We start from the raw sequence: 127,276 nt of genomic DNA on the forward strand, positions 1-127,276 counted from the left end.
ATCAGGCCAGAACTTGTCCGTGTAGACCAATTTGGGTTACCAATCTCTCCAAAAGTATGTGGTGATCGATGGTATCAAAAGCAGCACTAAGGTCTAGGAGCACGAGGACAGATGCAGAGCCTCGGTCTGATGCCATTAAAAGGTAATTTACCACCTTCACAAGTGCAGTCTCAGTGCTATGATGGGGTCTAAAACCAGACTGAAGCATTTCGTATACATTGTTTGTCTTCAGGAAGGCAGTGAGTTGCTGCGCAACAGCCTTTTCTAAAATATTTGAGAGGAATGGAAGATTCGATATAGGCTGATAGTGTTTTTGTATTTTCTGGGTCAATGTTTGGCTTTTTCAAGAGAGACTTCATTACTGCCACTTTTAGTGAGTTTCGTACACATCCAGTTGATAGAGAGCCGTTTATTATGTTCAACATAGGAGGGCCAAGCACAGGAAGCAGCTCTTTCAGTAATTTAGTTGGAATAGGGTCCCGTATGCAGCTTGAAGGTTTAGAGGCCATGATTATTTTCATCATTGTGTCAAGAGATATAGTACTAAAACACTTGAGCGTCTCTCTTGATCCTAGGTCCTGGAAGAGTTGTGCAGACTCAGGACAATTGAGCTTTGAAGGAATATGCAGATTTAAAGAGGAGTCCGTAATTTGCTTTCTAATAATCATGATCTTTTCCTCAAAGAAGTTCATGAATTGATCACTGCTAAAGTGAAAGCCATCCTCTCTTGGGGAATGCTTATTTTTAGTTAGCTTTGCGACAGTATCAAAAAGGAATTTCGGATTGTTCTTATTTTCCTCAATTAAGTTAGAAAAATAGGATGATCGAGCAGCAGTAAGGGCTCTTCGGTACTGCACGGTACTGTCTTTCCAAGCTAGTCGGAAGACTTCCAGTTTGGTGTGGCGCCATTTCCGTTCCAATTTTCTGGAAGCTTGCTTCAGAGCTCGGGTATTTTCTGTGTACCAGGGAGCTAGTTTCTTATGAGAAATGTTTTTAGTTTTTAGGGGTGCAACTGCATCTAGGGTATTGCGCAAGGTTAAATTGAGTTCCTCAGTTAGGTGGTTAACTGATTTTTGTCCTCTGGCGTCCTTGGACATCAAGGAATCTTTGTGTTGTCTGTGAATTTATAGCACGACTTTTGATGTTCCTTGGTTGGGGTCTGAGCAGATTATTTGTTGCAATTGCAAATGTAATAAAATGGTGGTCCGATAGTCCAGGATTATGAGGAAAAACATTAAGATCCACAATATTTATTCCATGGGACAAAACTAGGTCCAGAGTATGACTGTGACAGTGAGTACGTCCAGAGACATGTTGGACAAAACCCACTGAGTCGATGATGGCTCCGAAAGCCTTTTGGAGTGGGTCTGTGGACTTTTCCATGTGAATATTAAAATCACCAAAAATTGGAATATTATCTGCTATGAATACACCCTTCTCCTCAAGTGCGTACCTACTTGAATGGATTTAGCAATTGTGGAAAGTTACTCCTGCCAATGTTTACACCAATACTACCCTTTCAAATCCATGTTGGGGAATGTGCAAGTGCATACTTCTGGAGAAGGGTGGAGAATGGGGAGGTAGCCCTTGTAGGGTGGAGAATAGGAACGTAGCCCCTCTAGGTTGGAGAATGGGGACGTAGTCCCTTTTGGGTGGAGAATGGGGACGTAGCCCCTCTAGGTTGGAGAATGGGGACGTAGCCCCTCTAGGGTGGAGAATGGGGACGTAGCCCCTCTAGGGTGGAGAATGGGGAGGTAGCCCTTGTAGGGTGGAGAATGGGGACGTAGCCCCTCTAGGGTAGAGAATGGGGAGGTAGCCCCTGTAGGGTGGAGAATGGGGACGTAGCCCCTCTCGGGTGAGAATGTGGAGGTAGCCCCTGTAGGGTGGAGAATAGGAACGTAGCCCCTCTAGGTTGGAGAATGGGGACGTAGTCCCTCTAGGGTGGAGAATGGGGACATAGCCCCTCTAGGGTGGAGAATGGGGACGTAGCCCCTCTAGGGTGGAGATTGGGGACGTAGCCCCTCTAGGGTGGAGAATGGGGAGGTAGCCCTTGTAGGGTGTAGAATGGGAACGTAGCCCCTCTAGGGTGGAGAATGGGGACGTAGCCCCTCTAGGGTGGAGATTGGGGATGTAGCCCCTCTAGGGTGGAGAATGGGGACGTAGCCCCTCTAGGCTGGAGAATGGGGACGTAGCCCCTCTCGGGTGAGACTGTGGAGGTAGCCCCTGTAGGGAGGAGAATGGGGAGGTAGCCCCTGTAGGGTGGAGAATAGGAACGTAGCCCCTCTAGGTTGGAGAATGGGGACGTAGTCCCTCTAGGGTGGAGAATGGGGACGTAGCCCCCCTAGGGTGGAGAATGGGGACGTAGCCCCTCTAGGGTGGAGATTGGGGACGTAGCCCCTCTAGGGTGGAGAATGGGGACGTAGCCCCTCTAGGGTGGAGATTGGGGACGTAGCCCCTCTAGGGTGGAGAATGGGGAGGTAGCCCTTGTAGGGTGGAGAATGGGGACGTAGCCCCTCTAGGGTGGAGATTGGGGACGTAGCCCCTCTAGGGTGGAGAATGGGGAGGTAGCCCCTGCAGGGTGGAGAATAGGAACGTAGCCCCTCTAGGGTGGAGAATGGGAAGGTAGCCCTTGTAGGGTGGAGAATGGGGACGTAGCCCCTCTAGGGTGGAGAATGGGGACGTAGCCCCTCTAGGGTGGAGATTGGGGACGTAGCCCCTCTAGGGTGGAGAATGGGGAGGTAGCCCCTGTAGGGTGGAAAATAGGAACGTAGCCCCTCTAGGGTGGAGAATGGGGACGTAGCCCTTGTAGGGTGGAGAATGGGAACGTAGCCCCTGTGTACTCTACGAAGAGAGCTATAACGGGTGCTCTAATACTGAGTTAGAGCTGTTGCCAGCTTGGACAGAACATTGAGTGCAACGTTGGTCTCCTTGGGCAGCTTTGTTGTGTGGACAGTAGAAGTGTAGCTGTAAAGAAAATAACAGTGTTCATCTAGAAGTGAACACTGGAACAAGCATGTTACATGTAGCAGGAGTATAATATATACATATTATACTCCTGCTACATGTAACATGCTTGTTCCAGTGTGCATATATATATATATATATATATATGGTGCCTTGCGAAAGTATTCGGCCCCCTTGAACTTTGCGACCTTTTGCCACATTTCAGGCTTCAAACATAAAGATATAAAACTGTATTTTTTTGTGAAGAATCAACAACAAGTGGGACACAATCATGAAGTGGAACGACATTTATTGGATATTTCAAACTTTTTTAACAAATCAAAACTGAAAAATTGGGCGTGCAAAATTATTCAGCCCCCTTAAGTTAATACTTTGTAACGCTACTTTTTGCTGCGATTACAGCTGTAAGTCGCTTGGGGTATGTCTCTATCAGTTTTGCACATCGAGAGACTGAAATGTTTTCCCATTCCTCCTTGCAAAACAGCTCGAGCTCAGTGAGGTTGGATGGAGAGCATTTGTGAACAGCGGTTTTCAGTTCTTTCCACAGATTCTCGATTGGATTCAGGTCTGGACTTTGACTTGGCCATTCTAACACCTGGATATGTTTATTTTTGAACCATTCCATTGTAGATTTTGCTTTATGTTTTGGATCATTGTCTTGTTGGAAGACAAATCTCCGTCCCAGTCTCAGGTCTTTTGCAGACTCCATCAGGTTTTCTTCCAGAATGGTCCTGTATTTGGCTCCATCCATCTTCCCATCAATTTTAACCATCTTCCCTGTCCCTGCTGAAGAAAAGCAGGCCCAAACCATGATGCTGCCACCACCATGTTTGACAGTGGGGATGGTGTGTTCATGGTGATGAGCTGTGTTGCTTTTACGCCAAACATAACGTTTTGCATTGTTGCCAAAAAGTTCAATTTTATTTTCATCTGACCAGAGCACCTTCTTCCACATGTTTGGTGTGTCTCCCAGGTGGCTTGTGGCAAACTTTAAACGACACTTTTTATGGATATCTTTAAGAAATGGCTTTCTTCTTGCCACTCTTCCATAAAGGCCAGATTTGTGCAATATACGACTGATTGTTGTCCTATGGACAGAGTCTCCCACCTCAGTTGTAGATCTCTGCAGTTCATCCAGAGTGATCATGGGCCTCTTGGCTGCATCTCTGATCAGTCTTCTCCTTGTATGAGCTGAAAGTTTAGAGGGACGGCCAGGTCTTGGTAGATTTGTAGTGGTCTGATACTCCTTCCATTTCAATATTATCGCTTGCACAGTGCTCCTTGGGATGTTTAAAGCTTGGGAAATCTTTTTGTATCCAAATCTGGCTTTAAACTTCTTCACAACAGTATCTCGGACCTGCCTGGTGTGTTCCTTGTTCTTCATGATGCTCTCTGCGCTTTTAACGGACCTCTGAGACTATCACAGTGCAGGTGCATTTATACGGAGACTTGATTATACACAGGTGGATTGTATTTATCATCATTAGTCATTTAGGTCAACATTGGATCATTCAGAGATCCTCACTGAACATCTGGAGAGAGTTTGCTGCACTGAAAGTAAAGGGGCTGAATAATTTTGCACGCCCAATTTTTCAGTTTTTGATTTGTTAAAAAAGTTTGAAATATCCAATAAATGTCGTTCCACTTCATGATTGTGTCCCACTTGTTGTTGATTCTTCACAAAAAAATACAGTTTTATATCTTTATGTTTGAAGCCTGAAATGTGGCAAAAGGTCGCAAAGTTCAAGGGGGCCGAATACTTTCGCAAGGCACTGTGTATATATTTTTTAAATATTATATTCTCCACAATTTCTTGATATCTAAATTGGTAGTTACAGTCTTGTCCCGTCGCTGCTACTCCCGTACGGACTTGGGAGAATCGAAGGTCGAGAGCCATACATCCCCCGAAACACGACCCTGCCAAGCAGCACTGCTTCTTGACACACTGCTTCCTTCACCATCTGCTTCACCAGCCGCACCAATGTGTTAGAGGAAACACTATATAACCAGCGTGCATGTCAGCGTGCATGCGTCCGTCAGGCCCGTCACAGGAGTCGCTAGAGAGCGATGGGACAAGAACATCCTGGCCGGCCAAACCTCCCCCTAACCCATACGACACTGGGCCAATTGTGAGCCACCTCTTGGGGCTTAGACCGCTGTGCCTCTCGAAAGGCCCCAATAAGAGTATAATCTAAAACAGTGTGATCGTGCAACCATATGTTTTATGGGTCACTGACAGGGGTCATTGAATTCAATATATTTGCTTTTATTCTTTGTATACCTTGTCAATATTTATCTTCAAAATGTATCAAATTGAGGGGGCACGTTGGACATGATGACACCTCAGAAAGTTGTTCATGTTTTTAAATATCCGCTCAGGAATCTCTGCTCCTTCTCTGATTTGACCAGAATATGAGTTTCTAGTCCAAAGTGAGAGGCAAGGCATCAAATGCATTTATAATAGATCATTGACAGTCCTGCTGAGCCCTGTATGGTAGAGTAGTTTCAGCGCATCAAGCTGTCTCCCACTGGGCAAAAGTGTTTGAATCAACGTTGTTCCATGTCATTTCAACAAAATAAAATCTATGTGATAATGTTCAATCAATGTAGAAAATTGACTGGATTTGCAAAATTAATCAGTGTAAGAGAATTTCGTCTTTTTGTCACCCAACTTTTAACATAATCCAATGACAGTGACATTGTTTGTTGATTTCACATTGAATTCAGGTTAGTTGACAGCTCAACCAAATGTAAATCAAAAATAGATGCTGAAATGACATCCGTGCCCAGTTGGCTAAAATTTTACCGAGACTGAGTTTGAGAAATCTCTCAGAGGAGTTTAAGCCAAAACACAAAGTAGTCACAGAGGACGTTTATCAACGGAATGCTGGGATGTTCATCTAGTATTCTAACCTTCTGCACCAGAGCTCTGAATTCTGAAACTTTTCACAATTTTTCTGTTAGCTGGTGTTGTCAGAGATTGAATAGAGCACGAGATGTCTGGCCTTTAGAGCAGGTGCGTTAAGCGATAATACCCTGCTCATGACCGGAAGAAGCATCTCACAGCTCTTTCTCACAGGCGCTTTGGGCTGCTTAATCTGGTTCTGCTACACAGAATAAAAAATTCATGAGCAGGGAGACCAGGGAAAGCCTATGAGGAAGCAGCATTCTCAAAACAAACTTGGCACCTGGCCGAAGTTTGAGAAGAGTGTGTTCCTCCTGCTGGAACGTCTTCCTTCTTGTTTGTTCTGATGGCAAAGGTCAAGCAAGAAGGAAGACCCCATGCTTGGATTGTTTGCCACTTTGTTGCATCTCTGGTGGTTTTTCTAGCTAGGGGCATATTTTGAAGCCAGGCTGGGAACAGTTTTTTATTTTGTTGCCTAGACAGAGGAAGGTAATCTTATCAGATGGTTTGAGGTTATTAGACAAAATGTTCCTTTAGACTGCAAAAGGTACAGAAAGAATACAAAGTTTTTATTTCAAACACAAGTACACATTTCTTTCATAATGATTTATATAAGACTACTGAAGATTATAAAAAGGTTGTTTTGTCACTAGTTCTGGTCTCCAGCCATTCAACAAACTTAATTCCCCAACATCACTTTGTTTTCAGTGTTATATTTTGTGTGTACATTACACAACCCTTTAAAAAGCGATAATAACCTGGATTAAAATAAAGAAATGACTCATCACTTCTTTATTTGAATCCAGGTGAATATCACTTATTAAAAGGGTTGTGTACCATTGACACATTGACGGTATAACCAGTCGAGACACCAAACTGAAGCTCAAGCAAACGTGGCTCTGGGCGGTGTTCAGACCTCAGAAAATGGACTTTCTCTCCTCTTTTCTAACATTCCCTCCCTTCCTCCTTTCCTCTCCGACTCTCCTTAAATAGTCATTACAGGGACTCCTGGAAGTTTCATTCTGTACTCATCTGAGAAAACCGACCCCAGACCCTCATACATCTGACCCCCAGACCTTCCTACATCTAGCCCCCAGACCCTCCTGCATCTAGCCCCCAGACCCTCCTGCATCTAGAACTCAGACCCTCCTGCATCTAGCTCCCAGACCCTCCTGCATCTAGCTCCCAGACCCTCCTGCATCTAGCCCCCAGACCCTCCTGCATCTAGCCCCCAGACCCTCCTGCATCTAGAACTCAGACCCTCCTGCATCTAGAACTCAGACCCTCCTGCGCCTAGCTCCCAGACCCTTCTGCATCTAGCCCCCAGACCCTTCTGCATCTAGCTCCCAGACCCTTCTGCATCTAGCCCCCAGACCCTTCTGCATCTAGCCCCCAGACACTCCTGCATCTAGAACTCAGACCCTCCTGCATCTAGAACTCAGACCCTCCTGCGCCTAGCTCCCAGACCCTCCTGCATCTAGAACTCAGACCCTCCTGCATCTAGAACTCAGACCCTCCTGCGCCTAGCTCCCAGACCCTCCTGCATCTAGAACTCAGACCCTCCTGCATCTAGAACTCAGACCCTCCTGCGCCTAGCTCCCAGACCCTCCTGCATCTAGAACTCAGACCCTCCTGCATCTAGCTCCCAGACCCTCCTGCATCTAGCTCCCAGACCCTTCTGCATCTTGCTTGACATTCGCACCATTTTTTTTTATTACAGTAACCTTTGCTCTCCTACAGTAACAGTTGCTCTCCTGGTGTGCTGAGGCAGACTACCGCTCAACTAGGACATTGATGGTGTGGTGGGTGGCCTCCTAAAAGTGTACAGAGGAGGCTAAAGAGTAGCTGTGTACTATTGGCCCACTTTTTAAAACACAAACATCACAGGACTATATACTTTCATCTAAATGTTCAACATCTTGAATGTTTTTGCATGTACGGCCCCACAAATTCAGGAAAAACTTGTGTATAATCACTGCAATGTCAACACAGCCTTTGTGGGCAGGCTTTGTGTAGCCTAAAGTTAATCCCTCAAAACACCCTCAAACTTTAGCAAAGGCCTAGCTCACCCTGTGCCAACACCAGCATGCTACCAGAGCACAACAATCAATCATCTAGGAAATGTTGCTTTACCCTCCCACAATGTGCTGTCATGCAGCAAGTACTAATGTTATAATGATAGTTATGGTCCTTCCTCTTGCCACTGACTCATCTAAAGTTGACTACATCAATTAGCAAGCTGTGCTTAAACGTCTGTTTCACATGAAAAGTGCTAGTGCGCTTGTCATACAATCAAAAAATAGAAACTGAGCTGACTTCAGATTTCATCATGGGTCAAAAACAAAATGTTGGACTTTCATGTTGGACTCAGTAACCACCTCTCTTCTTCTTGACAAACAGTTTTAACGGTCGAGGAAAGCTTTCTGTCTGGTCAGTGTTATGTAGAGAAACTCAATTCCCACTTAGACCATTAACTCTGGCTCTGAGAAACATTTCCATTCTACAGCAGCTCTGGACATCAATAACAATCAGAGAAAAACAAATGAACTCATGCCAGCGAATAGGATTCAGACCAACCAGGGGTGTCAATAGACACACTGGTAATTGGAGCCAATTTCTCAACCAATAAGTTCAAACTTGATTCATGTTGTGGCTTAGGAACGCCATTTTGTTTTCTTCTTTTTTTTAAACAATTAATTCTTTCAATTTGAACTATGGGTAATCTGAAACAATTCCATTCAGACAATTCCATCATGAATACATTAATTTCTAATAACCTCACAGACACATGTATTTCAAATGCCCTGTTGATCTGCTGTAATCGTCTCATACCAGTTAATAAGATGGTTCATTTTGAGGCGCTTCCCCCAGAGTAGACAAGGCTAAACTAATTGTAGGTGCATTTTCTCAGTCAGACATCTGATGCTAGCCTTGCAGAGGGCTTATCAGAGAGAGGTTATATGGTGAAGAGGGAGTATCACTCATGTAACATGACGGTTCCTAGTCCCTGGTCAAGACAGCTCTTCCATCAGTCCAGGTCCCAGATTACACAATTGATATGACAACATAAAGGTGAACACTAAAGGAAATTCAAACAGTCACATGACTTGACGTGGAGATGCATTTTCTTAGACTTTGGAAACACTGCGCATTGATACTTAATAATATCCTTTTCAGGATCGCACCCTTTTTTTCAATTTTAGCCTAAAATGACATACCCAAATCTAACTGCCTGTAGCTGAAGACCTGACAGAAGGATATGCACATTCTTGATACCGTTTGAAAGGAAACCCTTTGAAGTTTGTGGAAATGTGAAATTAATGTCGGAGAATATAACACATTAGATCTGGTAAAGATAATACAAAGAAAACGCATGTGGTATTTTGTATTCATCTTTGAAATGCAAGAGAAAGGCCATAATGTATTATTCCAGCCCAGGCATAATTTAGATTTTGGCAGCAGTGTATGTGCAAAGTTTTAGACTGATCCAGTGAACCACTGCAATTCTGTTCAAACTTTTGTGTCAAGACTGCCCAAATGAGCCTAATTGGTTTATTAATAACTTTTCAAGTTCATAACTGTGCACTCTCCTCAAACAATAGCATGGTATTCTTTCACTGTAAATTTGACAGTGCAGTTAGATTAACAAGAACGTAATCTTCCTGCCAACATCAGATATATCTATGTCCTGGGAAATGTTCTTGTTACTTACAACCTCATGCTAATCGCATTAGCCTAAGTTAGCTCAACCGTCCTGTAGGGGACCCACTAATCCTGTAGAGGTTTTAAAAATGTAGACATATTGAGGGCATAACATGCATGTGCCTTTTCCTTCTATTGAGGTTCAAATTGAAAACATTTAAGGAATGTATCTCTGCTTTCCAAAGGGGAATGTATCATATTCTGGAGTCCAATAAAAAATAAATCACAATTCCAGGTGTGCGAAGCAAGACATGCAAATGTAAAAAAACAGCAGTGGACGGGAGTTCATACAATTCTCCAATGACCAAGTGATTCAGCAGCCACAATGCTCTTTGCTAATTTAACCTTAATGCCTGTGTTGCATTCATTTTTCTCCATTATGTATTCAGCACTGCAGCTACATAGGAGCCCCAGGGCACTGTATTGTTGCATTTTCCACATCGTCCCATCTCCAGCCCCATGAACGCTCCAGGCATAGTTGAGGAAAATGGGGCAGCCCACGTTAAACACTCCTTCACATCCCATTGTTACGAATCCGACTCATATTGATGCTGCTCAAAAGGGCCACCTCGACAATTTACGGCGAGATAGTTCTTTCACTGGCAAAAAAAAGATTGCAGTCAGAGTGCAGTTTAACTGCAGTACAAGTGTTGATGTGGGCCCACTGAGTAAAGTATAGCAAAAGGACCTTTTATATTGATGAAAAAAAAATATTCATCACATGAAGCTCCAAATTTTATCCTCTTCAGATCAATCAATTTGCCTGCTTTAGTGTTATTAGTCAAAGCCGACTTTAGCTAGCTAGATAGTAGGGTTAGTCTCAGGAGTACTATGCCAGCACGGCAGAGTCTGTGCGTTCGGTGCACACACCAATCACAGAGAAAATCGTCATTCCATTCAAGGAGGAAGTAGCGTAGTTTCACAATTATTAAAATTGATAATACAATTCTATATCATGTACCGATCCCGTGCAGGTGTTGTTATACGTGGTCTGCCACTGCGAGGATGATCAGCTGTCCGTCCTGTCTCCCTGTAGTGCAGATGAGCAGGGACCCTGGGCATCTTTCTTTTGATGTTTTTCAGAGTCAGTAGAAAGGCCTCTTTAGTGTCCGGTACTTTCATAACTGTGACCTTAATTGCCTATTAAACTGTTCGTGTCTTAACGACCGTTCCACAGGTGCATGTTTATTCATTGTTTATGGTCATTGAACATGCCTGGGAAACAGTGTTAAACCCTTTACAATGAAGATCTGTGAAGATATTTGGATTTTTACAAATTATCTTTGAAAGACAGGGTCCTGAAAAAGGGACTTTTCTTTAGATTTTTTTAACACTTTTTTGCTTACTACATGATTCCATATGTGTTATTTTATAGTTTGTCTTCACTACTTTTCTTCAATGTAGAAAATAGTACAAATAAAGAAAAACCCTTGAATAAGTAGGTGTGTCCAAACTTTTGACTGGTACTGTATATATTTTTATACCTAAAGGGGTCCTACAATTCAAAATCAAATAGCTAAATGAGCCATAGTATAACCATGTTAAAACAATTCCATATGTCAGCTTAGCACCTCTCCCTCCTCCAACGTCTCAGACTGTAAAGAATTAATAGGAAGTGCTTTGAGGTCTGAAATGAGGACAAGGAGCACAGTAGAATGTTCAGTAGCAACAAGCAAGTGTTAGTCAGCACTTCAGATGATTTACGTCCACAATATGTTTCAGTCTCATACAATTGTACACACTCAAGCCAACACAGTTAGATCTGTATTTCATTGTTACAATTGCTCTGTACAACCACTTGCCATGTCATAAAAAGGCTTTACAATTAAAATCCACTGTAACATATCTACCATACCCAACATGTCTTGTTAATGGACCAATGTGCTCGACGCACAAATCATGGCATTTGATATATGGAGAATGGAAGGTCTGCGTGTGTGAGAGAGACATGTCAGTCATTTCCAAAATTATCTAAAATAAAGTCATTGCATGCTTTTCAAGCCAAATACACGTTTCAATTCATATATGTGTGTGTGTGTGTGTGTGTGTGTGTGTGTGTGTGTGTGTGTGTGTGTGTGTGTGTGTGTGTGTGTGTGTGTGTGTGTGTGTGTGTGTGTGTGTGTGTGTGTGTGTGTGTGTGTGTGTGTGTGTGTGTGTGTGTGTGTGTGTGTGTGTGTGTGTGTGTGTGTGTGTGTGCGCTTGTGCATGTACTGTTTTGCATATGTGTCTATCATTGAAAACACAGCATAAGGCAGCTGGACCAGGTTGAACAGTGGCTTCTCTGAAATCAGCCACTGGACTGAGGCATTGAGAGGCACAAGCCCTGAACCACTGAAGGCGTGACACAAGGACACCTGTAGAAGAGTCCCAGGTTATCTCTCCGCACCACACAATCCTTCCTCTACTTCTTTAACTTCCAAATGAACGACATAGCCGAGACGGTAGGAATGCAAATTAAGTAGGAAGGGGCAGACAAGGTCAAGAATCGTCATTTGGGCCTTCCCCACATGGTTGAAAAGGAGCTTTATTGGAGAGTCGGAGACAGAGACACTCTAGCTAAGCAGCAGGACATAAGCCGGAGAGCGAGTGTGAAAAGGTGGTGAATGGACGTTACCGATTGAAAGACCAGCAACGGTTCCACTTTGGGTTTCTGTTGCTTATCTGGAAGTAGGGAGAGTAGTTGGTATATCTGTGAAGGTCTCTGTGAGGGGAAAAGTGTCTGGCTGTCAAGGTCTCTGTGAGAGGGGGCAAAGTGTCTGGCTGTCAATGTCTCTGTGAGGGGGGCAAAGTGTCTGGCTGTCATGGTCTCTGTGGGGGGGGGGGGGGGGGGTGTCTGGCTGTCATGGTCTCTGTGAGGGGAAAAAAGTATCTGGCTGTCATGGTCTCTGTGAGGGGGAAAAGTGTCTGGCTATCAAGATCTTTGTGAGGGGGGCAAGATGTCTGGCTGTCATGGTCTCTGTGAGGGGAAAAAGTGTCTGGCTGTCAAGGTCTCTGTGAGGAGGGAAAGTGTCTGGCTGTCAAGGTCTCTGTGAGGGGGAAAAGTGTTGATGTGGGCCCACTGAGTAATGTATAGCAAAAGGACCTTTTATATTGATGAAATAAAAAAAAATATTCATCACATGAAGCTCCAATTTTGATCCTCTCCAGATCAATCAATTTGCCTGCTTTAGTGTTATTAGTCAAAGCCGACTTTAGCTAGCTAGCTAGTAGGGTTAGTCTCAGGAGTACTATGCCAGCACAGCAGAGTCTGTGCGTTCGGTGCATACACCAATCACAGAGAAAATCGTCATTCCATTCAAGGAGGAAGTAGCGTAGTTCCACAATCATGCTACACATAGTGTCATACAGATAGCATTGCTGAATTAAAGCTCTAAAATGGCACGCTTCTTCCATACACAGTTTGTCTGCCAGCAGTTTTTCTGTTTTGGAGATTGGTACAGTGTACATTGCTCACTGCCTGTAATTATAGTTATTATCTTAACATTATGCACTCTCTGGGTGTGAGTTACCCCGAAGGAGCAGAGCCTAACGCCAAGACAATGTATCCAGTAGGGTCATCTTTTTAATAAATGGTTAAACGAATACTTGGCATTTTCTGTCTGAAATGTATTTTTAGACATAAGGAGACCACTTTGAATGAGGTATCTGGAGATCCTCCCCCAACAGAACTATACAGTCAAACTGTCCATGAAAGGTCATAAATAATAGGAAACCATACCATTTGTAAGTAAAATAAAAGGAAACCATAGCATACGTAAAAAGGAAACCATACGGATGCCCCATGAGCAGGCTGAAAGGCAATCCAATAGTGGTGACCTTATTAACCTGCATAGTCATGGTCTGTCATTAAAGCATTTTCCTTTCATGAAACCTTTTCCTCACATTTAACCACTCTGGCTATTTATGCTCACGCTCACTGCTCTCGATACAAGACTCTGCTCTCTCCTTGAGTCTCACCACAGCTGTTTGTTGACATCCTAGCCGGCCCTATCCAGAGGAGACATCCTAGCCTGCCCTATCCAGGGGAGACATCCTAGCCTGACCTATCCAGGGGAGACATCCTAGCCTGCCCTATCCAGGGGTGACATCCTAGCCGGCCCTATCCAGGGGAGACACCCTAGCCGGCCCTATCCAGGGGAGACATCCTAGCCAGCCCTATCCAGGGGAGACATCCTAGCCTGCCCTATCCAAGGGAGACATCCTAGCCGGCCCTATCCAGGGGAGACATCCTAGCCTGACCTATCCAGGGGTGACATCCTAGCCTGCCCTATCCAGAGGAGACATCCTAGCCTGCCCTATCCAGGGGAGACATCCTAGCCGGCCCTATCCAGGGGAGACATCCTAGCCTGACCTATCCAGGGGAGACATCCTAGCCAGCCCTATCCAGGGGTGACATCCTAGCCTGCCCTATCCAAGAGAGGACAGAGAAAGAAAATGAGGCCAGCAAATCCACAGGGGTATGACATCCATATAATTCCCCATTACCTTTTCCACTTCTTCCTTCTGGCATTGTTCATGTCTAATCTATGAGGGGTTGATGTTGTTGTTGTGGAGATCTCCGTCTCCCACTGAGTTCACAGAGATTCCTTTGTAATTATGTGTCAATCAGGCAACTTTCACTGCATTAATGGCCCAAGCGATCCGGGAGCTCGACTTGAAGCCGGCCGGGTGAATTCGATGGCAGATATCTGCTTTTTTTCTGTAATCTTCTCGAAGCAGGTTTATTTATGTTCTGTCATATCATTACTTCTGAGTTCCGACCACTTTCACATACAGTGAGGGAAAAAAGTATTTGATCCCCTGCTGATTTTGTACGTTTGCCCACTGACAAAGAAATTATTGGTCTAAAATTGTAATGGTAGGTTTATTTGAACAGTGAGAGACAGAATAACAACAAAAAAATCCAGAAAAACTAATGTCAAAAATGTTTTAAATTGATTTGCATTTTAATGAGGGAAATAAGTTTTTGACCCCCTCTCAATCAGAAAGATTTCTGGCTCCCAGGAGCTGAGATTAGGAGCACACTCTTAAAGGGAGTGCTCCTAATCTCAGTTTGTTACCTGTATAAAAGACACCTGTCCACAGATGCAATCATTCAGATTCCAAACTCTCCACCATGGCCAAGACCAAAGAGCTCTCCAAGGATGTCAGGGACAAGATTGTAGACCTACACAAGGCTGGAATGGACTACAAGACCATCGCCAAGCAGCTTGGTGAAAAGGTGACAACAGTTGGTGCGATTATTCGCAAATGGAAGAAACACAAAATAACTGTCAATCTTCCTCGGCCTGGGGCTCCATGCAAGATCTCACCTCGTGGAGTTGCAATGATCATGAGAACGGTGAGGAATCAGCCCAGAACTACACGGGGGGATCTTGTCAATGATCTCAAGGCAGCTGGGACCATAGTCACAAAGAAAACAATTGGTAACACAATATGCCGTGAAGGACTGAAATCCTGCAGCGCCTGCAAGGTCCCGCTGCTCAAGAAAGCACATATACATGAACATCTGAATGATTCAGAGGACAACTGGGTGAAAGTGTTGTGGTCAGATGAGACCAAAATGGAGCTCTTTGGCATCAACTCAACTCGCTGTTGGAGGAGGAATGCTGCCTATGACCCCAAGAAAACCATCCCCACTGTCAAACATGGAGGTGGAAACATTATGCTTTGGGGGTGTTTTTCTGCTAAGGTGACAGGACAATTTCACCGCATCAAAGGGACGATGGACGGAGCCATGTACCATCAAATCTTGGGTGAGAACCTTCCCTCAGCCAGGGCATTGAAAATGGGTCATGGATGGGTATTCCAGCATGACAATGACCCAAAACACACAGCCAATGCAACAAAGGAGTAGCTCAAGAAGAAGCACATTAAGGTCCTGGAGTGGCCTAGCCAGTCTCCAGACCTTAATCCCATAGAAAATCTGTGGAGTGATCTGAAGGTTCGAGTTGCCAAATGTCAGCCTCGAAACCTTAATGACTTGGAGAAGATCTGCAAAGAGGAGTGGGAGAAAATCCCTCCTGATATGTGTGGTGGCCAACTACAAGAAACGTCTGACCTCTGTAATTGCCAACAAGAGTTTTGCCACCAAGTACTAAGTCATGTTTTGCATAGGGGTCAAATACTTATTTCCCTCATTAAAATGCAAATCAATTTATAACATTTTTGACATGTGTTTTTCTGGATTTTGTTGTTGTTATTCTGTCTCTCACTGTTCAAATAAACCTACCATTAAAATTATCTGATAATTTCTTTGTCAGTGGGCAAACGTACAAAATCAGCAGGGGATCAAATACTTTTTTCCCCTCACTGTATATCAGAAGCTATAGCAATTAAGGACATAATGGATAGGCTGGAGGACCTTGAGTAGTAGTGTATGGAAAATAACTCCTCACAGTACATCCTGGCCCACTTCTGATACCAAAGACATACATTCTTTAAATACTTCTGACAAACTCTCAGAGGGTGTCTCGGGGAGAGTTGGGATATGTGAAAAAACACATTTCCAATTCACACATGCCCATAATACACACTTGTGTATGAAAGCGGATAAATTTAAGCACCCACCAAATGATTATTGTTATTATTGCTATTATTATTATTACATCCTTTAAATTGGTGCTGCATGTCTGGAGGACAACTCATGACCTGGGTCATCATTTAGATCCCTTTTTCTCAAGACTGGACCTTGAGGCCAAAAGTCTTGCTGATTTTCATTATTCTTTAAATCAGGGACTGATTCAGACTTGGAACACTACCCGGTAGGCAAAACTGGTTAGGTTATAAACATCATGTTCAGGTTGTAAAACAACATTTTCTTAACGTCTTTTAGCAAACAGACGATTGTAATCTGGTTATCTGAACAGATATGAAGCAAAATAGGACGTCTTTCTCATCATGTCTTAATGTCATCGTGTCTTAATGTCACCATGTCTTAATGTCACCATGTCTTAATGTCCCCATGTCTTAATGTCCCCATGTCTTAATGTCACCATGTCTTAATGTCACCATGTCTTAATGTCACCATGTCTTAATGGTCATCATGTCTTAATGTCATCATGAAAACGACATCAGGTTATATTATGATTCCTCAATTTAAACAAACTGTTTGCAACCAGAAAATGACAATTTGGACTTTTCACAAAGAACAACGCTGTCAAAAATATATAAAAACTTCTTTGGAAGTCGTGGGGGAAATTCTCAGAAAACCTTATGAAGATTCCTTAATGAGTCTGTGTAAAACATTGGAATTTAGTTTAGATGACTCTCGTCTCAGCACCGGGGAAAGTTTTCAAATCACAAAAACACCCTATTTTTGCCCCGAGAAACATCTTGTCCAAATGTTGCATTGTTAATGAAAATATTTTTTGGCATCTTTGTTACCCACATACTTTGAGACAGAATACTTCTGACTGCTTAGAAAACACCTTGGGAAGTAAGAGAATTGTTTGTCTTCCCTTGTTTGGAGAACAGGGCTGATCTGTTAAAGAGAACTTGGTCTCAGCATGACTCGCTGTTAAATTAAAGGTTAAATAAATAGAAAATTGGCACTCACCACAGCACCGACAGCTGATGTCAGGATGGAATTTCCTAGCACCCTGGCACATGGTAGACATATCAGATAAACATTAAAGAAAGGTCAAGAACAAAATGTCCAATTTCAACTTCTGGGTGGAATTCCCCATTTAACTCTCCTTATATCACCACTATGATCTTACATCATATCTGGATATGGGTAGTCATCTGCTCGATGTCAGCCCTTTCATTCTGTCAGTGCCTGTTGCTATTCATGTGGATGGGCTGTCTACTTTGGCTGCCTTGGATATTGTACGAACGCTTTCGGCCTGCTAACTCATGCTAGAGTCTGTCCCATTGAATAAAGCCTTGCTGTCAACAGGGAGAAAGAGCAAGCGAACGCTATCCCTCTGGATTTACATCTGCTTTGGGGAACGTTCCTTTCTGCCGCGCCACACACATGTAATCAAATTATATAAATATTGTATTTAGAAAGCATTTTTGTGCTTTCGAAAGTTGCCTCAAACCAGGTTTTTTTTTTTGATAAAAATGTGAACCGGCAAATTGAGAAAGGCCATGAGGATTAGATTTAAAGGGAGGAATGACATCTTTATGTATGAGGTGCTTTAAAATGAACAGGCATATTCTTTGTTGCACATGGGTCCTCTCTCTTTGAATAGGCTTATCTACATACCTTTTAAATCACTTTCTCATAGAATTGGTTTTGTCGTCTTTGCACCATGTGTATATTCTAAGTAGATGTTGTGTATTTCTAAAAGCCTACCATAGAAATGCTAAACAGATCCTTTAATGTTGTGATTGGGATTGTACTTATCTTACTCTATTGTTCACCTTAGAATAAAGTGATTTGTGAATCTAACTCCACGCTCCATCTCCAATATCTTAAACCTTCCATTTAATTTATGTCTCACTGCCCACCAGCTTGATTTGAAACGACCTGGTTGTCTACCCTCTGTTTTTGACTAGATCATTCTTTCTCAAGGTTTTGGTTGTCTATCCTCTCTTTTTTGACTAATTGATGTTCCCTAACCTTAAAGATGCTTCTCCTGATCTAAGAGGAGGGGCCAAAGATTTAGCTGGACTCGTTTCTATGTCCAAGACAAACCCTGTAGTATTCCACTGAACCAGGGTCTTTGGTGTTTAGTCTGCTGCTGTGCTATGGAGGATCAGTGGAAGGACCGGTTAGCTACAAACAGAGCTTTTACAGCCACAGGTCAATCCCTCCTTGGGGACTTCAGACTGGGGGGATTGTGCGCCTGAGTGATGTGTTTGTGCACGTGCTTACCAATTTCAGAGGGAAGTGGAAGGTAACCCCTAAGCCTGCTTTATGGCCACTTTCTGTTGGATTGCAACTCACATCAACAACATAATAGAGAGCTAAAGACCAGATCGTGATGTTATAGGCTTTAGGGCTTTGCTCAATTTCGTTTTCGATTTCAAGGTTGGTTCTGTTTGGGTGTGGCTTGCCCTGATTGGAATCATCCTAGTTGGTCAGGATGTGTTGCACCTGTCGCCTCGTTTGTCAGTCATTAGTTTCACCTGTGCTGGCACAGATGATATGCAAGAGCGGCTGGCCCAGTGGAAATAAGAGATGTTGGAAGACCTTGACTCTTCCTCATTGAGTTTGTGAAAAACAAAGCTATTTATCTTGTGTTATCTTCAGTTAGCGCTGGTAGTTGGTATGGGTTTTCATTTGCCTTTTCTTGGACAAATTTAGTTGGACTCATGGTTGGTGTCTTTTAGGACCCAGTTTCTTGTTGCTAGTCAACTTTCAGTGGACACCCCCCATGTGTGTCTGAGAACCTCTCCTAAAACCCCACCTCCTAAAACCCCACAAAACACAAACACCTCTACCTAACGATCCAAACATAACACAAATACAATCCCGCACAACAAGGGCGGGTACACATACTTTAAATAAGGAAGTCCATGAAGCACATACAACAGGACACAGGTGAAACTAATAAGACAAAACAAACAGACAGCGAAAAAGGTATCGGTGGCGGCTAGTAGGCCGGTGAGGACGACCGCCGAGCACCGCCTGAACAGGCAGGGGAGACAACTTCAGCGGAAGTCGTGACACTACCTGCTTGTTTGGTTATATTAAGGCCATATAGGTAAAAGGGACACGTTTGGTTATATTAACGTTAGAAGTAAAACTAAATTTGTCTACTGTATGTGACAGGGATGAAAGCAGCTGCATTAAGATCAAGACCTTGTCTAGGTACATGCATGTTTGGCTATATTAGGGTTGCTGAGATGTATGTGTTTGGCTATATTAGGGTTGCTGAGAGGTATGTATTTGGTTATATTAAGGTTGCTGGGAGAGGATGTTCTATTGGGGTTGTATAGGTGAAAGGCCACAGCTGGAGTCATACCGTGGCTAGCTCCAATAAGTAGAAGGCAGGGAATAGAATGATGTTAGAGGTTGCGCAGCATGAGATGGATTGGAATAACTCGGCGGGTATTATTTTACAGTAGCATCCATCTTGTGGGGTTTGTCTGTTGTAGCTGTCTATTGTCACCCATGTAAGGTGTTCTTAAGTATACTGTACATACTTTAATCTGTAGGGTCTATGGTAGTGTTGAATTGGAGCACAGACCTTTTATCCTATATTCATAAGAGAACACTATATCAAAACGTTTCACAACTTTTTCTTCCGTTTACTGCCTAATCAATAAGACTGTGTTTTTAATGGGTATTGACTGTTGGGGACTTCTCATGTAAAATTGTCTCTGTTATGACTATGAAAAACGCTCACCATTGCTCACTTGTAGACCCACCAGAGTACATACACACAAACACACTAAGGCAAACAGCAGAAGTGACAGCTCCTGTGCTCCAAATCTCCCAAAATAGGGGAGAATTCACAACTTGATTTGTGGCCGAGCAAGCTGTCCCCAGGCCAATGGGGCAAGGATGTCACGCACCATTAATATTCGCCTCTATTTGGTCAGAGCTGCGCTCTCCCCATCACGTTGTCTCTAGGTGGGTGACAGATGTATCTGGGGCCCCAGATGTCAGCACTCCCGTTAGGGGGGGCCATGGTAGCCAACCAAGCCTAGGTGTGTAGCTCCATGCTCAGGGAAAATTATGCTGTCAGAACAGTGTTTGATAAGTGCTGCTGCCAACAAACACCATTCTTCTTCCCCCTATCTTCTTCCATTCTCCCTCCACCATCACTTCTTCTCCCTCCACCATCACTTCTCACCCCATTCCACAGCTTTCATCTCAACACTGCTTCACTTCCTTCATTATCACTCGCTTCCATTCCTCCTCCATTGCAGGTTGTTACCATGGAGTGGTTGGCTACAAGGCATGATGGGAGGGAGGGGAGAGAGAGAGAAAGAGAAAAATAAAGAGAAATATACAATTGTGTCAAAACACACAAAGCCACCACGCCAACTACCAGGAAACCAACAGTGGCAGGTGTAGCAAGCCATTTTTCCAGTCAATTTTCCAAATCTTTTCTGGCTTCTACTCTGTCTGCTGAATCATGGCACCCCAGGGAGAAGCGCTTTAGCAGCCAGAAAAACTCTCAGTAATAGCAACGATAAAATAAGAGCTTTTTATTTCAAAGTGAAGAGAGAGGAAGAAAGAGAAAGAACAAAAGAGTGCAAAATCTTGTGATTGGGAAAATGTGAAGCTGGCAATAATAGCAACAGAATCAAATGCATTTTTAATAAGCTGGCTTCAGTGCAGAAGGAACAGGCAGATAATTGTCCCACTCACAAAAAAGGATGAGTTTAATCGGGTGTGTTTTCTCCACACGAATAGATTAAAAAAAAATACAAGACCTTTATCTCTTTAGGAAGCGTCAGGGGCATATGACAAAATCCGCAAGGAAGATGAATGACTTCAACAGAATGGGGGGAAATTGATGGTTAGGACCCGTGAGTGATTTCTCATGTTGTGCTCCCACCCTTTGATCTCCCAGTTTACAAACCCATTAAATTAATTCCGTTATCACTCCTTACTTTGTGTTTTTCTTCAGAAAAGTGCCTCGCGAGACATTCCTATTCAGATTGGTGATTGAGGGCTCATCGTGGTGGCATCAAAAGAAACTAGTGGATAAACGAGAATGTAGAGAAAATTACTTGCCTTACAAACAATGCGTTTACACAGTCAACCAAATTATTTTTTTCACTAATTGGTCCTTTGGCCAATCAGATCAGCTCTGAAAAAGATCTGATGTGAATAGATCGGATAGGTCAAAAGACCAATTAGTGGAAAAAAGATCAGAATTGGTCTGCTTGTGTAAACGCAGCCAAAGTGCTTTGGTGTTCTTTGAAAGACTATATGCCCAGTTGGGTGTCTTGCGCATAAAATAGATTTAACCCCCCAGGACACCCAGGATACTTTGTGTGTCGTGTTTTATGCACCCTTTACCTCCCCTATGCTTTACAACTCGGTAAAATGTGGCAGGTATCAGTGGCGACCTGCCATTCAGAGCAGAGCCCCACCTGTTTTGAGCCCCATCTGTTAAGCGAGAAACAAAAAATGTGTTGGCATTAATGTGTCACATATCAGTTTGTAAACAATGTTAAATAAATTAGTTAATTGAGTCAATAAAGCCGCATATAAACATGGTCTCTTTTTTGCTTTCTTGAGTAAGGAAGTTCCAAAATGCAGGTGTTAAAGCCTTTATAACTTTCAGTGGTGATGGGGCAACCAGCAGAAAATACAGAGCATGGGGGTTGGTAATGTTATCTAGTTGGCCGTGATTGGCTCAGTGTTCTGTCAATCATGGTGAAACTACATCACCTCAAAATATACAGGGAGAGCTCGAAATTCAAGCTCCTTGGGTGCTGCCATAGATTTACATTAGAAGTTCCCATCCAAGAAGGATTAAGGTCATTTGCCACAGATAAAATGACGTCAAATCACGTTATATCTACCATAGCTTTGATTGGGCTGATCATGTCAACATCATACCTTCAAAATTGTAGCTAGCAAGCTAGACAAGCAGTCATCATTATGAATCAAGTCGACAATCTACTGGCAAATATTTTTCACTGATTTTCATATGAAGAGAAATAATAGATAAAACATATTGTTCAACGGACATTGGACATAAAACATGACAAAACAAATTGGAAATCACAAATTCAACAATGAGTGGTTTGGAAGGAATCAAAGGCTAACTGCAAGCGTTGCAAAGCAATCATTAGATTGCAATTCAGTTGAGAGTGTGTATGGTCCGGGTTTAAGGGTCTCTTTTCCTAGCTTAAAAGGAAAAACATTCACATGCAATATCATGGGCCATAAAAGGTTGAATACACTGGCCATGCTGTCAATCCAGCATGACTTCTGTCACATTCAAAACAGCCGGAAACTCAGAACTGAAAAATCTCAGACTTCAGTGAGTTCAGAACAATTAGGAATTTTGAGAGAAAAATAAACGAGCTCCGATTGGGAAAATACATGTTGAACAGTCAACTAACTCAGAATTCCAAGTCAGGAACTCAGGCCTCTTTCTAGAGATCGACTCAAAGTTCACTGATGTCATGAATCAACCTTGTTTTTTGTCCCAAGGTTTCCAGTTGTCTTGAAAGCACCATAAATCCAGAGAATGGCTAATTTATTTATTTTATTTTACCTTTATTTAACTAGGCAAGTCAGTTAAGAACAAATTCTTATTTTCAATGACGGCTTCGGAACAGTGGGTTAACTTGCCTGTTCAGGGGCAGAACGACAGATTTGTACCTTGTCAGCTTGGGGATTTGAACTTGCAACCTTTTGGTTACTAGTCCAACTCTCTAACCACTAGGCTACTCTTCCGCCCTGAGGACAACATTTTCCCACAAGGACCATCGCAGCAACTCCTGTTCAAGTTAGCACAGCACAACAAGGGGAGTCCAAAAATGTATTGTATGCTGCTGCATAAGTTATGTAATATGCCAGGGAGAGATGTATACTGTAGCTAAAAAAGTGTAAGTTGTGTTAGTAGACCATATGCCTCACCCTAATAATTTGGTCCCTTTCCCACTCATAACTTAGCCTACTGTTCTGATTTGGTGGTGCACATGTAGCCTATAGCCTGTTTTAGAGAAATGTCACCATTGAATACTGTAAGAGCTTTCATTGTCTGCTTATATGCTCCCTTTATTTATCATATGGTTCTGACTTGGTGTACAGGGAGAACACTAAGAATGGCCCATATTCTGAATGATGCTGTAAATTTCAAAAGTGAAAAAAAAGTTGATGTCTGTCTGTCTTAGGTCTTTCATTAATGTCTTAATTGAAATTACAGATTGCCTCTTATCTGCCCATCATTCCCTTATGCCATAGTTTGTACATCTCAATTGTCAGTAGAAACCACATTTGTTGAAGCAAGTCAGCCATATCAGCTATGTTTAAGAAAAAATTAGGCTGAAAGTGCTGTTTCGCTCTCAGACACTCAGACAAGGCTCTGCTGATAGCCAGGTGTAGCAGTGGTAAGGATTCACTTCATTGTGCTAAAAAGAAAGCTCTGCTGTTGGGACAGCTTTATGTCGGCCCTAACAGTTTGTGGGCATCGTTTGTCACAGTTATAGTGCAATTCATGTATTGAATAGTGGCTTTGCTGGCATGTCTCTAAAAAAATGGGGGGTTTGAAAAAAATCGCCACTGAGAGGTATATGCTTGTTAGTTGAGAATGTAAATCAAGGGTTATGGTTACAACAGTCTTTTCACTTTGACAGTTCACAAGTTGAGGACCAGATATGAAATGGGTTTAGAATATTTGAGGAGATGGATTGGAGAATAAGTTTCATAAGGGGAATGAGAACAGATTGGATGAAGCCAAGATCTGCAGATGAAGGATCTGGGGGAGGGGGGGGGGCTCTGTAGCTTGGAGTTTCCCGTAGACATTATTGTCAGGTCGGGATAGTTAGATGGCTGTGGTGAAGGCAATCCACAAAAAGAGAACTCCAAGTTAGTTAAACCCTGGGGAGGAAGTTAGAGGTTCTGGACTGTAGTTGCTGAATGGTTGGCAATAAAGTTGAGGTAGTCCAGGCATACGGACAAGATGTCCACAGTGACCCAACCGTAGATCCCAGGAGAGCTAGCAGAAGCGACGGTGGCAAGGAAAAAAGATACTTCTTTGTAGGAAGACAACCTGGAACCAGACTCAGCATGTTGTGGGCTGTCCTGATGGTGTCAGAGCAGATGTAGGAATGATAGGCTTGCGTGGACAAGTGGCTGAGAAGTTGTACGGTGTAGTCTGGGATGCCACCGTTGGGATGTCAGGGAGACAGCTCCTATGCGTATGGACCACTGGTGTGGTTCCGCCAAACTGATCGGTTTTAGTGTGTTTGATGGTGAAATCTATGTCGAGGATGGCGACATTTGACTCGCAAGGATGACAGGAAGGGTTGTAGATAGCACATGAGGATGTAAACTCAGAACATTTCAGGAATATATTTTTTCCTCAAAAAAAAAACATTGACTCTACTGTGGAAGAGACTGCAATGGAGATAATCGGACCGCAGCGTCTGGATGCAGGCAGACAGGATGTCAATTGTGATGGGCTGGCAGCAAGGGGTGGGAGGGGGGGGGCTTAGGTGTATTGGAGGACCTTGAGGAGAAAGGAGGCATTCGTGTCAGAGGATGAACATGGAGACCCAGTAAGCAAATTGAGAAAGTTCGGATGGAGGATGTCCGCATGGAGAGGGATGAGATGGCATGTATAATGAAGGCAGACATGATGACCAAGTCGTTGGAGAAAAAGGCATGTGATAGATGTATAAGGAGGGACTGGGGTTGGTAGGGGTTCTGTATACGGGGCCAAGCACCTGAATCACAATTGAGTTACATTAGCCAGGTAAATGTGCAGCTCTAAGAACGAAGCGATTGGTTAACAGATTGCCAGGCTAAACGTCTTAGGAAACTCATGATACAGAGGGAGTCAGAATGGCCATTGTTAAGGTGTACCACAGAAGGTTGGTCAGAATGGATAAGTATGGTCCATACGCATAGGAGCTTACCCCCCAGAGAGCCCACGTACAGGCAGAACAGCTCTGACTTATCACTACAATGGAACGGGATCTCTCATTCCCGGAGCTGGATGACTTAGAAGTGGATGAGGAAGCAGAGAGGATAGGGGTTCTGTAGAAGGGCGGGATGGTGGGGGTCGAGCGTTCCCCGCATGCAGAGAAGGGAGGATGGTGAGCTCCGGCGGGCAGGCCGGTGGGGAAATCAGCCTGGAGGCTGGCCAAAGCATTTCGGTTCTTTGTGCGGCTCGGTGTTGGGGTACTGAGACAACGGACACAGCTGTCTAGTTAGAGGTGGTGTGTCCCCGATAATGGAGAGTCAGGAACTTAGTCTGAAAACATCTCGGAATACAAGGCAGTGAGATCAATCTCCATTGTAATCTAAGTAAGTTATCTAACTTGAGTCGACCTTACGATAAAGATATTTCACACACAGTGTCTTGCATGAGAAGCAAAAAAATAATGACTGTTTGGTGAGGTTTTAGTAGGATGGTAGTGGTGATTAAGGAGAGTGAGAACAGGTGTTGAGGCTGATTAGCATTTAGTACTTCCGGCGCTGACAGAGATGGCCGCCTCGCTTCGCGTTCTTAGGAAACTATGCAGTATTTTGTATTTAGTATTTTTTATGTATTATTTCTTACACTCTTACCCCAGGAAATCTTAAATCTTATTACATACAGCTGGGATTAACTATTGGATATAAGAGAAATGTCAACTTACAAACGTTATGACCAGGAATACGACATTCCCAAAGCGGATCCTCTGTTTGGTCCACCACCCAGGACAATGGATCGGATCCCAGCAGGTGACCCAAAACAACGATGCCTCAGAAGGGACAGACAGAGCGGTCTTCTGGTCACGCTCCGTAGACGGGGACATCGCCCACCACTCCTGAGTATACTACTCGCCAATGACCAGTCAAGGTAGACGAAATCTGAGCAAGGGTTGCCTTCCAGAGGGACATCAGAGTAACATTCTCTGTTTCACGGAAACATGGCTCACTCGGGATACGTTATGAGAGTCGGTACAGCCACCTGGTTTTGTCACGGATAGCGCCGAAAGAAACAAACATCTCTCTGGTAAGAAGAAGGGCGGGGGGCCTTATGATTAACGATTCGTGGTGTAATCATAACAACATACAAGAGCTCAGGTCCTTTTGTTCACCTGACCTAGAATACATTACAATCAAATGCCGACCACATTATCTACCAAGAGAATTCTCTTTGATTATAATCACAGTCATGTAAACAAGGCTCCCTAAATTTTATCAGCATATCGAATGTGCGACCCGGGCTGGCAAAATTCTGGATCATTGTTACTAACTTCCGCGACGCATACAAAGCCCTCCCTCGCCCTCCTTTTGACAAATCTGACCATTTTGTTGCTCCTAGCCTATAGACAGAAACTTAAACAGGAAACGCCCGTGCTCAGGTCTGTTCAATGCTGGTCTGACCAATCTGATTCCACGCTTCAAGATTGCTTCGATCACGTGGACTGGGATATGTTCCGGATAGCGTCAAACAACAACATTGATGTATATGCTGATTCGGTGAGCGAGTTTATTAGCAAGTGCATCAGTGATGTTGAACCCACAGCGACTATTAAAGCCTTCTCGAACCAGAAACCGTGGATTGATGGCAGCAATTGTGCAAAACTGAAAGCACGAACCACTGCTTTTAATCAGGGCAAGGCGACTAGAAACATGAATACAAACAGTGTAGCTATTCTCTCCGCAAGGCAATCAAACAAGCTAAGCGTCAGTATAGAGACAAAGTAGAGTTGCAATTCAACGGCTCAGACACGAGAGGTATGTTGCATGGTCTACAGTCAATCACGGACAACAAAAAGAAAACCAGCCCAGTCGCGGACCCTGATGCCTTGCTCCCAGAAAAACGAAACTACTTCTTTGTTCGCTTTGAGGACAATACAGTGCCACCGACACGGCCCGCTACCAAAACCTGCGGACTCCCCCTCACCGCAGCCAACTTGAGTAAAACATTTAAACATGTTATCCCTCGCAAGGCTGCTGGCTCAGACGGCATCCCTGGCTGCGTCCTCAGAGCATGCACAGACCAGCTGGCTGGTGTGTTTACGGACATATTAAATCAATCCCTATCCCAGTCTGCTGTTCCCACATTTCAAGAGGGCCACCATTGTTCCTGTTCCCAAGGAAGCCAAGGTAACTGAGCTAAATGACTATCAGCCCGTAGCACTCACTTCTGTCATTATGAAGTGCTTTGAGAGACTAGCCAAGGATCATATCAACTCCACCCTACCTGACACCCTAGACCCACTCCAATTTGCTTACCGCCCCAATAGGTCCACAGACGACGCAATCGCAATGACACTGCACACTGCCCTAACCCATCTGGACAAGAGGAATACCTATGTAAGAATGCTGTTCATCGACTACAGCTCAGCATTTAACACCATAGTACCCTCCAAACTTGTCATTAAGCTCGGTCTCGACACCGCCCTGTGCAACTGGGTCCTGGACTTTCTGACAGGGCGATCCTGGTGGTGAGGGTAGGAAACAACATCTCCACCCCACGGGACAGTAGTGGAGAAGGTGGAAACTTCCTCTGCGTACACATCACAGACAAACTGAAATGGTCCACACACACAGACAGCGTTGTGAAGAAAGCGCTTACAGTGACTCTTCAACCTCAGGAGGCTGAAGAAATTTGTCTTGTCACCAAAAACACTCACAAACTTTTACAGATGCACAATCGAGAGCATCCTGTCGGGCTGTATCACCACCTGGTACGGCAACTGTTCCACCCACAACCGTAAGGCTCTCCAGAGGGTAGTGAGGTCTGCACAATGCATCACCGGGGGCAAACTACCTGCCCGCCAGGACACCTACACCACCCGATGTCACAGGAAGGCCAAAAAGATCATCAAGGACAACAACCACCTGAGCCACTGTCTGTTCACCCCGTTATCATCCAGAAGGCGAGGTCAGTACAGGTGCATCAAAGCTGGGACCGAGAGACTGAAAAACAGCTTCTATCTCAAGGCCATCAGACTGCTGAACAGTCATCACTAACATTGAGTGGCTGCTGCCAACATACTGACTCAAATCTCTAGCAACTTTAATAATAAAAAATTGGATGTAATATTACCATCTACTGCATCTTGCCTATGCCGTTCGGCCATTGCTCATCCATATATTTACTTAATTCATCCCTTGAAAAGTAGTTGTTGTGAAATTGTTAGATTACTTCTTATATATTACTGCAAGGTCGGAACTAGAAGCACAAGCATTAACATCTGCTAACCATGTGTATGTGACAAATAAAATTTGATTTGATTTAGTGGCAGCTGGAGCTTGTTTGAGGAGCTATGTTCAAGGCAACTAGTTAAGTGTTGCAAATGGCACTGGAGGCTGATTGGCAATTGCTAGCAGCCGGTGCTTGTTGAGTTGCTAGGGCGCTGAGTTCAAGGCAACTAGTTAAGTGTTATACTACATGACCAAAGGTATGTGGACAGCTCCTCAGCTACTCAAACATCTCATTCCAAAATACTGGACATTAATATGAAGTTGGTCTCTCCTTTTCTGCAATAATAGCCTCCACTCTTCTGGGAAGGCTTCCACTAGATGCTGGAACATTGCTGCGGGGACTTGCTTCCATTCAGCCAGAAGAGCGTTAGTGAGGTAGGGCACTGATATTGGCCAATTAGGCATGGCTCGCAGTCGGCATTCCAATTCATCCCAAAGGCGTTCGATAAGGTTGAGGTAAGGGCTCTGTGCAGGCCAGTCAAATTTTTCCACACTGATCTTGACAAACCATTTCTGTATGAACCTCGCTTTGTGCACGGGACATTGTCATGCTGAAACCAGAAAGGGCCTTCCCCAAACTGTTGCCACAAAGTTGGAAGCACAGAATCGTCTAGAATGTCCTTGTATGCTGTAGCGTTAATATTTCCCTTCACTGGAATGAAGGTGCCTAGCCCGAACCATGAACAACAGTCCCAGACCATTATTCCCCCTCCACCAATCTTTACAGTTGGCATTATGCATTCAGGCAGGTAGCATTCTCCTGGCATCCGCCAAACCCAGGTTCATCCTTCAGACTGCCAGATGGTGAAGTGTGAATCATCACTACAGAGAACACATTTCTACTGATCCAGAGTCCCATTGCGGCAAAATTTACATCACTACAACTGACGCTTGTCCACCTTTACATTTACCGCTAGCCCAGTAATCACTCCTTTCAATGGTACCCTGTTACTAAGAGCAAAGCAAGAAACTGATCTTGCCCCGAGTTGTGTGACACGGAGCGCCCTCTTCCTTTTGGACGGAAGAAACACGCAAATATCGCAAGCCCACTACAGGTTTCCTTCACTGACTCAACTGCACCCAACTCACCCTGAAATCACAAATGGACCTGCTAAATGGCAAGGATCCACTTTCTCCCAAAATTTCACTCCTACTGGACCAGATTCTTCTTTATGTCCATCGATGAAAGGCTTAGGCTCCAAGCTCTTCACCACACGTTCCACCTCACATAACTCGGCCTCACTCAATTCCATTTCACCTCCATTACGCAACCTGGTGCACTGCTCACTCTTCTTCGCTCCCCCTGTCCCTCTTTCTATCACCATCTTCATCAAATTCAACCTCAACCTCTGCATTCCTCATTTTCTTCAATGCCTTCTTCCTCTTTTTCATCTTCCCTTCCTCACAGCTGAAACAGAAGACTGTGTCCTGCAGCTTAGGTAGAGGCAGTAAATCCCCAAACTCATAACAGAAGTTCCTGTGGTTCCCGCTTGTCTCTGTAGACTTTTTCCACACGACCATCCCCACAAAATCTTCTCCCCGTATTGAAATGAAGAGGAAAACCCATCTCCGGCCGGAAACCGGAAATGTTTTACCACCCCTGCAATCTACTCTGTACTAGTACCCTGTGTATATAGCAAAGTTATCGTTACACATTTTGTATTTATTCCTCATGTTATTATATTTCCATCATTTTTCTCTCTATATTGTTGGGAAGGACTCGTAAATAAGTCTACACCTTTTGCTTACGGAGCATTTGACAAATAAAATGTGATTTGATCTACAACACATAGAGCTAATTGCAAAAGAGATAAATAGTAATGGCATCTTTTTGTAGACACTAACTCTGCCATGGTTTTTTGGACAAAGCCTATGAGGAAAATGAAAAACGTTTTTTTTTTTTTTTGGGATGAACGCCCAACATAAGGTCTGTGGTAAACACAGGTTTAGGAGATCTTATACGTTTTGTCCTATGAGATCATCTTCATCAGCTAATGTCACTTTTTGTGAATTTTGAAGAATGTATGTAATAATAAAAATACATAAATCATAAGGGCTTCATCATTCATACAGTTCATGTTAAACAACTGCTATTATCTAGCACAAAATATAAGAGCCTGTGTTAACCTCAGAATTTATTTGAGGGGTTTATTCCTCAACTCTAATCTTTCCCATTATTTTTATCCATAGGGATGGCTGGACTAACCAGATGTATTTTTTGAGGGGTTTTGGACTGCAAAAAGCTCTATAGCCATCTGTCTATCTGACCAATATAAAAAAGAGGCTACTGTCCCTTTAAATCCTCCCCGGTATTATTCCTGGAGTAAGCAGTTTGCCGTTTAAAAAAAAGAGCGAGAAAGAATGAGAAAAGCACACTCCCGCTAAAACACACACTGACAAACAAACACAAGTGTAACAGAAGAGACCGAGTGGATTCGTACAGTCCTCTGGATTTAGTGGTTGGGGGGAAGAAGTTTCTTTCCCCAAAGCCAAACTGTTGTATTAGATTTGTAGACTCACAGAGACGATGCCTTTCTTTTGCCTAGTCTCAAAAACCGCTCAGTGGATTTGATTGCCGCTCAGATTATTTTCGGCAAATTATTCCAACGGAAGGGATTGAGAGTCTGAGCCAGAGGATGCTCCCACAGGTCATACGGATTCTATATGTCGTGTCTTTTTGCTTTTTTCAAGGAGGCTTTATCAGGTAAGAAAGGCAGTATTGCATTGCTTGTGGGTTGTCTTTCACTGGGCAACAGAGTGGATTTAAAGCAGTTTTTTTTCTACATTTCATATAATCCCTTACCGAGATTATATCACTATCTATCTGATTATTGTGGTTAAATTTGAGTATACAGAGGAATAAAAGGTTAAGGTAAAATCAATTGATCTTGAGACTAACCGAACATTGATTGCTACCAGACTTTTGTATATTTGAACACTGGCAAACACATTCTAATATAATATTTGAGCCCTAGATCCTTTGCTTAAAAATGCATTAAAAGTTATCTTGACAGTTTAGTCAAAAATAGAGGCAAGATGTTGACCAGTAACACTCGATTTATAACGGAGGGTAAATAACTAGCAACAAAAGAGACATGCAAACAATGGATTATTCACAGCACTGGCTCTTTATGTGCAAGTAACGGTTTTTTGTGTGATTATACCTGTCATGTTACCTTTGTATTAACACAATATTATGCAAAAGACCTCTATCTCACCTAAACAGAAGAGAGAGAGAAGATAACCTGTATTGACTTAAACTACCTGTAGAGCATCCATCTGAACTTGTATTATAAATAGTGGATACATGTATATTGTAACCATTATATAACAGTCACCATAACCTGGTAACCTCACCATAAGCTCTACCTTCTAAACATTTAAAATATATATAACAAATGCCTTCTTTTGAAAAATCTGTCCTGATGAGATTTCAGAAATGGAGTGATGAAATGTACAATGTACAATGCTTGATTTAATTATCATAGGAAAACAGTGGAATGCTGCTATCTCATTTCTGTTTAGACAAGGTGTCTGGGTTGACAGACACGAGAGACACGCTCACTCTATTTCTCTCTCGGTTGCACTCCCTCTCCCTCTTCCCTGCTTTCTGTATATACATTTATTGCTTCCGATCTTCCTTTCTCACGCTCTCATTGTCAGTCTTTCGCTCTCTCTCTCTCTCTCTCTCTCTCTCTTATTTATATATATATATATATATATATATATATATATCTCTAACTAGCTAGCTAGCTGAAGTCAGAAGTTTACGTACACTTAGGTTGGAGTCATTAACTTGTTTTTCAACCACACCACAAATTTCTTGTTAACAAACTATAGTTTTGGCAAGTCGTTTAGGACATGTACTTTGTGCATGACACAAGTACATTTTCCAACAATTGTTTACAGACGGATTATTTTACTTATAATTCCCTGTATCACAATTCCAGTGGGATCAGAAGTTTACAGTTGACTGTGCCTTTAAACAGCTTGGAAAATTCCAGAAAATGATGTCATGGCTTTAGAAGCTTCTGATAGGCTAATTGACATAATTTGAGTCAATTGGAGGTGTGTACATGTGGTTGTATTTCAAGGCCTACCTTCAAACTCAGTGCAGCAGTCATACCACTCAGGAAGGAGACGTGTTCTGTGTCCTAGAGATGAACGTACTTTGGTGCGAAATGTGCAAATCAATCCCAGAATAACAGCAAAGGACCTTGTGAAGATGCTGGAGGAAACAGATGCAAAAGTATCTATATCCACAGTAAAACGAGTCTAATATCGACATAACCTGAAAGGCCACTCAGCAAGGAAGAAGCCACTGCTCCAAAACTGCAATAAAAAAGCCCAACTGCGGTTTGCAACTGCACATGGGGACAAAGATCATACTTTTTGGAGAAATGTCCTCTGGTCTGATGAAACAAAAATATAACTGTTTTGCCATAATGACCATCGTTATGTTTGGATGAAAAAGGGGGAGGCTTGCAAGCCGAAGAACACCATCCCAACCGTGAAGCACGGGGGTGGCAGCCTCATGTTGTGGGTGTGCTTTGCTGCAGGAGGGACTGGTGCACTTCACAAAGTAGATGGCATATTGAGGAAGGAAAATTATGTGGATATATTGAAGCAACATCTCAAGACATCAGTCAGGAAGTTAAAGCTTGGTGGCAAATGGGTCTTCCAAATGGACAATGACCCCAAGCAAACTTCCAAAGTTGTGGCAAAATGGCTTAAGGACAACAAAATCAAGGTATTGGTAGAGGCCATCACAAAGCCTTGACCTCAATCCTATAGAAAATGTGTGGACAGAACTGAAAAAGCGTGTGCGAGCAAGGAGGCCTACAAACCTGACTCAGTTATATCAGCTCTGTCAAGAGGAATGGTCCAAAATTTACCCAACATATTGTGGGAAGCTTGTGGAAGGCTACACAAAATGTTTAACCCAAGTTAAACAATGTGAAGGCAGTGCTACCAAATACTCATTGAGTGTATGTAAACTTCTGACCGACTGGGAATGTGATGAAAGAAATAAAAGCTGAAATAAATCATTCTGACTTGTCCCATTCTTAAAATACAGTGGTGATCCTAACTGACCAAAGATAGGGAATTTTTACGAGAATTAAATATCAGGAATTGTGAAAAACTTAAAATGTATGAGTACATGAGTTTTAAATGTATTTGGCTAAGGTTTATGTTAACTTCTGACATCAACTGTGTGTGTGTGTGGATATATATATATATATATATATATATATATCACTCACTACCAGTCAAATGTTTTAGAACACCTACTCATTCGAGTTTCTCTTTATTTTTTACTATTTTCTACATTGTAGTATAATAATGAAGACATCAAAATGATGAAATAACACATGGAATCATGTAGTATCCAAAAAAGTATTAAACAAATCAAAATATATTTTAGATTTGAGTTTCTTCAAATAGCCACCATTTGCCTTGATGAATGCTTTGCACACTCTTGGCATTCTCTCAACCAGCTTCATGCGGTAGTCAACCGGAATGCATTTCAATTAACAGGTGTGCCTTGTTAAAGGTTCATTTGAGCCAATCAGTTGTGTTGTGGTAAGGTAGGTGGGGTAGGTGGGGTATACAGAAGATAGTACGGACTTGGTATTTTACCAAATAGGGCTATGGCAAGAACAGCTCAAAAAAGCAAAGAGAAACAACAGTTCATCATTACTTTAAGACATGAAGGTCAGTCAATTTTAAGAAATGTTGAACGTCATCAAGCGCTATGATGAAACTGGCTCCCACAGGAATGGAAGACCCAGAGTTACCTCTGATGCAGAGGATAAGTTCATTAGAGTTATCAGCCTCAGAAAAAGCAGCCCAAATAAATGCTTCACAAAGTTCAAGTAACAGACACACAGACTTATGTTTAATATTTTCAGTTACTCCTTATCCATGCTACATAACCTTTAACCCCTACTGGTAAAATAATTTATAAGGTTTAAGATAAATGATTAAATAATTATACCCAGAAACTTAACCAGTAGGGGTTAGAGGTTATGTAGCATGGATAAGGAGTAACTGAAAATATTAAACATAATAGCTCTCCTAATGTGAGTGTGCGTAGGTTAGAAGAATGTTATAGAAGGAACATCTTTGTATATGAACGGTAGAGCTCTCGTGAATAAACTTGGATTTGACTAATTGTGAGCTGGGAATTATGTCTGTTTCATTTAAACCAGAACTTTACACACTCTGGGTTGAAGACCGATTAGGATAATTTCAATTTATGAAAATGTATAATAAAATTCTAAATCATGTACCGATCCTGTGCAGGTGTTGTTACACGTGGTCTGCCACTGCGAGGATGATCAGCTGTCTGTCCTGTCTTCCTGTAGCACTGTCTTAGGCGTCTCACAGTACGGACATTGCAATTTATTTCCCATGCAGATGAGCAGGGACCTTGGACATCTTTCTTTTGGTGTTTTTCAGAGTCAGTAGAAAGGCCTCTTTAGTGTCCTACGTTTTCATAACTGTGACCTTAATTGCCTACCTTCTGTAATCTGTGAGTGTCTTAATGACCGTTCCACAGGTGCATGTTCATTAATTGTTTATGGTTCATTGAACCGTGGGGAACAGTGTTTAAACACTTTACAATGAAGATCTGTGAAGTTATTTGGATTTTTATGAATTATCTTTGAAAGACAGGGTCCTGAAAAAGGGATGTTTCTTTTTTTTGCTGAGTTTACATGAGTCCATATGTTATTTATTATTTTTTATGTCTGTCACGATCGTCGTAGTGAGGAGACCAAAGCGCAGCGTGATGTGAATACATCTTTTTAATGAAAGACGAAAAAACACGAAGTACTCTAAACAAACAAACAAACAAAATAACAAGACGAACGTGACCGCTATCAAAACTGAGTGCAAACATGCAACATCACATAGACAATAACCCACCAAATACCCAAAGAGGATGGCTGCCTAAATATGGTTCCCAACCAGAGACAACGATAAACAGCTGCCTCTAATTGAGAACCAATCTAGGCAACTGTAGACATACATAAAAACCTAGATGGTAAACAACCCCATAAACCTATAAAACCCCTAGACAGTGAAAAAACACATTCATCACCCATGTCACACCCTGACCTAACCAAAATATATAAAGAAAACAAAGAATACTCAGGTCAGGGCGTGACAATGTCTATACTATTATTCTACAATTTAGAAAATAGTAAAATATAAAGAAACTTTTGCTCTCTTTATTTTATTTATTTATATTTATATATATATCATACACACCTCCTCTCCCTCTTCTCTTTTTGCTGTATTTCTCTCCCTGCGTAGCGGAAACTTTTGCAGTGAACGCTTTCCCTATTTCATGCCCTGTCAAACCCAGGTGTGAGCAGGAGAGGGAATTAAGATCTGCATAATCCCACTGCCAGGTTCAACACTCGGTGAACCTTGGGGCTGGAGAGAGAAGCCCTTTAGCCTTGGGGAGCAGCGGAACTGACAACATCACCTCAGAGAAATCAGCCCTCCAACCAGGCAGGGAGAGAGTGAAGAGGAGAGCGCAGGGCCGAGAAATGGTTAGACAGAGGACAGAGGGTGTGAAGGTGATGGGAGGAATAGAGAGACGTAGAAAGAGAATGGGGTGTAGAGTAGGATAGAGGTAGACTAGGAAGAGGGGACATCTGGTTTGGTGGACGGGAGGGGGCAAAATATAGCAAGAAATAAGAGCGATGGAGAGGGAATGACACAGTCCCCTGTGGGGATGGGGAAGGAGTGACCTGTGGCTGGGTAACATGGTTGGTTTCTTAGGGACTAACAAGCCAGGACATTGTGCAGGGCTTAGTATATTACACGCTTTGTAATCAGTCATTGTAGTGGAGACTCTGTGTGTGTAATTTACGTCTGTGTGTGTTCACTACACTGCTAACCCAACGTGTGGATAAAGACAGACACCGGAATCTACAGCCGTAAAATCGCATAGACCCTGCTCCCAGTGCTATTTGGTTAGTGAAGGGACCCAGAATGAGTCAAAGCTGAGCTGGTTGGTGTTCATTATGCATCATAAATGCGTGAATGTGACCCTGATCTCAGAGCACCTCCCCATCAGTAACTGCTGTGTAGCCGGGCCTGCAGTGTTGTGATTAGCAGGCACGCTAAACGTGAGCCTACTCAGACACTACAATATCCCAGTGTCTGTCTTCCGTGCTGAACTGACCCATCTCATCAAATGCCCCAGGGAGGGACGACAGGGAACACGAACAAGGACTTTAATTGATTAAATATGTACTGAACACTGGATAGTCAACTTCGAGATTGTAGAGTTTTCTTCTGAAAATGGATTAGTGGTCATAAATAAGCAAGGGATTTTGTCAGTCGGTGATTGTCATGCAAATAACTTCCGGCCTCACGGTAATTGACCGCTAATTAACATAAGCACTTTTAGCTTCTCCGGTTTCCACGCATAGACTACAAGCCAATGATTCAGGCCTTTGGAACATCTACATTTTTAAAAAGTTGAATAAATCCATTTAATATAGCCTACTAGGCTTCAGTGGGATCCAGATTGTCATACTGGGATATTCGGTTATACCGGCACTGAACACAAGAGTAGTATTTTCGAAACCCCGCTAAGCCTTTAATCTGAATGTTAGCAATGCCAACAAGTAACGTAAACTCATTCACTTTTGCACATCGCCTTGGTCCGTACAATTTAACTTATTTTAGCGCCCCAAAAACGTAATACTTCCAGATCAACTGTAATGTCAAATCCATTGTAAAGCACAATTTCTTCCCTTTCCAACAGAATCAATTACATGACCTAAACGCTGCCCGTTTCTGCATGATTCAAGCAGGCAATGAGCCCCGTCTGGTCTTTTTAAAAATGGCGGGTGGTGAAGTTCACCTAGTTCACACCCCCGATTTTTGAAGTCAACACAGTCGCTACAGTCCCATTTAGTTTTCTTTGTAGCCTCGTTTGAATGTTGCGGTTGCACACATTTGTACGGAATGGGGTGAGTTTACGTTACATATCAAATGCTATAGAGAATGTTAACGAGCACGAGCAAACATTTTTATACAGTCTCTGACTTAAACTGTTTTCAGGACAGACAAGCCAGCTCATGAAGTTATACAAGTCAATAAAAAATGCTACTCACAGTTTGTTGCAAAACAAATATTAGACCGGCAAGTGAAGCTTGATATTGAAGAAGCTAAACACTTAGCTAACTACCTATTTAATTAGCATACAAAATTCACAACTGCATAGCATTTTTAGCATCTTTTTAGACAGTTAACTTAAAAGTTATAAGATATCTAGCTGGCAAACATTTAGTTGTGAATTCCATACTGTAACTAGATCACCTGATGCGTGCTGTACAACAGTAAGTGACTCCCAAGGCTCCGGTCTTTTGTTAGCCTCGTACGAACCATCCTGATCTGGCGAGCTCACATTCTGTTTCACTATACGGATACATAATGTGAGCTCACGAGATCAGAATGGTTCATAAGAGGCTAGTCTCTCCTCATTGTGTGCTTGTAAACATAAACCACGTCACTGAGTACTACCGGTAAGCTTCATAATGGAAAAATTATGCGCTGGGTGAAATGAAGAACACTATTTTACATATCTCCTAACATGTTGCACAAGTTAACTGCAGGTATTTACTTAAGTTCCAACAAATATTCAAATGTATTTAAAAAATATCAAAGAAATTGTTTCTATTGACGGTATTGTAATACCATCCTGTGGCTATTTCCAAAATACGGTGCACCACCCAAGCCGAGCTTGTATGACATCAATGGGGTATTTTATTATATTCCCCAACGTCTCATCTTTCAGAACACATTGACTCCTCTCCATTTACAGCATTTCCCTCACTCAGACAAACGCCAAATCCTATAGCATACACCATCAAAATAAATCCATTATTTATTTTAGGCAGGTCTAAAGAAACATTATGATGAGGAGAAATGGTAGCCTATTTCAGTTGAACAGAATAGCATATTTTGAGTCATCCTGATCTGGCTATGCCATATGTCTGTGGGCTGCATTAGTTCATTTTGCAGGCAGGATTGACTTATTCCTGTGGCATTATTTTATAGTAGGAACAATAGAATTGAACTGAATAAAATAGGAAGGATATATTCACACAAACGATTTCCAAGGGAGTGTGCACATGTGGCTATCGTGTTGAGCAGTTATCAAAGAAGCAGGTTCTCTGAGTTATTTATGCAACTTTAGTTGTGATACAAATGTTAGGCTATATGTGTTGATTTCTAATACATTTTAAGGCTGCATGATGCAACTCAAAGTATTATTTGAAAAAAGTTGCAAGAAAGGTAAGCGCTCTCCTGTTTCTTGCTCATGCAGAACACACTTCATCAATCTCTCATTCACCATTTGATAAGCACTTGATAATATTCTTACCCATCAGACTATTCTCAAATGAATCTGGTGTTTACATATGGCCTAATAATATCTGTGGAATGGTTACTTTTTATTAAGAATGGCCCACAAATTAGGCTGCACTTGAATAGCAAATGGAGATTGTGTGAGGTTACATTTTTAATATGCCAGGTAGGCTACACCGTTTGTAAAGCAAATGAATGTGCTTAATTTAAGTATTTGAGCAATAAATATAGCAGCACGAGAAAACTGGGATCGTCTTTTTAAAGTGGCCAGTCAAAACTGTTTTCAAACGTGATTGCGGTATGACTGGGCTAATAAGAACACGTTTCACTAAGCTCTGTAGACTATGGGCTCTCCACCCATGTTCTACGAGTCCTAGGCCTATAGGGTACTGTACTTTGTTATTTGGCCACTTAAGTTGTGATACAAACTTTCTCAAAACATATAGGCCTATGGGCTAGAATGCATGATGCATGCGACTGATTTGAAAAAGTAGGCAAAACATTTCTTTAGTAGACTGCACACCCTGGGCATCATTCACAAGTGATACTATTCTCACCCATCAGACTATTGTCAATTTAATTTTGCCTTTACATATACTAAACAATAGATGTGTGAATTTAGTATTGACTTAGAACGGATCAGTGAATTGTAATTAATCGATTGAATAGCTAATGAAGGACACTTTCCCGCAGTTCATTTTCATGACAGCCAGGTAGGCTGCTCCTGTTGTAAAGCGAAGCGATGTGCTTCATATTAGGAAAGTTGCGAAATAGATTTAGTAGGCCTAAGCTATAGAAGGCTAATGGGATCCTCTTTTTAATAGTCATCAAAATTCTGTTTTCTCACACGATAGCATAGCCTATAGAATTGTTGTGCAACATAGGAACTCTTTTAGGAACTCTTATTTCGTTCTATGCATCAACCAGCTATGAGGCTGGATCTCGGTGTGCAGTATTCCGCTCTCATGAAGTGTTTGATTTGATTTTTGATTTCCTCAGCATTGATGTCAGAGTGATTAGAGAGACAATAGAGCGCAAAGTACTGGCCATTAGCAACTGGTCTTTAGCAAGTTTGGTAGGCTACTAATGATAAAATCAAATTTTATTTGACACTTGCGCCGAATACAACAGGACCTTATAGTGAAATGCCCTTAACCAACAATGCAGTTTTAAGAAAAATACAAAAAAATGTAATTAAGTAACAATTAACAATTATGTAAGTAACAAGTTAAAGAGCAGCAGTAAAATAACAATAGCGAGGCTATATACAGGGGGTACCGTTTAGAGTCGATGTGGGGGGGCACCGGTTAGTCAAGGTAATATCTACATGTTGGTAGAGTTATTAAAGTGACTATGCATAGATAATAAACAGAGTAGCAGCAGCGTAAAAGAGGGGGAGGGGATGCAAATAGTCTGGGAGCCATTTGATTAAATGTTCAGGAGTCTTATTGCTTGGGGCCTCTTGGACCTAGACTTGGCTCTCTGGTACCACTTGCCATGCGGTAGCAGAGAGAACAGTCTTTGACTAGGGTGGCTTCCTCTGACACCGCCTGGTACAGAGGTCCTGGATGGCAAGAAGCTTGGCCCCATTGATGTACTGGACCGTACGCACTACCCTTTGTAGTACTTTGCGGTCAGAGGCCGAGCAGTTGCCATACCAGGCAGTGATACAACCAGTCAGAATGCTCTCGATGGTGTAGCTGTAGAACCTTTTGAGGATCTGAGGACCCATGCCAAATCTTTTCAGTCTCCTGAGGGGGAATAGGCATTGTCGTGCCCTCTTCACGACTGTCTTGGTGTGCTTGGACCACGTTAGTTTGTTGGTGATGTGGACACCAAGGAACTTGAAGCTCTCAACCTGCTCCACTACAGCCCCGTCGATGAGAATGGGGCGTGCTCGGTCTTCCTCTTCCTGTATTCCAAAATCATCTCCTTTGTCTTGATCACTTTGAGGGAGAGGTTGTTGTCCTGGCACCACACGACCAGGTCTCTGACCTCCTCCCTATAGGCTGTCTCGTCGGTGATCAGGCCTATCACTGTTGTGTCATCGGTCAAACTTGATGATGGTGTTGGAGTCGTGCCTGGCCGTGCATTCATGAGTGAACAGGAAGCACAGGAGGGGACTGAGCACTCATCCCTGAGGGGCTCCTGTGTTGAGGATCAGCGTGGCGCATGTGTTGTTACCTACCCTTACCACCTGTGGGGCGGCCTGTCATCAAGTCTCGGATCCAGTTGTAGAGGGAGGTGTTTAGTCCCTGTGTCCTTTGCTTATTGATGAGCTTTGAGGGCACTACGGTGTTGAACATTGAGCTGTAGTCAATTAATAGCATTCTCACAGGTGTTCCTTTCCTTTTGTCCAGGTGTGAAAGGGCAGTGTGGAGTGCAATGGAGATTGCATCATCTGTTGGGGTGGTATGCAAATTGGAGTGGGTCTAGGGTTTCTGGGATGATGGTGTTGATATGAGCCATGACCAGCCTTTCAAAGCACTTCATGGCTACAGATGTAAGTGCTACGGGTTGGTAGACATCAGGGCGCAGTTTTGGAGAAGCCAAGTTACATAGAATTTGACTGTGGTCATGGCTCTTGACTGGCGGTAATACGGTCACTGTAACAGCCCTAGGTGGAATGCATAAGACAACACACAAAGGGATATCTGAGAGAGCCCAGTGATCTTGTTTATGAGGGGAGTCCTGGTTCCAGTTCAGATAATTTGCTCCTATTCTAGGCCCTTCCTGTCTTCCCTTAATGAGCCAAGGAGGACTGGGTAGATTTTAAGATGGAAGATAGCTTGATCATATTGGAATTGGACCAATGGGCAAGTAATAACCCTCATGGGACAGAGATGATTGGTTAGGATTTGGACCAACCATGTAAAATAGTCTGGACATATTGTCAGGACTGCCCAAATGTAAAGTGTATGCACACATGACTGTTGGTAGCTTTGGATAAAATCATCTGCTAAATAGCATCTATTATTCTACGTATCAGTGACATCAAATTTCATTTGTCACATACACATGGTTAGCAGATGTTAATGCGAGTGTAGCGAAATGCTTGTGCTTCTAGTTCCGACAATGCAGTAATAACCAATGAGTAATCTAACCTAACAATTCCACAACAACTACCTTATACACATAAGTGTAAAGGGATAAAGAATATGTACATAAAGATATATGAATGAGTTATGGTACAGAATGGCATAGGCAAGATGCAGTAGATGGTATAGAGTACAGTATATACATATGAGATGAGTAATGTAGGGTATATAAACATTATATAAAGTGGCATTGTTTAAAGTGGCTAGTGATACATTTTGACATCAATTCCCATTATTAAAGTGGCTGGAGTTGAGTCTGTATGTTGGCAGCAGCCACTCAATGTTAGTGGTGGCTGTTTAACAGTCTGATGGCCTTGAGATAGAAACTGTTTTTCAGTCTCTCGGTCCCTGCTTTGATGCACCTGTACTGACCTCGCCTTCTGGATGATAGCGGGGTGAACAGGCAGTGGCTCGGGAGGTTGTTGTCCTTGATGATCTTTATGGCCTTCCTGTGACATCGGGTGGTGTAGGTGTCCTTGAGGGCAGGTAGTTTTGCCCCCGCTGATACGTTGTGCAGACCGCACTACCCTCTGGAGAGCCTTACGGTTGTGGGCGGAGCAGTTGCCGTACCAGGCGGTGATACAGCCCGACAGGAGGCTCTCGATTGTGCATCTGTAGAAGTTTGTGAGAGTTTTTGGTGACAAGCTGAATTTCTTCAGCCTCCTGAGGTTGAAGAGGCGCTGCTGCGCCTTCACCACACTGTCTGTGTGGGTGGACCAATTCAGTTTGTCCGTGATGTGTATGCCGAGAAACTTAAAACTTACTACCCTCTCCATTGCTGTCCTGTCGATGTGGATAGGGGGCTGCTCCCTCTGCTGTTTCCTGAAGTCCACGATCATCTCCTTTGTTTTGTTGACGTTGAGTGTGAGGTTATTTTCCTGACACCACACTCCGAGGGCCCTCACCTCCTCCCTGTAGGCCGTCTCGTCGTTGTTGGTAATCAAGCCTACCACTATAGTGTCGTCCGTAAACTTGACATCCACAATGATAGTAGGGAACATGACAACTTGTGTCAAGGACTGTTCCTTTTCAAATTCACACAGCACGCATCAAAACAAACTTGCCTTTGGGGAAGCTTTGGATTCGGGGCATACAACAGACTTTGAAAGAAAGTTTAAAAAGTCCTCCAGAAATGACATGAACTTGCTATTACTGCTTTAATAAAATTCTGACTGCTGTTTTCTCTGGTATAAAAGCATCAACGGAGCAAGACTTGGGGCTAGTCAACAAAGGTGAGAGCCTTGATTTTGAATGAATCACAGTCCTGTTGTTCAAAGAATGTTGGGGTACAGTGGTTCATACAAATGAAGAGAAATATGTCTTAATAATAAAGTGTACGTGGAGACGCATTTCTTACATTTGTCTGTTTTTTGAGACTGAGACGTTGGTATTAGATTCATTGAAACTGAGGAGCATTAAGATCTCTAATGTGCTGGAGTATCTTTTCATTATCTTAAATTTCTCTGACTCTGAGTTTTTCACAGTCAGAGTAGACTAATGAGATGTTGGGGGGGGGGTGGCAGATGGGATGCACATGTGGGTTAATGGTAGAAAATGAGGGCGAAGTTCGATGGGATTGTTCTCCTCTGCCCGTCATCTCTGCCTTGAAGGAATGCGCTATGATGATCCAGTCAAATAAGACAAGTAATACTCAAAGAGAATGGATACAAATGAGTGACTGAAAAAGGAGCCAAATTATTTCATATCATTCTTGTTAGAGAACCACCAAAAGCTTTGAATATGGACCCAGCCACATCGAAATGTCACCTCTGTCAACCTCTATTGAGACAATGTTTGTCTACGGGACTCATCACGTTGGACAGCATCCGTTCTGTCTTTTTTTAATCAAAATATGCATCGAGTTAAACCAATGCATAACGCATTGTTAATGCGTTTCATCCATGGCCAGGCAGCCAGGCACTACCTGGCAGCTTTGGAATAGCAACACCATCAGAATACACTTCTGATTTCAGTCAGACAAAAATGCAAATTTTCCTTTGGATAGACGTACCGTTTTACCATTCATCCTCTGTGCACATAGTTGTCTGAGGCTGTTTACCAGCAGCTTATATGAGCTCAGTAGCCCTTGGTCCAGCCACACTCATTTTGTACAGAGCAAACCAACATTTCCCCTACTATCAATATTTGTCTCCGCGTCTGGCGGGATTTCGGCAGACAGGAATTGAGCACACAAATCCAAGGCATACATTCAAGCATGCATTGCAGCTTCCTTTTTGCCAGATTCCTATCTCAATGGGACTTACCTGATTTACAAAATGTGGAGGTTACAGTTTACTGATGGTCTCTCCAGTGTGTTGGTGACAGAGGCTAACACCTTTGGGCTGGGAAAGAAGAAACCGATGGTTCTCAGCCCAATTCACTCGGCACCTCGCTTGACCTGAAACATGTCTCTACCATGAGATGGAATGTGCAGAACAACCACCTTTTGTACACAACTGAATGACAAGGGATTGGCGTGACGGACAATGGCGAAAGTATGTAGGGCTGAGAGGTACAGTAGCCTGGGATCCACACTGAATATCACTCTGGCCGTGTCAAAATACCCTTGCGTCCTAAGTAGTAGGCAGTTTTTAAGTATGTGAGGAAAAAAGAGTTGTGTTTTAATAGTATGCAACATTTCGAAAATCGAGGACACTTTAAATGCCCGGATGTCATACTTGTCTTGGCTTTGACAACAGCTGATTAATTCGATATGGGAATGCGCTACCGCAATCAACTATTAGCTAGAAACTACGTAATGACGCATTCTCTGTAAGCAAAAATACTATTAAAATTCTATGTGACATTTCGTGGATGTTATACTCATTTCAACTCTTCATCTAATAGAATTTGATGCACACTTTTCCACGGTGCATTAGAAGAGGTGGGCTGCGAGGCCCTAGTTCTCTTCAAGTAACCAACCACAAAACTAGGCTATTTAATTGGGAAAATGGCAGATGCTTCTGCGGTGGTGTTCAAATGTATGCTAAGTACTTTTTGTTATCCATAAAATGATCACCAGTATTGCATTGTAGACTAAATCTTTTGAGAAGTTGTTTTTTCCATTTTATTTTTTACAAGTGCGTTTCTATTTTCTCACTGAAAGGTGTTTATTGTTATATTGTCATTCGTCAGAGCTTTTAAACAAAATACAAAACCCTTTAGACATTAATGATGTCATGTTAATCAAATCAAATCTTTTTTGATTTGATGTTAATCAGGCCTTTTGATCTGATTTTGTTTTAGTTTTGTAGGCTAGGCTACCTATTGAATTATTTAATATATGTTTCAAGCCTTAGCAGTCATTCTGATCTTGTTCCCAATGATCAGTGCTTTCGTTTATTATGTTGCTATCCAAAAAAAATAAAACAATTGTCACATACAGTACACATGTTTAGCAGATGTTATTGCGGGTGTAGCGAAATGCTTGTGTTTCTAGTTCCAACAGTGCAGTAATAACTAACTACACACAATCTAAAGTAAAGGAATGGGATTAAGATGTATAAATATTTGCAATGTCAGAGCGGCATAGACAAAGATACAGTAGGATAGAATACAGTATATACAGTGCCTTGCGAAAGTATTCGGCCCCCTTGAACTTTGCAACCTTTTGCCACATTTCAGGCTTCAAACATAAAGATATAAATCTGTATTTTTTTGTGAAGAATCAACAACAAGTGGGACACAATCATGAAGTGGAACGACATTTATTGGATATTTCAAACTTTTTTAACAAATCAAAAACTGAAAAATTGGGCGTGCAAAATTATTCAGCCCCCTTAAATTAATACTTTGTAGCGCCACCTTTTGCTGCGGTTACAGCTGTAAGTCGCTTGGGGTATGTCTCTATCAGTTTTGCACATCGAGAGACTGAAATTTTTTCCCATTCCTCCTTGCAAAACAGCTCGAGCTCAGTGAGGTTGGATGGAGAGCATTTGTGAACAGCGGTTTTCAGTTCTTTCCACAGATTCTCGATTGGATTCAGGTCTGGACTTTGACTTGGCCATTCTAACACCTGGATATGTTTATTTTTGAACCATTCCATTGTAGATTTTGCTTTATGTTTTGGATCATTGTCTTGTTGGAAGACAAATCTCCGTCCCAGTCTCAGGTCTTTTGCAGACTCCATCAGGTTTTCTTCCAGAATGGTCCTGTATTTGGCTCCATCCATCTTCCCATCAATTTTAACCATCTTCCATGTCCCTGCTGAAGAAAAGCAGGCCCAAACCATGATGCTGCCACCACCATGTTTGACAGTGGGGATGGTGTGTTCATGGTGATGAGCTGTGTTGCTTTTACGCCAAACATAACGTTTTGCATTGTTGCCAAAAAGTTCAATTTTGGTTTCATCTGACCAGAGCACCTTCTTCCACATGTTTGGTGTGTCTCCCAGGTGGCTTGTGGCAAACTTTAAACGACACTTTTTATGGATATCTTTAAGAAATGGCTTTCTTCTTGCCAGTCTTCCATAAAGGCCAGATTTGTGCAATATACGACTGATTGTTGTCCTATGGACAGAGTCTCCCACCTCAGCTGTAGATCTCTGCAGTTCATCCAGAGTGATCATGGGCCTCTTGGCTGCATCTCTGATCAGTCTTCTCCTTGTATGAGCTGAAAGTTTAGAGGGACGGCCAGGCCTTGGTAGATTTGCAGTGGTCTGATACGCCTTCCATTTCAATATTATCGCTTGCACAGTGCTCCTTGGGATGTTTAAAGCTTGGGAAATCTTTTTGTATCCAAATCCGGCTTTAAACTTCTTCACAACAGTATCTCGGACCTGCCTGGTGTGTTCCTTGTTCTTCATTTACATTTACATTTAAGTCATTTAGCAGACGCTCTTTTCCAGAGCGACTTACAAATTGGTGAATTCACCTTCTGACATCCAGTGGAACAGCCACTTTACAATAGTGCATCTAAATCATTTAAGGGGGGGGTGAGAAGGATTACTTATCCTATCCTAGGTATTCCTTGAAGAGGTGGGGTTTCAGGTGTCTCCGGAAGGTGGTGATTGACTCCGCTGTCCTGGCGTCGTGAGGGAGTTTGTTCCACCATTGGGGGGCCAGAGCAGCGAACAGTTTTGACTGGGCTGAGCGGGAACTGTACTTCCTCAGTGGTAGGGAGGCGAGCAGGCCAGAGGTGGATGAACGCAGTGCCCTTGTTTGGGTGTAGGGCCTGATCAGAGCCTGGAGGTACTGCGGTGCCGTTCCCCTCACAGCTCCGTAGGCAAGCACCATGGTCTTGTAGCGGATGCGAGCTTCAACTGGAAGCCAGTGGAGAGAGCGGAGGAGCGGGGTGACGTGAGAGAACTTGGGAAGGTTGAACACCAGACGGGTTGCGGCGTTCTGGATGAGTTGTAGGGGTTTAATGGCACAGGCAGGGAGCCCAGCCAACAGCGAGTTGCAGTAATCCAGACGGGAGATGACAAGTGCCTGGATTAGGACCTGCGCCGCTTCCTGTGTGAGGCAGGGTCGTACTCTGCGGATGTTGTAGAGCATGAACCTACAGGAACGGGCCACCGCCATGATGTTGGTTGAGAACGACAGGGTGTTGTCCAGGATCACGCCAAGGTTCTTAGCGCTCTGGGAGGAGGACACAATGGAGTTGTCAACCGTGATGGCGAGATCATGGAACGGGCAGTCCTTCCCCGGGAGGAAGAGCAGCTCCGTCTTGCCGAGGTTCAGCTTGAGGTGGTGATCCGTCATCCACACTGATATGTCTGCCAGACATGCAGAGATGCGATTCGCCACCTGGTCATCAGAAGGGGGAAAGGAGAAGATTAATTGTGTGTCGTCTGCATAGCAATGATAGGAGAGACCATGTGAGGTTATGACAGAGCCAAGTGACTTGGTGTATAGCGAGAATAGGAGAGGGCCTAGAACAGAGCCCTGGGGGACACCAGTGGTGAGAGCGCGTGGCGAGGAGACAGATTCTCGCCATGCCACCTGGTAGGAGCGACCTGTCAGGTAGGACGCAATCCAAGCGTGGGCCGCACCGGAGATGCCCAACTCGGAGAGGGTGGAGAGGAGGATCTGATGGTTCACAGTATCGAAGGCAGCCGATAGGTCTAGAAGGATGAGAGCAGAGGAGAGAGAGTTAGCTTTAGCAGTGCGGAGGGCCTCCGTGATACAGAGAAGAGCAGTCTCAGTTGAATGACTAGTCTTGAAACCTGACTGATTTGGATCAAGAAGGTCATTCTGAGAGAGATAGCGGGAGAGCTGGCCAAGGACGGCACGTTCAAGAGTTTTGGAGAGAAAAGAAAGAAGGGATACTGGTCTGTAGTTGTTGACATCGGAGGGATCGAGTGTAGGTTTTTTCAGAAGGGGTGCAACTCTCGCTCTCTTGAAGACGGAAGGGACGTAGCCAGCGGTCAGGGATGAGTTGATGAGCGAGGTGAGGTAAGGGAGAAGGTCTCCGGAGATGGTCTGGAGAAGAGAGGAGGGGATAGGGTCAAGCGGGCAGGTTGTTGGGCGGCCGGCCGTCACAAGAAGCGAGATTTCATCTGGAGAGAGAGGGGAGAAAGAGGTCAGAGCACAGGGTAGGGCAGTGTGAGCAGAACCAGCGGTGTCGTTTGACTTAGCAAACGAGGATCGGATGTCGTCGACCTTCTTTTCAAAATGGTTGACGAAGTCATCTGCAGAGAGGGAGGGGGGGGGGAGGGGGAGGAGGATTCAGGAGGGAGGAGAAGGTGGCAAAGAGCTTCCTAGGGTTAGAGGCAGATGCTTGGAATTTAGAGTGGTAGAAAGTGGCTTTAGCAGCAGAGACAGAGGAGGAAAATGTAGAGAGGAGGGAGTGAAAGGATGCCAGGTCCGCAGGGAGGCGAGTTTTCCTCCATTTCCGCTCGGCTGCCCGGAGCTCTGTTCTGTGAGCTCCATGATGCTCTCTGCGCTTTTAACGGACCTCTGAGACTATCACAGTGCAGGTGCATTTATACGGAGACTTGATTATACACAGGTGGATTGTATTTATCATCATTAGTCATTTAGGTCAACATTGGATCATTCAGAGATCCTCACTGAACTTCTGGAGAGAGTTTGCTGCACTGAAAGTAAAGGGGCTGAATAATTTTGCACGCCCAATCTTTCAGTTCTTGATTTGTTAAAAAAGTTTGAAATATCCAATAAATGTAGTTCCACTTCATGATTGTGTCCCACTTGTTGTTTATTCTTCACAAAAAAATACAGTTTTATATCTTTATGTTTGAAGCCTGAAATGTGGCAAAAGGTCGCAAAGTTCAAGGGGGCCGAATACTTTCGCAAGGCACTGTACATATGAGATGAGTAATGCAAAATATGTAAACATTAAAGTGACTAGTGTTCCAATTATTAAAGTGGCCAGTGATTTCAAGTCTATGTATATAGGGCAGCAGCCTCTAATGTGGTAGTGATGGCTATTTAACAGTCTGATGGTCTTGAGATGGAAGGTGTTTTTCAGTCTCTCGGTCTCAGCTTTGATGCACCTGTACTGACCTCGCCTTCTGGATGGTTACAGGGTAAACAGGCAGTTGCTCAGGTGCCATTTTGGGTCACCTCCAGTCTGATACAGTACTGGTCTTAACCTCTTTGAACTCTAGGGGCGCAATTTCATTTTTGGATGAAAAACGTTCCCGTTTTAAACAAGATATTTTGTCACAAAAAGATGCTCGACTATGCATATAATTGCTACTGTTCGAAAGAAAACACTCTGACGTGTCCAGAAATACAAAGATCTTCTCTGTGCGTGCCCTTTAACGTGAGCTTCAGGCAAAACCAAGATGAGATGGCATCCAGGAAATGACAAGGATTTTTGAGGCTCTGTTTGTCATGATCTCCTTATATGGCTGTGAACGCAAGAGGAATGAGTCTGCCCTTTCTGTCGTTTGTCTGCAGCATTGTGACGTATTTGTAGGCAGATCATTGGAAGATTGACCATAAGAGACCACATTTACCACGTGTCCGCCCGGTGTCCTGCGCCGAAATTGGTGCGCAAAAGTCACCTGCCAGTATTTTTCCAAACAATACAGAGAGTAAAGCAAGCTTCCATGAACTGCATGTCAATGAAGAGATATGTGAAAAAACACCTTGAGGACTGATTCCAAACAACGTTTGCCATGTTTCGGTCGATATTATGTAGTTAATCCGGAAAAAGTTTTACGTTGTAGGTGACTGCATTTTCGGTTCGTTTCAGTAGCCAGGCGCAATGTAGAAAACAGAACGATTTCTCCTACACACAGACGCTTTCAGGAAACACTGCGCATTTGGTGTGTAACTGAGAGTCTCCTCATTGAAAACATCAGAAGCTCTTCAAAGGTAAATGATTTTATTTATTTGGTTATCTGGTTTTTGTGAAAATGTTGCGTGCTACATGTTATTCAAAATGCATTGCTAGCTTTGCATACTCTTACACAAATTAGTCAATTTCTATGGTTCAAAAGCATATTTTGAAAATCTGAGATGACAGTGTTGTTAAGAAAAGGCTAAGCTTGAGAGCAGATGCATTATTTTCATTTTATTTGCGATTTTCAGAAATCGTTAACGTTACATTATGCTAATGAGCTTCAGGCTATAACTGTATACAGGGTTTTTTCATAGCCAAACGTGAACAAAACGGAGCGATTTGTCCTACACAAATAATATTTTTTTGAAAAACTGCACATTTGCTATGTAACTGAGAGTCTCCTCATTGAAAACATCCGAAGCTCTTCAAAGTTAATGATTTTATTTATTTGGTTATCTGGCTTTTGTGAAAATGTTGCGTGCTACATGCTACACAAAATGCTATGCTAGCTTTGCATACTCTTACACAAATTAGTCAATTTCTATGGTTCAAAAGCATATTTTGAAAATCTGAGATGACAGTGTTGTTAAGAAAAGGCTAAGCTTGAGAGCAAACGCATTATTTTAATTTTATTTGCGATTTTCAGAAATCGTTAACGTTGCGTTATGCTAATGAGCCTGAGGCTTTAGTCACGATCCCGGATCCGGGATGGGGAGTTTCAAGAAGTTAAGTGCCCCCAAAGGATCTGAAGTACAGTGTCCTAGCCTAAATTAACTTTCACCATGTAGTTGTGTGGAGAATGTTTTTGTTGTTGTTCATGTTAGGAATACAAATAATAAATAAATAAGGATAATAGAGTTATAAGTTATATATATATATTGTAATGTATTATTATATATTATAATATATTATTCAGTCCATTTGGTTTGCTGGTCAATGTTTTAGGCATTTATGAGCTGCCCTGCCAGCAGTCTTCCACTGTGTGGACCATTTCATGGGTGAAGACAACATGAAACCTACCTGGACAACGTCTTCAGATACACTGGTCTCAACAGAGGACCTTCCTACCAGCTGTCATAAACAACAGTGCTATGACATGCCATCCTCTGGAGCAAGTAAGCTATAGAGTACCCAAAAAACAACACACGACTGGTGTATAGTGTGGGGCATGACTTTGGTCAATGAATAAGGTTTGCATGTTTTTTTATGTCTTATTTTGTTTCTGTTTTTTCTTTGTGACTTTGTATTCGAGCAAGGTGGCAATTTGATGTGGTTATTAGGCGGGGTTTCTGTACAGCGCTTTGTGACATCTGCGGATGTAAAAGGGGCTTTATAAATAAATATGATTGAAATATGATTGATTTGAGTTTGAGGCATGCATAGCCACGCAGTCATGGGTGAACAGGGAGTACAGGAGGAAGCTGAGCACCCAACCTTGTGGGGCCCATGTGTTGAGGATCAGTGAAGTAGAGGTGGTGTTTCCGAGCTTCACCATCTGGGGGTGGCCGTCAGGAAGTACAGGACCCAGTTGTACAGGGCGGGGTTCAGACCCAGGGCCTCGAGCTTAATGATGAACTTGGAGGGTACTATGGTGTTGACTATAGCTCAGCATTCAATGTACAGCATTCTTACATAAGTATTCCTCATGTCCAAATGTGATAGGGCAGTGTGCAGTGCAATGGTGTGTGGTGAAACACCGAAGGGATCTCCCCTGTGTCCCTTAGACAGATGGATCAGGAAATTGAGTCCCAACGAACCCAACCTGAATCTCTGGAAAAGTGACTCATGGCCCAGAAAGGCATGGAGAAAGCCGGGATACCGAACCTTGACCCTTAACCACCGGAGGGTGGCTGGGGACATAGGAAATGGTACGCTGACCGGGCAGTGGGACGAGGCTCTGGTAGTCAAAGACCTGGAAGCCCATTGGTCTCAGGAAGACCTCACCATGCTAAACTATAGCCTTTGGTTCATGTACGGGAGTGCTAGATCACTACTAAGTTGTCAAATCTTCCCACCAAAATGGGAAAGACTCAGCTGTGACCAGTGGAACCTAAACAATTATGTGGCCGTAAAGGAACACTGGCTCCCTAGTGCAGACAATAAGATAGCCATTAGAAAGGCTAGGGGAGAGCCAATGTCCAAAGTAATTGGGTGTACTGAGACAGGGGAAAGTAAAACTCTGGCTGACTTCAGTAGGAAGCACAGAGGAGGAACCCAAAGAGGCCTTAGGTCAAAAAATGGGTTCAGGTTTAGGGAGCCAGGGAATCATAGACATTCCTACGGGCACACTTGTATTACCTCAGTGCCACCCAGACCCCAGCAAAGAGGGCCTGTAAGGAATGGTCCAGACACAATGTTAGAACTAAGATAGAGGGAGAACCTCGCAGTCTTAGGCCATAGACTGGCCGACTTGACCCTTGCTGCAGAAAGAGCTGTAGGAGCTCTGACCCAGAATGACCCCCAGGGTAACGATGGACCTCAAAGTCGCAGGGACAAAAAGAGGACCAGGAAGGGGCAAGGTAGACAATAGGAGAATAACCTTTCTTTCTCCAGGACTCCATTGAAGACACCCAGTCCGGGGATGAAGATTGGGAGGAAGAAGAAGATAATAGGCCAATAGGGCACAGAGTAATAACAAGATGGCAAGAATTAGAAAGTAAGGGTATGCCAGAGTTCCCAGACACTAGGAATTATCCTCTGGGTGGATAGCACCAGTAATAATAATTCCTTGCCCTGACGCTCTTAAAACATGTGGCTCATGTGATAGAAGTACTGAAGGGGTACTCAGCGGGAGATTAATGTTAAGAGGACGAATGTTAGACAGCGTATGTATGTTGTGTCTAGCCCTCAGAGATAAGTGGCCAAAGATAAAACCCATAGTGAACAAGGGAGACAAATGGGGACATGTAGAAGAGCCAGAAGAGTTAAATTTAATCATGGTTTACAAGGGACAAGAAGTAGACTGGGATAGATGTACTGGCACTGTTGAATTACATGGAATGGCTTACGAGACATATTCAACAGGTTGGCGAAGAAGGACAACAGAGACTGGTTCAAAGATGCACAGGCTGTGAATCAGGAACCCGAGGAAAGTACACCTGCCAGTGGGGCAATAAGGACGGTGACATGAGGTTTGGCCAATGGAGAGAGAATATGCTGATATATTTGAAAATGGTAGAATAGCTACTAGATGTAGACATACAGATGGTGTATATTTGAGAATGAGGGTCAGAGCTGACCCTGAGGGAACCAGGCCAGGACATCGTAGCTGGGCAACAGTATGGGGAATAACGGCTAGGTCAGACGGGCTAGTGCTAGGGATAACCAGAGTTGGTGACCGGAGTAGGGAGGCCACTAAGAGAAGAGGAACAGGGGTAGATCCTGGAGAGGGTGTAGTAAAACGCCAAATGGATCTCCAAGGGTAGAGACAGAGAGGACCTCGCCTACTGAAATACCGGATTGGGCAAAGCCACCAGAAGACGACTCAAGCCAACCAACTATTGAACCAGACTGGTGTCAGGAAGAATCACCCTCTGCCTCAAGTGACACCTCTGAATGGGAACAGCTGTTAGACTCATTGTTGCTAGAGTAATAGGCACTGTCATAAACAGAGGCCCATATATGCACTGTAAGAAAAGTATTTCCTGTTGTGAGATATGTCACCACCCTCTCTGCTCTGAGGGAATGGGAGGAGCAGCGGATCGGGTGCAGAGAATCAAAAGGTATATAAAGAGACATTTGCCATTACTTTGGCGCTGACTTCTTGAATACTGAATTCATTTAGACAACCATTTGACTTCGGGTAAATTGACGCCTGACTCAAATTACTTAAAGATTCTAACTTGTTGGATCTGAGAAGTGACTTTCCAATATACCGTTTAACTATTGAACAGCTGTTTTGTCGCATATTGACCAGGTGCGTGTGTCTCAGAACCTCGGCCTCGTTGCGTGCCACGGACGCTGCGGTAGTACAACGAGACTGAGAGTCACTCTAGTCCTTTAGTTGATCTCTTGTTTATACCTATGGTTATCTGAATTGACCCTGTAAGCATATTGACCAGGTGCGTGTGTCTCAGAACCACTGCCTCGTTGCGTGCCACGGACGCTGCGGTAGTTCAACGGGACTGAGTCACTCTAGTCCTTTAGTTGATCTCTTGTTTATACCTATGGTTATCTGAATTGACCCTGTAAGCATATTGACCAGGTGCGTGTGTCTCAGAACCTCGGCCTCGTTGCGTGTTACAGACTCTTTGATATTCCATTGGGGCAAGGGATCACCAACGGGTCCTCTCATCCAGTCCAAACTTGAATCTCTAAATTTAGTAAACCACCGACTCTAGTTCAACCTCTCAGCCAGTAGAGGGGAGTCGCTACTTAACTAAATTCTCAAAGAACTCTGACCGATTGAAACTCTGCTCCTGATCTCGTGGGTTTCCCCGTAATCTCTCAAAGGTAATTAAATAACTATTATAAGCATTTAATATAGAGATAAGTGTTATCATTGTACCAGGCTGGAAAGAGCATTAAGTCATTTGCATGTTTTTGATTAATGCTGTGTGTGACCGAGTAACAAATTGTGTATTTTGAAGTGTGTTTGATTGTAAAAGACAAAAAACAGAGTGTTTTCAAAAATAAACTGTAGTCTTATTTTGTCTCGAGCAAAAGGTTCTCTCAAAGACAGTTAACGGCACGGGAGATAACAACTCTGACACTCCCCGCTACCGGGACACTGGAAACGGGGATCAATGCTCTATGACAGAATGAGTTACCATTAAAAGACAAGGAGGAAGGTTTGTCCAGTAGTGATTCATTTAATTGTCTTATCGATCTATCTAAGTTTTATTTTCCAATCGATACATAGCCGACGGGCAGAGTAGTGAGACTAAGTTGACTAAAGGTCTTCACACTTTAAACTAGATACATCACAGAGGGTAAATACTCAACCACAGGGAAATCATATAGAGGCTGATAGGACTAGTGCTTAATAACAACTCCAGGACCAATTATTGGTGAAGCAAAGAGTCTAGAGGATAAAGGTGGGGTTCACACATCCCAGATAGAGCTAGACCGTTGAGAGTGACAAGGCAAAAGACCTCTCTACACGGACAACGCTTCGATATAGAAAGAGAGGCAGGGCTACGCGAGCGGTCCTGGTTATACCGAGATAACCTGAAGTATCTATAGTGCCCTGTCCAATCCAGGGAACGGGACGCTACCCACCTATAGCACCCCGCTGCCGGCCAAGGGGCGGGGCTGAAAGTTTCGTATCGCGACAGGTGATTGCATTGTCTGTGGCTCTATTGGGGCGGTAAGCAAATTGAAGTGGGTCTAAGGTGACAGGTAAGGTAAGGTGAAATGATCCTTAACTAGCCTCTCAAAGCACTTCAGGATGACAGAAGTGAGCTCTATATGGCAGTAGTAATTTAGTTCAGTTACTTTTGCTTTCTTGGGTACAGGAACAATGGTGGACATCTTGAAGCATGTGGGCACAACAGACTGGGATAGGGAGAGATTGAATATGTCTGTAAACATTCCAGCCCAGTCTGCGCATGCTCTGAGGAGTGGCTAGGGATGCCGTCTGGGCCGGCAGCCTTGCGAGGGTTAACACGCTTAAATGTCTTACTCACGTCGGCCATGGAGGAGGAGAGCCCACATTCCATGGTAGCGGGCCGCATTGGTGGCAATGTGTTATCCTCAAAGCTGACAAATAAGGTGTTTAGCTTGTGGCTGGTTTTCCTTTTGTAGTCTGTAGTTGTCTCGTGTCTGATCCGTTGAATTTCGATTCCACTTTGTCTCTATACTGACGTTTTGCCTGTTTGATTACCTTATGAGGGTATAACTACACTGTTTGTATTGATCCATATTCCCAGTCACATTGCCATGTTTAAATGCGATGGTTTGCACTTTCAGTTTTGCGCAAATTCTGCCATCTGTCCACGGTTTCTGGTTAGGGTAGGTTTTAGTAGTCAGTGGGTGCAATATCTCCTATACACTTCCTGATAAAACTCAGTCACCATATCAGTGTATTTGTTTATGTTGTTCTCGGAGACTACCCAGAACATATCCCAGTCTGCATGATCAAAACAATCCTGAACCGTGGATTCCGATTGGTCAGACCAGCGTTGAATAATCCTTAGCATGGGTAATTCCTGTTTGAGTTTCTGCCTATAGGAAGGGAGGAACAAAATGGAGTCGTGATCAGATTTGCCGTCGGGAGGGCGGGGGAGGGCCTTTTAAGCATCCCGGAAGTTGGAGTAGCAGTGGTTGTTTGTTTTAGCAGTGCGAGTACTATAGAACACCTTTTCAAATTTGCTTTGTTAAAATCCCCAGCTACAATAAATGCGGCCTCCATATGGTTTCCAGTTTGCATAAAGTCCAGTGTAGTTCTTTGAGGGCCGTTGTGGTGTTGGCTTGAGAGGGAATATACACGGCTGTGACTATAACCGAATAGAATTCTCTTGGGAGGTAATACGGTCGGCATTTGATTGAGGTATTCTAGGTTTGGTGAACAAAAGGACTTGAGTTTCTGAATGTTATCACAATCACATCATGAGTAGTTAATCATGAAACGTACACCCCCGCCCTTCTTCTTCCCAGGGAGATATTTATTCCTGCGATAAACTGAGAACCCAACTGGCTGAACGGACTCTGACAGTATATCCCGAGAGAGCCATGTTTCTATAAAACAGAGTATGTTACAATCCCTGATGTCTCTCTGTAAGAGAATCATCGTCAACTTTATTATCCAGACTGAACATTAGCAAATAATATACTCGGAAGCGGTGGGTGGTGTGCTCGCCTCCTGAGTTGGACTAATAGTCCTCTCCGACTACCTCCTTTCCGCTGGCGGAGTTTTGGAACAGCCTCTGGTAGCTGTTCAATTGCCCTGGGGGGTACGAACAAAGGATCTGGTTCTGGAAAGTCGTATTCCTGGTCGTAATGCTGGTGAGTTACCGCCGCGCTGATATCCAAAAGTTCTTCCGGCTGTATGTAATAACACCAAAAATTTCCTGGGCTAATTATGTAAGAATAACACACAAAAAATGAAATATTGCGAAGTTTCTTAAGAGCTTGAAGCACGGCAGCCATATCCATCGTCCTTCCAGCAGTTCTGAATTTGTGATGCACCCAACTGTCCACATTTTTCTGTGCAATGGCCTTTTGATTTGAAGATTTAAGAAGTTTTGGTGTATGTACGAGGCTATTTGATTTTATTTATATATGTTACAGCACTTTGGATTCACTAGTAAACATATTGAAATGAGTATTTTGGAAAAAGAATAGATGGGCTACTATGGTAAAGGTTGAATGTGATAACCAGCCTGAGTACGTCTATAACTCCACTCCTATTCTATTCAGAGAAATTAATCACATTTGTAAATGAGGTATTATCAGGCTGGTTAAAGCGTCTGTTGAATTTGGAAAAATACATCTGCACTCGGCCCTACCCCACCTACTCAGCCAGTCAAGAGCCGCTACTGCGTTGCAACCATGGTATACTGCATACTTTTTACTAAACGGTACTTTTTAAATAGTGTGCGACAATGAGTAAATAGTATGCAGTACACTAGTATGGGTATTCAGACAAGGCCACAGTCTGTGTCTGTGTCTGGAATGAGGTGTGTTTTGCAGTCACTGTGAAGACTGATCTGACCTGCTATAATTTAGCCAATTCTAAGTGTCCCTCTGTTGAAGCAGGCCCAGACTGACTCAGTGAAGTGAAAATGAGTATTCCGTTTTCAATTTGCAACACAGGGAAAGGGGCCAATTATGTCATATCTCCTTGTCAAGCATATCACCTCACATGCACTAAATTAGTATTTTTTTCACCCAACTTTTTCCCGGAGAGAGGAAGGACACTGAATTTTTACCCTGTAGTAACCCTTACCCGCTATGTCCCCAGGCTTGTGTGGCAAAGTTGACAAAGTGGAATTTCTCCACTGCCAGCCACTAAATAAAGTGCCCATCATGGAATGTAACTGATGTGGATGATGGGAGCCCCATGTCTACTTTTAATCTCTCCCTCCTGACAAGTCCCCCTAATGATTAAGTCTGCATCCCAAATGGCATCTATTCCCTATAGCGCACTACTTTAGGTTCTAGTCCAAAGTAGTGCACAGTAAAGGGACTAGGGTGCCATTTCAGACGCAGACTTAAACAGCAGTCGGCTAGAAGTCATCAGTATGCAAAGTCGTCCGCTGGTCTGGGTCGGAGAGAGATGCAGACTTTAAAGTGCATATGTAAGATGACTGGTGTTCCGCTCGCAGTGTTTCCTAAACCCTGCACATGACACACACTTCAATCAGTACAACCCAATATCAACAGACAGTCACAGCCTCTCCTTGTACTAACATAAGAGTCATTACAACCGTCTCATATAAACACATACCATTCCATACTGGCCGTGTCCGAATACCAATACTAGCGTACTGCATACTATGTACTCATTGTTGCAAGCTTAGTAAAAGGTATGCAGTATGCTATGTCTGCAACACAGTAGTGGCTCCTGATTGGCTGAGTAGGTGGGGCAGGTCCGAGTGCAGTTGGGTTTTTCCAAATTCAACCTGCTTCACATTAACCAGCCTGATAGTAGCTAATTTATAATTTAAATGAATTACTCTGAGCAGGAATTGAATTATGCCTATAACCAGCCTGAGTAGGCCTAGACTGTCACATTTGACCTATATCATAGCCCATCTATCCTATTTAAAAAGGACTTAAGACCGAAACAGATAATTTAGTTCTATTTCAACATATTTATTGATGAAACCAAATACTGCAACATACACTGAGTACACAAAACATTAGGAACACCTGCTCTTTCCATGACAGCTTTCACCTGGTCAGTCTATCATCCCTTATTTATGTCAGTTGTTCAATCCACTTCAATCAGTGTGGGAAGGAAATATTTTTAAGTCTTGAGACAATTGAGACATGGATTGTGTACACTACCGTTCAAATGTTTGAGGTCACTTAGAAATGTCCTTGTTTTTGAAAGAAAAACAAAACAAATTTGTCCATTAAAATAACATCAAATGGATCAGAAATAGTGTAAACATTGTTAATGTTGTAAATGACTATTGTAGCTGGAAACGACAGATTTATATTTTTATGGAATATCTACATAGGTGTACAGAGGCCCATTTATCAGCAACCATCACTCCTGTGTTCCAATGGCACGTTGTGTTAGCTAATCCAACTTTATCATTTTAAAAGGCTAACTGATCATTAGAAAACCCTTTTGCAAATATGTTAGCACAGCTGAAAACTGTTGTACTGATTAAAGAAGCAATAAAACTGGCCGCCTTTAGACTAGTTGAGTGTCTGAAGCATCAGCTTTTGTGGGTTCGATTACAGGCTCAAAATGACCAGAAGCAAAGAGCTTTCTTCTCAAATTCGTCAGTCTATTCTTGTTCTGAGAAATGAAGGCTATTCCATGCAAGAAATTGCCAACGCTGTGTACTACTCCCTTTTTAACAGAACAGTGCAAACCAGAATAGAAAGAGGAGTGGGAGGCCCCGGTGCACAACTGAGCAAGAGGACAAGTACATTTAGTGAGTCTAGTGTAAGAAACAGACGCCTCACAAGTCCTCAACTGGCAGCTTCATTAAATAGTAGCCACAACACACCAGTCTCAACATCAACAGTGAAGAGGCAACTCCAGGATGCTGGCCTTCTAGTCAGTTGCAAAGAAAAAGACATATCTCAGACTAGCCAATAAGAAGAAAAGATTAAGATGGGCCAAAGAACACACACTGGACAGAGGAAGATTGGAAAACGTGTTATGGACAGATGAATCTAAGTTGGAGATGTTCGGATCACAAAGAAGAACATTAGTGAGATGGAGAAAAAATGAAAAGATGCAGGAGGAGTGCTTGACGCCATCTGTCAAGCATGGTGTGATGGTCTGGGGGTGCTTTGGTGGTGGTAAAGTGGGAGATTTGTACAGGGTAAAGGGGATCTTGAAGAAGGAAGGCTATCACTCCATATTGCAACGCCATGCCGTACCCTGTGGACGCCGCTTTATTGGAGCCAATTTCCTCCTACATCAGGACAATAACCCAAAGCACAGCTCCAAACTATTGAAGAACTATTTAGGGAAGAAGCAGTCTGCTGGTATTCTGACGATAATAGAGTGGCCAGCACAGTCACCGGATCTCAACCCTATTGAGCTGTTGTGGGAGCAGCTTGACCATATGGTACGTAAGAAGTGCCAATACAATTTGTGGGAGGTGCTTCAGGAAGCATGGGGTGAAATCTCTTCAGATTACCTCTACAAATTGACAACTAGAATGCCAAAGGTCTGCAAGGCTGTAAATGCAGGATCATTTGACGAAAGCAAAGTTTGAAGGACACAATTATTATTTAAATAAAAATCGATATTTATAACCTTGTCTATTTCTTGACTATTTCCTATTCATTTAGCAACTCATTTCATGTATGTTTTCATGGAAAACATGGAAACTTCTAAGTGACCCCAAACTTTTGAACGAGAGTGTGTGTGCGCCATTGAGGGTAAATCGGCACGACAAAGGATTTGAGTGGGGTATGGTAGTAGGTGCCAGGCGCACTGGTTTGTGTCAAGAACTGCAACACTGCTGTGTTTTTCATGCTCAACAGTTTCCTATGTGTATGAAGAATGGTCCACCACCAAAAGGACATCTAGCCAACTTAACACAACTGTGGTCAACATGGTCCAGCAACCCTATGGAACACTTTCGACACCTTATAGAGTCCATGTCCTAACAAATTGAGGCTGTTCCAAGGGCGAAAGTAAGGGGTGCAACTCAATACTAGGAAGTTGTCCTTAATGTTTTGTGCACAGTGTATATCAAATAGCCTAGTGCACACACTAAAACCTTTCAAATGTTCAAATCAAAAGGCTATTGCACAGGCTTGATCCATAAATTGTATAATTTAAATAGGTAGCCGAGCCTACAAAACTAAAACAATCCATATGTTAAAATCAAAGTCCCGATTAACATGACATCAATAACACCGCCACCTCCTGAGTCCCTGGTGCTGACACATTCAGGAATAAGCTCTGACGAAGGCCAAGCGGAAAAACAAGAAACACTTCAGTGAGGAAACAGAAATCCACTTCATCTAATAAATCAAAAAATACTTCTGTTTTTCATAGATAACCTACAATGCAATACTCGTGATCATATTAAGGAGAACAAACTACTTAGCATACATTTGAACACCACCGCAGAAGCTTCGGCATCTTCACAATGAAGCAGCCTCGTTTAGTTGGCTACTTGGCGAGAGCTACGGCCTATCACTTGCAACTTTCCTCTTTCAATGCACTGTAAAAGTGTGCATCGAATTCAATTAGATGAAGAGATGAAAATGTGTGTATCCTGGCATTTAAACCATCCTCTATTTTCGAAGTGTCGCACACTATTAACATTATTTGTTGCCATACTGAGAATGCGTCATGCATGATTGTGTCGTTTCCCGCTTTTCGTTGATTTCGGTAGGGCATCCCCATGTCTAATTGATAAGCTGTTGTCAAAGCGGAAATGTCTGACATCCGGGCATTTAAAATATACATGATTTTTGAAATGTCGCATACTATTAAACTTAATCTTTACGCACACTCAAACGGCCTACTGTTTTGGACGCAAGTATGAGTATTTAGACAAGGCCACTGTGTCATATTGAACACAATGGCCAGTGTATAGGCCATACCAGGGGTACTCAAGTACTGTTTGAGAAGGTCAAGTCACACAAATGTCCTAGGTGGCAAAGGTCTGGATGGATTTCTGTCATTTATCAGTGTAGTAACACCCCCCCCCCCTCCCCCAGTTCAGTTTAAAGCTAATTTCCTGCATTCTACACATTATGCCATGGAGCGAAGGGAAAATGTGGCGGTATTAAAGCTAATTTACTGCAATTCTACACATTTTCAATGTCTTATGTGGGTTCATATAACACCAGGAGGCAAATCCCAACTGAATTCCCCAAAAAATATTTAGTGCCTTAAGGAAGTATTCACTCCACTTGACTTTTTACACAATTTGTGTTACAAAGTGAGATTACAATTTATTTAATAGTCAGTTTTTGTTAACAATCCTCACACAATACTCGACTATCAGTGGAAGAAAAAGTATATTGTTTTTCAAGAATTAACAATATTAAATCAGGCTTTGAAAATCTCTACAAGCATGGTCAAGTTAATAAATATGCTGTGGTTATGTATTAAACCACCCAAAATATCGAAGGGACAGTTGTCCTTCTAAACTGAGCTGCAGGACAGAAATGAAACTGCTAAGGGATTTTACCATGAGGCCATTGGTGATTTTTAAAACCGCTACAGAGTCGTTGCTGTGAAGGGAGAACTGAGGATGAATCAACAACATATTAAAGTGACTCCACAATATTGATTTATATGACAGAGTGAAAATAATAATACAAATACATAGAACAAAAATATTTGAAAACATGCACGAAAGTAAAACTGCAAAAACATATTTGTTACCTAAATGCAAAGCCTTATGTTTGGGGCAAATCCAACACAATACATCACTGAGTAACTGTCAGCTTGTTTTCAAGCATGGTGGTGGCTGGGGTATGCTTGATATTGGCAAATACTGTGGAGTTTTTCCAGATGAAAAGAAACTAGATGGAGCTTAGCACAGGCAAAATCCTAGAGCAAAACCTGATTCACAACAGACACTGGGAGAGGAATTCACCTTTCAGCAGGACAATAACCTATAAAACAAGGCCAAATCTACCTTTCTTACCAAGAAGACAGTACATTTTCCTGAGTGGCCAAGTTACAGTTTTGACTTAAATATTCTTGAAAATCTATGGCAAGATTTTGAAAATTGCTGTGTAGCCATGATCCCCAACATCTTGACAGAGCTTGAAGAATTATGAAATTATAGTGCTAATATTGCACAATCCAGGTGTGTAAAGCTGTTAATCCCACTTTGTAACTTGTCGTGGAATTTCTAACCAAAAGGAAGATGGACTGTAGCTTATTCAAACAACTTTATTATAAGATTTGCAAAAATGGAGAAGTTAACAATCATTTCATATCTCAAGAAAATATACTTTTAAAAAAAAGTATACTTAAATGTGTACAAAATATATTTTAAGTATCCTTTCAAGAATGCATGTGCACAAAAATGTGCATATATTACCAGCATCCTTTTCTGCAGTTGAAGTTTTGATTTATAATATTATATTGTTCCTCATATTTAGCTTATTCAGATATTTTGATGTTCATTTTCAAACTGAATAATGTTGTACTTTTTAATTACACAACATATTACACATTTGATTGAAATGTATATGTAATACAGTAATGTGAACAACTAAAGGGAGAAATGCCAATGGTACACAGTTCCCAAGTCTTACTTGTAAATAGCATGTTAACACTGGCTGAGAAGATGCCTTGGTCAATCAAGGTAACCTTTACTTAGCTTTAAATGTAGATTTTTGGAAAGCAGACTGAACCAGTCTCAACATCAACAGTGAAGAGGTGACTCCGGGATGCTGGCCTTCTAGGCAGAGTTGCAAAGAAAAAGCCCTATCGCAGACTGGCAAAAAAAAGCAAAGATTAAGATGAGCAAAATAACACAGACACTGGACAGGAACTCTGTAAGACTTTGTAGATATTCCATAAAAAAACAGCCGTTTCCAACTACAATAGTCATTTACAACATTTACTATGTCTACACTGTATTTCTGATCAAGTTGATGTTATTTTAATGGACTTTTTTTTGTGCTTTTCTTTCAAAAACATGGACATTTCTAAGTGACCCCAACTTTTGACCGGGTGTGTTTTTTTTGTGTTTCTTTTTTTTGGGGGGGGGGGGGGGGGGGTTGGGACCCACAGACCGTAATGACCCCATTCTGGATCCGGTCAGCCTTTTGAGTATGGCTGCCCTGCTCTATACCAAACCCTATACTGGTATATTGTCTATGGCTGCCCTGCTCTATACCTAACCCTATACTGGTATATTGTCTATGGCTACCTGAGGGAATCCATGGAATCTGTTCTCTCTTGCTCCCAATAATGAAAATAGCCTTTAATTGGATGAGTAGCACTCCAGCCAATGGCTCCTGAGACCATTGCTGCAAGTCATTATGTTCACTGCAATTAGGGACATGTAGTGGGCCCATTACAAAGCCCTTCATCATATCATTAAGCCCACACCATATAGCTTGAGAGACTGACTGTTTTACCTCTCGACCTCGTCAATGGATTACCAATTTGGCCTCCATTATGTAACGCTTATGCATGTGATTACTCCATAATTACTATTGAAGCTGGTATGTAATGTCCTTCGTTGTATATGGAAACAGCAGGTAAAGCAATGATTCCATTATATATAACTAAACCAAACTCTTACAAATTAGTGCAATTAAGTGAAGTGCAATAACATTGTAGTAATTTATTAGGCAACGGCGTAATGAGTTCTAGCAACAACCAAAATAAAATTCCATATGCTAAGTGTGAGCCTGGTTTGTAATCGTGTGGTTACAGAATTCGATTTGATTTTGAAAGATGGATACTGTAGGTTAGCCGAGGTCTGAAAGCATGGAATTGTGTCAGTGCAGGTAGAATCCTTCCGAGGAGATTTCCTCAGCTAAGATGAAACCGCGTGGGAGCGGATAGGTGGAACGGAGTTGACAGCTAAAGGAATTTGGACCAAATGAGAAGTCATGAGGTCAACATTTCAGTTTAACCTTGCATTGGTCTGTCAAAATAGACGAGAGTATTCTGAATTCAGAAGAACAGTTAAAGGTTGGTCAGGAAATGATTGATGAGACTGCCCTTCTTGCACTGCCTAAATGAACACCTGTCTTGACGAGATGAGCATATTATGCACTTCAGACTTCTACCCGGTACAGCCAGAGGAGGAAAAGAAGGTCTGGTTCCTATCAAGATCTCTTCCTTCAAGGGAGTTTTTCCTTGACACTGTGCTGCTGCGTCCTCTTATGTGGTCCGAGCCAGGTTACTGTAAAGCACTTTGTGACCAAGTGTTTTTAAATGGGGCTGTATGAATGAGGTTGGATCGCACATAACTACACTTAAATCTAGGTTATTGGCACTGCTTAGTACTGTCTGCTGTTATGTAGGTCTATGACAATGCCGGCCTAAGATCCTTAAGACCATATATTGCAAGTGATTTGCATTATAAAATGCAGTTTAGAGAAAGTGGCAGCAAAGGCAAAGCGGTGTCCATTTAGGAATTCACTGTGTAGCTCGTCTGTATAGGTGATGCTATAAGAGGTAGGATATAGGCTGGTGTTGAGATCACTCTTATAAGACAGACTTTAAACAAGCATCTCGATCGGACCACAAATAACAAAACACATCTTTCTGTCCTTCTCTCGCTTACCCCCTCTACCCCACTCACCCATCTCTCTCCCTCTCTTATTAAAAACAACAACAACAAAAAAAAACATTTTGAAGCCCATGTCACACATGGCTGGCGAAGCAGTCTTGAGAGGGGGGGGGGGGATTACAACTGTGCTCGTCAGATAACAACACAATGGTAGCGCGTGGCGGACCCCGCTCCTCTCCAAGAGCATGAAATGAGAGCAAGCTGTTGCCGGTGCACATGTGAGACGTTTAATTCCTCGCAGCGCCGCATAAATTAGCAGAGCTTGGTGTATGAGCAGATCTCCGTAACCCTTTGACTCCATCCAGCCTGCTACTGCAAGAGCACATTAAATCCAGCAACACTAACCACAACCGTGCCACCGCTGAGTAGCAAAGGCTGACTTGTGCACTGACCTCGCTACTTAAGCTAGCTACTACACAGGAAGTGTGTACTAACTTTATGGACGTTCTGCATCCTCCACTGTACTGGCCGAGACCCTTGGAAGCCTCCTCCAATAATCTGTTGCCATAACAATTGTCATTTATTGATTAGTTCAGTGTCGTTCTCCATTATGCTTTGATACTTGTCCTGTGTTCTGCATTAGTACAGGTTTTAGTAGATATTTTACAGAGAAACTGATGGAGGAGCTTTCTCAAGCATAAAACAGCTGAGTCTATCCGTGGTCAAAAGCCCCCTATACTGTGGCCTCCGGTCCAGTCCCAGACACCTGACTACACACCATTAATGAGATTGGCTAGCTGTCCTTAAGTGAGGCGCGGTTGGGATTTGTAGTCCAAGTTGTTACAGTATTGGGGGTTCAGGCCTGGGGTGGTCTGCCTCTGGGTCACGTGTAGTATCTTTGTTACACTGCATGGGTTTGAATCCGACCTACTTCTCTCTCTGTCCTTCTTTGTTTTTCTCTATCGCACAACCTTGTCCAATAAATGTAAAAAATACAAAAAGAGTGGGAGTTCACTCCTTTTTTAAAAAAGTGATTAGGACGTGTAGCAATATATTCAGTAGACTAACTAACCCAGTGCCGACACAAGGGACACAATCTATCAAAATGAAATCGTAATGGGAACACAGTATTTATGGGTTTGAACATTGAGCGTGTGTCCATACTGTATGTGCACAGAGCAGGGTTGCGTTCATTAGGCCACGCAACAGAAAATGTTGTTAACTGAGCGTTTTATTATTAGACAAGTCCTGGTGGACCCTCCCTGTTTCAGTCCGTTTTCTTCTGTTTTTGTGCATAATGAACGCAACCCTGCCCAACCTCCCCAGTCTCCTCTCCTGCGAGGTGCTGTGGTACCGGTATACCTGACTGTATTAGGCATGGCCAGGCCCACAGCCTCCTCCACATCGTTATATGACTGGCGCTGTATCTCGTTTATCGGGCAAACATACACCGATTTAAGCTCCTGACTTTCATCCTTGTTGCGTCCCAAATGGCATCCTATTCACTATATAGCGCACTACTTTTGACCAGAGCCCTATAGGTTGTCCCATAGGGCTCTGGTCAAAAGTAGTGCACTATATAGGGTGCCCTTTCTGACATAACTCTTGTTTTTGCTCTCAGCTTGATGCTTGACCACTGGCTCTTCCCATTAATCTGTCTGGCCCCCGTAAAACACCCAGTCACCCACATCATTATGCTGTGGGGACAAGGCCAAATTGCTGACTGCCTATTGGCTGGAGGGTCATTTGCCTTTCAATAAGGGGGCATATCATTGGATCGCTGAATAAACATGTCGTAGACGTTAACTGATGGCACTATGTGGTGAGTACTTTTTTTACTGCAACAATCTCTGGAGATGTCTGTCTACACAAAGTGAATTTGTCTTAAAGATGGAGTTTTTCTTCACATTTTCTTCCGGCAGTGTCGGGCACATAACTATTGGTGGTGAAATCTGGAAGAACGCTGTCTCGGTCATACCCAACATACAGACTTCTAAAAGTCTCCTGGCCAAACACAAGTTGTAATAGGTCATGAGGAAAACCCACGCACATACGTACTTACAATGGGGTTAGTTGTATGTCACTGCCCTGTACTTTACTGCAGTTTTCTGTCCTTAAATGGCTAAAATGTAAATGCGTGTCCACATCTCTTTCAGCATGCATCATGCCCAGAGCAACAGAGGAATCACGTGGCCTGTGGCATGGCAATGCTGCAGTGTTTGTGTGTGTCCAACACACTGGAGTTGGTGCCAGGTTGCAAACAGAAGGCACTCCACACAAAAGAGGACTCGTCCTCTGGACTAACATACGAGTGGGCAAGAGCTCTGCTGGAGTTAGACCAGCTAGTGAGTGAGGATTATACTGTTCAGGAGTGGAGCCAAAGTCTTTCCACTCAGTTGGCCGATTCACACTATAGTGCCAACTCGTACCGTACTGGTTCGGATATATAACTTTAATGTAGTCCTTTCCTGCAGTTGCTATGATGTATGTGTAACCATGAAAGCCAAGTAGAGCTTTGGCCCTTTTGTGTGAATCAGACACACACTGAGTGTACGAAAACTAAGATCGCCTTCCTAATATTGAGTTGGCCCATGTTGACTCCAATGCTTCCCACAGTTGTGTCAAGTTGGCTGGATGTCCATTAAGGAATCATAGCTTTCACCTGGTCAGTCTATACTCAGTGCATGAGTCTATTTTTAATTGAACCTTTATTTATTAGGCAAGTCAGGTAAAAACCAATTCTTATTTACAATGACGGCCAAACACTAACCCGTACGACGCTGGGCCAATTGTGCGCCGCCCTACGGGACTCCCAATCACAGCCGGTTGTGATACAGCCTGGAATCAAACCAGGATCTCTGGTGACGACTCTAACACTGAGATGCTGTTTCTCATTTAGAACTGACTTTTGAATAATAAATAGCTGTTGTTTGTAAAGATTTTTCCTGAAAAAGCAGCTCAATATTTTTTGTGTAAACATGTATTTCTGATAGCCTCAGAGAGTAAAACATGACTTTTGTTCGTACTTACAGTGGAGAGGGTTCACATGCCATCTTATCTGGTGCTGTGCATCTGTCAGGTTTCAGAAGAGGAACCTCCTCCCAGGGTTTGTACACAGTCAAATGCATCATTAACTGCATGGCTGATATGGAAAAGCCTTACTTTCTCTTGTGTCTTTCACAAGCATGATTGAAAACCCCAGCCGAGATACACAAACAAACATGGATGCATGCAGGCATGCATGCATGCACGCACACGCACACACACAATCTCTGACAGGCTCAAGTTATTAATTTATTGACACCTGGGCCAACTGGTGTAACCTCTAAACTGCTTGCTAACTGTACACTCTATTGCATGATTGTAGCGGGTTTACTAATGCATTAGTTCAACCGTAGTAGCTATGTTGACTTGACATTAGCTAATATGATGACAACGACGTAGGCTGTATGTAGCGGTTATGATGTGGGTTGGCTTGGAACGTTTTTTTTTGCCTGGTCACAGGCAGCTGATTGTTGTTCACTGAAGTCCACAAGTGAAGAGAAAAGGTGAGAGGAGGAGAGTGCATAGATACGAGAAGGTATTCTTCAATGATCTGGCTGCTATAGAAGTGAACCGTGTTTGCGTGTGATCAGGGGTGTATTCATTCCTGAAAAACGTTTCTGAAACTGAAGAAAACGGAAGAAAACGGGGATAAACATACCTGGATTTGTCCAATAGAAACACGTTTGCAACTGTTGGACTAGTGAGTACAACATAGATCAGCTAGATGCAGCTAAGTTTGTGGAAGGCGGTATTGAATGTGTCACTGTCTACCACCTTGATTACTCAAATTTCTCTCTACCTGTAAACGTTCATTCATAGCCTAGGTTGTAGTAACCTCATGATGGGTCGAGGGAAAATTTGAGTATCATGTAGTAAGTAGCCTAAACATATCGATGTTACATGGAACTGGGTGAATGTAATATGAATGACAGTCATCAAATATGCTGTAACAGAAATAAGGCCATGCTCATGAAAACATTTATCCTCCCTCATCTTAAATGGCACCGACCGCCACTGAGTGAGATTAATGAACTGACACCGCCATCCATATTCAAGTGATTACCATTTCGACTGCTGAGCTGACACCTCCATCCATATTCAAGTGATTACCATTTCGACTGATGAGCTGACACCTCCATCCATATTCAAGTGATTACCATTTCGACTGATGAGCTGACACCTCCATCCATATTCAAGTGATTACCATTTCGACTGATGAGCTGACACCTCCATCCATATTCAAGTGATTACCATTTCGACTGATGAGCTGACACCTCCATCCATATTCAAGTGATTACCATTTCGACTGATGAGCTGACACCTCCATCCATATTCAAGTGATTACCATTTCGACTGATGAGCTGACACCTCCATCCATATTCAAGTGATTACCATTTCGACTGATGAGCTGACACCTCCATCCATATTCAAGTGATTACCATTTCGACTGATGAACTGACACCTCCATCCATATTCAAGTGATTACCATTTCGACTGATGAACTGACACCTCCATCCATATTCAAGTGATTACCATTTCGACTGATGAACTGACACCTCCATCCATATTCAAGTGATTACCATTTCGACTGATGAACTGACACCTCCATCCATATTCAAGTGATTACCATTTCGACTGATGAACTGACACCTCCATCCATATTCAAGTGGCTCAGTGGTAAGTGGAATACATTTTATCATCTCACTCAAGCAGACTGAATTGTGTCCCAAATGGCATCCTATTCCCTATACAATAGAATACTTTTACAAAAGTGTTGCACTAGGGTTCCATTTAAGAAGCACACTGCAGATTCTGAATATACAGTAAGATACTGTATGTAGACTCCTCCCATGGGATTGTGTGTGTGATTCAGTCTGGTGAGAAATCCCAATGGGATTTGAAACAGAGGTGTCTTGTCAGTGGTGGGAAGGGGGAAAGGGACACACACACACACCAGCAATTGCGCACACACAACCACTGAGTAACACACACACACTCCATTATCTAACCCAATTTCCAATCCAGTTAGCTCGCATCTAAAATCCTATCGTACTCCTCTCAAATCACTGCATTTCATGACCTTGACTAGATCAAGAACATGAAGCCCCTGGTTCTCTGATCAGGGAGATTATACTGACTACATTTGAACACACCTTCTTTGCACAAGGCAAGGCAAGGTTAGTGAAAAGGTTATTGATATAGGGTGCCCTTTCTGACATAACTTGTTAACGTCTGGTACAGGAGATAATCTAGTAGTATTCTAATTCAAATCAAATTTGATTAGTCACATCCGCCGAATACAACAGGTGTAGACCCTTACACCGATTTAAGCTCCTGACTTTCATTCTTGGCTGCGTCCCAAATGGCATCCTATTCCCAATATAGTGCACTACTTTTGACCAGAGCCCTATAGGTTGTCCCATAGGGCTCTGGTCAAAAGTAGTGCACTATATAGGGTGCCCTTTCTGACATAACGCTTGTTTTTGCTCTCAGCTTGATGCTTGACCACTGGCTCTTCCCATTAATCTGTCTGGCCCCCGTAAAACACCCAGTCACCCACATCATTATGCTGTGGGGACAAGGCCAAATTGTTGACTGCCTATTGGCTGGAGGGGTTGTTTGCCTTTCAATAAGAGGGCATATCATTGGATCGCTGAATAAACATGTCGTAGACGTTAACAATTATTAAAATATCAGGTCCAATCTAATGCACTGTGGATGAGAACAGAATAGTACAGGAGATAATCTAGTTGTATTCTAATTCAAATCAAATGTATTAGTCACATGAGCCGAATACAACAGGCGTAGACCCTGACAGTGGAATGCTTACTTACGAGCCCCTAACCGACAGTGCAGTTTCAAAAAATATGGATAAGAATGAGAGAAAAGTAACAAGTAATTAACGAGGAGCAGTAAAAAATAACAATATATACAGGGGGGTGCCGGTACAGAGTCAATGTGTGGGGGCATCGGTTAGTTGAAGTAGTATGTACATGTAGGTAGAGTTAATTAAAGTGACTATGCATAGAAGAAAACAGAGGGGCAGTGGTGTGGAGAGTGGGGGAATGCAAATAGTCTGGGTTGCCATTTGACTAGATGTTCAGGAGACTAATGGCTTGGGGGTAGATGCTGTTTAGAAGCCTCTTGGATCTAGACTTGGCGCTCCGGTACCGCTTGCCTTGCGGTAGCGGAGAGAACAGTCTATGACTAGGGTGGCTGGAGTCTTTGACAATTTTTAGGGCCTTCCGCCTGGTATAGAGGTCCTGGATGGCAGGAAGCTTGGCTCCAGTGATGTACTGGGCTGTTCGTACTACCCTCTGTAGTTCCTTGCAGTCAGAGGCCGAGCAATTGCCATACCAGGCAGTGATGCAACCAGGATGCTCTCGATGGTGCAGATGTAGAACATTTTGAGGATCTGAGGACCCATGCCAAATCTTTTCAGTCTCCTGAGGGGAAATAGGTTTCGTCGTGCCCGCTTCACGACTGTCATGGTGTGCTTGGACCATGTTAGTTTGTTGGTGATGTGGACACCAAGGAACTTGAAGCTCTCAACCTGCTCCGCTACAGCCCTGTCGATAAGAATGGGGGCGTGCTCGGCCCTCCTTTTCCTGTAGTCCACAATCATCTCCGTTGTCTTGATCACTTTGAGGGAGAGGTTGTTGTTCTGGCACCACACAGCCAGGTCTCTGACCTCCTCCCTATAGGCTGTCTCATTTTTGTTGGTTATCAGGCTGTTGTCATTGGCAAATTTAATGATGATATTGAAGTCGTGCCTGGCTGTGCAGTCATGAGTGAACAGGGAGTACAGGAGGGGGCTGAGCACTCACCCCTGATGGGCCCCTGTGTTGAGGATCAGCGTGGCGGATGTGTTGTTACCTACCCTTACCACCTGGGGGCGGCCCGTCAGGAAGTCCAGGATTCAGTTGCAGAGGGAGGTGTTTAGTCCCAGGGTCCTTAGCTTAGTGATGAGCTTTGAGGGCACTATGGTGTTGAACGCCGATGGTAACCCTAATGGTAACCCTAAGCTTTGTCCCAGCCAGAACTGGCCATAGGGCAGGAGCCCATCTCCCATTTCTGTAGCGTGAGGCAGCTTGATGAACAAGTACAGTGCCTTTTGGAAACTATTCAGACCCATTGACTTTCTCCATGTTATAGTTTACAGCCTTGTTCTAAAATGTATTTGTTTTATTTTTTGTCTCATCAATCTACATACAATACCCCGTAATGACAAAGCAAAAACAGATTTTTGGAAATGTTTGCTAATTTATAAAAAATACAAAACTGAAATATATAAAGTATTCAGACCCTTTACTCAGTACTTTGTTGAAGCACCTTTTGCAGCGATTTATAGCCTCAAGTCTTCTTGGGTATGACGCTACAAGCTTGGTACACCTGTATTCGGGGAGTTTCACCCATTTCTTCTCCGCAGATCCTCTCAAGCTCTGTCAGGTTGGATAGAGACCATCGCTGCACAGCTATTCTCACGTCTCAACAGATGTTCGATTGGGCTCCGGGCTCTGACTGGGCCCTTGAAGGACAATGAGACTTGTCCTGAAGCCACTTGCTGTGGGCTTAGGGTTGTCCTGTTGGAAGGTGAACCTTTGCCCCAGTCTGTGGTCCTGAGCACTCTGGAGCAGGTTTTCATCAAGGCTCTCTCTGTAAATTGCTCCATTCATCTTTGTCTCGATCCTGACTAGTCTCCCAGTTCCTGCCGCTGAAAAACATCCCCACAGCATGATGCTGCCACCATGTTTCAAAGTAGGGATGATGTCAGGTTTCCTCCGGACGTGGCGCTTGGCATTCAGGCCAAAAAGTTCAATCTTGGGTTCATCAGCCCAGAGAATCTTGTTTCTCGTGGTCTGAGAGTCTTTAGGTGCCCTTTGGCAAACTCCAAGCGGGCTGTCATGTGCCTTTTTTTAATGAATGGTTTTCATCTGGCCCTAATTTGGTGGAGTGCTGCAGATATGGTCATCCTTCTGGAAGGTTCTCCCTTCTCCACAGAGTGACCATCAGGTCCTTGGTCACCTCCCTGACCAAGGCCCTTCTCCCCCGATTGCTCAGTTTGGCCGGGCGGCCAGCTTTTTGTGGTTCCTAACTTGACTACTAGTTGACTATAGTGTGTGTCTATTAGGGCTGACCACATTTAGTCGATTGTTTGGTCGATAGGCTGTTGGTTGACTGAGATTTCTTAGTCGAGCAGTAGCAAAAGAAAATACAGTATATCATGATGTACAAGACACCTGTCTGAGTGGCTTGAACCATTGTGGAGTCCGTGGGGATGGCACAGTGTAAGTCGTGCTATTGAAATTGTATATGGTTATATTACATAAGAACAATACTAATACAATAATATGATTTTGTAACATGCGCTTTGTCCCTCTTTGGATTGTGGTTTCTGTCCACGGCTCTGAAACACATCAGTGCACTGTTTTTCCGAGACCATGTTATGTGCATAACAGCAAAGTTAACCAGCATACTGGAGGTAAGAACAATGCCTCAGAGGCAGCAGCATTATGAGGAGATGGGAAAACAGCCCTTGCCGTATTGTCTAAGAAAAGTGAGAGGGGAAACCCAAACTTAATTAGGTCTATAATCAGTTGCCTAACTGTCAAATGTACCTGGCTTTTTAAATCATTAATACAGTTGAAGTCGGAAGTTTACATACACTTAGCTTGGAGTCATTAAAACTTGTTTTTCAACCACTCCACACATCTTGTTAACACACTATAGTTTTGGCAAGTCGGTTAGGACATCTACTTTGTGCATGACACAAGTAATTTTTCTAACAATTGTTTACTGACAGTGAATTAAGTGAAACAATCTATCACAATTCCTGTGGGTCAGAAATTGACTGTGCCTTTAAACAGCTTGGAAAATTCCAGAAAATGATGTCATGGCTTTAGAAGCTTCTGATAGGCTAATTGACATCATTTGAGTCAATTGGAGGTGTACTTTGTTGATGTATTTCAAGGCCTACCTTCAAACTCAGTGCCTCTGTGCTTGACATCATGGAAAATCTAAAGAAATCATCCAAGGCCTCAGAAAAACAATTGTAGACCTCCACAAGTCTGGTTCATCCTTGGGAGCAATTTACAAATGCCTGAAGGTACCACGTTCATCTGTACAAGCAATAGTACGCAAGTATAAACATCACTCAACCGTCATTATGCTCAGGAAGGAGACGCGTTCTGTCTCCTAGATATGAATATACTTTGGTGCGAAAAGTGCAAATCAATCCCAGAACAACAACAAAGGACCTTGTGAAGATGTTGGAGGAAACAGGTACAAAATATCTATATCCACAGTAAAAACGAGTCCTATATCAATATAACCTGAAAGGCCACTAAACAAGGAAGAAGCCACTACTCCAAAACCGCCATAAAAAAGCCAGACTATGTTTTGCAACTGCACATGGGGACAAATATCGTACTTTTTGGAGAAATGTCCTCTGGTTTGATGAAACAAAAATAGAACTGTTTGGCCATAATGACCATCGTTATGTTTGGATGAAAAGGGGGAGGCTTGCAAGCCGAAGAAAACCATCCCAACTGTGAAGTACGGGGGTGGCAGTATCATGTTGTGGGGGTGCTTTGCTGCACGAGGGACTGGTGCACTTAACAAAATAGAAGGCATCATGAGGTAGGAAAATGATGTGGATATATTGAAGCAACATCTCAAGATATCAGTCAGGAAGTTAAAGCTTGGTGGCAAATGGGTCTTCCAAATGACCCCAAGCATACTTCTGAAGTTGTGGCAAAATGGCTTCAGGACAACAAAATCAAGGTATTGGTAGAGGCCATTACAAAGCCCTGACCTCAATCCTATAGAAAATGTGTGGGCAGAACTGAAAAAGCATGTGCTTTCAAGGAGGCCTACAAACCTGACTCAGTTACACCAGCTCTGTCAAGAGGAATGGGCCAAAATTCACCCAACTTATTGTGGAAAGCTTGTGGAAGGCTACCCAAAATGTTTGACCCAAGTGAAACAATTTAAAGGCAATGCTACCAAATACTCATTGTGTGTATGTAAACTTCTGACCCACTTGGAATGTGATGAAAGAAATTAAATCTGAAATAAATCATTCTCTACTATTATTCTGACATTTCACGTTCTTAAAATAAAGTGGGGATCTTAACTGACCTCAGACATGGAATTTTTACTAGGATTAAATGTCAGGAATTGTGAATAACTGAGTTTAAATGTATTTGGCTAAGGTGTATGTAAACTTCTGACTTCAACTGTATATCTACAGAAATAAGACAGAACCTGCTTCTGTTGCCTGTTTGAGTGTTTGTTTAATAGCCTAATGTTTCCGTGAGCTCCAAGCCTCATGCAACAGCATGTCAAGTAAACAATTTCACAAATTCGGACATTTTGATATTTGCTTTGCTGTAATAAAAGCTTTTACAATTTTTTTTTCATTAGAAATGACTCTCGTATTATTTATAATTAGTGTTTACACTAAATAATATTTATAATAATAGCTCTCCTTTTTCTTGATCTCCTTATTGTTATTAATAAGTAGTGTCATTAGCAGGCTTAGTATAGCAGCCTTGTTTAACCACCATCGAACTGTACGTCTAGTCTTAATGCTGTAACTTACTTAGGCCTATATTTCAATACATACAAGTTGTTCATGATTGGAAATTCAACTTTGCATTTTATTTTTAAAATAAAATAAAGCAAGCCTTGAATAATTAGCTTAAATAATAAATAAACTGCTCCATCTCGGAAACAGTTTTTAGTGTTTGCTGTAATAAAGGCTTAGCAAAAAAACTCTAATATTCTTAAACTTGATTTAGTTCCAAACGGTCATAATAATTATATTGTAATCTATATAGCACCTGTTTGGCACACACAACATGCTTGCACCTTACCTTATTTTGTTTGATCTCCAATATTTTACACAACTAGTCACATTTATTCCACACATCTGACTTTCTCTAACTCCTGCGCAACCTGTAAATGTTCCCCCATTTCGAGTTTGTCATGACCTCTGCATCCATTTTGCTGTCACGTGTTCAGAGTTTGTTATAACCAATTGATGTGATTATGATATGCTATAGGCACTGCCTGCCCGGTCATTAGGCAGGATTAGGCGGCCGTCTATGGCGGCAGATTGACGAGGGTAACATTTTCTAAACAGATCAAGACGCACCTCCAACAACAACAACACACAAAACCTTATATAATTCTGCCCAAAAACAATTACAATTTCTCTCAACCAAAGGCATATGGGCTTTTTGGGTGAGTGCTAATGCCACCCTGTGATAAGCAGTGTCCACTTTGTCAAAGGCGGGAGGGGGCAAAATATGTTGCTTGTCCATTCCCAGCGCAGCTCTCCAGGGTGCTGTTGAAGAGACGCATCTCTGCAGCACTCCAACATTCAGTCCCAAAGAATTATCTAACATATATGGTAGAGTATGTGGCATTTGTATGTAGCCTACAGGCTGATAATGTATGATAATGATAAAGTAACGAGACGGACACCTCAGTAAGCATGGACTGACGCCCTTTCAATGTCTTTTTCTGGTGCGTCCCAGATCGCCCTTGACTTTGTCCAATCATAGGTGTCTAATAAAAAACAAAAATATTTTCAACGGCTGTAAAATACAATGGTTGATCCACTAAAAGTTTTGGCAATTATGCTGCAGGACTTAGATGTATTTTGTGGTTTAGTACGGTACCCTGCGTCACCACTTCATTGCTCCAGACCAGTGCAAGGGGGAGTTGGAGCCCTGATTATGCTTTTGGGTCCTACTGTGTCTCTGAATGGGCGACAAAACTACAAAGCTAAATAGAAACTGATAATTGTGCACGACTTCAGTATTACTTACTAAAACTGTTGTTACACTAAGGTTTTTATTTTATTTTGTTAGGATTATTTTGCTCTTACTGTAGTACTGTAGGCCACTCCCGACCGGTCACGTTGTACAGCGCCTGAATGACGCAACAGTCTAAGACGCTGCATAGCAGTGCAAGGTGTGTTGCTACAGATGCTGGTTCAATACCCATGCTGGCCTTGACTGGGAGATGCATGAGATGACTGTAGGTTTTTGGTTTCTCTCCCTCTAAATACAGAAATAAATCATTCTAAATAACAAACATTTAAAAATTAGTAACTGTCTCACCCCATGTTCAAGAATGGCATTTTTCTCACTCATTTTATGTTATTTGAAAACTAAATCTTCAAAATATTGTTATTTTTAAATGAAGTGATTTATTATTAATTTAGAATTATATAAAAGCCTGTTGGATATTCTCACAGATTATTAACCCTGTTATTAGCAGGACATTGTATATTTTGGTCATTGCTCCCGAGTGGCGCACAATGGGATTGCCTTGCAGTGCTCAGCTGTATCCACTGAAGCGTGCGAGGTTCAAGGCACAAGGGCAGGGGGCACGGCATGGGCCGAAGAGCCATGCACAGAAGACCAACCTATCCCATGGGGAAGGAAGGGGGGTGGATCTTTATTGATCTTGATGAATCAGAGATTTTTATTTTGACAATCTCCGTTTGGGTGTTGGTTAGACTACAATTATGGTTTATAACTAGGCAAGTCAGTTAAGAACAAATTCTTATTTACAAGGACAGCCTACTCCTTCCTGCCCATCGGGGATTTGAACCCTGACCTCGACCGTCACGTTGAACAGCGCCATTTGTTTCCGTTCCATCCTCCATTGTTTTTCTTGGGATAAAAACATAATATTTATCAAATTAAGTATGTGGAAAGGTAGATACAAATTATTTGTGGTTACTATAAAGAATGTAAACAAGATGCTGTGTTTTTATTTACAGTAGTGATGGACAGCTGGTGGCATTTTGAAAATAGATTTTCAAACACTTGTAGCCTGATTTTCACTGGACAATACAATTTATACCCTGGCTACTGTAGGTGTGAACATCCCCCTACCTGCAATGTATTCGATGCTTAAGTACTCTGAAGTGTTACATTTCTAACTCAAAACAGCAGTACAGTATTTCTTCATCAACATCTTTATGCTTTTGTTAAATTAACTAGAAAAAATACATAAATGCAGATGTGTAACGGCGTTCTTCGTTTGTCGAAAGAGAGTCGGACCGAAATGCAGCTTGTTGGTTACTCATGTTTTTAATGAAACAATCGCTGTACATGAAATAACTGATACAAATACAAAAACAACAAAACAGAACGTGAAACCTAATTACAGCCTATCTGGTGAAACTACACAGAGACAGGAACAATCACCCACGAAATACACAGTGAAACCCAGGCTACCTAAATACGGTTCCCCATCAGAGACAACAAGAATCACCTGACTCTGATTGAGAACCGCCTCAGGCAGCCAAACCTAAACTAAACACACCCCTAATCAACCACAATCCCAATTCCTACAAAAACCCCAATACAACAACACAATAACATAAACCCATGTCACACCCTGGCCTGACCAACTAATTATCTAAAACACAAAATACTAAGACCAAGGCGTGACAAGATGGTTATTTAAACGACATTTTAGTTGCACAGCCACCTATTTCCACGACCACAGGTAAAACCTTGCTGAGATGATCAATGTATTTGTTGCATTGTAGTATCGTCAATTTCTCTTGCCAAAACGTCTTGATGGCCTTGACCAGTTCACCTTTGCTTGTAGGTTTGGCAGAGTTATGGATTAATGTTTTCAGTTGATGCATGTAGAGATAAAAAACAAACATTTTTAGATATACTGTAGGCCTACCATAGGTGTTGTAGGTCTTTTTATTTATTTTTATTTAACCTTTTTTTACTACATAAAGGTCTACTTAATCATAGGGTCCAGCATAACTCTTGATGATTTCTTCCTCAAAGAAATGTGCCATGATACCTGAAAAAGGAGGCAACAGTGAATTATTGTGGAACACATAGCAGTCCGTGCGGTATAGGCTACCATATTTGATGTACCTTTTTGATTTGTAAATAGCCAAACTTACCAACAAAAATCAAATATGGGCCTGGTATCTGGCGAGACATTGCCCCCCACACATGGAGTTTGAGGGGATGCTTGGGACTCTGCTTGCTTGACCTTCCTTTTTTTGTAGAAATTCTGAGCAAATTGCTCAAGGGCCACGGTTGATTCTTCTGTGAAGATGACATCATTGAATGACTCGCCAGCTTGGATCCATGCCTGGGCCTGCAGGACGCAAAGTTCTTTGTTTGTCAGACGAATCATTGGGTTGAAACTACAGAACAGTACAAAATGAGAGCACACATGGTTAATGTTCTGAAAAATGTTCCCAGCTGTTTTGAATGTGACAGAAGTCATGCTGGATTGACAGCATGGCCAATGTATTCAACTTTTCTGGCCCATGATGTTGCATGTGAATGTTTATATTTTTAAACTTGTAAAAGAGACCCTTAAACCCAGACTTGAACCACATATCCTCTCAACTGGATAGCAAGCTAATGATTGCTTTGCAATGCTTGCAGTTAGCCACTGATTCCTTCCAAACCACTCATTGTTGATTATGTGATTTCCCACTTGTTGTGTAATGTTGATGTCAAATGGCCGATGAGCACCAATATGTTGTATCTATCATTTTTCTTCATATGAAAATCCTTGAAAAAAATCCAATACATAATGATGACTGCTTGCTTGCTAAGATTTTGAAAGTATGATGTTGACATTGCTCAGTCCAATCAAAGCTACGGTAGATATAACGTGATTTGACTTCATTTTATCTGTGGCCAATGACCTTGAGCCTTCTTGGATGGGAACTTCTAATGTAAATCTATGGCAGCACCCAAGGGACTTGATTTTCGAGCTCTGCCCGTCAATTTTACGTAACGGGTCACCACTGATTATGATCACACTTCAATTCAAATATTATGGTGACACTATATGGTTTGGTATGGTTTAGAAACTTAGCTTGAACCCAGCTTGAGTTATACCTATCACCTGGTTAGGGCCACATGTTGAAATACTGTATCTTCACTCCTAGAATAAAAACCTCCAGGTTTCCGTCATAACTGTCAATTTATTGGAAGAAAATAAAGAATTGCAGTGTGGCAGTTTGGATCAAACGTATCCTGTCCGAATCGTCCTCTGGAATAACAGATATTCTGGAGTAATAATTACATAAACAACATTTTCTAGTAATACTAGTCGCATGTCAATAGGTATTTAGTCACGTGCATGCGATGGATACATGGGCAACGTAAAGAGAGCAAGGGTCGAGGGAATAGGGAATGTTTTTCCTAAACAAATTAGGGATTTCGGTAACAGAACTTTTTATTCAGAAATGGCTGTAATTATGTTGCAACATGGACAGTGCGATAAATACTTCTGTTCTGTGGTGGTTGCTGCAGCAGGGAGGAGAGAAAACAGGTGCTAGTAACAGTCACTCAGTATTTATTTTATTTTTACACACTGCAGCAAGTCTGGGCCCGGCACAATCAAATCAATTGCTGGTCCGACTCCCTCTAGTAATTTGTGTGTCTTAATTATTTAATCAAACCATGTGCTTAAAGCATCAGACAAGCTCAGTGAATATAGTGGATTTGATTAAAACGCATGGAGTGTCAATATATGGAAAAATACACATTTAAACAATTTTGACCAGTCGATTGGTGCAACAACAGACGGCTCTTGGTCGACCAAGTTTTATTTAGTCGGGGACAGGCCCAGTTTCTATAGAGCTGCTCCTGCCATATCTCCAACCCTAAACAGACACATCAATCGTTGTACTCCTGCCGTATCTCCAGCCCTAAACAGACACAAAGACCTCTTTCACAGCCTGCACAGTCCCTGTTTCTATCAGAGATCCATGCTAGCAGTGTTGCAGTGAGACTGACAGGAGGAAATCCGTGCTGATATCAGATCGTGGACGTGTGGGAAGGTGTTGAATACAGGGAGGATGGGAGAGACAAGAGATATCTGGAGACTGAGGGCTCAGGAGAGCTGACTGTATACCAGGTGTGTGTCCCAAATAGAAGCCTAATCCCATAGGGCTCTGGTCAAAAGTAGTGCACTGTATAGGGAATAGTATGGTTCCATTTGGGATGCACACCTGCTAGAAGCCCTTAAACCCTGCTGTAGTGTAGCAGTGGGATCAACAGGGTAGAGTTTTTAGGGTCAACATTTGTATGAGTAATTGCTGTTTTTAAGACAACAAGGAGGAAGTTGACGTGTTGCAGGTGTTAACAGGATTCATCAAGTCCTTCAGGTGCTGAGCAGAACAATGGATTCAGTGCCCTTCACTGTACAGTAGGCCTTCAGTAGCATTAAGTCTAGCAATTTGAAAATAGCTGTTACTAGACTGAAATACTTAAAGTCAGTTCTATAGACCTTACACCAAAGCTTTGACAACATACCTGAGAAAAACAGATATATTGGGCTCATTAATGTGTGGATTTCTCCATTTGTAAATCCTTACATTGGGCACAATTAGTGGGTGACCTTTTGAGTATGTATGCACATATTAAACTGGATTATACCTAATCAGTTAGTTACTTAGACCAATGTTGAAAAGAGACAAAGCTGCCATGATAATTAATAATAGAATAATCAGCTGCTGGGTTTTTGCGAGTCGGCACTAAGTGAGACGGTTGAAAATAACAGCAGATGTAGCAATTAAGAGTTGAAGAAACCCAACATGATAGAAAGAAAGCTTCTCTCACTGCTAATTGTATAACATCCAGACACCTAGCTGATAGCAGCATCACATTAGAGGGAACAGTCAATATGAATAGTTTGAAGGTTTCAGTGTGAAGAAATATGTAAGTTGCAAGACTGAAACTAGAGGAGTAGATCAGCTAAAACTGGAATGGCGTTATCTGGGTCATCAGACCAGATGTAGCTCTCCCCTCAGACCAGATGTAGCTCTCCCCTCAGACCAGATGTAGCTCTACCCTCAGACCAGATGTAGCTCTACCCTCAGACCAGATGTAGCTCTACCCTCAGACTAGATGTAGCTCTCCCCTCAGACCAGATGTAGCTCTCCCCTCAGACCAGATGTAGCTCTACCCTCAGACCAGATGTAGCTCTCCCCTCAGACCAGATGTAGCTCTACCCTCAGACCAGATGTAGCTCTATAGATTAGTTTAAATCATCAATTATACCCCAGGGCTTGCAAACAGACGGCTAAATGTACAATGTTTCCATAAAGCTAATTTAGCAATTTGTTGCATTGCGCACTAAAAAAATATATATTTAGTAATTTAAAAAATATTTAGCATAAACACAGTAGTGAATATTAATAGTTCAGTGATGAGGTGGAGATGGAAGAGAGACCAATAAGAATGGAAAAAAATTATATGCTATGTTTGTAGAAATGAGACTGTGTAGATTCCAACCCAGCCACACAACTTGCAAGGTCAATTTATGTCCCGGGACTATTTTTACTCTACTGCCTGCTCCTGTGTCTCTTGTTGTAAAGCATTTTGTACAGCATTTTCCCACCCTCTCTATACCTCCAATTCTCAACTGTACTCTGAAAAACAATTGTTGAAGGATGATAATTAATTCTTGGCGCTCCATGAACCAATGATGAGGCAGCGAAGTGGAGTCAAATGTGATCCTGTGTGTCCTATGTTCTCTTCCTTCAGACTTCAATGGTAAACAGGAAATACAATTCCTCTTTCTTTAGATAGGTGTCTTGAAAAATATATATATATAGTAGGCCTATTAGAACATTTTGGGATGTTCAACACTTCCTGCAATGTTGATTTACATAACGGGTAGAGCTGAAATTTGTGTAAAATTGAGGAAATATAAATGCTCTAAAGTTATACATTTAACTTTCTCCCCATGACGGTAACAGCCCAGCAGTGAAACATACTGGAGTCATGTGTCTTACAAAGAGCCTCGGATGTAAATTGAACCAGGAACTCCCCTATCACCATTTATGACTTAACTTCTTTTTCACAACCCAGTCACGACTTAACAAAAACATGTTTCTCCTCCCAGGTATATTTCTGTATGTCTGACCTCTTCTTTGCTCCTTAATTCAGGCACCTTGGTTGGCAAGCGAGGTAGCGGCAATGATCCCTTCCCTTTGCACTGTGTTCCAGTTTGCTGCCTTGTGGGGTTTCGACCCCTGCTCACAAAGGATACATATGGCCTTTACATCTGACCCATTCCAGTTTCTCACAATTTCTCGGGCAGAGCATTTTCAGATTCAGAAAACATTTTGCAGCAGTCAAAGTACATACAGACACGATACATATTCATATGTAAAACACAACAGAGAAAAGCTACAGATATTGACCGAATATTTACAAAAAGGTCGGCATGATAGTGCAAAGGTCTTAAAATGTCTGAGTAATGCTGGGCCTGTATTTGCATGTCAAAGTACTTAGTGCTTCAAGTGCATATCAGTCCGTCTTGTTCATTTGAAGTATTTTGTCCAGATGTTGATGTGATCCCTTTTGTTGTGTTCGACTGGGAGTTGTTGAAGTCTGCTACTGTATAGAGCACCATCGCTGTTCGCCATGGTGCAGTGGCAGGGAAGACGAATGTGCAGGGGTAAATTGCAATGTTCTCCAAATCCCATTCCCCAATGAGGCTATTGATCAATAGCAAAGGGCTCCTTTTACAGGCCATAGAGCGAGAAGGTCCACATGGGTCATTCAGGACAAAAAAATGACATGTTGATATATTACCATATAAAGGTCAGTGGATATGTAACATGAAATAGGGCTCGTCAACGCTCTGTGTACAAGGTTCCATTCATTTGGTTTTATTGTAAAAAAATATATATATATTCACATACTTTAAATGTTTGAGCGTGTGATTTGTGTCAGATGAGCAGTCAATTGTGCAACGCATCGTTGTACTTTGCAATGTAACCCAGAGGGTGTCTTTTTTTTGCTGATCAAACACGCTAGTGCAAAGACAGATGTACGAGCATGATCTGGTCTGGTTGATGAGGATGATGAATCAGGGTTCTACACTAACTTTTTCCCCAAGGAGTACATGTGCTCCTAAATGAACAAATGTAGGAGCACACAAAGGAATGCAGGAGTTTATTAACAAACAATTTATTCCATACATATTTACGCTGTGTGTCTGTGTGTGTGTGCGCTCGTGTACTAAGGGACACACATCTGTGCAACAGCACATACCACCAATCACACATTGACCCAGGCCTACTAGACGCAAAGGAGATCAGTTGTCCAGATGCTGTTGTATGTTGGCCGTCTGGCACGCTTAGAGGTCAGCGAGCGGTCCCCGGCAGGAGTGGGATCCAACTCCTCGACAGAAGGCCCCTCCAGGCTGATCCTCATCAGGTCTTCGGTGGTAGAGACCCCAAAGGCAGCTTCTTGTCGAATTCTTAATCCGGTTCTGTGCAGAGAAGCCTCGCTCACACTGGGCGGCTGAAATGGACAGCACCATCATAAGCTGCACCAACTCCAGTATGTTCTAGGGAAAAGAGGATATCTTTCAATTTCATTTAAACTCTTAACATTAACTTATCAAAACCAACCATAGAAGGATGCCATACATAACCACTCGGAACTGTTAGTCTACATTGTAATCGTGCCTGTAGGGGTCCTTTGTCAACATGGACTCCCACAGGCCACTGTAGGACTTGTCCTTGACATTGTGGCTGCCCTGGATTTTCAGTCACTGACACTCATAGTGGATTGCAGCCATGTTGCACCCCAATCTGCAGGTTTGAACAGAGCAAGTGAGTTTGCAAATATGCAAACATAACGTTGTCTCATATGGCAATGCAGTGTCAAATAAATTCTTACCTCTCTAGAGGCTCCTTGAAATGCCTCGTCAGGTCTGCCACGCCATCATCGCCAAAGGTGAGAAGGCTGGCCTGGTCATCTGGCCATGTGTCAGGGTTTATCACTCTGAAAGTCTCCCCTGTGTTCTGGACAACACATCCTTCAGCAAACCACCAAACATGTCTTTGAGATCATCCACCACGCCCATGTTGATGAACGCCTCCATCTGTTGCTTCAGCTGGGGATTGGTGAAGTCTGTGAAGCCTTTCAGATTTCCCTTCAGTTTAATTCCCTTTAACAGAAATAACACGCACACACACCAACACGCATTGAAATGTCTGACCATTTGTCTGTCTCCCATAAAAAAATGTTTTAAAGACTTCTCCACTGCATTTCCCTCCTTATCCTCAAATTCTTCTATTGAGCAACGGATACATTGATTTTCACACTGAGAATCTGTCTTAATCATTGATTTATCTTACATCCTAATAAGCTCTCATCCTAACACACCTGGAATCTCCTCTCATCACCCTGCTACTGAGCAAGTATGGTCTGGATCTTCTCCAGCATGCCTCCTGCCTTTGCCCTAAGCTTGAGTGCTTCCAGTCTGGTCACTGTATTCCTCAACTACGACATGGCTTGGGGGAGGATCAGGTCATTCCTTTGCAGGGCTAAGTGAGAACAGATCCTCAAACATGTCTGATAGAAAATGGCAGAATACAAAAGAGTGCATTCTTTATTTCCCGCTTTATCTGTTAAGCTGTGAGTAAATAAACTGTCACCTATCAATTACTTGCACACTGTGCTCGTAAAACATTTTTCCCGTTCGCACATATCTAATTTTAGGGGCAAATGTGAGTGAAGTATTTCACTCACTGTAGAGCCCTGTGATGATGATGATGATGATGATGATGATGACGATAGTATATATGCCATTCAGCAGACACTTTTATCCAAAGTGACTTAGTCATGCACGCAAAATTGTCATAAATTGGTGGCCTTTGTCTGAGAGAAAATTGAAAGCTTGAGTAGATTTAAAGCACAATTTCCAGGCTAGGGGAAATTAAAAATGCATATTCCAACAGGTGGAAGGGCCTGTTTTGTTCCATCTCCCATTATGCTAATAACACAAAACGCATGGCTGTCTAAATGACTCTGATTTCCCGTGATGCGTGCTAAATCCAAGGAGCGGCGGGGCCACTATTCCGAATTGATCTGATCACTGGGCTCACTAATAAAAAGCAATTGGCAGCATATGTTTGCAATTCATGCGCTGAAAATGGGCTCGGTCTAATTAAAATGAATCCAATTTGGTGAATTCTACACAGAGGCGCTGCCAATTTGCTTCTTGTAAGGCAAAATAATTTCAACAATGCTTAAGTAACATGAGAGAAGAGAAGCCCGCACTCTGCTCTTGCTAGTATCACTGTTGTTTATTAAGCTTTAGGAATCGGCCTTAAGGCCTTCGTCTGAGCTTCTGGGAGTTGTATTTTTTATTTCATTTGCACCCTTATGTAGACATTGCTCCATTCAATGCATCAAATGGGGTTGAAGTGAAGGAAAAATGTACGTGTTACCAAATATAACAATGTGTATTTCATACATATTGTAAAAGTGATTTTTAGCCGTGTTTAATATACTTAGTACACACTTTATTCTAACATTTATGAAATTCAGTGTTATATTTTGTATAATTTTTCCTCGACTCCAGGAAGAAGAGCAGAGTGCGGCTTTCTTCTTTTTCTCATGTTTTTCAATTGTTACCATGCACCTGCAACAGAGGTCAAATGTGCCAGTTCCTTTTTTGAATAACAGAGTAAAAGTAACATTGAGTAAAATAGTTTGAGACTTGCATTAAGGTAGGTCAAGAGGCGAGGATGTATTATTTAAGACTGTCCACGCTAACCATGTCGGCTATAGCTTTAATGTGGTGAAAGAAGAAGCATAGAAGTGTGTTTCATAGACTCCTAGGGGTCCAATGATGCCTGTGGAGAGTAGAGTTGGTGCCCTAAACACTGACCCAGACACCCTTCCCCCTTCCTCCAGTTTAAATATATTTAATGCAATGCAGTTCAATGCATTGTATTATTGTTCTACAACTCCTGACTTGTCTGTTCTGTTCTCTTTCACTTTCAGTTGCATCTTCTCATTGTCCCTGCATTGTAGTGAATGTTCACATGATATATTATATAGTGTTGTTAGCTGTCTCTCTTGCTTTACCTCGGCCTTACTGGTTGCCTTACAACTCCTCATGAAGATTATAGCCTCATAAATCCAAGCCTTGAGTTGATGGGAGAAAGAGAAAACAGTGCATTATGTATGGGGGTAGAAGACATGCTACTGTATAAAGCTGTTCAATGGCGCTCCAAATGTCAGAAAACCTTTAGCTAAGTGAGGCAGAAGGCTGGACTGTCTTGGAAGCATTGTAAGATATTTGGCTGCAAAAGCTCACTGGAGATAAACTCCCCAGATTAGCAGAAGGCTCCAGCCCCATATGACTTGCATAGTCAACAGAAGAGCAATGACGGTGAACATGGCCACTTCAAACTCAGAACAAGTGTTATGTACTTGAGTGAAGACCCAAAAGCGGTTTTAACAGAAAACAGAGTTCTTTAATGAAAAACAGGAATGGCATAAATCCTCTTCCAACGTAGTCAATGGAACAAAAAGAACGTTAGTATAATGCAGGATGCACCTGCCAGGCAGACTCCGACAGGATAGGACAAGGTGGAAGCAAACGGGACGACAGCTTGCTTCTGGCATCAAAAACACAAACAAGAATCAGACACTGAAAGTAGCAGGAACAGAGAGAGAAATAGAGACCTAATCAGAGGGGGAAGAGAGAACAGGTGGGAAAGAGTGAATGAGCTAGTTAGGGGAGATGTAGAACAGCTGAAGAATGAGAGACAGAGAAGGTAACCTAAAAAGACCAGCAGAGAGAGACAGAGTGAAGAGAAAGGACAGGAACAGACATAACAAGACATGACAGTACCCCCCCCACTCACCGAGCGCCTCCTGGCGCACTCGAGGAGGAAACCTGGCGGCAACGGAGGAAATCATCGATCAGCGAACGGTCCAGCACGTCCCGAGAGGGAACCCAACTCCTCTCCTCAGGACCGTACCCCTCCCAATCCACTAGGTACTGATGACCACGGCCCGAGGGCGCATGTCCAAAATCTTACGAACCCTGTAGATGGGTGCGCCCTCGACAAGGATGGGGGGGGGAGGGACGAGCGGGGGCGCGAAGAACGGGCTTAACACAGGAGACATGGAAGACCGGGTGAACGCGACGAAGATAGCGGGAGAAGAAGTCGCACTGCGACAGGATTAATGACCTGAGAAATACGGAACGGACCAATGAACCGCGGGGCCAACTTGCGAGAAGCTGTCTTAAGGGGAAGGTTCTGAGTGGAGAGCCATACTCTCTGACCGCAACAATATCTAGGACTCTTGGTCCTACGCTTATTAGCGGCCCTCACAGTCTGCGCCCTATTACGGCAAAGTGCCGACCTGACCCCCTTCCAGGTGCGCTCGCAACGCTGGACAAAAGCCTGAGCGGAGGGGACGCAGGACTCGGCAAGCTGAGATGAGAACAGCGGAGGCTGGTACCCGAGGCTACTCTGAAAAGGAGATAGACCGGTAGCAGACGAGGGAAGCGAGTTGTGGGCGTACTCTGCCCAGGGAGCTGTTCTGACCAAGACGCAGGGTTACGAAAAGAAAGACTGCGTAAAATGCGACCAACAGTCTGATTGGCCCGTTCGGCTTGACCGTTAGACTGGGGATGAAAGCCGGACGAGAGACTGACGGAAGCCCCAATCAAACAGCAAAACTCCCTCCAAAATTGAGACGTGAACTGCGGGCCTCTGTCGGAAACGACGTCAGACGGAAGGCCATGAATTCGGAAAACATTCTCGATAATGATCTGAGCCGTCTCCTTAGCAGAAGGGAGCTTAGCGAGAGGAATGAAATGAGCCGCCTTAGAGAATCTATCGACAACCGTAAGAATAACTGTCTTCCCCGCTGATGAAGGCAGTCCGGTGATAAAATCTAAAGCGATGTGAGACCACGGTCGAGAGGGAATGGGAAGCGGTCTGAGACGGCCGGCAGGAGGAGAGTTCCCAGATTTAGTCTGCGCGCAGACCGAACAAGCGGCGACAAATCGACGCGCGTCACGTTCCCGAGTGGGCCACCAGAAACGCTGGCGAATGGAAGCGAGCGTACCCCGAACGCCGGGGTGGCCGGCTAACTTGGCAGAGTGGGCCCACTGAAGAACGGCCGGACGAGTAGGAACGGGAACGAACAGAAGGTTCCTAGGACAAGCTCGCGGCGACGGAGTGTGAGCGAGTGCTTGCTTTACCTGCCTCTCAATTCCCCAGACAGTCAACCCGACAACACGCCCGTCAGGGAGAATCCCCTCGGGGTCGGTGGAGACCTCAGAAGAACTGAAGAGACGAGATAAAGCATCAGGCTTGGTGTTTTTTGAGCCCGGACGATAAGAAATAACAAACTCGAAACGAGCGAAAAACAGAGCCCAACGAGCCTGACGCGCATTAAGTCGTTTGGCTGAACGGATGTACTCAAGGTTCCTATGGTCAGTCCAAACGACAAAAGGAACGGTCGCCCCCTCCAACCACTGTCGCCATTCGCCTAGGGCTAAGCGGATGGCGAGCAGTTCGCGATTACCAACATCATAGTTACGTTCTGACGGCGATAAGCGATGAGAGAAAAACGCGCAAGGATGGACCTTGCCGTCAGAGAGAGAGCGCTGAGAAAGAATGGCTCCCACGCCCACCTCTGACGCGTCAACCTCAACAACAAACTGACTAGAGATGTCAGGTGTAACAAGAATAGGTGCGGATGTAAAACGATTCTTAAGAAGATCAAAAGCTCCCTGGGCGGAAACGGACCACTTAAAGCACGTCTTAACAGAAGTAAGGGCTGTGAGGGGAGCTGCCACCTGACCGAAATTACGGATGAAACGACGATAGAAATTAGCGAAGCCCAGAAAGCGCTGCAGCTCGACGCGTGACTTAGGAACGGGCCAATCAATGACAGCCTGGACCTTAGCGGGATCCATCTTAATGCCCTCAGCGGAAATAACGGAACCGAGAAAAGGGACAGAGGCGGCATGAAAAGTGCACTTCTCAGCCTTCACATAAAGACAGTTCTCCAAAAGGCGCTGGAGGACGCGTCGCACGTGCTGAACATGAATCGAGAGAGACGGTGAAAAAATCAGGATATCGTCCATGTAAACGAAAACAAAAATGTTCAGCATGTCTCTCAGGACGTCGTTAACTAGTGCCTGAAAGACAGCTGGAGCGTTAACGAGGCCGAAAGGAAGAACCCGGTATTCAAAGTGCCCTAACGGAGTGTTAAACGCCGTCTTCCACTCGTCCCCCTCCCTGATGCGCACGAGATGGTAGGCGTTACGAAGGTCCAATTTGGTGAAAAACCTGGCTCCCTGCAGGATCTCGAAGGCTGAAGACATAAGAGGAAGCGGATAACGATTCTTAACTGTTATGTCATTCAGCCCTCGATAATCCACGCATGGGCGCAGGGACCCGTCCTTCTTCTGAACAAAAAAAAACCCCGCTCCGGCGGGAGAGGAGGAGGAGACTATGGTACCGGCGTCGAGCGAAACCGACAAATAATCCTCGAGAGCCTTACGTTCGGGAGCCGACAGAGAGTATAATCTACCCCGGGGGAGTAGTTCCCGGAAGGAGATCAATACTACAGTCATACGACCGGTGTGGAGGGAGAGAAGTGGCCTTGGAACGACTGAACACCGTGCGCAGATCGTGATACTCCTCCGGCACCCCTGTCAAATCGCCAGGCTCCTCCTGTGAAGAAGAGACAGAGGAAACAGGAGGGATAGCAGACATTAAACAGGTCACATGACAAGAAACATTCCAGGATAGGATAGTATTACTAGACCAATTAATAGAAGGGTTATGGCGCACTAGCCAGGGATGACCCAAAACAACAGGTGTAAAAGGTGAACGAAAAATTAGAAAAGAAATGGTTTCGCTATGATTACCAGAGACAGTGAGGGTTAAAGGCAGCGTCTCACGCTGAATCTTGGGGAGAGAACTACCATCTAAAGCGAACAAGGCCGTGGGCTCCCTAACTGTCTGAGAGGAATGTCATGTTCCCGAGCCCAGGTCTCGTCCATAAAACAGCCCTCCGCCCCAGAGTCTATCAAGGCACTGCAGGAAGCAGATGAACCGGGCCAGCGGAGATGGACCGGAAAGGTAGTGCGTGATCCAGAAGGAGAGGCCTGAGTAGTTGCGCTCACCAGTAGCCCTCCTCTTACTGATGAGCTCTGGCTTTTACTGGACATGAGGTGACAAAATGACCAGCGGAGCCGCAGTAGAGACAGAGGCGATTGGTGATTCTCCGTTCCTTCTCCTTGGCCGAGATGCGGATACCCCCAGCTGCATAGGCTCAGCATCCGAGCCGGCGGAGGAGGGTGGCAGTGATGCGGCAGGTGGCAGTGATGTGGAGAGGGGAGCAACGGAGAACGCGAGCTCCTTTCCACGAGCTCGGCGACGAAGATCAAACCGTCGCTCTATGCGAATAGCGAGAGCTATTAAGGAGTCCAGACTGGAAGGAACCTCCCGGGAGAGGATCTCATCCTTAACCTCGACGAGGAGACCCTCCAGAAAACGAGCGAGCAAAGCCGGCTCGTTCCAGTCACTAGAGGCAGCGAGAGTGCGAAACTCAATAGAATAATCCGTTATGGATCGATTCCCCTGACATAGGGAAGACAGGGCCCTGGAAGCCTCCTCCCCAAAAACAGAACGGTCAAAAACCCGTATCATCTCCTCCTTAAAGTCCTGATACTGGTTAATACACTCAGCCCTCGCCTCCCAGATTGCCGTGCCCCACTCACGCGCCCGTCCGGTAAGGAGAGAAATGACGTAGGCGATGCGGGCTGCGCTCCTGGAGTAAGTGTTGGGCTGGAGAGAGAACACCACATCACACTGAGTGAGGAATGAGCGGCACTCAGTGGGCTCCCCAGAGTAACACGGCGGGTTGTTGATCCTGGGCTCCGGAGACTCGGAAACCCTGGAAGTGGGCGGTGGATCGAGGTGGAGTTGGTGAACCTGTCTTGTGAGGTCGGAGACTTGGACGGCCAGGGTCTCAACGGCATGTCGAGCAGCAGACAATTCCTCCTCGTGTCTGCCTAGCATCGCTCCCTGGATCTCGACGGCGGAGTGAAAAGGGTCCGGAGCCGCTGGGTCCATTCTTGGTCTGATTCTTCTGTTATGTACTTGAGTGAAGACCCAAAAGCGGTTTTAACAGAAAACAGAGTTCTTTAATGAAAAACAGGAATGGCATAAATCCTCTTCCAACGTAGTCAATGGAACAAAAAGAACGTTAGTATAATGCAGGATGCACCTGCCAGGCAGACTCCGACAGGATAGGACAAGGTGGAAGCAAACGGGACGACAGCTTGCTTCTGGCATCAAAAACACAAACAAGAATCAGACACTGAAAGTAGCAGGAACAGAGAGAGAAATAGAGACCTAATCAGAGGGGGAAGAGAGAACAGGTGGGAAAGAGTGAATGAGCTAGTTAGGGGAGATGTAGAACAGCTGAAGAATGAGAGACAGAGAAGGTAACCTAAAAAGACCAGCAGAGAGAGACAGAGTGAAGAGAAAGGACAGGAACAGACATAACAAGACATGACAACAAGTTGTGGCACCTAAAATAAACTCCCTACGCCCATGAGCAAAATCTTTTACTGTGAGCCTTTAATGACTGACATAAATAATGTATTAATATTGTATCATCTGTCAAATCAAGAATTGATGAAAGCTTGAAAAGCAACAAAGGGAGGCCTCCAAACATGTTTCCAATAGTTACAGGACTGTCAAATGTTGTTGTTGTGCCGACCGTACACTCACTGCTCATGAGAGGGCTGACGTAAGTCGACACAGTGCTTCCTTCTCAAACCAGACTGTCAGCATATTACACTGGGTCGACACAATCAACACAAGATGAAGATATACACACTCGCCTCCCTTAATGAAATGGGAAATATTGGTCCTGTGGTTTTCTGACAAAGTTAAATATCGCATTCATTCTGAATTAGTACTATGCAGTTGCATCTTTGATGCTAAACAAAAACTGACATTCAAGACAGGGAGTTGAATACACTTGGCACATGGCATGAATACACTAGTCACGTGTCATAAATACACTAGTCACATGGCATGAATACACTAGTATTGGTAACTGCACTGTTCAAGGTTTGCCCAATCCCACAGCTTTGAGGTTTCCAATTGGATTTGATCTATGGCAGAAATATAGATTTTCTTCTTCTCCTCTCCAACGGCAGAGCAGTTACAAGTCCCTGTGTCTCTCTTTGTTTATCATTTCATGAAATATGGCAACAATTAAACCTCATGTTTCAAAACACATTGTTGACCAAATGTTGTTATTTGTCTGAAAGTCAATAATAAACTAACCACATTACAGGAATCTGATACACAGAAAAGACAAGCCTTTTGTGAGGAGGGACGGAGAGAGATAAGGAAATCAGAGTTGTTAGATATTCTTGGACACACTCCGATGTGGATACAGAGATCAGACGAGATGTCGAGAAGGCCTGAAAAGGTCATTCAATGTCCCCAACTTGCATCTCAGTGATTTAGGAAGAGGCCCTCGGTTTTATTTAACAGGCTCCTGCTGCTCTGTCGAGCCAGCACCACTGACCTAAAGATGCAAGCAATACAGACTTGATGGAGGCCACAACCTCTGTCAGATAGTTGCACAATTTACATTCAACGTCGGGTCATTTTTTTACACTTGACGACGCAGGACAGTGTAGGCAAGACTCAGATGCGTTAGGGTTGATGGAGTGTTGTGTACTGTAAAGCCTAAGGGGATGCATAGGAATCACACAGCTTTCAAGGGCACATGGGTAAAGATTCAAGATTCACATGAGAGAGGGCTGCAGACCATTACAAACAGGACCAAAGAACTGCTGAAATGTTGTGGACTGAAGGAAGCCTAAATAATGTTGGGAAGGATCCAAACTCGAGGACCACTCTCTTTTATTTTTTATGTCTTTGAAAGTTTGCTTATTATAATAGCAGTCAGTATGTACCGGGTGGGTTGGACGGTCCAAATAAATATATTCTCAGTCCCAAAGTCAAAATTCTAACTGCTTATTAAAGTAACAGCTTTAAAAACAATAACATTTCAATTGTATTTGTCACATGCTTTGTAAACAACAGGTGTAGACTATCAGAGAAATGCTTCCTTATGGGAGCTTCCCAAGAATGCAGAGAGAGAAAATAGAGAAATAATAGAAAAGTAAATCACGTAATAATAGATTCACAATGAGTACCGATAACTTTTCTTTATACACGGGGTGCCAGCACCGAGGAGACATCTCAAACTGAACTGTCCTCAGTGCTTATTAGTATTACCAGGCACATAATGAGTCACCTAAAGACAGCTCCACGATTCTAGGCTGAAATTCACTCACTCCCTCAAGTATGTCTTGCCTAATAGCTTTGTTTCCAGAGCATTGCCTCGCTGATACAGTATATGGGAGAGAAGTAGGTTGGCTTATGCTCTCGGCTCACTCCGTCTTGAGTGAGAATGTGAATAAAAGAAGTTTCCCCAACTCCCCTGAACCATTTTGCGGCTTAACTGACATGGGCGTCATAAAATGGACACCCTATGGAGATTTGTTCGGTTTTCACGTAATTGTCCTCAGTCACCTTCCCGCCGTCCTGTCACAATCACCCAGAAATCCATGCCAACACCTTCGCAATTGTATTTAAGGAGACCAGTTTCTCATGTGTCAATATTTCTTGAAGTCTGAAGAGAACTGTCACAGCTATTTAGTTTTTTAACGCTCGAGGCGAGATCGAGTCGCAAATTTGCAGCTCAGAGGAAATCGCTATTTCAAACTTGTCAAGAAAATCAGATTGCTTTTGTCTTTGGAAATTTAATTTGGAGCTTGGTCTCACAGCAGATAGGAATGAAACATATTTACTGGATAGAATTCTATTCAGGTTACCCATACAACATTTTGTGTGTGTGTGTGTGTGTGTGTGTGTGTGTGTGTGTGTGTGTGTGTGTGTGTGTGTGTGTGTGTGTGTGTGTGTGTGTGTGTGTGTGTGTGTGTGTGTGTGTGTGTGTGTGTGTGTGTGTGTGTGTGTGTGTGTGTGTGTGTGTCTCTGTGGCCATAACCGAGAGTAAAAGAGATGGAAGGTGCATCAATGCAGTAGCATCAACTGTAAACTTCATTCAACAGCAGATGAACCAAAGACTAGGGGTAATTCAGGAACTTTCCCGCAGTAAGAGAGACAGATGTAGCTCAGTAGAATCCTCGGGGGTATATAGTTGATGATTGATTTTCAATGGAGGGTGGAGAAAGTGAACGTTAGTCAGACATCCAAGGAGACCCCAAATCAAAGGTTTTACTCTCATCTGTCATTAAAAATGCATGTTTTTTGTGCAGGCATCATCTTATTAAACACATCACAGCAAAGTTTGAGTGAGGGATTTGTGATACTATTCAAGGCTTTTAAACCATTTTATTTGCTGTTTAAATTTAGTCATCAGAAACACCAGAGTATCCCAATCATGTAAAAAAAAAATGACAATCATATCTATGTAGCTAAGTTTGCTACCCGGTTTCATCAGATTTGGGGGCTCTTCCAGGATTGAATGGAGTCAGTGTTGTGGCTTTTCGAGGTGTTTGCCTCTGTAGCTGGCCAACGCATGTTGGGTTTCATTATTTTTCTCATACGCAACTCTATACACATCAAATGCGCCAGTGCTTCTGAAATGGAGGTGGTGGTTTGTTGAACCATGATATTTGGATATGTAACCTTGCCTGAGACCTGAACCTGTGTGCTAGTTTCTCAAGTAAATGCCTTGGCTTTAGCTCATTAGTCTAACACAGTCTTGGCACGTAGGAGACCGGGGTTCGAACAAGAGTGTATGGGACTCAGCAGATGAGTACAGTTCAGAAACCTTGTGATCTGTCTGGAACCTTCACCACCCAGGCTACACAGGGCACCAGGTTACACAGGGCACCAGGCTACACAGGGCACCAGGCTACACAGGGCACCAGGCTACACTGGGCACCAGGCTACACTGGGCAGATGGCACACAGGGAGCCCCTTCACAGCCCAGGTTACACATTGCACCAGGTTGTACTGGGCACCAGGTTACACTGGGCACCAGGTCACACAGAGACCCTCTTCACAGCCCAGGTTACACATGGCACCAGGTTACACTGGGCACCAGGTTACACAGAGCAGACAGGGAGCCTTATCACAGCCCAGGTTACACAGTGCACCATGTTGCACAGAGCAGAGAGGGAGCCTCTTCACAGCCCAGGTTACACAGAGCAGAGTGGGAGCCTCTTCACAGCCTAGGTTACACAGGGCACCAGGTTACACAGAGCAGAGAGGGAGCCTCTTCACAGCCCAGGTTACACAGAGCAGAGAGGGAGCCTCTTCACAGCCCAGGTTACACAGAGCAGAGTGGGAGCCTCTTCACAGCCCAGGTTACACAGAGCAGAGAGGGAGCCTCTTCACAGCCCAGGTTACACAGCGCACCAGGTTACACAGAGCAGAGAGGGAGCCTCTTCACAGCCCAGGTTACACAGGGCACCAGGTTACACAGAGCAGACAGGGAGCCTCTTCACAGCCCAGGTTACACTGGGCACCAGGTTACACAGAGCAGACAGGGAGCCTCTTCACAGCGCAGGTTACACAGTGCACCAGGTTACACAGATCAGAGTGGGAGCCTCTTCACAGCCCAGGTTACACTGGGCACCAGGTTACACAGAGCAGACAGGGAGCCTCTTCACAGCCCAGGTTACACAGGGCACCAGGTTACACAGAGCAGAGTGGGAGCCTCTTCACAGCCCAGGTTACACTGGGCACCAGGTTACACAGAGCAGACAGGGAGCCTCTTCACAGCCCAGGTTACACAGGGCACCAGGTTACACAGAGCAGACAGGGAGCCTCTTCACAGCCCAGGTTACACTGGGCACCAGGTTACACAGAGCAGACAGGGAGCCTCTTCACAGCCCAGGTTACACAGGGCACCAGGTTACACAGAGCAGACAGGGAGCCTCTTCACAGCCCAGGTTACACTGGGCACCAGGTTACACAGAGCAGACAGGGAGCCTCTTCACAGCCCAGGTTACACAGGGCACCAGGTTACACAGAGCAGACAGGGAGCCTCTTCACAGCCCAGGTTACACAGGGCACCAGGTTACACAGAGCAGACAGGGAGCCTCTTCACAGCCCAGGTTACACAGGGCACCAGGTTACACAGAGCAGACAGGGAGCCTCTTCACAGCCCAGGTTACACAGGGCACCAGGTTACACAGAGCAGACAGGGAGCCTCTTCACAGCCCAGGTTACACAGGGCACCAGGTTACACAGAGCAGAGAGGGAGCCTCTTCACAGCCCAGGTTACACAGTGCACCAGGTTACAAAGGGCAGAGAGGGAGCCTCTTCACAGCCCAGGTTACACTGGGCACCAGGTTACACAGAGCAGACAGGGAGCCTCTTCACAGCCCAGGTTACACAGTGCACCAGGTTACAAAGGGCAGACAGCACACAGGGAGCCTGGGGGAGGGGCCTGGGGTGGGATAGCCTTCCATAGTTCACAGGAGGGAGCCAGGATCGTGACTGATCCGCTAACAATTGCATCAAAAGCATCGTGCAAAATCAGCGGCATGCCAGCCAGGAGAGATCCATCACACAAGCCAGGGCCCGTGGGCTCCGGAACTGCTCCCTCCCCCTCTCTCTCTATCGCTCTCTTTCTCTCCTTGGCCTGTTGGGCCTGTCAGTGGCAGACTGAGCCATGCTGGAGCTGGAATCAAAGCCTTCCTCTCCTGGTGTGACATTCACAGCATTTCAATTGAGCCATCAATCTGTCAAGCCCCACTGCTGCTAAGCCAGGCTGGATTACACACTGAAAGGGGGAGTGCAGGGGTTGGATGTGGATGTACCTTTCCCCTTTCGCCACCTCACTGTAGTTAGGGTCTATTGAACACTATGTACTGAACATCATGTGACAAACGATGGGTTTTCGGAGGCGGCCGTGTAAAAGTTTTTTTTCTCTCATTATGTGTATTCCACTGATGCCAATTTGAAGTTTCTCTAACTCTTGCTTCTCTCTCCCCCTCTTTATGTGTTTGTTTTTGTTCTTCTTCAGACCGGGCTCCTGTAAGGAGGAGATAAAGTCCTCTAGTAGGACAGTCCCCTCCTCGCAGTCCCCGTCTGACTTCCTGGACAAGCTCATGGGGAAAAGGTCTGGCTATGACGCCCGCATCAGACCCAACTTCAAAGGTACCTTAAGTATTTTCAGAAGTGGGCCACAGCTCCCATAAAAAACACTGAAACGTCACGCAATGAATGCAAGCGGACAGCCACTGTTTTTAATCAAACGCAAAATAGGACTTGCCTGTAGAAGTATATAGGAAGCATAGAACTGCTTACTTAAAGTTTGAATTCTATCCATAAATGTACCCAGATTTCTATTATATGAAAACATTTTGATTACTGAATGCTATAATGTCATTATTTCGTTAGATACTTCTCCCTAATAGCTGTAATCATATTTTTTCGAAGCCATTTTAGCTGTCACGCTAGCTGCTCAGCCAGAAATATTCACAAATCATGGGAATCCGTTGTGCTGTGCAGACACTGTCTCCCTCCGAGGCACGTGTTGCTAGGCAACGCCCTGCACTTGCCTGGGCAGGCCTGCTCCCTCCATGGCTAACGCCAGTGTAAGAAACGTGCTAACAAACGTTTGTGCTATGAAACTAAATACAGATTCTAAAACTAAAACTAGATTCATGATGGTGTTAGACAAAGCAAGGAAAGTGAACTCATTTGCCCATGCTAACGTTCAATCAAACCGCAACTGAATGCCTCAATGCCGGTCTGCCTACTTTCCATAGCAAACCATTTCATGAACGGGTGGTGTAAATCAAATTTGTCACATACACATGGTTAGCAGATGTTAATGCGAGTGTAGCAAAATGATTGTGCTTCTAGTTCCAACAGTGCAGTAATATCTAACAAGTAATCTAACAATTCCCCACAACTACCGAATACACACAAATCTAAAGGGGTGAATGAGAATATGTACATGTAAGTATATGGATGAGCAATGGCCGAGCGGCATAGGCAAGGTGCAATAGATGGTAGAAAATACAGTATATACATGTGATATGAGTAATGTAAGATGTGTAAACATTATTCAAGTGGAATTATTTAGCATGACTAGGGATCCATTTATTAAAGTGGCCAGTGATTGGGTCTCAGTATAGGCAGCAGCCTCTCTGAGTTTGTTTAGCAGTCTGATGGCCTTGAGATAGAAGCTGTTTTTCAGTCTCTTGGTCCTAGCTTTGATTCACCTGTAGTGACCTTGTCTTCTGGATGGTAGCGGTGTGAACAAGCAGTGACTCAGGTGGTTATTGTCCTTGATGATCTTTTTGGCCTTCCTGTGACATTGGGTGCTGTAGGTGTCCAGTGATGCGTTGTGCAGACCGCACCAAGGCTCTTGAGCCTTGCGTGCAGTTGCCGTACCAGGCTGTGTTACAGCCCAACAGGATGCTCTCGATTGTGCATCTGTAAAAGTTTGTCAGGGTTTTGGGTGACAAGACAAATTTCTTCAGCCTCCTGAGGTTGAAGAGGCGCTGTTGCGCCTTCTTCACCACACTGTCTGTGTGGGTGGACAATTTCAGTTTGTCTGTGACGTGTACGCCTAGGAACTTAAAACTTTCCACCTTCTCCACTGCTGTCCCTTCGATGTGGATAGAGGGGTGCTCCCTCTGCTGTTTCCTGAAGTCCCCAGGATGTGGGGACAACAGACTAGGATAGGGAGCGATTGAATTGTCCGTAAACACACCAGCTAGCTGGTCTCCGCATGCTCAGAGGATGCGGCTAGGGATAGTGTACATAATAAACTGGCCACTGAGTGGCTATTTCATACTTGCTTCACATCAGAGAGTTAACAGCAAGACACTCACCACTTCCTGTACATACAATAACCCTCAGTGTCATTCAAAAATTTCAAAATGATCTCTAACAAAGTTTTACACAGCAGGTCAAACAGTTGAAAGGATTCTTCCATATAAGGAGTGATGGATTGTCTTTTTATCATTTCTTCAGGTCCGCCTGTGAATGTCACCTGCAATATTTTCATCAACAGCTTTGGTTCCATCACGGAAACTACTATGGTGAGTCAGTTGACCAACTTTAATTTCCACAGTGAATTAACATCCTGGAATAAGAAATTGTTTTAAGCTAATAATTTAATGTGTTGCTGACTGCTGCCATCTTGAATGGGTCTCAGAGAGACAAACCTGTATAAAGAAAGGTGAAATAAAAAACGTAAATGATTATGCGCTTTATACCAAATACCATCATTATCCAGGTAGCATGATAACCCTAAGGCAGTCTCATTGCTTTGTAATCATGAATGACCGTGATAAGGAGCATATTTGAGTAGGCTACTAGCTAAATCCCTGAATTGAAGAAAGAGAAATCTAAATGATCTCCTCCAGCTAATACAATACCCTGTTAATTCCTACCCTTTGGCCTGCTCAATTCCCTCACCTCTCCCCCTTTATTTCCTGGAGCCAATCAGAGCAACCTTCAGAGACCAGTGGGTCAGTGATGTTCTGATAATGAACTGTCCACTCTGCAATTAAAATGAAAAATTGGAGGGGAAAAAGAGTGAAATGGGAAGAAGTGCGAAAGAATCTCTCCCTGTAAGCCTGTCCAATACAAGAGGGAAAGTGCTTGGTCAGTAGATTGTAGTTGTTAAAGGCTCTTTTGGCACAGAGGGCTGGACCCCAGGTTAGGTCAGTGTGGACAGAGGACACTTGTGATGTCACTGGACAATGTGGTAAAGGCCTAGTGGTTATTGTGATAAATGTGTTGTGCTGCCCTTAGTTTATTTGTGGTACCTCATGGGAACAGAGACAGACCGTTGTGAACAGCCGGAGGAGACAAACACAGCTGAGTCTTTCAATACCATGAGCATTTACTTAAATGATTCACTTGAATAACTCCTGTGACTAAATGAGGACGTGAACTTTTTGTGGAATTAACCAAATTTCAAAGTAGTCATTCATTGATTTTGCTTCCCACAAAGCATATTTTTGTCATTTCAACAGGCACTGAACAGAATTTAACAGATTAACCCAGAATCTGGTACTTCATTCTGCACTAAGTATTCTAGGTTATTGTCTGTGATTTCCCCCTTTACAAATGGACAAAATGTCAATTACTCCTGCATGACTCCTAATTCCTTTAGCGTAACCCTAAACTACATAGATTCACACTACTTTCCAAAGTATAAATACACCCTACTTTTCAAAGAACTAATTAAAATGTTGCATTGTCTTGGCTATAATTAACAACAGTAAAGGTTATTCATTGAATCAGACTTCCTACTTTACATCAGAGACAGACGATCATGAACCGAACAAGCTAATTGAAGAATTGAAACCTGGCAATGTTATCACTTCATTAATTGCCTCCTATAGTTTGTGACAAGGTATGACACACTGTCTCAAACTACTATGTCTCAATCTCGATTCATCTTCCACAATTCCTGACGTCCTACCTCCTCGCCTCCTTCTCAACCGTATTCCAGGACAAGTTCCAAATCCATCCCCTCTGACCTTTTTTCCAGTGCGTTTTTGAGGAGGTGGCAAAGAAAGAGAATGCGAGGAATCGAGGAGAGATTCATTGAGAAAGAGACGATTACTAAATGTATTGGTCAATCCACAGGACTACAGGCTCAATGTGTTCCTACGGCAAAAGTGGAACGATCCCCGCTTGGCTTACCAGGAGTACCCAGACGACTCCTTGGACCTGGATCCCTCCATGTTGGACTCCATCTGGAAGCCTGACCTTTTCTTCGCTAACGAGAAGGGGGCTAACTTTCACGAGGTCACCACCGACAACAAACTGCTGCGGATCTTCCAAGATGGGAGTGTACTGTATAGCATCAGGTGAGCAGAAACAATTTTGTCTGTGGCCACAGGGGTGCAAGTGAGTTATTCAAGATGCTTCTGTCTGTGGCCACAGGGGGACCGAGTGAGTTATTCATCACATTAACTTTGATACCAATATATTAGTCCCACAATCAAAACCAAACACTGCTGTGAGTTGATCTATCTTTCCTTCATCAACATTCATGACCCCATGAAAGGAATTGAAAAACATGCAGTTAGGCATACCATATTGGTTACAATGGCAGATTTATTTGCTAACAATCACACAGTAGTCCAAAAGGCATTTTAGTAGCTACCTCTCTGAAACCGAGGACACAAAGAAACTTCGGAGGCTCATTCGTCAGTGTATTTGTGGGGGATATTTTTGAGCCTGGAATTTCACGTCATCGCAGCACGATAGCGATGGGGCTCCTGCTGCGAGCAGCATAGCGCTGGTGCCTCTCGTCTGTCCTCTGGGCAATGCATTACAGCAGGTAATTACACGGCTTCTCTTAACTCAAACTCCTTAATAGTTACTTCTCTTCCCCGCGGCTCCTTGAAGGCTCAATGCATCAGCGCCTCAATAAATAAAGGGAAGGATGTGTCTACCAATTAGTTTGCTATTGTAACCAAATGGCATTGTAACTCACAGCATCCTTTGCAATTTGCCTTTTCCGATAACGCTCACAATTCATGCCATAATGTATAGTACAGAGTTCATCTTGGGATAGGTCGTAAAACTGTCCACCGTCAAAGCATTAGGTGAGTTTTAATCAAATGTCTGCCATGTGAAGCACCTTTGGTGACCTTTGCAGCTGTCCTCCTTGCCTCTGTCTTCATTTCTCTCTGTATGTTATAATTCTCTTCTTTTACGCTCTCCTTTGCCCTTTACCTTTAACCTAAAGCTGCCCTTCTCTCTTTCTATCTCAGGCTGACTCTCATCCTGTCCTGCCCTATGGACTTGAAGAATTTCCCCATGGATATTCAGACCTGTACCATGCAGCTTGAAAGCTGTGAGTCTCCCTCTATCTCCTTCCTCTTCCTCGTTTATCTCCTCCTCCTCCCCTTTTCACACTGACTATTAGCTTATAGATGGAGCAATTTTAGTTGTGAAAATCTTAATCTTATCATCACAATTGGGCGTCAGGGTAGCCTAGTGGTTAGAGCGTTGTACTAGTAACTGAAAGGTTGCAAGTTTGAATCTCAGAGCTGACAAGGTACAAATCTGTCGTTCTGCCCCTGAACAGACAGTTAACCCACTGTTCCTAGGCCGTCATTGAAAATAATAATTTGTTCTTAACTGACTTGCCTAGTAAAATAAAGGTAAAATAAAAATAAATAAATAAAAAAACAAAGGGGTGACATTGATTGAGGTTATATTCATGCCTGAATGTGACGGGCTAGGTTTTGAGTTGCTGCTTTTATCAAACATCCTCTGATGACGGTTACACATGAAATAAAAGACGGACTTTCTGACACCGACTTGTGTCGTGCAATAACAAATTACACGCTTTTTATTTGACTAGGCAAGTCAGTTGAGAACAAATTCTTATTTTCAATGACGGCCTCGGAACAGGTTAACTGCCTTGTTCAGGGGCAGAACAACAAATATTTACCTTGTCGGCTCGAGGATTCGATCTTGCAACCTTTCGGTTACAAGTCCAACGCTCTAACCGCTAGGCTACCTGCCACCCCTTTGACAGTGGGTAATTAAATTAATGTCCAGTGTATCAAACATGTAGGAATCTCTTCATAAAAAATATCAATAGAACAAAGTCAGTGGATAAATCCTGTCCTTCCTTATTTCCTAGATAAAAGGGCAAGAGAAAAAGTCAATTCGCTACCCCCTTGCCCCCAGCACTGATGGCATCTGCCCCCCCACAAATCTAATTTCCAGGATATCAATAATGAAACCTTCATTTTATGTTCCCTTTTATTATATGACCCACCCCTGGCGCCCTCCACAAGGCCAGACAAAATAACTTAAGTCTAGTTAATATTCCTATTGCTTTGCCCCTCTGTTTCAATTGGAATAGTTTTACTAGTTTAAGAACTTGCTTGGAGCAAAAACACAGACTATACCAAACATTAGCAACACCTTCCTAATATTGAGTTGCACCTCCCCCCTTTTGCCCTCAGAACAGCCTTTAGGGTGTACCACACTTTAACCTGTCTCTTCCCCTTCATCTATACTGATTGAAGTGGATTTAACAAGTAACAACAATAAGGGATCATAGCATTCACCTGGATTCACTTGGCCAGTCTTTTGTATACTCAGTGTATTTCAATGCCAAATAGGATAAAGATGAAAAAAATATATATTTGTGGGAATCAATATGCAGATGCATATACAGATGTAGGATCTTAATTTGACCTATATTGTCACAGCAAAATAATCCTGCAGCAATAGGATTTGAAAGTTTAGTTCATAATGTTGCTTGATTGTGGATAGGCTATTAGTTGGCCACAATCAGGCTACATGAAAAGTGCTAAACTGTTAATATAACCATGTTGGTTTTCTGTGAATTTATGCAAATTATGAAGCTCATCTGCATTTCCTCAGCAACAAAAGAATGATCAAATTAAAATCTTACATCTGTGAGGTTCACTATTCTCAGCATTGCCCTACAGAGTAACCCTATACCACTGTCGTCGTCGTCGTCCCCTCCGTTGTCTGCAGTTAAACCCTCCTGAAGTGTGGAGATCAAGTGAGGAGAGATCTTGTCCAACAGCGGAGAATGTGCCAGCCAGCCAGCAGGTTTACTACCTGACAGGGCCATTACAGGAGTCCTAATACTTTCTGATTAAAGGAAGCCCTCCTCTCCGTGGCTCTAAAGGGGCCGGACAGCTCTGTTTTGACAAGTGTTACCACACCGCCCAAGGGTGTGATCACCTTGTCTGCCCGGGAGGACAGGGCGAGGACACAGTTGCAGGTTTAACTGCCATGCGATGTGCCAACTGCCAACGCTGCCACATTGAGAGAGAGCGAGGAGGGAAGGGAGGGGGAGGGAAAGAGGGAGTGGTCTGAGGATTCCAGTGATGTTTGTTAGCTGTAATCTTGATGCCTTGAGCTCTAGTAAACATTTACATTTACATTTTTAATGTTTGCCTTATTCTGACAGATCATTTTCAAACAATCTTTGAAACCATGATGTGTTCTTGTGACCCAATTTGGTATCATTAAGCTAGTAAGTAAATGGATAAAGTGTAAATCCACAGGACAGAGTTCAACTGGACTAATTCAGAGCACCATCTAAATGTGTTTTTTACAGGGACAAGGCCCATAAACATCAAAAAGAGACCAGACCACATCAATACGAAACCATATTCTCTGCTAGGTAACCTTGTCAAACACATCCAGACAGTCCAGAGAACATTTCATCACCATTATGAAAACCTTGATATTCTCCTTGCTATGAGCAATGAAGGTTGTGTGAATGACTCAGAACTCAACAGGGGAGAAATACGTGTGTTTTAGTGGTGGCGTTGTTTTCAGTCTGCTGGTAAGGATCGGGGGATAATATCTTCAATAATTGATGTCTTTGTTACTCAGGCCCCAAGGGGCCCCAGATGGACATCAGTAGTATTATTCAGATGTGTAAAGTATTCCACGGCAACCTCAGCTTACTGTCCTTTGTCTGAGGCAAGGCACTTCTAAACAACTCCGGTATACTGTGCTCTAATGGGCGGCAGAGTGTGGGGTGTGTGTGTGCAAAGCAATTACAGTCTCGTCTTGAGTGGTTATGTACGGGTGCTTGGTCGAGTGTGATGTATGTTTGCTTACACTGTAACCTCGCCAAACTGACATGCTTTGTGGGTCTTCAGCGGCGCAAACACGTGTAAGCGAATGCAAGGGCAACCCTGCATCCATTAAGCCATTAGCTCCCGCTGTCGTGGAGGCATGCACCTCACGTTCACCCTTCGCATTCAACCTTCAAGCAACCGGTCTGCCACTTTGGAAGCTGTGGCGTATGACCTTTATCATGACAAACAGGCGGGGAGGGAGATGTGAACAGAATGGCAGCTGGACTGAGGGACATCACCCTGTATATCCCACACCTATCCCTCTCCCACCCTAACTCTTTACACCCTGGTCTATCTCTGTCCAACCTGCCATCTCTCCCTTTCTCAACTCTATCCCTCTCTCCATATGTCTATCATTTAAGCTTGGGCGGTATACCGTACACCAGGTTATTTGTAAATGGCCACGGGATGGTTTTTTAATACCATTTGAAACTTTCTTTGAAGTTTTTCAATACATTGTAGCTACTTTTTAAGTAAATACCTGCAGTCAACTTGTGCAATGCGTTAGATAAAGCAGGTAAAGCAGGTTATTGCATATTATTTTACATTATGAAGCTTATAGTTCCCCAGAACAGCCAGTCACGTGTAAATAGCACAAAGGGAGAAAGCCGGAGCAGGTGAGTCCAGGTGTGTATTGACGGGTCGCGTTTCATATTGAATGTTTTTGGTTTCAATCGAGTGATAAGGGACGTGCAACTATAGATTTCCGTCTGAAATACATTAGTGCAACACATTCGGCAGAATCTGGGTTCATTTTCATGAACAGAAGTGGAACGCTATTCAGCTGATGCATGGTAATCATATTTCTAATGTTTATCATGTTTTTCTTGAAGTTCATCTTGAATTTTACCAGAGAAAAGTAGGTTGGTTATACCAAGAAAAGTACCAGAGAAAAGTAGCTACACATCAGTCAAAGCACTGTCTGCTGATAGAATGCCCATTCTTGAATTCTCATGAGTGGAGAGGTGTAACTGAAGCACAAAATGTGTGATGCCCAGCAGAAATGACAAAAATAAGTATTTTAGATCTGCCTTTACAAAACGCAGAATAAGATTTCTTACGCATATTATCTTTTTTTCCTGCGTGAAAAATTCTGTTTAACTTCCCTTACGAAAAAAGATTGCAGTCAGAGTGCAGTATAACTGAGGTGCAATACAGTATAACTGCAGAAAAGGTGCACTATGCTGCAGATACTGCTTTTTTTTTTTAAACTACGGTAATTTTGCAGTGTAACTGCAGTTACAGTGCAGTATAACTGCAGTTATAAACTGGGTGGTTCGAGCCCTGAATGCTGATTGGCTGACAGCCATGGTATATCAGACCGTATACCACAGGTATGAGAGAACATTTATTTTTACTCCTCTAATTACATTGGTAACCAGTTTATAATAGCAATAAGGCACCTCGGGTTTGTGGTATATGGCCATCATGGTTAAGGGCTGTATCCAGGCACTCCGCGTTGCGTTGTGTATAAGAACATCCCTTAGCTGTGGTATATTGGCCATATACCACCCCCACCCCCCCGTGCCTTATTGCTTAATTATATTGCAGTACACTGCAGTTATTCTGCAATTACTGTGTCCAAAATACCACAGTCGACTGCAGTTACTGCACTTTTTTTGTAAGGGTTGCTAGTTATCTTAGTAAGATACTGAATTAATAAGGTGACGGGGCATCATAATGTCTTAGCTTTCTGCCGTGTCAAAGAAGTCAAAGCCCTTTGGATGAGTTATCTGTACAGCTGCCAATGCTATCTTTTTGATTTCCTTGCATTTTTCTCCTCTGCCTGCCTGCTCCTCTCCGCCTGCTCTTTTCCCTTCTTCTCAGAGCAGAGCAGGCAGGCCCCTTGCCCTAGCGACTCAGGACAGACACAGTGTGTACACATGCTGCTTCAGAGCAGAAAAGCATGGATCAAAACATTGTTCATTTGCGCAATGTCTCATTAACATTCGCTTGTAAATGTCTAAACTCACCAAAAGTGACATTCGGTAGCTCCTACATATTTTTATAACTTTATGAGCTGGATTGCCTGTCTTTGCAATTTGTTATTTTTGTGTATGTTTGTTAGCATATTTAGCTAGCAGACTCATTGGAAATTCGCTGTTACTTGTGCTACTTTTGTTAGCATTCTGGAAACAGATTCCCAATGGTCGTTTTTTTGCATTTGTTTGGCGCCCCCTGGTGTATTAAGCATGTAATATTGTAAATCCCAGAATGAAGATACAAAAATCTGGAAACCGCCCAACACTTATATCTTGCCCTTTGCACCTCTGTTTCTCAATCTCTCCCACCCCTCCTCCCCCCACTGTCTCGTTCTCTGTAGTTGGGTATACCATGAATGATCTGATCTTCGAGTGGTTGGCCGAGAACCCGGTGCAGGTGGCTGATGATCTGACGCTCCCACAGTTTGTGCTGAAAGATGAGCAGGATCTAGGCTACTGCACCAAGCACTACAACACAGGTGGGACCTTGGTGGAACTTCACTTCCATTGTTCTTCTGGTAGAAACATAAATGACAGTATAGAGGTTTGGGGATTGAATCCAAGTTTAAGAAAAGTTCAGAGCATTAAGACGGTGCTTTCTGCTCACTTAGTTTAACTGAGAAAAATATATATAATTAAGTGCTCAATGGAGTAGCAACAACTTCCTTATCAACATGGACCAGTGGCAACTTTTCCAACCTACACATTTAAACATTTAGACTGACACACATACTTGCCATTTCTATTGTTTCCGGTGGCAGGTAAATTCACCTGCATCGAGGTTAAGTTCCACCTGGAGAGACAGATGGGCTATTACCTGATCCAGATGTACATCCCCAGCCTGCTCATTGTCATCCTGTCCTGGGTCTCCTTCTGGATCAACATGGATGCTGCCCCAGCGAGAGTGGGCCTAGGCATCACCACCGTGCTCACTATGACCACCCAGAGCTCTGGGTCCCGGGCCTCTCTACCCAAGGTCAGCAGAGATAATGGTCTACCAACCTCAGGGAAGTAGTGTTAAAAAGTAAGGCAAGTAAGCGGGATGATGGACGGCGAGTATAGTAAGTGCTAGCGCGCGTAAACACTATACACCAGATGCGTCGCTGTCAATGCAGAGCTTGTAGGAACCGCTAGATTTGGTGGGTATGTATCAGAATCTTTCAAATTGTTTCAGTCCAATCAAATGACTCCTCTCCCAATGCTGATTGGCTATCTCAGATGTCACTTTAGTAGGCTGGTTCAAAGTAGACCATGCCAATTTTCAAAGTATGAAGCTAAGATCAATCTGATGTTACACCTGGTTATCGATCAACAGAACGCAATGTAACGGTCCAGTTCATAACCAATACTTCCAGCATCTGCAATGCTTGCCATGACACACATGTGGAAGTACCTGGATAAGTAACTGCTGCCTCAGGCTAGGCCTCTTGGTTTGACGGGTTAAGAAAATATCACAATAGCTAGGTTAGACTGAATAAGGAAATATCACAATAACTAGGCCATGTCTAGACAGGTAGCTGGCAGACTATTGAATTTCCAATTTGAGTTTGATCTGTTTTGACCTTGGCGTGTTGATGAATAGAGCGGAGTTGACTTTACCTGGGTCTTACTGTGACCTCTCAAGGATGATGTCTGCCTGTATCTTATTGACTCCCATTGGAATTCTGAGCCATTCTGAGGACATGGCTCCATAGTCTGCCTGGTTGAGGGATGGGTTGAAAGTCACACCTCCGTCATTATGCGCACCAACACCTCAATTGATTGGCTATTGATGACCCGGCGACATTGTGTACTCCTTCCCTGCGTCTCCAGGTGTCCTACGTGAAGGCCATTGACATCTGGATGGCCGTGTGCTTGCTGTTCGTGTTCGCCGCACTGCTCGAGTACGCAGCAGTCAACTTTGTCTCACGGCAACACAAGGAGTTCATCAGACTGAGGAAGAAGCAGCGGCGGCAGAGAATAGTGAGTGTAAACCACCACACACACACCTACCTGTCATCTCCTATCACACTGACTTATGCGCCATGTCATGGTGCACCTATGTTTATTCAGAGACTGACAACGGCAACACACTACAGCTGGCCGTCACATTACATGAGAAAGATCAGCTCGTTTCAGGCTCAGCTCATTTCCATGGTGAGCACTAACTTGCATAGAGGTTTGTGTGCTCCCTGCTCCCCCCGGCACACCATTCCCCTGCTGGGTTAACAGGCTGTTTTCCAGCCTCACATCACTGGAACTCTGGGAAAGTAATACAGGGGGTTTTAAAGGATGAATGAGAGCTTACGACTTAAATTGCTGATCTGAAGTATTACTTTCCAGGCAAACAACCAATCCACCATGTACCCACTTGTAGAGAGTGTAGAGCGGTAGTGCTACTGAGAGCATATGATCAAATGGAAGACCCTTTAGCGAAACAGAATTAAATCTCAAGAGCAGAGACAAGAGTCCGAAAGAATCACATTAAGCTGTGCTCCAAAATGGCTGGGCTGCTTTCCCAGACTTGTAGTAAAGCTTCCACTGTCCAGGGCAGACAAATCCCACAGATTTAATGGACCGTCTACTGGACCCAAATCAATAACAGGGGAGAAAATGATTGTCCACGAGAGCAAGAAGTAACTCCTCCCATAGCGGCTATATCGGTCCGTTAACACAGGACTAGTAAAGGGCCAGTACATTACTTTTTTGAGGAAATATTAATATTGTTTTTTAATTCCTATTTTTAGGGGGTGCTTCAGCACCCCTACTTCCCTATGACTCCTCCTCTCCACATCAGTTGGGCAATTACTCCCATCGAGAAATTTGGCTTCTGAGTTATCCATCTAGGGTGGTATTGAAGCAAAGCATTGGTCTGATTGAGCACACCTGTCTACTGCCACCGACAGACCAGGGTTCATCAATACCTATTGTACCTCCATGGTCTTCAGCTTTGAAAAACCAGAGAGAGCAGTTAGACCCTGAGTTCCAAGCACCCATGTACCTCTACTGTATACACTACAGCTTACATCATACAGGAATTAAAATGTGTTATATTATAGGGTGTTTGCCGAGCCAACAATTGTAGGGTGTTTGCCGAGCCTACTCTAGTTCCTTAAGGATATTTTCCTCAGCCTCCTGAGCCACAGTAGTTGCTTTGGTAACAGCTATGGATGATGAATTGTACTTTCAACGTTTTCCTTGAGCACTTCTGACTTAAAGACTAAATAGCATAGCTTGTTTTCAGTTTAGTTCCACATCACCATGTTTGATACATTTTATGTCCACTTCTTTTATCACACGTTTTGGCTCAAAGCCAGTGCTTTAGATGAATTTGGAATGAAGCAGAGAAGATTTCCTGCACTCAGCAAAAAGCAGATTAGCATTTCTGTGGAATTAAGTTTGAGGAACTTAGCGACTCTTTCTCTCGGGACCCTTGTAATATAATAAAAGCTGAGCAAATAAGTACACAGTCCAATGTGCAACTGGTTTCTGACTGGTATTGAGAGTATAGCATGGTTTCAAATGGCATTATTCCAATCTGTGTACTTGCTCCTTTCCCTACGGAGGCCATGGCCTTGGCCAATCAACCGGGGAGTGTAGAGTCACTGAGGAAAGTGAACGACCTGCCTAGCAACAGCACTACCAGCACCAGCTACCACGGGAACCTGAATCAGCACTGCAGCGCCTGTGCCAGGGTAAAACCAACCCGTGTCACCCCAAACTGAATGTCTTCCGCCACTTCTGATCCCCAAACTGAATGTGGTCTGCTCCACCATGTGTTTGCCTAAAACAAGCCCCTTCTCACTCTCCTTCCCCTGGTTTGGCTCCTGACCTTCACTCCGTCCTAATTATAAACATTTATTTGAAGTCCGATGCCTTTCTATGTCTGCGGCTCCAGGTGTGTTCTCTCCCTCGTCTGTCATCACTTTGTGGGGAGGGGGGGTTCACAGTGCCTTCAGAAAGTATACATACCCCTTGAAATATACTTACCTGTTTGATTTCAAAGTGGCGACAACTACTTGCTGCTCTGACCCCCAGGCCAAAGTCGATAATGTAAAACGTTGGTGTGAATTTCTAGCAGTCGGGTAAAAGGAAAGTCACCAGAAGTGCAACTCTATTTTTAACACCAACTTTTCCACATACACTCAGTTTACACTGGCAATAGGGCAGTTCGGGCAAATACCCGGTGGGCTGGTTCATCTTCAGGACGCAGAGCGGGCGCAGCCCATGGGCATGCAAATGTTATGATTTTTGCTCAGAATCATCACCATTTGGCTAATGACTGCTGTCCAATTAACCAGACGCTGGCCCAAAATGGACCGACCCAGGGCCAGTGTGTCAGAAATGCCCTGGCTAATTTCTGGTCCTTGTCCACCCCTGCTCTGCAGAGTCAGGACACTGCATGCTGTTGATCCCAGTGGTGAGAACGGCACTCCTCTTCAACAAATCACAAAGTGTGTACCAATGCTACCTGACTGGGGCCATGGGCACGGGCCAATGACGATGAGTACCTATTATCTTTAGTGAAACGCATCATTAGACCTCAGCACATGACGTACTGTAGTTTAGGTGGAAGTAGAAGAGATAATTAAGTGCAAGAAGATCTCCTCATCCTTCTGTTGTAAGGTGTAATTTGTCATTGTGCAACAGATAAATGGTTTGTTTCTACCAAGTTCACTTACAGCCAAGGAACAAGGCAGGCAAGTTGGAGAGGGAAGCCAATGCTCATTATTGAAGAAAGGAACATGGCGGAGCTGAAGTTGGGCAATAAATGGGGACATATTGGTAACTGTCCTTCACTAAGGGCATCAAGGGTCAGGGAGAGAGACACTCGAGGCAGGGAGGGTCAATTGACTCACTGCCTTCACACTGACTATTAATCACCCAATTTAGATCCTACATCTCCACTTTCCCCCTGCCAAATGGCATCTCTCAAGGTGTCAAAGGACTGTCAGCGTTAAGCTACATGTCTATTAATATTCTCCACAAAGAAAGGGAACAGGGCGTCTCACTCTGCGTGGAAAGGGTGCCATCCATCACATGGTAATGCCCATTGTGAGTTTTTTGTCGGACCTCGACTTTTCACTCAGGCACCTTGAGAGATCATTAAAAAAAGTGTCCTTAGCCTACAAAGAGAAATGGCGGTAATTTTTGTTATACTGATAATTAAAACATCCCCTTCGCTTTAATGACGCTGTTGACACTCCAGAAAGGCAGATGATTGAACAAAAGTGATCTTAGGTCGCTGGCTTGATTAATCAATCAATCAATCAAAGGTATTTATAAAGCCCATCTCTCATGAAGAATCCATCACACGAGGCAAAAGTACAACACTTTAGACTGGAAATACATCTCCCTTTAAGTTATATTTTCAGGCATGCTTGATGTTTTTTATGTTTTATATCGTGCCCTCACCCTATAGCCATTTTGCTACGATACACCCCAAATGCCTGCGTCTGAGAATTATCCACTGGGAAGAAATATGAGCTAATGCCAGTTGACAGTTTGAAGCCAATCTGTGTTTTCCTTTTGATCCCCCAGGAAGAGGAACTGGCGAGAGACAGCCGTGGGTTTTACTTCCGCGGCTACGGACTGGGTCACTGCCTACAGACCAAGGACGGAACAACTGTGGAGGGGGCAACAGTCTTCACCCCGCCACCCCCAGCGGTGTCCACTGTTTATGATGGCGAAGCGGTCCGCCAGCGCTTCGTGGACCGGGCCAAGCGCATCGACACGATATCCAGGGCCGTCTTCCCTCTGAGCTTCCTCTTCTTCAACATTTTCTACTGGATCACCTACAAAGTGCTGCGACACGAAGACATCCATGCAAATTTGTAATACCACTCTCTGCTCTAATCCCCACAACTTCCTCATTGTTTCATGCTACATTTCAGTTTTTCTTCTTTCAACCAAAACTGCCTGCAAGATATACATTAAAAAAGGAGGATTAAGTGTTTCAGAGGCATATGCTTCATAACCATTGATCCTAAAAACTCTGCTCAGGTAAGTCTTCAGGATCTCAGAGCGAGAGCATGTGAGCAGAGAACGAAGTGAAGATATGGATTCAAACTGGTGTTAGATTGCAGTTTGTTTTTTGCATTCTCTTTTATCTTACTCCTCTTGTTTTGACTGGATTACAGCAGATGCTACAGGCGCTAGACTAGAGACATAACAATGCTAGTCTTTGAACTTCTGCCTGAACTCTGAAGTCGTTGTCTTTGCCTTTAGCCATATTCCAAAGTGAATATTGATTGTAGCTGGATGGATAATGCTGACTTGAATTTTAACACTCAATGCATCTTTGAATGAATGTTTTTAAAAAATAACAATTAAAAAAAGGCTTTTTTACAACTTTAGATTGCCAAACAAATTAGGGAGGGTTTGGGGTCTTTGATATTCTGGATATTTAAATGGGGTGGGGATATGTTGTTTTAACTACATATGACGAGATTATATATGTATCACACACAAATGTATAAACTGTAGATAAACAGAGTTGTTCATCGATTGCACACCTCACAAATGTGTATTTCCTTTTGTCTAACATTTGAATAAATGGGATATTCTGCCAGGAAATCGCAATTGCTTTTGCTCCTCTGTCGCTAAATGTATTGTTGGCGGAAGATCGAAATTGCTTGCGTCACAGAAGAGCAGAGCTGTAATACACAGAAGATTCAAGACTGACTTTTAAAACAGTCAGGAAATTCCCCAACAGATTTACAGCATCATAGACAATTGCTTTCTGTTATAGTCTTCCATTATAAACTGGGTGGTTGGAGTCCTGAATGCTGATTTTGCCGAAAGCCATGGTACAGTATATCAGACAATAACACAGGTATGACAAAAAATACATTTTTACTGTTCTAATTGCATTGGTAAGAAAGTTTATAATAGCAATAAGGCACCTCGGGGAGGCCACTTCAGGACCTTGAAATGTTTCTTACAAAGCCACTCCTTCGTTGCCCGGGCGGTGTGTTTGGGTTCATTGTCCTGCTGAAAGACCCAGCCACGTTTCATCTTCAATGCCCTTGCTGATGGAAGGAGGTTTTCACTCAAAATCTCACGATACGTGGCCCCATTCATTCTTTCCTTTACACGGATCAGTAATCCTGGTCCCTTTGCAGAAAAATAGCCCCAAAGCATGATGTTTCCACCCCCATGCTTCACAGTAGGTATGGTGGTCTTTGGATGCAACTCAGCATTCTTTGTACTCCAAACATGACAAGTTGAGTTTTTACCAAAAAGTTATATTATGGTTTCATCTGACCATATGACCTTCTCCCAATCTTCTTCTGGATCATCCAAATGCTCTCTAGCAAATTTCAGACTGGCCTGGACATGTACTGGCTTAAGCAGGGGGACACGTCTGGCACTGCAGGATTTGAGTCCCCGGCGGCGTAGTGTGTTACTGATGGTAGGCTTTGTTACTTTGGTCCCAGCTCTCTGTGGGTCATTCACTAGGTCCCCGCCGTGTGGTTCTGGGATTTTTGCTCACCGTTCTTGTGATCATTTTGACCCCACGGGGTGAAATCTTGCGTGGAGCCCCAGATCGAGGGAGATTATCAGTGGTCTTGTATGTCTTCCATTTCCTAATAATTGCTCCCACAGTTGATTTCTTCAAACCAAGCTGCTTACCTATTGCAGATTCAGTCTTCCCAGCCTGGTGCAGGTCTACAATTTTGTTTCTGGTGTCCTTTGACAGCTCTTTGGTCTTGGCCATAGTGGAGTTTGGAGTGTGACTGTTTGAGGTTGTGAACAGGTGTCTTTTATACTGATAACAAGTTCAAACAGGTGCCATTAATACAGGTAACGAGTGGAGGACAGATGAGCCTCTTAAAGAAGAAGTTACAGGTCTGTGAGAGCCAGAAATCCTGCTTGTTTGTAGGTGACCAAATACTTATTTCCCACCATAATTTGCAAATAAATTCATTAAAATTCCTACAATGTGATTTTCTGGAGAAAAAAAATCTCATTTTGTCTGTCATAGTTGAAGTGTACCTATGATGAAAATTACAGGCCTCTCTCATCTTTTTAAGTGGGAGAACTTGCACAATTGGTGGCTGACTAAATACTTTTTTGCCCCACTGTATATGGGCAATATACCATGGCAAAGGGCTGTAATCCTAAAACCAGCCCCTTAGCCGTGGTCAATTCGTCATATACTACACCCCCTCAGGCAGAATTACTTAATTAGAATACACCAACAGTGGGCCAAATTCCATTAGGCAAGTGCAAAAAGTGTTGCCACTATTTCATGAAATTTTACAACTTTGCCTCCCAGCAAATAGAACATCAGTGAACATCAACAGTTTTTGAAGGCTTTTCCCAGGGGCATTAATTGTCACTCGCAGAAACATGCATCACCCCTATACTTTTTTCTATTAGAAGCATCACTGCCAGAATCCTTGAGTGAAACGTATGAAAGCTTCCGTTCATTTTCCTGTCCCCAGTGTGGCTATGGACGTGTGGAGACATGGAAAGAAAGAGGACATTGCCAGCAAGGGAGGATAAATGATTTTTTTAATGGGAAATCAGAGGGTGTTTTATCAACTAATGAGTTTAAAAAGGACTTGCCGTTCACTGCTAATGACAATGAATCCAGACCAGCAACTTCAGCTCACTGTCCTTTGTCTGAGACAAGGCATTCCTAATCAACTCTTGTTTGCTGTGCTCCAATGGGCGGGTGAGTGCGGGGGTGTGTGTGGATGTGGGGGTGTAGGTAGGAGGTTGTGGACACTTGATGAATCGATGCATACAGACAGACCTATTGTCAAAAACCAGCACGTAAACCAATCAGACTGAAAGGGAGGGGGATCTCCTCATTACTTGGGGGATAGTTGCATACAATCTCCATACAATCAGATTTTGAAGGGGCTATTTTTCCCCTCTGATGGAGCTTGTCATTATGATTCTGAAATTACATGTATACTCTTCCACATGCCCACTGCAGAGTTAATCCAAAGTGGCCTAGAAGGCCCATAATAAAACACTGTCCTCACTACGACAAGTCACTGACGAGAGCTCGATTCCTGTTGTCTCAAATCAAGTTTGATGATGACCCCCTTTTCCAGACATGAATACATGAAAAGAAACATCGGAAATGGGGGAAGGTGAGGCACATTGCCTCAGAGAGTTGAAGGGTTTCTGGACATGAGAACGGATATAGTGGGTTGACACATTCGCTTAAACCCTGCATACTCGCCTCTGACAGCTTAAGTAGATTTTTGAAAAGGAAATCTGAGGGCAATAGCCAAATGTCAAAAAGATTGGATTTTGTAGTCACAGCGAGGGTCTGTCTCTCGGTTTCTTCACAGCGATCACAACCCAAGGGGGAGAGACTGCAACAGAAAAAGTTCCAGAAATGGAGACTGCTGTAATTTAACAACCATAATGTATCCATTTATTTGAATTATGGCTCTGTATAACATGAGAAGGCATTGTCTCATTTTGTGGAGAAAAATTGTGCTTTTGTGTCAGTTTAAGAGGCTTTTCTAAATCTGCAATCCATGACTGACACACACAAAATAGGCCCTGTGCTTTCTGGAGCATCACTCCCACTAGGCTCCATCCTGCTCCCACCTGCTCCATCCCCTCCCCTGAAGGGAACATTTTATCCTTCGGGGTCTCTTTACTCAGGGAAATGGGGGAAGATTGAAGGGTGGTGGGGCTCTAATGGATTCCAATAAAGTGGAATCTCACGGATGCCCCTGTAAGACGACTCCGCGGACCTTCCTCTTGACAAGCAACCGGGATTCATAAGCTAACTGTCATTACGCACTTAATCCCCGGGAACGTGAGGACTTTTACAAACGCCGCTCTCGCTCTCTTGCACTCTCTGTGAGAGTAGCATGATTGATCTTGGCGAGGTGGCCCCCAGGTTTTCTCCTGATGGGCATCATAGGTAAAGGCGGAACCACAGAGCCCTCTAACGGTCTAATCAATAAACTAATTTTCCATCGGAACGATGGCTTCAAATGAGAATATTAAATATTTATTCACTCACTCGACCATGAGCCACTTGACGATGCCGCGTCATTCCCAACAGGTGACATCGGTCGACTTCGATGACTTCTGTAGCGAGGCGTGTTTTTGTGTCTAAGAAAGGGAATTTGGTCCAACCAGGCACTGGAGAAAAGGATATGGTCTGTGTGTTTGTTCCATTTCTTCATGGCAGGCTTTATCATTTTCTGGTTGTCCATGAGCATTCAACAACACAAGTGAACAAAGGACAGACGTGTTGGTTTGATGGATGCGTTGGTCCGCTATGTCAAGGGCATGTCCTTGCCTCCCCCTTGGGGATAATCAACATGCTTTTGCCACTTCCTCGGAGTAGAATGTCAATGGAAGCCACAGGTAAAAACTGATGTATAAGCCAACATGGAGCATCCTAGGACTGTTGTAATCAATACTGTTGTCCTTTTGGATGAAAGCCTTTTCTGTCTTTCAGTACCATTTCTCACTCACAAGCATAGAAACACATGAATATAATAATAATTAATTACATTTGTAAAGCACTTTTCTCAAAGTGCATAAAATAACAAATAAAAACCAAATAGAATGGTTGTTGGCACAACTAGACGGGGGAACTGACACCAAGTAATCCAGCTGATGCTATATGGGACAAGGACACCAAGGAACTCAGCTGACGCTACAAGGGACAAGGATACCAAGGAACCCAGCTGACGCTACAAGAGACAGGGATACCAAGGAACCCAGCTGACGCTACAAGGGACAAGGATACCAAGGAACACAGCTATCAACAGCAAATATGCACTTATTGAACCACTACCTTCTTCGGACTCGCACTCTATAAAATATGATAGAGTGTTTGTACAGAGGAAATTGCTCCAAGCAGGGTTTTTAATGTAGACCTTGAAAATGTCACCAGGCACTTCAAATATAGATATCCGTGCATGGCCTCCAACTGCTCTTAAACGCAAATAAAACTAAATGCATGCTATTCAACCGATCATTGCCCGCCCATCCAGCATCACTACTCTGGACGGCTCTGACTTAGAATACGTGGACAACTACAAATGCCTCACATTAAGCATCTCCCATCAAAAATTAAATCTAGAATCGGCTTCTTATTTCGCAACAAAGCTTCCTTCACTCATGCTGCCAAACATACCCTCGTAAAACTGACCATCCTACCAATCCTTGACTTCGGCGATGTCATCTATAAAATAGCCTCCAACACTCTACTCAGCAAACTGGATGTAGTCTATTCACAGTGCCATCCATTTTGTCACCAAAGCCCCATATACTACCCACCACTGCGACCTGTACGCTCTCATTGGCTGGCCCTCGCTTCATACTCGTCGCCAAACCCACTGGCTACAGGTTATCTACAAGTCTCTGCTAGGAAAAGCCCCGCCTTATCTCAGCTCACTGGTCACCTTAGCAGCACCCACTCGTAGCGCACACTCCAGCAGGTATATCTCACTGGTCACTCCCAAAGCCAATTCCTCCTTTCGTCGCCTTTCCTTCCAGTTCTCTGCTGCCACTGACTGGAACAAACTGCAAAAATCACTGAAGCTGGAGATTCCCATCTCCCTCACTAGCTTTAAGAACCATCTGCCAGAGCAGCTCACAGATCACTGCACCTGTTCATAGACCATCTGTATACAGCCCATCTATCTACCTCATTCCCATACTGTATTTATTCATTTTGCAACACAGTATCTCTACTTGCACATCCATATTTTGCACATCTACCATTCCAGTGTTCAAATGCTATATTGTAATTACTTCGCCACCATGGCCTATTTATTGCCTTAACTCCCTTATTTGACCTTATTTGCACACACTGTACATACACTTTTTTTCTTTTTTCTACTGTATTATTGACTGTATGTTTTGTTCATTCCATGTGTAACTCTGTGTTGTTGTATGTGTCAAACTGCTATGCTTTATCTTGGCCAGGTCGCAGTTGCAAATGAGAACTTGTTCTCAACTAGCCTACCTGGTTAAATAAAGGTAAAATAAAAATAAAAATGGTGAATACACTGGTGAATAATGGTGAATAATTTCATATGTGGTCACTTCAATAGCTCCCTTTACGTAGGGGCCAGGAGAGAGGAGTGATCCTATTTAGCAGTTCCTCTCCCTTAGAATTCTCCTGACAACCTTATAAAGGCTCATGTCAAGGTCTGTCTCCCCCACAATGTCACATCTACATTAAACAAAATACTCGGACCTCTCCTGCAGGAAAACCACGGAAAATGCTGTGCAGAGAAACACGGCGCAAACGCACAATCCTCTGCACACCAGCACAACTAAAAAAGCACCATCAATACCACTGGCCTAGAAAAGCCAAGGTGCACCACAATTAACCAGCTAGAGATTCTACATCAGCTGTAATCACATAAAAGGAGACACGTCCATACACAAACATGGTTCATTTTTTATTTTCTCATTTCTGTTGTCTGAGGTGCCAGTAAGTCTCTTAAGTCCACTGGGAGCAACAGCAGAGATGCCACAACACACAACCATTACAGAGATAGAAACTCAATTTCGAGACTCTGTATACTGCAGGTTTCCTCCAGATTTTTAGTAAACAGAGGAAAACATTTCCTCGGTATCCTGCAGCTCATCTGTCAATCTCAACACCAAGGTTAAAAGCCCCCATAATTGATGGTGCCTTAAGGTCACAGAGAGATAATATTTGTAACCAGATAATATTTATAACCAGGCTCCCTGTCCCTGTGGCAGAGGTTTCAAACATTCCGCTAGATTTACGGCTGAAGCCCTTCTGAACACACCCCTCCCCCACCTTTCTGAGTGAGAAGACAAGGATACAGTCCAGTGTGTGATCAGTCCTCCGAGTGAGAAGACAAGGATACAGTGCAGTGTGTGATCAGTCCTCCGAGTGAGAAGACAAGGATACAGTGCAGTGTGTGATCAGTCCTCCGAGTGAGAAGACAAGGATACAGTCCAGTGTGTGATCAGTCCTCCGAGTGAGAAGACAAGGATACAGTCCAGTGTGTGATCAGTCCTCCGAGTGAGAAGACAAGGATACAGTGCAGTGTGTGATCAGTCCTCCGAGTGAGAAGACAAGGATACAGTCCAGTGTGTGATCAGTCCTCCGAGTGAGAAGACAAGGATACAGTCCAGTGTGTGATCAGTCCTCCGAGTGAGAAGACAAGGATACAGTGCAGTGTGTGATCAGTCCTCCGAGTGAGAAGACAAGGATACAGTCCAGTGTGTGATCAGTCCTCCGAGTGAGAAGACAAGGATACAGTCCAGTGTGTGATCAGTCCTCCGAGTGAGAAGACAAGGATACAGTCCAGTGTGTGATCAGTCCTCCGAGTGAGAAGACAAGGATATAGTCCAGTGTGTGATCAGTCCTCCGAGTGAGAAGACAAGGATACAGTCCAGTGTGTGATCAGTCCTCCGAGTGAGAAGACAAGGATATAGTCCAGTGTGTGATCAGTCCTCCGAGTGAGAAGACAAGGATACAGTGCAGTGTGTGATCAGTCCTCCGAGTGAGAAGACAAGGATACAGTCCAGTGTGTGATCAGTCCTCCGAGTGAGAAGACAAGGATACAGTCCAGTGTGTGATCAGTCCTCCGAGTGAGAAGACAAGGATACAGTCCAGGGTGTGACGAGTCCTCAGAGTGGGAAGAAAATCCATTTAAAAAAGCATTTAAGTGCTTACTATTCTGCACACTTAGCTATAGCAGCCTACATAGACAATCCTTTTCACTAATCCCCCTCACTGCTTCTGCATTTCTTTAATTCAGTAATCTGAGAGAAATTCATTTTCAGCCTATGTGCTTCACGGTTTAGGTGGAATGATTACGTGCATGTGTTCCCACTACCCTTCTCCTCTTTGTCTGAGAACATGACAGAAAGAGAAATAGCACTTTGGCAAATCCTTCAATGTTGAGGAAAAGAATCACTGAAATGACTGCCAAGTCTCCTACCCAAATAGTTTCACTTGCATGATCAGGGAGAGCAGTCTAGTCACATAGACAAGACGTAACATAGTAAGCTTAAATCCGTGACACTGAAATTAGTATGATATGTTACATTTGGTATGGTTAAATAAGACTGATGGTTACTTAAGGCAAAAACAAAAATAGGGTGGTTGGTCGGTGTGGATGGGTGGGCGTATAGTGTGACCCCAAAGGTAGCGATTTCGAATCTCATCACGGACAACTTTAGCATTTTTGCCAATTAACAACTACTTACTTCTTTTTAGCTACTTTGCAACTACTTAGCAGGTTAGCTAACCTTTTCCCTAACCATAATTTTAACCCTTTAACCTAACTCCTAAATATAAAACATTTGACAGTTTAGTCATTTAGCAGATGCTAGCAGATGCTAGAATTCATAACATATCATACATTTTGCAAATTCGTAACATATAGTATGTTTTGCAAATTCATAACATATTGTACTTTTTGCAAATTCATAACATATTGTACTTTTTGCAAATTCGTAACATAAGATTTTGCACATTTGTAACATATAATAAGAATTGTAATTTGTAACATATCATATGAAATGGATGATGGACATCCACAAATTAATACATACCACTGTATATGAAATGTAACATTACAATACTAAATGGAGTGTCTCGGATTTATGTACAGAATTAAACCGTTTTCAGTATAATTTAAATTACGGTCAGAGAGTAGGTGTAGCTGTAGCTCATGGTATGGACAACAAGACCCACATAATGTAAAAACTCTTCACATAACAAAGCAGAAACTGTGATTCTATGTAGAAAACACATCTAGCATGTTGCGTAATTTCACAATATTATCAAGAATTAAACTCAACCATACTAAATAAAATAAAACATTTAAACACACCTGAATGACCAGCTATAGCCAATTTATTTCACAGGTGGGCGATTCCATGCCAGCATAGGTGGGAATTATTGTTGGCATGTTCAGGCAGTTCTCACATAGAAACTTTATTGGGAGGAAGGATGTTTGTCGTGCTTTTTACATTTGTGTCAAACCATTTTTGAGAAGTTCATGATGAAAGTGACAATTTTATGCCCTTTTTAGACAAATACAGTTGAAGTCGGAAGTTTACATACACCTTAGCCAACTACATTTAAACTCGGTTTTTCACTAATCCTGACATTTAATCCTAGTAAAAAATACCCTGTTTTAGGTCAGATAGGATCACCACTTTATTTTAAGAATGTGAAGTGTCATACAAAATAATAGAGAGAAAAATGTATTTCATATTTTATTTCTATCATCACATTCCCAGTGGATCAGAAGTTTACATACACTCAATTAGTATTTGGTAGCATTGCCTTTGAATTGTTTCACTTGGGTCAAACGTTTTAGGGAGCCTTCCACAGGCTCCCCACAATAAATTGGGTGAATTTTTGCCCATTCCTCCTGACAGGGCTGTTGTAACTGAGTCAGGTTTGTAGGCCTCCTTGCTCGCACACGCTTTTTCAGTTCTGCCCACAAATGTTCTATAGGATTGAGGTCAGGGCTTTGTGGTGGCCACTCCAATACCTGGACTTTGTTGTCCTTAAGACATTTTGCCACAACTTTGGAAGTATGCTTGGGGTCATTGTCCATTTGGAAGGCCCATTTGCAATCAAACTTTAACTTCCTGACTGATGTCTTGAGATGTTGCTTCTATATATCCACATACTTTTCCTTCCTCATGCAGCCATCTATTTTGTGAAGTGCACCAGTCCCTCCTGCAGCAAAGCATCCCCACAACATGATGCTGCCACCCCTGTGCTTCACGGTTGGGATGGTGTTCTTCGGCTTGCAAGCATCCCCATTTTTCCTCCAAATACTACAATGGTCATTATGGCCAAAAAGTTTTATTTTTGTTTCATCAGACCAGAGGACATTTCTCCAAAATGTATGATCTTTGTCCCCATGTGCAGTTGCAAACCGTTGTCTGGCTTTTTAATGGAGGTTTTGGAGCAGTGGCTTCCTCCTGAGTGGCCTTTCAGGTTATGTCGATATAGAACTTGTTTTACTGTGGATATAGATACATTTGTACCTGTTCCCTCCAGAATCTTCACAAGGTCCTTTGCTATTGTTCTGGGATTGATTTGCACTTTTCGCACCAAAGTACGTTCATCTCTAGGAGTCAGAACGCGTCTCCTTCCTGAGCGGTATGACGGCTGCTTGGTCCCATGGTATTTATATTTGCGTACTATTATTTGTGCAGATGAACGTGGTACTTTCAGGCTTTTGGATGAGGCCTTGACTGATTTCTTTTGATTTTCCCATGATGTCAAGCAAAGAGGCACTGAGTTTGAAGGTAGGCCTTGAAATACATCCACAGGTACACCTCCAATTGACTCAATTGTGAAGCTTCTAAAGCCATGACATCATTTTCTGCAATTTTCCAAATTGTTTAAAGGCACAGTCAACTTAGTGTATGTAAACTTCTGACCCACTGGAATTGTGATACAGTGAAATACTCTGTCTGTAAACAGTTGTTGGAAAAATGACTTGTGTCATGCACCAAGTAGATGTCCTAACCGACTTGCCAAAACTATAGTTTGTTAACAAGACATTTGTGAAGTGGTTGAAAAACAAGTTTTAATGACTCCAAGCTAAGTGTATATACATTTCTGACTTCAACTGCCTGCTGTAAAACCTTATGATCCATGACAATCCCTGAACAATCTGAGCTACAAAAAACATTTTAGGCCTTCGCTGGTGTGGAATTGCCCAGGTCACAAAGTACGAAGGCATGCCATATCAGGACTTTCATTTCTTTATCTCACCTCAAACGTAATTAGATTCACAGCAGATCTCCCCTCTCTCCAAACTTCCCTCCCATGGATCTGAAAAGAGCAGAAGTGGAACAAACTGATATGATATTAAAAAAGAGAGAGAAAGAACCTCTCTTTTGTAATAACACATCTCTGGAGGTCTGTCCACGCTGACCCGTGCAGACATGAAACGGACCGTCTCTCTGGAATCACTCCCTCCCCTCCTCCTTCCCTCAACCGCATCTCCTTTCGGTTCCCTCTCTCCTCTCAGTCTCTCCATCTGTCCAGGCGCTATATTATTAACTGAGCTGATTTAAGCAGCCTGCAGGTAGCAGGCTAGACCTGGGGACTTTGACAGCTTTGAAAGGAGAAGAAGAGATGGGCAGGAACGGTGCATATGCTGCTGCCTCTGCCTGACTGTCTCTCTACAGTGTCTCCAACTCAGCTCTCATCCACCTCCACTCTTGGGTCTAACCCCTATCTCCAAGAGGATTTATTCTCCTCCCCCCGTTTTTTCTGCCCATCTGACATCACTCACACTGGTGTAAATGCCCAGGAGAATGGGCGAGTGAGACAGCCGCGCACCGATTTCCACCGCACTCTGACACTGATTCAGTGCTGTAGGTTTGGCCCGGGAGAGAGGCAAGAGAACGGGGAAATAATTATTTCCATCCCTGGGAGGTGTGTGTGTGTGGGCATCTCTGTTCCTGATGCTCAGATACACAGCGGAGGGTTAAGGTAACACAGCTACACGCCTCCTTGCCTCCCTGCAGAGGAAATATGGAGGAAAGCCACTAACCCCCCTTCCTCTTGCTCCCCTGTCAATACCACACCACTGAGTGATGACCATTACAGTGTGGCTGTCTGTCTCACCATTCCATACGTCGGTCACTCTGAAGGTACATGTCTGTGCTTTGAATCCAATTGATCACTTTTTCACTGCGATTCCCTTTATTGGAGGGGGGGGGATTAATGAGACATACCCATCAGAGTTTGTCAAACTTGACAGGGACATTGGCAATCCTTTACACTTTGACAGTTGGGCTCTTTTAAAATGTAACTTTAAAAAACACTGTGTTAAGAAATACTTTGTAAAAGCCATAGAGAAGACAGATAGGGGGAATGACATCTAAATGTAGTCTTCAAACCCCTAATTCATCAAGCCAAGGACAGTATCTTCAATCTCTTATCAGTGAAAGGTATGACTGTCTGACTATCTGATTCCTCAGGCTTTTCTTTTAGGCGGCCATGCACTGTAAATGCTTTGGTATGCCTTTCAAAAGAGGTTGCTTTGCATTAACATACAAGCATCTTTCAAGAAACAGGGACGTATTCAATAAAGGCATGCATCAGAAAACATTCTAAAACGTTTTTTAACAGAAGCATTTGTAATTGGACATGTCCGGGTCCTGGTAAGTCCCTGTGTGTTTCAGTCAGTTTTCCTCTGTTTAGTGCATAATGAACACAGCCAAGGTGTCATCCAAGTGGCCTGGAGCTCACCAGGGCAACAACGGCAGAGGCCTGTAATGAATCAAAAGGTAACTTCCTCCATGCTAATTAGCAAGGGGGTGGGGTGGGGAGGTAAAAGTCCCTCTGCTAAATATCATGTGGATCCCTCCGAATGCCACACTGCATTATAATGAGCGTCTTAAGGTTAGCCTGTCCGTTCTCGTCATCCTCATGCTTGTTTCCAAGGACAGGTGATAGGCGAGGCAATAGGGGAGAGGATCCTCTCACACTGGGTTTAGTCTCAAGGTATTTCTTTACTCTTTGCCGCATTTGATTTTTATTCATTTTATTTTACCTTTATTTAACTAGGCAAGTCAGTTAAGAACAAATTCTTATTTTCAATGGCGGCCTAGGAACAGTGGGTTAACTGTCTTGTTCAGGGGTATTTAATCAATACAATTAACAAATGTCAATTTACAAAATGTCACCCAAACACAGTGGAAACAACTTTATAACACTGTTTTTTTGTTTGAGATAGGATTCTGAATACGTTTAACTGGGAAGGCGACAAACACATTCATCTAGGTAAGATAAGTTCAATTAGTGTTTTCTCACCCAAATGGTGCATCTAGAGAGCTGATCTTAATTTGTGCCTTGGACTAACTTTGGGTAATTCTGGGTTATTTTAGGTAAAAGAGTCAAACTTAGAGGGGTATTTTTCTTACCACTTTGTCCTGGAATTAGAAGACTACCTTCTGTCTGGGCGAGCCAAACCATTTCTCACTTTCTACACTGTCTGCTCTTGTCAGCAACAAAACTATTATAATACTGCTGCAAGGTCAAGGTGTTGGAGGGGAACAAAGCTCCTGGACTCCTTTTGGAGTTAATGGTTTGTTTTGATTTATTTTTCATTTTTTTTCATTTGAACTGCTGCTTTGTTTTTCTGTTAAAGGAAGATTGGAGAAGTTCCCTGCTAACTACGAGTTGGTGGTTTTCTTTTTGAGTGTCAAACTAATTGTCAAAGAGCATTGATAAGATCCTCTTTCCTTCATATACACTGCAGCTATTTATACACTACATAACCAAAAGTATGTTGACACCTGCTCGTCGAACATCTCATTCCAAAATCATGGGCATTAATATGGAATTGGTCCCCCTTTGCTGCTATAACAGC

General features: G+C 43.3%; 1 protein-coding gene across 2 annotated transcripts; it reads left to right on the top strand.

The window, feature by feature from the left end:
• The first annotated feature begins 30,699 nt into the window (after window positions 1-30,699).
• LOC135538652 (glycine receptor subunit alpha-4-like) lies at window positions 30,700-114,498 on the top strand. 2 transcript variants are annotated; one of them, XM_064964530.1, is made up of 11 exons: window positions 30,700-31,071; window positions 98,367-98,500; window positions 100,331-100,398; window positions 101,960-102,183; window positions 103,096-103,178; window positions 108,293-108,430; window positions 108,713-108,927; window positions 109,764-109,913; window positions 110,004-110,087; window positions 111,497-111,625; window positions 113,472-114,498. In XM_064964530.1, the coding sequence occupies exons 1-11, from the start codon at window positions 31,004-31,006 to the stop codon at window positions 113,766-113,768; spliced, it is 1,590 nt and encodes a 529-aa protein (XP_064820602.1). In that variant the 5' UTR covers window positions 30,700-31,003; the 3' UTR covers window positions 113,769-114,498. The 2 variants fall into 2 exon arrangements, with proteins under 2 accessions (XP_064820602.1, XP_064820601.1); XM_064964529.1 differs by lacking the exons at window positions 110,004-110,087; window positions 111,497-111,625.
• Window positions 114,499-127,276: the final 12,778 nt, after the last annotated feature.

This window comes from Oncorhynchus masou, unplaced genomic scaffold, assembly GCF_036934945.1.
Source record: "Oncorhynchus masou masou isolate Uvic2021 unplaced genomic scaffold, UVic_Omas_1.1 unplaced_scaffold_1___fragment_4___debris, whole genome shotgun sequence".
Lineage (NCBI taxonomy): Eukaryota > Metazoa > Chordata > Actinopteri > Salmoniformes > Salmonidae > Oncorhynchus > Oncorhynchus masou.

Excerpts from the sequence above, each read along its gene's own strand:
- LOC135538652 (XM_064964530.1), top strand. The coding sequence starts at position 31,004 with ATGCTCCCACAGGTCATACGGATTCTATATGTCGTGTCTTTTTGCTTT. Across the intron at positions 31,072-98,366 it reads TTTCAAGGAGGCTTTATCAG|ACCGGGCTCCTGTAAGGAGG; the intron begins GTAAGAAAGGCA and ends GTTCTTCTTCAG. Across the intron at positions 110,088-111,496 it reads AGGCTCAGCTCATTTCCATG|GCCATGGCCTTGGCCAATCA; the intron begins GTGAGCACTAAC and ends TTCCCTACGGAG.